Genomic DNA, 138,340 nt, shown 5'->3' on the forward strand with positions numbered 1-138,340 from the left:
GGTTTCTCTAAATAACTTTTTTTTTTCTTTTTATGTTTAAAGACTACATGAAAATGTTTAACTTTAAAAGAAACTTTTAAAAGAGCTCTACACTGAATAGAAACAATTTTCTTTATTTCTTATCACAACAACAAAAAAAAAAAAAATAATATTTGTCATTATTATTATTTTAATTTAATAAGGCCAATGAAAAAAATGTTTTTTGGTTTGGTCTCATTCAAACTAGTCCCAGTGTGCACTGGGAGATGAATAATTATGGTTTTTTTTTTTACATTATTGTTGTTTTATGATGTCAGGATAGGTTTGTTTTTCAACTTAAAATTAAAATGTAGTTGAGTGTTGCCCTTGTTGTATTGAGGCATGTATTATGACATATTGGTCTATGTTATATAAGTCTTTCGTCTTGTGAACAGGGGCAGTTTCTTCTTTAGGGCGATAGGGCAACGCACAACGGGAGGGATTTTTTTTTCTACCACATTCAACCACAGTGTTATGCTAGCTGTCACTGTTCTAGACTGTTTGTTCTGCGGCCTCTGGATATTTAGTCCAATCAGCGTCAAGTCACTTTATGTGGAGTACCGCCCCTTTTTGGGAGATTTCACTCTGAGAATCGCCCAAAGTGGACTTCCATTCAAAGATTTTACTTTCAGGCCGAATCACAGCCGTGCCGATGTACAGCCATATCGCACTGCTACTCGTGTGATATTGCTCATACAGTCAGGTTAAGGCGACTGGTAGTGGTGTGTTGGCATCTCCGTGTGGTCCTATTTAATATTGCAGCTTGACTTGTAGAACGAAAATGATCTAAACAAATGTAACGTTTATTTTTTCCTTTCCTTCCTTATATGTTTATTTAAAATGCTTCGAGTCTTGATATTTTTCCTTTTGTTATACTGGCATGTATGCTAAAATTGTTGGACCTGGTACCCTACCTAAAAAATGTTCCACCAGCCGCCACTGCTTATGAATGCTTCTATGATGATTGTCATTTTAAGACAAGAAACATGAGATAAAGCACATAATATTGAACCATTTAAAATAAATACACAAGAAATAATTAATTAATTGAGTTAATTAAGTTTATTGCTATATGTTCTATAAGAAAATACAGTATTTGTAATTCAAATTTTCAAAATTTGATTCAATGTGTTACTTACAGCATTTGTAATTGTTTGTGAAATTTACTAGCAAGTACTGTTTGAAAACTGAAAGTTATTCCTGAAAGTTGTTAGACGTTTTTAATAGTATATAAGCAACAACAAACCAATACAATCAAGAAAATATTATATTATTATATAAAAACTTTTATGTCAGCATTATTTACTTGACTCATTTTTACAGTCCAGCAAATTCACCAACATTGCAATGAACCAACAGATGTGTTCATTTCATGCTATTTGTGGTACGTTCTTGAGGCCCCGTACATGGACTTGTCAGTGAAGAAAGAGAGAAAAGAGGCCGCGATGGGATTGAAGGGACTCTTGATGCTGAAGAGGGAAAGAGGGAAGTGCAATTTGAAATATTTGGTGGTAATCAGTTCTCTTTGATATGAAGATACCAGCATATGGAGATTTTTTTTTACATGTCTACACAGCAGCCCACTGATGGGCACTTCAGAGAGCCCACGCGTTGAACTTCAGACGTGGATCTCACTCACTCATGACCTCAGTGATTTGCCCTGGCATTTAATGAAGCCCCTCGGTCCAAAGAAAGTCATTTCAATCACCTCCACGCCCGCTCATAAATATTTATCTCATCAGTGACAAAAGGACTTGCTCACTATCATTATGTCCTTTGTAAGTCAAATAGAAGGGGTGTGTCTGTGGGGGGTGGCAGTTCTCAACTTTTGGCACTAAGAGAATCGAGCAGAAAAGCAATTTCTGACCACCAAACACCATCAAAATTTATGCATGCAATTTATTATTGCCATTATAACCTAGATGCTAAGTATATTAGAACACTATAATCATAAATTAAATATACTGTACAGTGGGGTCAAAAGTTCTGAAACCACAAGTGAAAATTTTCTGATTTAATAATAGAATAATTTTTCAGTATATTTGGTACAAAAATGTAAATATACAGTATGCATGTATATATATATATATATATATATGTGTGTGTGTGTGTGTGTGTGTGTGTGTGTGTGTGTGTGTGTGTGTGTGTGTGTGTGTGTGTGTGTGTGTATTGCCCTCCCTGCACAAAAACTGTTTCTTTGTTGAAAACATTTTTAAAAACTTAAAACTTTGTTTATATACATATACATACATACATACATACATATATAAACAAAAACAAAAACTAAAAACTTTTTAAAAAAATCTTATAACAAAAAACAATCAAAATAAACAAAAAAAAAATATATATGTTTTAATAAAATCTGAGCACTTGCAACAGTGGAAATACACCAAAATATAATGCATCTGCATTTAAATCCATCAGCCAAGGTCCAAAATCCACTATAACTTAATTGCAGGTTAGATCCACTAACCACAGCTGGACATGTAATGGACCATGATCAGACATGAGAGTAAATGGCTGATTTTCACAGAAGCTCATGGCCACTGTGTCAAATTCATTATGAGGTTTCAGAACTCATCAGAGGTATTTAATAAGAGCATTCATTAAATACTTAATAGGCATATAATGCTGTGTGCAATGCTACTTAATCAAAGCCTAAAAAGGAAAGCAATTTCCATATTCAAAACTTAAGCCCCAAGGTCATGCTATAAACCTCTCTGGAGATGTCCTTTGGGAACTGTCACAGAGGCAAGAGTTCACACAATGTAATTTCATCCAGCGGTGATGAAAGAGAGGATACTTCTAAAATACGATAGATGGACTGCAACTATTAATGCACATTTTTAAGATAATTTAGCACTTTCAGAGATAAAAGGGGCAAAGTAGTCAGTTAAATCATATTTACACTTTCATTGGAGATAATAAAAATATATGACCTGTTAGAATGCATAAGCAAATTACTCACACCAAAAAGCTCACACCAATAATGGCTTGTGGCGCAACGGATACACAAGAATACAAATCAGTTTCCTGCGTTTTGTTAATCAGCATGACAGTTTGTCATTTAGCTGGCCCAACACACACAACCCCACGCCTCACTTTAGCACAAACACATTGTAATGATTAGCAAGTGGAAAACAATTATGAAATTATTTCACAGCCTAAAGACAAGAGTCAGCATCTGTATAGGTCAATCTGTCTAAGCTTATTTGACAACAGAAGCTTACAGATGTGTTTTAAATGTGCTCTTTGGCCTAAGAACATTGCAATCAGCAACTATACTATATGTCAAAGTGAAAAAACTGCACTAAAATCCTTCTTCCCATTAAGCAAATAATTATAGGCTTGGCTTGATTGGCTGCCTAATATGCACCTAATTTTCATTCCTCTTAATTGTCTGGAAGGAAACACTGAAAAATGTAAATGGAATGACAAATAGGGTAACTGCTCATCACTGAATCACTTTAAAAAAAAAAACCAAAATTTAATTCTAAACAAAAGTACTGTAGGAATCTTTTTGAAACAGTCTTCATAAAATGGATAATTCCGACTCTAAATTTAGATTGTATGAGCCATATTTGAAGCCGTAGTAAAATGCAGATAAATTCACACCTACGTTGCTCAGCAACCATAAACTCCCACAGTTGGGATAATGATTAGTTTATACTTAGTAGAATTGTTTATTTAGATTACTGTAAAGCTTAGTAGTCCTAACTTCCGGAAAGTTAATTTCTCTTAGGAGTGCATAATCCTTATTTAGCAACTTAAAATAAACACCTTTAAAATTCACACCTGAGAGAAATTAGCTTTCCGGAAGTTAGGACTACTGAGCTTTACAGTAATCTAAATAAAATGCACTCTTTTGATTAATCAAAACTTCACTTTTGTGGGAGTAGTAGTCTTTAAGTACTTGTTAGCAACTTTTTTTTTTTAAACAGCTGCAAAATTGATGGTTTGACAGTGATTGATGTTTAATGTTAAAGTAATGTCTACTTATAAACAAATCATTAATCCATCATTAACATGTTTTAACTTTAAACATCGCTTATGGCCAAAATATGAGTCCATAATCCATAATTACACTTCCTCCTGTTGTCCTCTCACATCAAAATCCACTGACATATTTGTTTAGAACTGTTTTAGCTTGTAAACAGTGCTTGATCTGTGCATATTTCTCTCCTGATTCAGACAAGACAACTTTTTCACTGGATAAAGCAATATTATGAATAGAAGACTCATATTTAGCCAGGAGCAACAGTTTGAAGTTGAAAACATCTTAATGACAAATCTGTTTATTACAAAAATACCCATTTACAATCAAAAAAATTAACACTAGTGGCTTGTGGACTATTATGATGTTTTCATCAGCTGTTTGGACTCTCATTCTGACGGCACCCATTCACTGCAGAGGATCCATTGATGAGCAAATCATGTAATGCTAAATTTCTCCAAATATGTTCTGATGAAGAAACAAACTCATCCATATCCACAAATAAATTTTCATTTTTGGGTAAACTATTCCTTTAAAGGTGGGGTAAGTGATTTCTGGTAGTCAATGTTGATATTTTAAATCACCAAAAACAAACACACCCCTACCCCAAAAGGGTCTCGCCCCTATTTTGATAGCTCTGCTCCACAAATACATACACAATCCAGGCAATGATTATGGCGGAATCTGCTGTATTATTATCTGCTGTGCTAAACATATTATTTTACTTTTCGGACAGGCTTTGGGAGCTGGCGCTTCAAACAGACAGTGGAGAAGGTTTAAATGCTCCAGGCTTATAGTGTCTTTATCATAGCTGAAGGAAATGACAATACGATTGCCGATGAACAAACAAGCGAACATGACACAAAAGCATATTCGAGCAAAAGCCAGCATTAATTAGTTCTGTGAAACAAAGCAAAACCAATGTTACTCAGCTATCGAGAAGAAACAAAGCAACCTCAGCGTCCAATCACAGGCCTTCCCGCGAATTCTTGAATTCTCTCCAACGCTGGAAAGCTGATCCAAAATTTACACGGGTACTTCTTGCCTTATCGTAAGCGTTCTTTTGTTCCGCAGACGTTTTCCTCTTTTGTTTTTTTTCCGCTATCTCTATCTTTCTGTCATCGCTCGGCTTGGCTAATGTCCGTCCTTTGAAATTAGCGTTTTCTCATCCACATCATGAGTAAACACGCCCCTTACTGCTGATTGGCTACAAGTTTGTTTTGGTACTCGGTACAACTTGGTTTTCTAAAGCGTTTTTCAAAAAACACATACCCCACCTTTAATAATAAATATAAATGTAGAACAGCTCACATCTGTAGTAAATTCCTGTAATACAGTTTCATGTGGCTTAATACTATAGAGAAGTAAAATATTTAGTATGTTTTAGACACTATCAAGGGAATTTATGTTTAGTATTTCCCTGAGGTTTGCTGTAGAAATCACATAACAGTTCTCACTTGTCCTTGAACAGCTGTCAAATAATTCAGTTTTCTTGCTCATGGTTTTTATTTGTGGAAACATTGGTATGGGTGCCTGTTAAGACTCTCATGAATCAAAGTATGTTTTTATGTGTTTATGTATCGATTCCTTCTGTTATGTTGTTGGTCTTCTCAATTGTACAAAAATATATAATAAATATAAAAAATATATATTGGCGCTTGAAAGGGTTTCTTTCAACATCACTTAAAGTCAAGCTTGAGTAGCTTGAAATGATTTGAATTACTCACGATTTGAAGAGCAATTGTGTTGGTGTTTATTCTAGCAAACTCCAACAAACTGTTAAAGCCACTGGGATGAAGATACTCACAAACCATGTAATTGTTCTTTTCCTCTGAAAATTGGATTATTTTAAGGTGTTATAGTCGGTGGGGTCATGCAGCGTTTAAGTAATCAGGGGACCATAAACTAACTTACACAACTTGAAATGCTGAGATTGACCAGCATCATCAATATCTTATCAGATCAAGTGTAAACCGAGAAAGCCCCATGAGGTTGAAAGGAAACAGGATTCAGTGGATGTCTTTTGACTCAAGTCAGAGTGTGTCCGTCAGTCGTGATGTACCAAGTTCATTGTATAGACCAGGTATTGTAAAACCCATAATTTTTTATATAGTAATGATTTTGAAAATGTTTTTTTATTTAAAACAAACATTTATAAATGTATTTATTGTTTTGCAAACTAACTCACCAAGCTATATGCTCACCAAGACTGCATTTGTTTAATAATAAAAAAGCAATATAAACAGTAATAATCTGAAATACTATTTAATAGGCAATTCAATAAACATATATCAAAAATAAAAATGCATCAACATTAACACAATCTTCAATAAAACAAAAACTCTCATAAATCACTCAAAAAACATTATTTTATTATCAATAGGAATTATTATTATTGTCAATGTTGAAAACAGTTGTGCTGCATAATATATTTATTTGTGTGTGTGTGTAAATAGTGATAATTATGATGAATAGAAAGTTCAAAATAGTAGCATTTTACTTTTGACCCATTTAATCCTTCTTTACTGAATAAAAATATGAATGTCTTTCTATTTCTTAATGATTCCAAACTTTTGAACAGTTGTGTATTTATCATAAATGTACTACAACATATTATAATATTGTAAAAAAGACTAAAGTTATAATTATTAATAATAAACATTATCAGCTTTACTTTATTAATTACCTAAATGCACAAATAAGCATTCTGAATCACCTTAAACATATAAAATGCTCCTGTTTCCACCCATTTCATCATGGTCTGCATGTAGTGTGTTATCAATCTGGTATGAACCACCGCGCCACTACTGCACTCACATGAGTGAATACTGATTTGCTCTTCTGTTCTTTCCCTCTGGTGCACGTCACATCCACTCACTGCCTCACTGAGTGATGTGGTCAACGGCATTCATCTACCTGAGATACAGATGCCCATCAACAGATCTTTAATCATTTGTCCAATAGACCACACGCATCTGAGGGGAAAACACACACACACACACACACACACACACACTGAATACAAACCACTCTCAGACAGTAAACAGCCTTCAGAATATAAAACAGTCCAATATTAGCTATAAAAATAGACATTTAATGCAAGAGATTTAATGCAAGAATTTACAAGAGAACTGAGGTTAGAAATAATCAAAGCACTTCACATGTGCTTCTGCCTGGCCTTTTCTCAATAGATCAGGCGGGACGACCTTCCCACAAGTGATAGATGTCATCACTCAATCAGGAGGACTGCTTTATAGTGTTCACATTCACTCTGAGTCCCATGACTCACCATTCTGCCGTCATTTCTGGAAGGAAGTCCACACAGATCACCAAGATAAAAGGCTTGAATCACCAGTGTAATTTGCTGTGCTGAAGGGGACACAAACCCCCACATTATTCAAAAGAACACACTTTAAAAATCGACATGCGTCACCTATATGCTACATGTTTGCAACTTCCTTTTGCCACAATAATGCTTTCAATGCTTAATTTAAATTTGCAGCACAAACTGTTTTGTGGAGAATGGACTCCAGAGTTGTGACATGACAGATAGCAGAGATCATTCTCTTAAAGACAGATGTAGTGCACACAGTATGAGATGACTGCAATCAAACTGAGAGAAGACCTGTCATTTTTGACAGCTGAGGGTGCTCTTTCCTTGCCCTTCGGCTGATTGATGTCATCATAGACGATGATAATGAATGCCAACTAAATAACTCCAGACAAAGTCTAAAAACTAGTATTATCTATTAGTATTGGTTCCAGCCATGTTTTTTTTTTTTTTTTTTTTAATATTGGAAGAAAATTATGTAATTTTCCAATTTCCTTAATCAACACTTTTTTTCTGCAATATATATATATTTTAAATTATTTTAAATTATCCAATTATTTTAAAGATGAAAACTTTCAAGTGTCAGCTCTAAAATTAAAATAAGCTTTAAAAAAATCCAGGCAGAATGAACATTTTCCCTGCAAGAAAAAAAAATTGCCAGTGTATTACAACAAAGTCATTTCTCTGCAGGTCTTTCAGACAGGTTGCTTTTTCAGCGTTTGACGTAAGCATTGCCCCACAACTTGAGGACAAGAGACTTTGTTGGGTTTAACTCTAAATTTAAGACTGTCACCGCCAATCAGAGCGAAATTTGTTGACAAGCAGAAATAGATACAGCTCTGTAGCATGATAAACCAGACTGACAGTTTATCCAAGAAAGCCTAATTCATCTCTCCTAAGCCTCTTCTACTCAAAAGAATGTTTATTTCTTTATTTATTTCCACATTCAACAGTAGAACTATTTGGAACCAAAGCTGTGGTGTGGTGGTGCAATATCAGAGATAAGCCACATGCTGATGTTTGCCTGGCCAGCTTTGGGAGGTGGCATTATCACCCACTGCTGTGGCACACGGATCACAAACACACTTCAACCTTCAGAAGGCAAACCCTGTTATCTGGCGAACATTCATGCCCCTTTTGAGTATAGAAAAATAACCTAATTTTACACGCTGGGCCTAAAGATATTTGTTTGGACATGACATAAAAGTTCTTGAAATCTTTGGTTTAAAACATCATAGGAAGGTTAGCGAGACAAGAGTTCCAATTTGTGGAGAAGTACACCTTTTAAATGAAAGGAACTTCCTTTGATCTTAAAAATAAGCCAAACACTTTCATCTATGGGATGTGGCTGAAATCCATAACTTTTGTTTACATGTGTCAACCATTTCTGTTACTCAAAACTAAATGTTATGAAAATTACCAATCTGCTTTAGATTGTGGGCTTTTGAGAGAGCTGAGAATTAGGAGAGTGACTGGATTCTAGATCAGGAGTTTTCAAACCTTTTGATGCCTAGGACCCCCAAACAAGATGAGTTCACTGCAAAGAACCCCCTTCTTAAAATATAATAAATGCAGCCTTGCTATGAGCATACTGCTCCCTGTTACCCAGTTTCTGTCTCCTGCATCTTTGATTTAATCCCAGGTTTCCTATGTGTTTCCATTAGTTCCAGGTGTTCTTCGTCTTCCCCTCATCAGTCCCGTGTATTTATAGTGAGTCCCACTTCTAGTTTCTTCATCTGCTGTTATACGTCTGTTCTCCCTGCTTCGTCTGTGTCTTGCTCCTATGTCTCTTTATTTGGATGAATAAAGATGGTTCCATGTTGAAGTACTCTGACTCCGAGTATGAATCGAGACACATACAAACATTCAAAAACGAAAAGAAAAAAAATCAGATAGATAGATGGTTTTCTGAACCTTTCCCCATTTTTACATTACTTTCTCTGAATCTTTCCACATCCAAACTGTGAAATTTTCATTTTTTTGCACCTCAGCATCAAGGAACAGCACAGAGATATTGCAGCAGTATCTACAACTTAGCATTATGTCCAAACAAAACAAAAGCAAAACACAAATACTCATTATCCTGTCCTGGAGGCAAATGCTCTATTTCTGTCAATTCCAGCTGCCCTGAAAATCTTGATGTTTACCATGGCAGATTCAGAGTGGCACATGGCTGGCTGTAGTAGAGAAAAGAACAAGCAATCGATTACTGATCTTAATAGTGCACACCAAGGAAAGTTTGAATTAATTTACTCAGCTGTCTAATAAAAGCATTGATAAAGGATTGTCTATGACCATCACCAACATTCAAGATGCATGAAAGAAGATTCCACAACTAACTGGAATCCAATTCCTCTATGTGATCTATTTAGCTATTGTAATAATGAAAACTTCAATATTCTTCCTTCTCAGTAAAAGTTAAAGATACAGCATTGATCCATTTAATAGTTTTATTATGGATTCTGAACCTAAACCAATATTGACCTCTCCATGGTCAAAATGAAATAAAGGGTCCATATTGGAGCACATTGTGGTGAGGGATTCAAGCCCCCAGCAACAATGATCTTTGTCATATACAGTATTGCCACTAATGCGTTGAGAATAAAAAGTAACAAAACACGTCTACTTTCTGAGCAATTTCATTGTCTTCGTGTTACAGTGTCCCTGCAATTTCTGACAGAAAAAAAGGCATTTCTAGCGAACAATGTCAGGACTGTGGTTTAATGAGAGATGCTGATTCATCTATGGATTCTTGGCAGTGCAACCAAATTAAAAAGAGATAGCTTTGTAAGTTCTTAAAGACTATCTGTTTATACTGAGATATCTGTAGACACATGATGTCCCACCTGCTTTGAAAGTCCCAGATAGAATTAGCAAATAATAATAATAATGGAGCCTCTCATTATCTGCACTTTGTTAATGAGATGAGGTTTATTAACCCCCCAAAATATCGTTTGGAGCAAGGCACCACCCTCTGTTTTTGTGATGTATATCTATTTATCATCACATATGAATTCATAGGTGTGCAGTCAGTCTGTTGACAGAGTGATCTCTCCAGCTGCTGTAAAAGCAGAGACAGCATCTGCTTGAATCTTAATCAAACAGCACATCTCACTGGGTTTAAGTTGGTATCAAAGGCTTATTTCAAATGCAGGTGCTTCGCTGGACAGAGGGTAATTATCCCCATTATTCAAATGACACAAAGGCGGCCCTTTCATATTTCATGGCCTTTTTGTTTTGTTGCCATCCCCAACGCAAGTGTGCACTTTTCTTCCAGCACCACACAAAGGGCTTGATTCTGTTTTCCTTCTCCATGCTCCCGCTTTTTCCTCTACCAGAGAGGGCTTAGGTCTCTGTTTTGCAAACCGATTCACAGCAATCAGGGTGCCTGGCGATTAATAAAGCTGTCTGCTCAAAGCAAGGCGTGTCTGTCACAGCAAGTCAGCGTCACCTAGTTCTGCAGCGTCCATACCATACATACACAATCATAAACAAGTTTCAAGTTCCAGTTTCAAATGTATGTCAGAAAAAGAGCAATAGATGGCTAGACAGCTATATAGATAATGGATGGGTGGAAAGATAGATTCTTGTCAAATCTGATATTTAGACTACTTATATTAATGTATCATCTTTTACCTGTATTTTTTTTTGTGTCATTTTCTTTATTTAATCTGAGCATTGGCCACATGACCGCGTCCAGCAACACAACTAAAATATTTAAATGACCACTCAAATTACATTGACATTTTAATTTTTTTTTTGTGCTCTTGTTTTACTATAGACCAGTGTGTGTACACCACACACATGGTACAAAGCTATTAAGAATACAGTAAAAATGCTGTAAAAACAACTAAATCTACAGAAACATAATATTGTAATACTGTAAGGTAGATAGATAGATAGATAGATAGATAGATAGATAGACAGACATGCATATATACACAAAAAGTATTTTAGTAGAAAACAAAGTATTTCAAGCCACAATTCAAAACAATGGGGAAAAAATTTATAAGATCTGACACTTATCATCAAATGGCTCCGTATGTGATAAGTGAGTGTGTGGGAAGAAGGCTCAGTGCCAGTTTCTGTCTTGCTTATCAGTGTTACTATGTGTGAGATTGCCACTGACATTCACAGCTGGTCTGCTTCAGTTCTGTGACGTGAAATAATGTGAATGTGTGTGTGTGTGTGTGTTTAATTTTAATGTGTGTGTGTCTGTGTATATATATATATATATATGTGTGTGTGTGTGTGTGTGTGTGTGTGTGTGTTGTTTACATCCGTCATATGAATCTCACCTGAGCACTCAGAATTAGCGCAAATCTTGTCAACACACCACACAGGCCGCGTTGGGAGAAATGAGCGATGCAAGGATGAGCAGCCGATATTTTAGTTGCCTACAAGAGAGAACTTTTTATCACTTTGATTACGATTTGGCAAGCCATACTGCGCTCGAGAAAAGTTAAAACTTTGAAGGCAGCGCCACCTGTTGGATAAGCTTCTTTAATACATGTGGAAAGAAAGAAAGAAAGAAAGAAAGAAAGAAAGCAAGAAAGAAAGAAAGAAAGAAAGAAAGAAAGAAAGAAAGAAAGAAAGAAAGAAAGAAAGAAAGAAAGAAAGAAAGAAAGAATTTCTTGAACTTCTCAGAATTTTGTTATGCACGATGCGCAATTGTCAGACGATATCTGATGTTTCTGACATTCATTTCTTCCAAGTGGCTTTACAGTGACGTCAAACACGACGAGTAGCCTATCAGCAGACTGAAATGTCTCTATAATTCTTATTACTCCCTTTAATTTCTCAATCAAGACTCTGTCTGTATAATTCCAGAATGCAAACATTATCCAAAACATGACTGGAAATACTTATTTTTGGTCTAGAGGCAATAGGCCTACATATAATAATTCATTGCTCACATGGTAGGCTATAAGGTCACGAATTGCTAATGCTGAATAATAATAATAATAATAATAATAATAATAATAATAAAAGTTTACCTGGAGTCTATTATAAAAAATAATGATACTTTTTTTTTAATCATTTTGTATTTAATTGACATACCGGTCGTTAAATACAATAGACCTATATAAATAGCACCACATCTCTCCTTGTGAAGAGACAGGTTTACCTGGAGTCTATAACAATCATCCACAACCACAAGAATATAGTCATGACATGCTGTAATTTGTAAAATCAAATAGCCTAGCCAAATGAGGCGGTAACATGTCAAAAATATTTGCTGTTACAATAACGTGGAGATTTTCAGTGACATAATTACTGTGTTCTTCTGATAGAATGAAAACACATAGAAACAATCCTCCTCTATTTTCATTCAAACTAAGAAATAATCCAGCAGTCAGGGTGTTTTTCTCCTTTTAATCAGAGTGACATTGATGAACAAATGTAGTCCACTAATATTATTGTAAGTACATTTTCAAAAGGACCTTCAATACACAGCACTCGAGGAGAAGACTTAATGTTTTCACACCTTTTGCCGCACAAAAGACTGTTGGTTTCGATACACTACGACCCAGGGACATGTATCCCTTTATGGATCACAGGGGCACTTCAAAGACCCAAAGGACCTCACAGACCATCAAAAGACTGTAAGTTTCTATAAGTGAACTTAGATGGCCAGCCAGCACTCATGAAGTTCACTTTCCAGAGGACGGTGTAGGAGAAGGATCTCGGGGACAGTCTTCCGCCTCAGTGTGTTAGATTATAACCTAGGTTTGACATGAGGTGGTTCGTCTGCGGTGTCCTGAGCGCAGTTCTCGCGCTCTGGGTCGGTCTGGTGAGCTCCACGGCGTCGTTTCCTGGATTCCACGAGGCGTTCAGGAGTAGGATGCGAGCACCTGGTAAAAACCGCGGAGCTCAGGCGGGTCACAGCCGACACACGAACAGATATCCGCTGTATATGCTGCACCTCTACCGGACCCTTCTAACCGGAGACGACAAACATATGAGCCATGAAAATCCAACTCTTTACGAGTCCGATTCGGTCTTGAGTCTCGTTGCCAAGAGTGAGTATATGCATATATATATATATTTAATTATTATTATTTTAAAATTAATTTGAAACATTTTATTTTTATATTATACATTACCATTATAAAGTTTTACAATAGCCAATAGGTATTTTGTTTACTTCTTAGACATTTTAGATGTAAAGGATGATATTCAATTGAATTAATGAATGATATATATATATATATATATATATATATATATATATATATATAATATATCGCGAATGATGACTGTAGCCTATATAAAATATATAAGCGACATTTTATTTTTATTGCACGGTCAGTCGCTGCATTCAGCGGTCATTCATCGCGAATGATGACTGTAGCCTATATAAACTATATTCTAACTCTTGTTACCTCCACGAAAAAAAAAATGAAATAAAACATTGTTTTATTTACATTTACTTATTTGTTTAGTTAATAAAGTAGCCATATGTAAAGTGGCAATATGTAAAGTCACCCACTGGTCATTATCGCAAAACAAATCTCTTCAGGTTTATACAAGACCCCCGGGGAAAATGATTTGATAGGTAGTTTAGCTGGTTCTTGGCTATTAGCCAAGTCATGTATTATGCTTATTAGTTACTGTGTGTATTAGCTTCAAGACGTCTGTTCCAAAGTGACTTGGGCAGCAATACACATCTAAACAATAAGAACATTCTACTTTATTAACTGCTTGTCCCGAATGTGGCCATGTGTGAAAACATCCTTCAAGATAATTAAGCACCACACATCACTTATCCTTTCTAGAACGCTTAACTGTCTGTCCTTTGACCAGTCACTAATTTCTTGTCCATGTGTTTTTCAGGTTGCCATCAGGTTGGTGACAAACTAGCCGTGACATTTGACATGTCCTCCATATCAACAAGCGACAAAGTCCAGCGGTCTGAGCTTCGCATTCGCCTTCCAGAATTCGCCTCTGAGATAGAGGTGGACATCTATCACGCATCAAAACGTGAGTGTGACCGAAGCCCCTGCGACGAAGTAAGGATCCTCCTCGGCACTGTGAAGGCCAAACCAATTGACTCAACCTCCCATTCCTCCTGGAGGGTCTTCAACATCACAACGCTGCTCAAGTACTGGTTGCACCAAGGTGAGAGCGTGTTCTCAGAGGAACCCACTCAGATGCCCACAAGATCTGAGGGCGAGGGGCACGAAAACGTCCAGCATCTTACAGCCAACAGGGTCATGATGGTGGTTTACTCCAAGCAGAACCGGGCAAAGACATCCACCCTCATCCAGACGGCAGAGCACTCCAAGTACGTAGCTCTGGACCGGGCCGGTGGTGCAGCTGAACCTGTGCCTCGGCGTCACAGGAGGAACCACCGGACTGAAGACAGAGTGCGTGACGCAGCAGCCAGTGTGATTCCAGTTGTTTTGCAAGAAGGGGAGAAGAAATCTCTCTGCAGGAAGGTGGATATGTGGGTGGACTTCGATCAGATTGGTTGGAGCGACTGGATTGTATATCCGAAGCGTTACAATGCCTATCGATGTGAAGGTAGCTGTCCTACACCTGTAGATGAGACCTTCACCCCAACCAACCATGCCTACATGCAGGTAAGAATCTCTAAATCTTTGAAATAGTTGCAATTAAAACGTTTCCTCTTTCCTAGACTGACTCTAATGATTGTCGTCTTCTCATTTGCAGAGTCTTTTGAAGCTGCACCACCCAGACCGTGTCCCGTGCTTGTCCTGCATACCCACCCGTCTGGCTCCACTCCCAATGCTCTACTACGAGAACGGCAAGATGGTCATGAGACACCACGAAGGGATGGTTGTAGGAGAATGTGGCTGCCACTGAGTCTCCAAACCACAAATGAAATCAACTCTAGCACTTTTTGGATATGTTCCTTAAATCCAGAAATACATATTTAAGCACAAATAAAGAAAAATTGCTTTAATTTGTACAGTATTTTCACTTGGAATCATAAGGTATCCTGCACTGAGGCACCTGGATTACTTAATGCTATTTTTAAAAGCTTTGTGTGTTTGCCTAATTTGTAAATAGTAGAGTATGTAAATTACCAAATGTAATAAAGTGTTTTCATAATGAAATAAATGTATTTTGTGTTTTTTTTTTTTTGTTGTTGTTGAAAATCAGCAGATGAATAAGGAAAACGTATAAATTCTCTGGTGTTTATTGTTTTTTTATTTATTTTTTTACACTTAAATGTCTCTTCAGAATTAACAGGGCAGTTTTAAAGAACTTGACAGCAAAAAAAAAAAAAAAAAAAAAAAAGGCGTTTTACATTCTGTTGGATGACACTTTAGGTGAACATACTCATTAGGATAAACAGAAATTAGATTTTACATTACAAAAATATCAATGCCAAATGGTAAGTGGTCAAACTCACTGATTGTGGTTTGCAAAATTTATAGGAGTTGGCATCTGGATTTCCTCCACATGATTCTTGATAAAAATATCACCAAGAATAGAACCCTTGCTCTCTCTACTGACCATTCTGTAAAACTACACAAATCTGTATCATACAAACAGTGTCGCATGATGGCCTGTGAGATGTCTTCCATGTCTTAGGCAGAAGCAGAGCTGCATCGATGTGCTTGGGATGCACTATCTGACATCTGAGATAGTGGCTCTTTCAGGCACAACAGTGTTAGCTGATGTCGAGAATCTAAAGTAATGGCTTTGTGCGCGTCTTGAATGACAGCATCAGTACAGGAAAAGAAAATATCATTTAAACAGTAGATAAATGAAAGAGAAAAAGACAGATGACATGGAAGGAGAAGTCTTCTGTGCATTTATCCTCTCAGGGAACAGTTGTCATAACAGCAATATTTGTTACAGTTGTCACCTCTGTGTCCTCTGTTGTAGTTAGATGTCCATTTCAAACTGGGCATCATCCACTTGAAAAAAAAAAAAAAAAAAAAAAAAGAATTTTAGTTTAATATTTTTAACCCTATAAAGCCTACTGCATTATATTTGATGCATACTTTTCTAAGCCCTCTATATGATCAAAACCTTGCTGAAAAACCTGTTGTACACAATCTACTACATGCACTCTGTCATCAGATTGATCATTTATACTTTTTTTTTTTTATCAAGTAAAAGGCCTTCAGGTCATGGTACACATGTTGTTTAGCTGTGAAATCTTTCATGATTTTTATCAAGTAAACCTAAGAATAAATTTTATACTGTTAGTGATATTTCAAGATGAACATTTACTGGACTGAAACCACCATTTTTAGAAAAATCATGTTTTTCAAATTTTAGCTTCAGTGCACATTTACCTGCGCTCTTGTCCGCTGGGGGGCTGATGCTGTTATTATTGACAGTCTGTTTGGAGTGGGCCTTGTCATTTTTCATGGTGACCGAAGGAGGACTGGTCACCCCTGGAATGTCAGGGAGGCAGCAGGGTGGTGTGCGGGCCAATGGGGAGCTGCGACAGTCCAGTAGGAACTTTCGGTCATAGATGATCCGGGTGCCTATATAATAATTTAGTAATCAAATCAAGATTATATTATGGGAAGGAAACACCAGTCCTACAACAGGTTGCAAGAGCAAAGTTCACTGACAAGCCTGTGTAATAAATGGAGGCCAGTCAGGTGCGTTCAGTCTGTGCTGTGTTAGTATTGCGGGTTACATTCAATCCAAACAAGTTTAAACATGCTCCTATGACTGTGCAGTTTGCAATATTCAAGAGTTGCATCATTAAAAGTTGAGCCTTGTAAAGTGTCACTGTTTGGCAACCTATTTTTCATTAAATTATTTCCTTCTAAGAACAGAAACGCAACAGGCTGAAATGGAGTAGTGAGATATACAATCAGCTCTTCTCCTATCAGTCCTGTTGAACCATCTCACACACACACACATCCTCGAACTAAGGCTAATCAGTGCATTATGGTGTAAACCACAGCCTGAAACACGTACAAACATAACATTGGTTTATACATAGTAATCAAACATTCACACAAATGACAACAGAAGTGATAAACATGATGCACTATTTAACCAACAAAAAGTCACATGACCAAAATTCCCAAGAGCAATATATCATGCACCTACTGCATCCCATGATGTACATTACGGCTCAATTGATAATCTAGACAAACAGTGAATGATACACTGTTTACAATAATAAGAAAAGCGTCCCTATGCACTAGAAAAGCAGAAGTGGGCGTTTACAATGGGAAACCAACAGTCACATGCCTTCAGAGTCCACACGTCCTCTTTTGTCGACTGTTTACAATCTCTGTCATCTGACAAAATCCACAATGTATATAATAAAACATAAAAAATAAATAATTATAACAGACATGAGATATCTATCAATTTTTCACAATTGCTCAAGTGCCTGATTTTTCCTCTTTAATGAAATAATCTTTTATGTAGAATGCATAAGTATTACATTTCATAATTTAATCAATTCCTATGTCTACATTTAGAATTGTATAATTTAAGCATATTAGAACATTATTTCTGCCATTCCAACTTCCGAGAAAACCACAAGAGCATTGTTTAGCAAAACAAGCACAAGACTTTTAAAGGCTGCCGTCGTGTCACGAAAACAATGTTCTTCTCGTCGTGACGATAACATTCCTGCATTTATTACCCAATTCACAGGTACAGTTAAAGGGCAAACAATTCAAGACAAACAGGCTGGAGCGTTATGAGCACGCGCACCGCGGTCTGTCAAGCACAAAGACAATGCGAGCGGTGCACGAGCTCTGAGATGCATCGCTATGTCGCGGTCAAAACAAAACCAGTGCATGCACTGCGACAGCTGCGAATGACCCCAAACGATTCATCTGCAAGTTCGTTGCATTTACCTCCAGGAGTCGTGCTAAAAAGGGTCCCTCCAGGTGTTGTAGAGTAATCATGAGGCATATGGGCCGCATCGTTGATTGTGACTCGTCTGGTGGTCGGAATTGCCTGACTGGTGGTCTTCTGACTGCTCAAGGACATTTTCAAAACTAGTCTCCCAATCACTAATTCAGCCAGCTGCCTTTATCAAATAGTGTCTTTGCACCTTAAAGCAAAAGAATCAAACAGTTTAGCTCGAATTTAACCGGGAAAATGTATGTGTTCGCAGCAGTTCAGTATCAAGTTAACGTTACTTTCTAGAATTATTTACCTTGTCCGTTTGTGGCAAACTTGACTACATACAAAAATAAATAATACTAAATATTGGAGCCTGTATAACACTTCATTCACACATTCACACTCGCAAACTAGCTAAAATGCTAGGCTTCTCCGTGACCACGTTTTCTCTCTCACTCCCTCATGCACACACCAAGCACTCAACAAAACACGAGCAGGAAAGGGATATTTAAAACGGAGAGATGTGATGGCGCCCCCACTGGTGTGCGGCGTTACTGCAAGAGCGCGATGGGAAATGTAGTTTTTTCCCCCGACGTTTACACGAGTTGTTTCCGTTACGCTGATTCATGGACAAACCTTTACCTGCTATTTGTGTACTTTAAAGGCGATACTTCCACCGAAATTACTTTAGAGATGATCTTACTTAGAGGGTGTTCTTTGTAATATAAAAATAAAATTCTGTTTGATTTTCTCTTAATATTAACAAAATTATTTAAAAAAAAAAGCCATTTTCGAATAACAAAAATAAAAACAAATTCCTTAAAAAAAAAATAAAATTAATAATTAATTTTCTTTACAGCACAATACACAGCAACTTCAGAAAAACTACTGTATTTAATACACGTGGATATACAAATTTAATACTCGATATGCAAAATATGATTATTATGTCAACACCATGAGATTTTCTGTGACTATGGTGACAAGTTAGAGCTGAAGATTTGTTTTAACCCATCTCTGTTCATTAATTATTTTAAGTTAATCCTACTAGATTTATAAATGCACATCAGTAATATTTGGCACATTCTCTCACACATGCACACAGTGTCACAATATGTCACATCTTTCTTTATTAATGTTTGTAAATGATCTGAGCTGGTGTGCAGGGTAAATGATCTATATACATATCTTCATATCAGAATGAATCTGAATAAAAGGCTTGTATACATATTCAATGTTCATATTTCCTCTCTGTGTTATACAATAATAATAAAAAAAAGGAAATGAAACCATGTTCAAATAGCTACAAAGCCTCTACATTCCCCATGACATGGGCATGTATGTATTACTGGATTCTAATATACTTAAAGTACATCCATAACAACTCTAATAAGGGTGCATAGCATTCTAATTAAATATAGTTTGTCATATATTTATACATAGATTCTTTATTAAAAACATATTTTTCTGTGCATGTGCGCAGTTGCATTCCTTAGTACAGAGTAATATGATATTGCGTTTATATTGTCATTAATCCATTCTAAAGGAGTATAGGTGAAGTCTATTGTTGCAACAGTTAAACATTGTACATAAACTGTTTTTAATACATAATGATTGCAATGTTAAATAGTTTTGTTCCAAAAATAAATAAAAACTAATTAATTAATAAAAACTTCACTTACCCACTTCCCAACACCCCTGATAACCCTTATACTCCTTTGAGTGGATGTAAGAATTACCACAAATCACTAAGTAGAATAATGGAAGAGAAATCATCTGTCAACATAATCCTGAGTGAACTGTAGAAAACAATATACAGTGAAGACAGAACTCATGAGTGTTTTAATGCAAAGGGATGTGTGCAGTCTCACAAAGCACACAATTTCAAGAAATAAACAAAAACACTAGGATCTGATTAAACATTTTCTTAAAATATGAAAGTACAATCATTGTCATTCGCCCAATTGTCCATGCATCCATAAATCTTTTTTTTTTTGTTGTTGGAGGATAAGTTCATTTATTTATTCACTCACTCATTCATTCAATGGCATCCCTCAACTTAAACTACACAAATGTGTGAGCCAGTATATCACGGTGTGCTCGTGACTATGTAAGCTACTGTGCTGTGATTAAATTCTGAGCACCGTACCTGATTTCATTATGCTTGCCAGCCGTTCAAAGAAACCTTGTCCATTAAAGAGAAACAGCTACCGTTCAGTGAACTCGAGTTGGCATGTAGATCACATAATTGCATACGGTGTGAGATACTCATGCATGCTGTTATATCTCTTGAATCGTATACGTCTTACAAATGCTACTAAAATGTCGGGTTAATACAGTTTATACTGAACACACAAGCACTCGTAGACAGAAAAACACACGCACACACACCAACAATGACGCAGTATTCCAACTGTTGCAGCACGTTTGATATTATTGCTTTGGTAGACTATACTTCAAGAGTTTTTGTGTATGTTTGGGCTCTTTCGTACTTAAAAATAAAGAATAACAACTAAAAAACACATGCAAATGACGTTAATAGGGAATCGGTTACATGAAGTTGCAATAGATGTAGTTTAAGCTTCTGATAGTTACCACATAACCTTGTTGGTGTGTGTTGGTACTGGTAAAAGTGAGACATTTGAAGCCAAAAAGTGAGACAGACAGTTGTGAGTTCACAGTTCAGGGGTCAATTTTAAGGTGGACTTTCACAGTGCTGTCTGTATATTTATCGGTCTATTTTTAACTGTACATCTAAATGAAAACAAACAAACAAAAAGAATAATCGAAAAGCAAAGTTTAAATCGCTTCCTTGTCACATAACTCCATCCGAAATCCCAAACATTACAAAGGCAGTTACTCAGAGATAGTCCCCAAGCCCCACACATCACAGCTACAACCGTTTTTGTGTTTTGTTTTTCACCAGCACAGCTTGATTAATAAATCTAAAATAAATAAAAACATCCAGGCCTAGTGCGGGCCCAAGAGAACAGCATGAAACGTGGTGTTAACCAGCATGCAATGCTACATTAGTCTGAAATCGGTCCGACATGGCGGTTTAAGTCGATCAGCTGAGCTACAAATGTGGATGAACAGATGGTCAGTAGGTCAGAGGTTAGAGTTGTGAACTGTCAGAAAGAGAAAGCACATGCCCTCCCTAGGTTGCCATTTTTGGTGTTACGTACAAAGCTACACTACCTGCAACAAATAAACTGATTTTTTTTTTTTTTTTTTAAACAGAGGGGGGCTTAAAATTCAAAATGAGAGATATAAAAGCAAAAGGTGGCTGACAGTTCAAAAGAACGTGGCTATGCTTCACAAAGTGAAAATAAAGGAACGCGGACGCTCATGAGCAGGAGAGCACAGTGGCTTGTTGTCATCCCGATGGCAAACACCAAATGAGCTCTGACCTATCCGGAAAAAAAGCTCAGTACCAAGCCAGAAGCGAGTACACATGCGTTAGATACCGCCACACACGCACACACACAGACGCACATTCACATAGCATTAGAGTGCATATATCACATTGAATAACAGGATAAAGGGCCTGTGGAAAATGATGTGACGGGGCTAGCATCCACTGTGCTGCTGTGTAATGACAATCAATTTGACAAAATAAAGAACTGTTGCTTTTTTTTTTTTTTTGGGCTGTTGTGTTCCCAAGACCCTTTGTTTCAATAGTCTCTCGTTTTCAAGATCAAAGGTCTAAAGGTTTTTCCCTCGCGCTGCGAGTCCTGGAACGGCCCTTTACCTTGTACCCCTTCAGATTTTTAGATAATGACAGCTCATAGGTCATGCAGCAGCAGTCAGTCATGCGTTTACAGTTGACAGGAAGCACTTTTGTTGCTTTTTTTTTTTGCATTTTTCTCCACATTTTGTATAAAAATTTCATGCCCTATGCTAGTTGTATGTTTTTTTTTTCTTCTGTTAAAAATGTTACAAAACTACAGGTAGAGAACTCCTTCTCCTTGTTTTTTTTCCAGTGGCGCTCAATGGTTGCTTGGCTGTAGGATTTGGGCGCGATGTGTTGTTCTTTCACTGGATGTTTTATTTTTGTCCCTCATCGCTCAATGTCTGCCAGTCTCCCAGTCGTGTGTAGATGAAAGATGGTTTGGCAGTGGATGTTGGACCCTGGAAGAGCAATCCTTCATAAACAAATAGCTAATTCAAAGAGACATTGTCTGAAGCAAAGTCACTCAAGTTCAGCAAATCTAGACTGCCCCATGGGTTTGAAGTTGTTCTTATGTAATACACCAATCATGTTACCTGTCCCGTACCTTCAGGACAGTTTGTGTTTATTTCAGTGCTTTACTCTCCGCAGACTGGAGTGCTTCACAGTCTGGACATCCCTTTTCCCATCCATGCCCAACTGGAGAAAAGAAGGAGGGAGGAGAGAGTCAAGTGAAAAGATGACTGAATCATTATGTAAGTGTGCTAGTTGTTAACTAGAGGTAATTTGGGCATTTCGTTAGATTGATTTACTGATCAGACATGCCCTTCATTAAATAAGTCTATGTTGAGTTCAAATGAACTTAATGAACTGAAATATCTCATTCAACTATGCTCTTTCCGGAGTCTCTTAGTAGATTTGTAGACAAGAAAATCTTAATAAATGGTAAGCAAACACAAATGATTCAGTGACCTACGGAGCACAAAAAACACATTAACTTCTTGTCACCTATTGCCGTAATTATGTAACCTAAAAAGGCAAAACTGAATCAATCAGTGAATGAATCTAAACAAATCTTGGTGAATGGTTTCAAAGAATCACTGAGATGATTCAAAATCTTAATCACTTCAGGACAGCCAATAGCAGATAATAATATATACTGTAACAAGTGTCTAGCTAAAAAACGCTAAAAATGTACATTTTGTGCTAGACATCCATCCATCCATATATATAATAAATTCACATACATTATTCAACATTACGGAATCAACCTGACTTCCATTTTTTTTTTAAATCTGTCATTTTGAGGTTTCTATTCATCAAATTATCCTGAAAAAAATGCATCATGGCTTCCACAAAAATATTAAGTATCACAAAAAAAAAAAATGTTTCTTGACCACCAAATCAGCATATTACAGTAATTTCTGAACGATCATGTGACGCTCTGAAAATAATTTTTACTGTCTTTTTGAAAAGTATAAAAATCTATTTAAAAAAAAAAGATTGTAAAACATTACTGATCCAAACTTTTGAATGGCTGTGTATATAGAATAAAGTTTAACAATCGCAAATTGTTAAGTGAAGGTGAAAAATAGTTTAACAATCACAAATAGCAAAAAATAAATGAATTAGGAACAAATTAGACAATTAGAAATGATAAAATAATATCTATGAAATGCTAGAAAACAGAAAACTACATTGCCCATCATTAATGAAATCTCAAAATGGTGAGTCAGATCAATAAATTCATTTGAAACTATTAAAAATAAAAACCTAAAAGAAAACAGATGACCTACCTTGGTCACAACATTCCCATGCTCATCAGTAAACTGCTCTTCATGTTGATGATCACTGGTGAGATCTATTGGATCATCCTTCTGCAAAGAGGGAATAATAGTTGGATTAATTATCATTACAGAATAATCTAAGTCAAGACTCTGCCCAAAAACTTGCTCTTTGCTCAGACCGGACAGGCCCAGGGGACACACCTGTGCCTTCCGTCTGTCCTGGTCCCATGCACGTAATTCCCCCTCCTGATGGGAGAAACCCAGCCCTTTATCAAAGGGCTGAGTGCCCAGCAGACGCCCCTGCAGGACCTCGGAATGGCCTGTATCACATACCGGTGTAAGCAGGGCCTCCTGTGCTACAGGTGACTGATGGTGGTCCTGGGACGATGACATCATGACCTCCATGGTCTGCCTTGCTTTGGGTTGGGACCAGCTGTGAAGGGAGTCTTTCTCCTGCGAGTAAGGCTGGAAGGCACCGCCACTGAGCCTGCCAAGGAAGAACGGCCAAAGACAGTGTAAAGTTGTCTGTCTAAAGGGCCGTTGACACCAAGAACTATAAAGATAACTTTAAAGTTTTAATGATGTTTTAATTCTATGAGAATAGTGAAGTCCACACCACAACTACAACATGGAATACTAACATAATCCGTACCTGTCCCCGTTGTGTTCAAGGGCCCGGGTCAGTCCGGTTCTCTCGCACAACTGAGCGTAGAGCTGTTGCCCTGTAAGAACAGAAAACTTTTCCTCTGAACTTGTCCCTTTTCCAACCTTTCCTCCTCCTCTAGCTACACCCGTCAAACTGCTGCCCTCCGCCACCGCTGCCACCTCTGTCCTCTTGTCCTCCGACCTCTGACCTCCAGCTTGCCCATTGTAGTTGGCCTTTGGGACGGCGCCGCTGGCCCTCGCTTTTTCTGTGCTTGCCGACACGTGCTCGTGCTGTATGTCGTCTTCCTCTATATCCTCTTCCTCCTCCTCCTCCTCCAGCTCCATGATGGAGCCGCTTGCCCCACTGGCTCCACTGCTGGGCCTCCCCAAACTGCTGCAGGGCAGGCTCAATGTGTTGGCCTCTGAGTCGTCTGCGCGGCTACTACCATCCAGGGATGAATCCTCAACGGTCACTAGGGATGGACTGACCCCCGCCGGCCACACCTGCACATCTGACATCTCCATCATAGTGTCCTCCTCAGTGGTGGCAATGGGCGCACACTCAAGACTCGACACCTCTTGCCAGTAGGGCTCGATGCCCAGCGGAGAGGGCAGGCTGTACTGCATTGAAGCAGGGGAGAGCAGCTCCTCCTGCACCAGCCCGTAACCTGAGAGATGGCCAGACAAGAAAGGCAACGCTAACACCACACAGACACAGTGGGGGTACATGGTGAGTCTTGACCCTCGCAGAAAGGTCATGCATAACACTGTGCTCTGGGTGCAGTCAAAGTCTGTCAATATATAGGTGAACAGAAGTGCTTTAACGCAAAGCATTAGCATATATAACAGGGCCACAGAAAGTTCATTCTGCAGAGAGAGATTGCGTTCATTCACAACAAGCAATCCATTTTCAGCTTTTAAAAGAATTTTAAACTTTTAAAGGAATATTCTGGGGTTTTTCAACCTGGGGGCATTTGAAACAAAATTTGCATTTACAGGGATGCTTTAATGCATAATATATATTAAGCAGAATTTGCAATCATGGGACACAGTGCATCTTGCTTGAAAACTGATTGTTAGAGCAGAGCGAAAGAGAAAAGCAAGACTATACTTTAAGCCAAATCAAGTGTCGACATTTTGAACAAAATCAGGCCAGTTTGAAGCAACTTGCCCAAGATAAACACCTTTGAACTACCACTGCTCCATGGTGATTACGTAATAAGTACTCCACATTCTTTGACATGGAAATCTTCTCCAATTCATTTCTTCTGTTTAGTACGTTGAGGACAGTGTGTTGATTTTAGAGCCTAGTGTCGTTGGTTTTACTCCAGTATGAGTAAAAACAACAAACTGGAGATCTACTTATTAGTAAAAACTGAAGTTGTAATTGCAATTGAAAGCAACACTGGTACTTTTTTGCTTTAAAGCAATCTATTGTATAAAAAGCTGTATTTAATGCTGTCTAAACACTGCTCACATTTGGAGCAGTGTTTAAATAGCATTAAATATAGCAAAAATATAGCCTGGATGTTTGCTAACAATATACCACTGCTCAAGAAGTCTTTTTAACCATATGCAAAGAACACTTGAGAACACGCGTGAGTATATCAGTATATCACAAGTGACAAAAGCTACATTTTGCAATAACTCAGTATTATACAATAGTTATCAAATCTTAATTGAGTCAAAAACTATAAAAAATATAATTTAAAGTCACAATGTAACATAAGTAGTGATGGATTTATCCAGATGAAATTATTAGAGAAGTCTGGCAGACAGTAAAATTAAATATTCAAACTAAGATAAATAAAAATAAATAAAAAAAAAAAAAAAACAAATAAATCAAATAAATAAACAAACTAATCAAACTTAGTTAAATAACATTCATTTACAAAACAAAAAGTTTATTTCATGGCGACCTCAAAAAAGTTTTATTTATTAGCTTCAAGAACAAAACACTCTTAAATGTATATTGCAGTATATTGTAGCATACTGAACGTATACTACATTTAAGTATACTACTATTTAATTGCACGTGTGAGGGGGCAATAAGGGACAAGTTATGTTATGTTGTTATGTTCAATTTGTTGAATACCCAGAATATTTCTTCAACATACCTTCCCCACCCACATACACACTAATATGCTCAGATTCAAAATTGACTCATGTCAACTCTTTCTTTCTCATATACGTATGAAAGTTGTGTACATGACCACGCAACGCAGTACATCCAACTTAATGAGTATGCAACAATGGCTTTTCTCTTGTGTGTATGATCATAATGTAGGATACACATTCCTGGCATTGTTCAAATGAATATGGAATTGCTATATAAAACTAATTTGTATTTGCATGATGTGTGCAATAGGATGCATGATTAATAAGAACACACCATAGTTTTAGCATTCTGGATTATTTAGATTTAATAAGGACTAACTCTTTCAACTTTAAACTTTTTTGATGCACTACCTCATTCTTACAGCACAACACAAGTACATATTATAATACATATTAAAAAAAAATCAGGCTAAAAAATATAAACAATAAAGTAATTAAACTATAATCATCAATCATGGTTATTTTATATATTTTTGTATTATATTGCTGGAGTCTGGGAGTCCACAGTACTGCAGGGTGTCTGGCAATTATTGTTTGATTTCAAATTAATTTTTGTGAAACAATGAAATAATCAACAAAAAATACAATACTAACTTAATATGCTTAAAGCAACTAAAGTTTTGCTAAATTAAGAAGCTAAAGTTCAGCCAAATGGATTTTTTTTTTGTTCCAAAATTAAAATGTAAAAGTATATGACTCTGTACTTTAATAAGTATTATTTTTAATTTTGCAATGTAAGCAACTAAACAAAGTATGCTAATACATAAATAAATAAAAATACATGATATAATGCAATAAATAATTGTTTGTTAAAAAAAATTAAAAACAGATAAAATGTTACTATTCGCATTTAGAAAGTTTAACTAATTATCCATATGGACAGACTCGCCCAGTAACACAAAACAAGAACTAAAAGTTGAGAAAACAAAAAGCTTGTCAAGAGTTTTGTTGTAGCATTAAGCTGTTTTACTAATTTATCAAACAACTGGCACCACATGAGCAAAAGCTGTAGCTGTATATATAGGTGGATGGATTCATGGATGGTTCAATGGTTGGATGGATAATATATTACTGTTGTAATGGAATGATAATGAAAAGAAGAAATGAAGAAATATTGAAGAAGAGAATGAGGATGATTTACAGCGATGAATTAGTGGAGACCTTCACTGTGCCCCCAATAATGAGAATACACACATGTGACTCAGAGACACACACACAGTACACGCTGTGAGACACAATAAATCTACTGTCACTCCAATACAAAAAAAGCAACACAGCATGTGGCAAATGTGTAAAAACTTTGTTGAATGTTATGTACAAAAGCCACATATGGAGCACAAATCTAAAAACACACTCACACCCAGACAAGTATGCATGCAAATAAATGTAAACACACTCAAACACTCATTCACACTCAAACACACACATACTCTCACACACACATACACACATAGATTAGGACTGCATTCACATCTTATAATTATATTTTGCACGTGATAATTTTATGGAAATGCTGTTTCAATTGTTGAATTGTTTTATACAGCCATTTTTCGTCTCTTTTAGCCAGGAGAAAGGGATTAGCCTTGAAAAATAAAGGTTATGAAAATGTGAAATGTTATATTTTAGCCACAAGGGGATGCTAATAGCTACACAATTTTCTTGTTTGTGAATACAGTCCATGACATCAGCAACAACACAGAGCTCTGCGGTTGAAAATGGTGTCACACAATCAATGTGTGACACGCAAACAAGCTTGAAACACACCAACGGCAATAAATCAGTTGACACATAATGTTCCAAAAATGCTTCTGCAACATGATACGGTCACAGATCCATTTTGCAGAGCATTATGTAAACTGTTGCCAACAGAACAGTAGGGGCTAAAACAATGCTGATATATTCACCAAAGATGAGAAGAAGTGTTACTAAAGTTACTGAAATTCAGGAGTTAAACCACCACTCAGGAAAACAGTTAGTGAAAATATACACAGGAAGAAACCCATACATTGAAAGCATGCCATGCATACACAAGTTTGTTATAGAGCAACATAAACAAAGGCCTCTTTTTACTTGAAGGCCTCACAAGTAAATTTTTTTCCAGAAAAGAGAAAAAAGAGCACGTCAAGCAGCATGCGCATGCTTACAGACAGCACAGCTCCCACACAAAATGGGAACTAGAAAACAAACAAAGAATGACAGGAAAAGAGAAGGCCCAGAGGAGGTCATTATGAGGTCGGAGGTCGAAGAGGAGAGCTGTGAGGAGGAAGAGTAAGGCGGCTGGGCTGCAGATGACATGTTTAGAGAAAGAGAGAAGGAGGAAAAGAGAGACGGAGAGGCGCAGACACAAGTATGGAGGCCGGTTGTTTTCTCTTAAAGTACTACTCATCCATATGAGCCTACATACTCCTATCTGTTCCTCACTGGCATATTTAAAAAAATAAATAAAAAAACACGTTGGTACCCCAAAACACATTTGATTTGTTTTCTGGAGTATAACTGCTACAATTTCACTCTCTGCATTTGCTTGCACCACTGCTCTGTCCTGTGTCAATTTTGCATACTTCAATCCATAAATATAAAATCTACAATAAATATATAAATAAAAAAAATTCCCAATGTCATTGTTTCCCTTTATATATTATTTTCCAATTGCACAATTATTTATAAATATTTGCAATATGTATATGATATAATACCATTCACATTTGCATTTGCTATAATACCATTTGTAATACTCCGTGAGTAACTGTTGTATTCAAGGAGACTTGAAATTTCATATATGTTAAGTAATGCCACCACATGACAATTTGTCGGTACTGAAAGGTTTGTTTAGTAATGAATGGAAACGGCGGGGATCATAGCATTGCCATGGCATGCCTGATTCATCATTGAAAAAAAAGAAAAAGAAAAACTGGAAAAAATTCTCATTAAATCCTGTCTCAGACGTTCTTTTAACCTACGTTTCATGCTCAGGATTTTGGGAGACTCGAGATAGTATGCAATTCGTGGCCAACCCATGCAGCTTCAAACATCTATGCATTGGTTTACTTGGTGTCTAATGTCATTTCACTCATAAAAGTCCAGATTAGAAGATCAGTGCAAGCTGCAGTCTGTTCTTACCGTTGACGACACTAGGGGAAAGCAGAGCGGAGTCACGATCAGCCAGTCTGCAGGCTCCTTCCTCCGCCGCCTCGGGAAGCACCTGTGGAGCCTGAGCCTCCAGAAACTTCACAATATCTGCCCGGTCAATGTTCTTCAAAGCTCCATGAAGGTTCTCCACTGAAGATATGATGATGGAAGAGTATGCAAATATAAGGAAACAGGACATGAAAGCTGTATTTTTATTAACTAACATTTACAATGATGAATAAATACTGCAAATACTGCAATTTTGACTGTTTGTTCACTTTTCTTTCTTATTTTTTGTTCATCCACTATTTTTATTTTAGTTTTGTTTTAATTTTATGTCAACCTTCCGTTGATTATTTTATTCCAGTTCAGGGTTTTTAATTCAATAGTTTTCATCTAGGTTGATGATAATAAACAGTTATGTATAAATTACATGTATAAAGCCACAAAGATGTAGAGCGTTAATTATGGATCCTCACTCTTGGCCATCTTTCCCTCTCGGCTGACCCACAGGTTGAGCAGAGCTGAACTCTGGTCCAGGAGGGAGTTGGGATTCTCCACTCTGATCCGGTTTATGTCATCCACACTGAACTGCAGCTCCCTCGCAAGCTCTACAAACGAAAACAGACGAAAGCACTTACAGAATGTGAGTTAAGGGGAAAAAAATGAGAGGTAATGAAAAGAGATACATACAAGAAGTAAAGCTCTTACCGGTCCAGCTCAGTCCCAGCTGTTCTGCTATTACTGTGATCTTAAGCTCGGTTCTCTCTGTGGCATTCACAGTGGCTGAATCAAAGACAAAATAAATCACTGTTTCCACAGACAGTCCAATAATGAACCACTTCAATAACATAACCAGCTATGCTAGAGGATAACATATATTTCACTGTTGCTTTCACTGAAAAACCCAAGAGACGTAATACAAAATAGACAATAGACCACAATAACAATATATTTGGGGTTAGTAGATAAATGGTCTTATCTGTGATATATAAATAACTGAACATATGCACTACCATTCAAAAGTTAAGGATCTGTGAGATTTTTTAATGTTTAAGTTATGCTCACCAAGGCTGCATTAATTTGATCAAAAATTCAGTAATAATCGTAATATTTTGAAACATTACTACAATTTTAAATAACGGTTTTCAGTGTCACATGATCCTTCAGAAATCATTCTAATATTCTGATTTGTTGCTCAAGAAACATTTTATATTATTATTAATGTTGAAAACTGCTTGACATTAAAATCATACATGTACTGTCATGTTTGATCAATTGAATGCATCCTTGCAGAATAAAAGTATTAATTTCTTCAAAAAAAAAAAAAAAAATCTTACCAACCCTAAAATTTTGATCAGTAGTGTATACTTATGTTTGTACATGAATAATGAACATGTTCAAGATCTTGTTAATAAAGATCTGAATAACAGGAAAGTAAAGAAAACAGCCTCTTCTAGAAAAGCATCTATAGTTTTTGTTGAGAACTGTATATGAAATTAATGTCATGGAAATATTACAGCCGCTATACGGTAAAACATCTTGTCAAATTTCCCAGATACAGTAAAATGACCTAGATTAGTTATAACTGGTGACTGAAACTATAACATTGGTCATCACTTACCAAGACCTGGTCAAAATCTGCGCTCTACATACATTAGTTGGCTTCATCTGCTTCGAGAACAATGAAGATCTGATGTGTTTTGGAGGGCAAAACCACTTCGAACCTTCTGGACCCTTTCTATAATCACTCCCCCACCTTCAACACCTCACAACAGGCAGTTTCATTCTCAAAGCTGGAGCTTGCCATGCTAAGAGTATTTATGCTGGAATCAAACCAGCATCATGCGCTACATTACTGCTCATTCGCTCAGTAAATATAACGGCCGCCCATTTCTTTGAATTGTTTGTATAAGTTGCAGCCCGTCTGAGTGCAATCCCAGCATTACCCTCATAAAAGAGAGCAGTGCTTAGCATCCAATGCCCAGTCACAGCCATGCATGAGAGAGTGGGCAGGTATAGAAGCAAGGATATGGGCACAGCATTCAGAAGCCCCCCCTCCTCCACAGCTGAGGGGACGCGTCATGGTGCCACTATGTCTTACCCAGGCCAGACTCGTTCAGGGCGCTGTACCTCTCCCTCAGGGCGAGAGGGGTCAACGTTCTCCGCCGCTCGTCACTACCCACCACCTAAGACAAAAATACTGAGTAAATACAGTGCTGTAGTTTTTCTTTCATACAGTATTTATTGGAGCATGTACATTGACATCAAGGCAAAGTGCTCATGTATAAAAATAGCTTGAAAGTGTTGTAGTACTCAGGAAGAGAAATCAAGACAATATCACATCTGAAACACCAATTGCATCCTTTTATTCCCTTTTTTCCAAAATGTGCAAATAAGCTTATTTGATGAACATTTGATATGAAAATGGGATGAAATGCAACACGCCACATACTTTTGTTTTTCTTGTGTTCTAATTTTTTTGGCAACAGGAAGTGACATGTTTTACACTGTTATGCACTACTAACAACACAGAAATGCCATTGTGTGCTAAACATGTTAGAAATATGCTCAAACTTGCTAGCAACACTTGGCAATGCTAAAGCATGCCATTAATACTATGAATCAGGAAGTTGTTGTAACTTATGCATACAATGCCTAATCTACCCCAGACTTCACACATTTTATAAGGGTCCTAGCCTGAACACATCTTAAGGCCAATATTCATTTATAGTCATAGCGCCACCTGCTGGCAACCGGAAATTACTTGTTTTACACTAACTTAAACATGCAATGTCCGATCTGCCCCAAACTTCATATGTTTGGTAAGAGTCCTGGCCTGAAGACATATACATGCCAGTATTCAGTTATAATCATAACGCCACCTGTTGGCAGCAGGCAATTTTGGTGGATTTGATGTTCCTGTGGCTCAGTGGTAGAGCATTGCGTTAGCAGGTTGTTGGTTCAATTCCCAGGGAACACACATACTGGTAAAAAAATGTATGGCCTAAATGCACTGTAAGTCGCTTTGGATAAAAGCGTCTGCTAAATGCATTAATGTAAATTTGGCACAAATATTTACCACTTTAAAAGCATATTGCTCAACGTTCGCTGTTCTTCTAGGGCCACCTGTTTGCAGTGAGCCCGGGTGTAAGGGCACTTTCATCGCTGCTTGCAGTCTTAAATTAATTTTGTTTTCATGTTGAATGTGATTTCAGGTAGTCCTTTAACCAACAACAGCTACTTATCAAGAAAGTTGACAAAAATTCTACATTTCCTAATGACTGTGCACCAGGAGGCACAATAAGATTAATTTTTGTCAAACGGGTTTGACACGTTTTGAAAAATACACATAGGATTGGATTTATCAGAGGTCTCCCAAGTTGGATTCAGCCCAAAAATCAGCAGGGAATTTGCTTTGAAATCTTTACCAAGGCTGAGTGACAAAAACACAGATGCGCAAACTAGTTTTGTCTGAACAGAGTTCATGAGTACATGTGCAAGTGTTACAGATCACATAGGAAATGAACAGCGACAGCACCTTGACGCAGGGAGGCATGGTGATGTTGAGGTTGCACAGCACGTGCTGCGTGTCCTCGTACTTGGTGGACTTGCGCAGGAAGGACAGGAACCCGGTGGCTTCTTTATTGGCATCTCTCACCTGATGAGCCAGGGGAAATGGAGAGATAGAGGGAGGAACAGATGGAGAGAGGAGAACAGGATAAAAGAGGGGTGAAAACCAGGCGAAGGGTCAAATGAGAACAAAAGAGCGGGGGTAATGAATAAAGGGAGTGAAAGAGGAGAGAGAGAGGTAGAGAAAGAGAAAGATTAAAGAGTGTTAGACAGAGCAGCTGCCCGGCTGTGACTCATACAGGTTGACGGGAGGTGGGGAAGGGGATGGAGGCAGTCCACAGGCAGGCGAGAGACAGAGAGAGATTTACCTTCACTTTTACCTGGCCGTCTGTGAGATCAGACAATAAGAGAGTGACCATGAGAGAGAGAGAGAGAGACAGTGAGACAGACATACAGACAGGCGGGCAAATAGACTGGCAAGCAGGCTAGAAGGAGAAAGAGTTAAGGGCATGCTCACAAGAATAATACAACAGTTACGAGGTGAACAACTAAACCACAGAACTAAAAATACAACACAGAGCAGCTCATCTGAGGCTGACCGATCACAGAAAGAGTGGAAGCCACAATGACAAGACATCGAAATGAAGGGAGAGAGAAGGACAGCACTGGGGGAAATTAGAGACACTGAGGACTAGGGCTGCACCATTTCGACAAAAAATATTGACAAATATTGCCAATGTGATTCCAACTGCAATATTATAAAGATTTAACATCTCGGATTTGTATTTGATTTAAAGGGAAAAAAACAACAACATCACATTAAACGCACAGCAGGAAAATATATATATATTTTTTTTTTACAAATTAAGACATGTTTTTTCCACACTCTACTGCCAGTACCATTTAAGGGTTTTCACACTTAACTCCTCTTAAAAAGAAAGTGACTGAAAAGTAAACTGAGTTAAAAAGAACCCAGTTTCTTTTGTATGTACACTGGAAGTGGCACCTGAAAGAGTCGCAAGGTTTCTTTATGGTCTCTCCTGCCCACTTTATCTCATTTTGTCCCATTTTCACTCAGACATCAATTTTTAAAACAATACCACTTGAACATTATTATTAGTAGTAGTCAAAACAATTTAATATTTGAATATAATTTATTAATAATTATTTTAATAATTATTAGTTAATATGATCTAGAACAGTAAAAATCAAAAATATATAAAATAGTAAAAATAATTTTCTTTAATATAATCTCCTGCTTTCAACTCCTCTCTTGTGACCCACCCATCATTCGATTTTTAGAATAATTGGACATAAATTTTGTCCACTTTATTTCTTTTTGTCCACTTTTCACTTATTTTTGAAAAACATACCACATGAACATGATTATAATTAATATTATTATTATAAATTAAATATTAAATATGATTACTAATATTGTTTAGAAAATAAAATAATTTATTATAACATATAAAACATTTTCTGTAATATTTCTACATTATTAGATTTTCATGCTAACTTGACATAATAAATTCTACATAACTATCGTTCTTCATCTTCTTCTTTTAATTAATAATAATAATAATAGTCCAGATAACATTAATACATATAATTATAATAATCAGTTATGATTATTATAATAATATTTATTAAAATTATCTAGACTAGTACAATAATATAATTTATTGTAAATAGTAAAAAAAATAGTAACAAATAGTAAAAAAAAATTTCAGTTATAATTTTTTTACTGTTATCTCCTCTCCTGTGACCCAGAGTCACATTATTAGATTTTCATAATAACTTGTAGTAGCAAAAATATTTGAAATTACACTAATGTAAAAATATACATTAATGTGAACCTGAAGCACTTTGAGTTCACAGTTAACAATATATGGAAGTTGCAGTGCAAAATGCAAAACCAAGCCACATTCTACACAGCTTACGATTATGACACACTCTGGGGTCGCACTAGGCCATATTACAATTTTGATTTAATGATGCTTTTACTGAATCCATGTGCAGCCCAATGAAGACATTAGGGAATACATAAAACAGACAAGATGATCAGACAAAGTGGTTAACAAAGCTAACACACACACACACACACACACACACACACACACACACACACACACACACACAAGAATGACACGCTCAATAACAAAAATATGTGTAGGTTGAAAAAAAAAAGTGAATTATTGACACAGGGAAGTTGGCATGAACTTCTCAGCCTATATTTCCTAAGACACGCTTACAGACAGACAGAAATAAATAAGGGAAAGACAAATGAATGTACCTTTACAGAGACAGGTAGCCGGTTGTCTCTGAAGGCCTGGAAACTGAAGCTACGGGGCTGCTGGGTAGCTTTTCTCACAGGCACCAGGTTTCCGGAACATTCTAAGTGTAGCGGCATCCCCTCCATCACCTGTGGGTGGAAAAGGAAGGAGATACACAAGGAGAGCAGTGAGTCAGACGGAGTCAGAGAGACTTAGCATTAATGAGTTTCATTTTTGTACACTGCTGCATCATAAACATGCATTTCATTTTTTAGATATTATAAAAATATCTTACTGATCCCGTTTCTTTAGATATTATATACATAGAACCCCACATATCTATATATATATATAATATTATTTGAGTGCAGTGTATATATACATAGATACCACATATATGTATATATATGATTTGATGTTTGCTAACCTCAATGTCCCTGCTGCGGGCCACTTCAGAGAAGTTCTCATGCAGCTCAAGGGTTTTGTCTATTTTGTCATCGGTCATGCAGTAACAGCGCAGACGGCCCTCTCTGGCATCATTCATCTTAGCAAATACCACAAATTTGGCCATGTATGGAACTGACATCAGCTCACGGTACAGCAGGTTGGCGAAGGTCACGGCCTCCGCCGTTCGTGGACAGTCCGCCAGCCAGAACCTGCAGCGAAACAGAAGACAGATGCACGTACTATAGAGATCAGAAAACAGGGTCACATGAGACTATTTGTACTTGTAAACGCATATAATACAAATGCGTGACAGTTCTATGGGTTGTAGTGGTGGCTACCATGAACCTGAGAGGTGACTTCAGCAAGTATGAATTGCAATAGTGATGACATTGTTTACTTGCACACACTGTCTGATTTGAAGCAAACGCTTCATGAATTTACATTGCAATTTTCACTAGAAAGTGGATACAAACAAAACCAATACAAAACCAAAATTACTATTTTTTTTAAAGATGGTAATAGCAGTAATAGCACAGAAAACAAAACTGAAAAAAGCTAATTAAAGCAAACAAAACAAAAGTGCTGAGATTTGTGAATAATGAGCAATTTATATACTATAATATTCGTGATGCAGTGCTGTTTCAGCACATATAGTGACTAGTTAAAAGCACATATAGTGACTAGTGTAGGTAGTTAGTTAATAAAATGCATTTTTGTACTAAAATACAATGCAATTCACAAATTGGTGCAACTGTTTAGTAATAAAATCACCCCTGGGTGCTCTATTCTTGTGTGCTTTTGTGTCTCACCTTGCGGACACATTGGTGGTGAAGTTGGCACAGTTGTGGGAATACATGAGCTTGGTAGTGCCAGTGATGTCCTCCCACTGAGCGGGAGCAGTGCCACCTGCAGAAGGTTTACAGCTTTTTATAAATCCATTTTTTTTTTTCAACCAACACCATCTGGAATGAACTTGCTGAGTCTATCTTTATCCCAGTGTCCCTCTCCAGGCAGGACACCAGTCTGTTTCAGCCTTTTCCAAGCAGCTTGGCAGGGCAGCTACATCAAATCTGGCTGAGGCTGAAAAAGACTGGCATTCAAAACAATCTGCCTTTCTCCAAAACATAAATATTAATTTCAGACAATGTTTTCTTTGAAATAGATCGGGACCGGACTGTACCAATAACACTGCAGAGGAGGCGGAGGCTAGTAGTGTCTCCTTCACCGGCATCGCGTGGACTCTCCCTCCAGGATGGAGGTAAAGGGACACGCAGCCCGATTGGTCGGTGGAATTTTCGTCGACGAGGCTCCACTGTCACAACGGGACTGAATGTGGCCTGGTTTCCTAACTGCCGAGTCAGCAACTCATCAGGGATTGGCTGGGCCTGGGTAGAGACAAGAGGAAAAGAAATAAAGTCACAAAAATGTATAAATCATTTATTGCTAAAATCATTTTCAGTTATTCTCTGCTGGATTTACAGCAAACTTGAAACAATATTTTTTATTCATTAGTATATTATTATAAATAATAATAATTGTTATTATTATCTCTCCTACAATACATAATTATCAACGTTATTAACAAAGGTAACTTTTTTTGAACTCACATTATGAGTGCTGATTATGTGCAAGTTTGGTTTGAGCGGGCTTATGGGGCTGTAATCATATATTCTGTAAATTCTGTATGAATCATAAACTCATTATCATGTGATGATATTGCTTCACTGTCATTTTCTACATCCTAAAATGTCCTGAAATTTCACCTGTAGGCCAAGTCGGACCCTCTTAGTGACCGCCGTGTCAGGGAAAATGGCCTGGACCTGGGGTACCAGCTTACTTGCCAGCTGACCTCCCTCCGGACCTATAAGATCGCTCTCCTGCTGGATACGTGACACCACAGCAAAGTAGAGAGGGAAGTCTGTGGAGATGATGCGGCGGATTCTTTTCTTCTCCAGCTCCTCCTGACTTTCCAGATCTGATGAAGGCACCCAGAGAAAACAAGGTCATAATGTCAGTCCTGCCGAAATTATTGGTGCAGTGTAAAGTGATGTATTTTGTCTGCTACATAACTGAAAGAGAAAATAAAACTATAAAAGACTTATGGGAATTCCTCTCAGTAAAACTACCTTCATCCATGCCATTAAGGATGGTTTCTAGAACATCATCGCCATAGCGGTTTCGATGCTCTTTCCATACGGAGCCATTCTCACTTCGGAGAACCACTAGTTCCCGATCACCTCGGCTCAAGGACGCGAAATGAGGGATCTCCACTATCACCGGCCTGAAAGAGATGATAGGAAAGTGCAGAAGCATTTGTTATAGTATTGTATTGTTCCTTCAGTGATTGATAGGAAACATTCCACTTGGCACAGCAGTACAATAGAAAGAAAAGAAGAAGAATATCCAAGAAGAATATACATTTCATAAATCCCTAACTATACATAAAAATGATATAAACCATATATAAAAATAATATTAGTAATATAAAAATACAGTAGAATAGTAGACATTAAAATAGGTCAATTAAATGTACATTATATAATAATAATAATAATAATAATAATTATTACATGATATGATATGATTATATGATTTATTATTATTGTTCTGTTGTCAGAAATCTGAAAATATCTTTATTTGATAACTAGATTCTGAGTGAATTCAGTAAGATGTATTCACAAAAATTATTTTCATTCTGTATTTATAGCAGTTTTTATAATCTTTTTTTGGCTTTCGGTACAAATATCGAAACATCCTTAAATCAAGACATATCAATGTACAAATTCAGCTTTGCTTAAGAAGTCTTGTTTAAAAAAAAATAATTAAATAAAAATTCAGCTTAAAACAAAACAAACAAACAAAAAAATAGGCCATCTGGATTCAGAAAAATAAACTTAATTCAGAAAAATAAACTTTAAAAAAATTACTTCTAAAGTTAATTTATCTTGAGTGTTTAGATTTGTATACTGGTAAATAACACAAAAATACTAAAAAAAAAAAAAAAAATAAATAAAAAAAAAAAGAATATATATATATATATATATATATATATATATATATATATATATATATATATATATATATATATATATATGTGTATATAAAAAAAGTGTATATATATATGTGTATGTGTATATAAATATATATATATATATATGTGTATGTGTATGTATATAAAAAGTGTATATATATATGTGTATGTGTATATAAATATATATATATATATATATATATATATATATATAGGCAAATATAAATATAAACATAAGTGTATGTGTGTGTGTGTATGTGTGTGTGTATGTGTATATAAAAAAGTGTATCTATATATATACACTTTTTTTTGCAGTGGCAATTATTAATTGAATCATTAAGGGACCAAAATAGCAGATCAAGAACCGTTAAAGCATATGCCATCCTTATTGTACACACACACAGACCCTTACCCCAGAAACTGCATGCTGGAAGGCCCTAGGGAGATAATACGAGATGCGAGTCCCTCTCCCTCCACGAGAGGAGGTGGGGTGGTGAGTTTCTGCGGTTTGACCAGACGGCAAGTGATGCGTGTGGGGGCGGCGCAGGTGCGCGGTGGGATGATCACACGCAGACCATTATGCCTGCTGCCACGCATGGACCCGCCTCTCGCATCCACCATGAAGCTGACCAGAAACCTGTCAAACAACCAGCCAGTGAGCAAACTGGGTACAATAACTTTTTAAAACAGCCGGAAGCCCAGTATAAAGCTAAAACATCTCCAAAAGAACCTACTTCCTAGACACTTGGTGACAGTGAAGACAGGTATAAAAATAAGCATTTATGACCAACAGATAAATACGGAGATAAAAGCGGTGAGAAGCCATTAGCAAGGGTTGGTAATGGCTGGTTACTGGATTTGTTAGACTTAATGTGAAATATGTGCACTGACCCAGTGTGGATGGGGCTGGCCACTGGGCTAACGTTGTCTGAGGTCTCTGTGGCTGGACTACTGGGGATTAGAGAGTCCTCGTCATACTCCTTTGGCAAAGGGACAGGTGTGTACTGCAGACACACAGGAGTAGCACAGATCACACAGACACAAAGACACACACACAAACAGAGATACAATGGCAGCTTTATGAGACTAAGAGAGAGAAAGAGACAACTCTGCTTGGAAAACCGGGTAACAACAGCTGATTAAACTGTTTTGGAAAAGGTTTAACTAACTCAAGCTCGTTCCAGCTTTGCTAAGATGGTCTACCTGTCCTAACAAGCTTGGAAAAGATGGTCTACCAGGCTGGAGTCCACTAGGGGACCTCAGCCAATGTCTAGGACTGACCATATATTGAAAAGTTTTTTTTTTTTTATAAAAACCTAGGGCTAAGGGGGCTTTTGAATTTTGTTGTGGACAGTGGGAGGCCTTTGAACTGAGAACTGAGAAAGAGCTGACCAGCTAGAAACCACCAGACCTGGATTTTTTAGTAAGGAACATTTCTTATTTCAGCACATGAAGCAGAAAAAAACAATACCTGGTCCAACATGACAGTTTCAGGTGACACACATGGAATTCTGGGAATTGCAGGTGAGTAAGGTCTGGAGAGAATGAAGGAGATATTTGTAATCTAACTTAAAAAAGTAAAAAAAAGTGTTTATTTTTGTTCTAGAATCTAAGCCAAAGGACAATTTTGTTGCATTGTACTCTTGTGACCTACGTCGTGCCCATCCCACTCTCAAAGTCTCTCAGGGTTTTCTTGGGGGACAGAAAATCATCATCCTGGTCTTTCAGGTCATCCAGCTTCAAATAGCGAGCCCCGTCCATCCCGAGAAGTTCATCACCTACATACAGCACAAAATATGTCAGAGACACTGATGTAGGAGGTTTGCAGGAAAATAAGGACTAATAAAAAGGAAGAAAAGCTTATTTTAAGTTATTTCATCATTCACAATCCACCATCATTCCCGGTCGAGCACATAGAAGAACCTTCACTTATTCACCAAGTCCAAGCAATGAAGTCATACACACACAGAGCCAATGGAAAATATGAAGAAATCAAGATACTCAATCAGATTGCATGGTACTGGTTACTGAAGTGGGCATGCCCAGTAGTGCAGAGAAGATCACACTTAATCTGCATGGGAGAGATAGTTTGGTGTTACTGAAGGGGCTTAATCACAGGTGTTCAGAGCCGCGTAAAACAACCACTGTGACAGTTCATTTTGGAGCCCTCTGCTGACTCAAATAATCATCATTAGTCAATTAGTAAAATTATCCACTCCCAGTGTGACTCCCATAGTGTTTGGATAAAGAGAACCTCATCTTTGGGTGTTTCTTCAACTATGGGCTCTATTGTGTCCCAGCGGTTGATTTTTTATTAAAACAAACACATTTCAGCGTTGTTCTATTTTGTATAATTTTTTGATGTTTTCATTATTTATTTTTGATAGTTTTTAAAATACCTTTTATTGTTAAACTTTCATTGTTTTACCCATGTAAAAAAAAAATATATATATATATATATATATATATATATATATTATATTATATTAAACTTAAGCAGAAAGCAAAAGTTTAATATAATATAATATAATATAATATAATATAATAAATAAAATAATAATAAAATAATATAATATAATATAATATAATATAATATAATATAATATAATATAATATAATATAATATAATATAATATAATGTTAGAAATTGACTTGCAGCAAAAAGTTTTAAGTGTGTATATTTAATGCACAGGGCCAAAAGTGTCCATAGTTGAAGAAACATCTTTGGAGCAAACTGAGAACACAAAGTAATTTTGGATGCAGTCCTGTCAATGATGGATCCACAAACACTTTACTGTCAGTAAAGGAAAAGAAACATCATGACTACACGATGATGAGGGGCCGACGCCGTAGTAACACGAAGCGACATGTTAGAATAGAGAGTGGTTAGAGAGACTTGAGGGCCAGAGACAAGATGAGAGTGCTTGAAATGGAGGCACATGTTTCACGAACCACTGAGAACCGGACAACCAAGCCAGAGAGAGGGAGACGCTCCTACCTAATGTTAGCTGAGCAACTCCTACAGCGGGAAGGAAGAAGGAACATTTCAGGCTGGCGTTGCTAATGTAGATTTAAAGCAGGTTTAGATTATCATGAAACACTTTGTTTTTTCAATCCATTAAAGTCCTGAATAAATGGAGATTTATCAATCATCTCTCAGAAGAAACAAACACATTTAACAATAAGAGGCGAGGAAGGGAATAGATAGATCAATGAAAAATTCAGTCATCTCTTTTATAACTCTGTCCATTCTTTGTCTTTCCAAACTTTCTTTCTTTTGTAAAACACATAAGGAAATATTATGCAGAAGTCCAAGCTGCTCTTTTCTTTACAATACAATTGTGTGGTGACCAATGGCTATCAAGCATCAAAAAATACATTAAAGTGATAAGAAAGCATCATAAAAGTGGTTCGATCAAGAGCTATATTCTTTTGAAGCCATGTGATAACTGTGTGAAAAAAAGAGCTTAAAATGCTTTGCAATAGAAACAATGCTTTAATATACATAAATAATCCTATGTGTGTAAATCACTTTGTGCAGTCAAGTAAAGTAGTCCAAGCAGCACTATGAGTGGGATAACATCTCTAATCTCTGGTTCACTTCGGACTGTCACTTTCGGGATATGACCGACCACCTCATCTGCCTACTGGCTTGTGTTTTTAATTTGAGAATCTAGCACCAACCTCACGGCACCGAAACCTTGTCACAGCAGCTGAGAATCAGTGCTTTAATGCGCCATTTACTGCAGTATGATCCTTCAGGCTAAATCCAGTCTGAGCCACCCGTACGCACCTTCATCTTCTGACAAGTCCAGTATTTCATCCACCGTCTCCGGGAAACTCATGCGATGCTTCTCGGTGGTGATCTGAGGGACAGAGAGGGAATATATAAACAAATCCAGATGGCGAATATTGCACAAATTCAGACCGGACAAAGTTTCATGAGATGCAAATGGCTCTCACCATAGACACGGATTCCTCAGTAACCAGTTTCAGCACATCAATGACAGAGATGTACCCTAGCCGCTTAGCGATACCCAGAGGTGACGTCCCATTCTATCGCAGATAACACAGTCAGGTTACTAAATCTTACATCTCTTTTCAGCAGGATAATTATTAAATAACAGCTTATGTTTACTGCAGAGGACTGGCAGCATGACAGCAGAAATTACCCAGACCAAATGCTCTTCATCAGACATTCAAGCAGTGTATACGATTTATTTGTTATTTCAGGTATGGGGGAAAGGAGTCTGCTCACAGTGGTGATCTCATTTGGCAGGGCTCCATGTTTCAGCAGCAGGGTGACGATGTCTGTATGACCCTGCTGGGCTGCTTGATGTAAAGGAGTGTATCCCAGCTGGAAAAGAAAGATAAGGGACAATGAGATCGCAGAAGTACATACTAGCACTGAAAATTATACAAAAAGAAAAGCCTGTGTTGTGTTTACAATACATCCAGAAGTGTAGCACTCACTCTTGTCTTGCTGTTAACATGTGCTTGCTGCTGGAGTAAGAACTTGACCATCTTTATGTTCCCATAGTGACATGCCACATGTAAGGGTGTGTAGCCCATCTAACAGAGAGAGAGATTTAAAAGGGTGGTAAGGAAATATCACACAAGGCACTGAGGTCTAAAGTCTAGGACATTTTACAGATGGCCCTGTTGAGTGTGTGTGTGTTTCTCTGCACATTGAAGTGTCTTACCCTTGAGGCTGCATAGACTGAAGCACCCTGCTTCACCAGCATGTCTGCAATGCCCACATGCCCTTCCTGAGCAACCAGGTGCAGAGGTGTCAGCCCATTCTGTACAAACACACACACATAAAAAGGATATCAAGAGAATATTAGATGCATCCTTTTCCATATTCTTCCAACACATCTCAACCTATTTTAGTTCTCTTTATTCTCTCTCTGATGTAGATCGAATACCAATTAACCAAAGCTTAAACAGCGTCTCACCTTGTTTCCCAGGTTAACATTGGCCTGTTTGGATATGAGCAGCACCACCATGTCAGGTTGCCCTTCCTGTGACGCCAGGTGAAGCGGGGTGATGCCCTGAAGTGACTCCGAGTTGGCATTAGCTCCATACTGCAGCAGACTGCTTGCCACCTCTAGTTGGTTCTGCTTGGCTGCGATATGCAGGGCTGTGTAGCCATTCTGTCAAATGGAAGAAAACTAAAAGTGACTGTTTTTCTTGGACGGCTTTTGAAAGTGTGAAATAAAATGCAACCCTTAACGTCACAGATCATAATAGTCGCCGTCCCAAATCTGGTATGGTGTTTACGTGTATCTTACTCTCGCTGTGATGTGCGGAGAGCCGCCCTTGCTGACCAGCAGCTTGACTACATCAAGGTTGTTGTGATGGACGGCCACGTGCAAAGGGGTCAAGCCATTCTGAGAGGAGAAAGAGGAGACACATGGCCTCAGTCAGCCACCGCTGACCGTCATCTGATTTTAGCAGACAAGTACTGAGATATCAGATGTTTGTCTTGATGAATTACCTTTCCAGCTGCATTGGGATTGGCCCCTCTTTCCAAAAGCAGCTCCGCCACATCCACTTTCCCGTATTTACATGCTACATGTAGAGGAGTAAATCCTTTCTGTAAGAAAACACAGATATACACACTGAAAATGCTGGTGAAGATGTGAATATTTAGTTGTCATTTAGTGAAAATTACAGTTTGTTAAGCTGTCCCCACCTTGGTTACTGCTGCTAACTTTTAAGGGGTTAACAGAATTTTGCATAGGAGTTTTTTTTTAACCATATTTTCGGATAATTTCTATAAAACACACTCCAATGGTCGCCAACAGTTGGACGTCAAGGCATAATTGGTCAGAAGCATTTTAAGGCAGGGCTCAGCAAAGGGTTAACTGAGAGGAGAGAACCTTGGTCATTTTGGTTTGTTGTGCATTCCCGTCGAGCAGGATGCGTGTGGTTTGGGAGTGTCCCTCGCGGGCGGCGATGTGCAAAGGAGTGTGACCTGCTGTGGTGGCCGAGTCTGGATTGGCTTTATGTTCCAAGAGCAGCTTCACCAGCTCCTTATGTCCCATTCGAGCGGCACAGTGCAAGGGGGTTTGATCATCCTGTGAAATGAAAGAGTGAGATAGAGGACACATGAGATTTTTAAAACAAAAGAAAAAATGATGATAAAACAGTTTGTATGACTGGCATACCTTGGCTTTGGCATCCACCTGTGCATTGTTCTGTAGCAGGAACTGAGCCACCTCACAGTGCCCCGCTCTAGCAGCCATGTGCAAAGGGGTCTCCACTTTCTGCAATTGCACATTGAAACACACTCACAAACGTTTAGCTCTGAAAAGAAAACTGTGATCACTGCCATAATCGTTGCTAAAGACATAAGCCCATTTGTAAAGCAGAATAGCTGTGCCTTTGGGATTTGATTGTTGGGTATCTCAGAGGTGCTGATTAGATTATACAGTTCTTACTACATTAGATGCGTTGGGTGAAGCTCCTCTCTGAAGCAGACTCTTCACTATATTGAGATGCCCCATGAACGCAGCCACATGAAGAGGGGTCAGACCCGACTAAGAGACAAGAACATGCATTTTCACAAAGACTTTAAATGTGTTAATGATTCTGTTGTGCACCAATGGATCAACAAAAATATATGGCATTTAATATTAACATAATATATTAATTTTAAAGGAATTTATTACAGTAATAAAAATATTTTATGTTAAAAAACTAATGGTATTAATGCTGTATACCTTACCTTTCAAAAGCTAACCAAGGCTACATTTATTTGATCAAAAATACAGTAAAAAAAATCAGTCTCTAGTGTCACATGATCCTTCAGAAATCATTCTAACAAGCTGATTTGGAAGTTTTTTTTTTATTACTGTCAATGTTGAAAACAGTTGTCCTGCTTCACATTTTTTTTTTTTTGGAAACTGAAACTTTTTTTATGATTCTTTGATAAATAGAAAGTTCAAAAGAACTGCATTTATTTGTAATAGAAATCTTTTGTAACATAATATTTTACTGTCAGTTTTGATCAGTTTTAATGCATCCTTGCTGAATAAAAGCATTAATTTCTTAAACAAATCTTACTGACCCCAAACTTTTGGGTAGTGTATTATGTTAACATATTCTTGTCTTGTGAAGTAATCGTAAATTTGTCACCTTTTATTCCTACATAGTCTGTTTTCTACAAGGATCAAGCTAAAGGCGTAGATGGTGCAAAGTGAATAGAGGATATCCATCAAAGTGACAATCAGAGAGAAATCTGACCTCAGTTACGGCCTCCAGAGACGCTGAGTGCTTCAGCAGAAGGTCCATAGACCGCATGTGGTTCTTCTTGCAGGCAATGTGCAATGGAGTGAATCCATTCTGAAAGACAGACCAAAAAATCAACTAATGTTATGTATGTTCAGTATGTTCGCTATTAAATGGTGGACCAGGTTTATGTACTATTAATACTGCTCTATATGTTCTGACTAATCTAATTATATCAATATCAAATTCAGCTTGTTTTATGGATATTTTATGAATATTAATGAAATGAGAAAATAAGTATGGAAAACGAAAACGACAGATGCACTAACCAGAGCACGAGCATTAGCTTTTGCCCCCTTGTCCAACAGCACCTTGACCATGCGGTGATGCCCACAGTGTGCTGCCACATGCAGTGGGGTCAGGTGGTCGAGGGTAATGTCATCGATCTCTGCGTTGTATTGCAGCAGCTGCCTCACGCAGTCCATGTGATCGCCCTGCGCTGCCATGTGGATTGGGGACAGACCGTTCTGCAAGGAGGAACCCATGATTATAATCAATTGATCAGCATGATTATGGCATCAATAAAGCTAAAATCCATAACTGTATGGCCCATCTTAGTAAAATAGTTTGGTCACCTTGGTCTTGGCCTGAATGGGAGCACCCTGGTCTAGCAGGATCTCCACCACACGTACATGACCGTTCCTGGCTGCACAATGCAGCGGCGTCAGCTCATCCTGCAGAAAGAATAAGCAATTTTGTAAATGGGTTTATAAGCCATGTTTCAGTGTATACAGTACTACATGAGCAGTTCCTGTCCTTATTTATGTATGCATACCATTAAAACAGCAAGCTGTCACAAAGAGAAAATAGCTGTTTTTCCCAAGAGGAATTAAAATGGGTCATTCTCCACTAGCTAGACTTAGATAAGTCAGATTCAGCAGTCTCAGCAGTGAGATTTTTCATCAGCCGGTAAATAATGTCACTGTGAGATGTGACTATGGTTGGATAGATACTGTGAATTCAGTACATTATGTATTGCTTTTCTCATTACTAGATTTTTAATATTTCAATTTAGCTTTCATTTATATTATTTCAGTGTTAGGACATTTTTCAGTTGCATTTTTATACAACATTTTTATAAAACCATTTTATCAAATTTTCTTATAGGTTTTTTAAATTTGAAAGTTTTGTTATCTAAGATTCATATTTCATTTTATTTTAGCTTTATTTCAATGAAAATGATTTTTAATAGTTTTAGCTAACAACAGCAACACTGCAAACTGAGGCTATTTGATTATGAAAATATTTTTGCACGTCCGTAATGCATACTGTACCTTTGTCTTGGCATCTATCTGAGCTCCTCTGTCCAACAGCAGCCGCACCATAATCACATTCCCCCTCCTGGAAGCGATATGTAATGGAGTGATCCCATTCTTTAAGAGAAAAGGAGAGAAAGTTCATATAATCGTTCACATAATAATTGGAAGCATTTAATTTGAGAGCTGCACTGACCTTCGGCGTGAAGTTCACGTTGGCTCCTCTGTTTAACAAAAGCTGTGCGACACTGAGATTCTCATAATGGGCTGCGATGTGGAGAGGAGTAAAGCCGGTCTATGGGAAAAGAGTGTAGCATGTCATTAATTCAGTGTATGTACAAAACAGAAACACCTACGCTGACGGAATTTTAAACAAAGTCAGTTCTGTTTATCTTGTCACATAGTCATCACTGCAATTACAAGCCAAGAGAGGCTGCATTGAGCTCAGTGAGTCATGATGTGTAATCTCACTCATGTTGAGATAAAACCTTTCAGATGTGCACAAACACACATACTTTGCTGAGGACGTCTGGGTTTGGGTCGTTCTGCAGCAGAACGGCAGCAGTGCGTGTGTCGTCGTTGCGTGCTGCGATGTGCAGGGCCGGCAGACGCACTTTGCCCTTGGTGCCATAGTTTATCAGGAGGGCCACCACGTTCTCGTGACCCTGCTGAAGAGCTACCGCCAAAGGAGTAAAGCCATCCTGGAGGACGAAATCAAGAGTTGTAGGGTAAGCTGGGTTTGATTTCTGCTGAGCTTGATTTTAACATGTCACTCACCTCAGTTGGAAGGCTCTGACTGGCTCCATGTTCAAGTAGATATTTTACCACTTCTAAGTGGTTCTCCTGTGCTGCCATGTACAGGGGACTGAAACCTTTCTGCAGAACACAGCATAACACCACAAAACAAATTAATTAAGCTTTTCATTAACATGTTTCTTGGTTTGTTGATTCATGTTTTGAGGCTCAGACTAACCTGAGACTGGGCATTGACGTTGGCACCATAATTGACCAGTTCAGCAATCACTTTCTCTTGACCAGCCAGAGCAGCAATGTGAAGGGCGGTATTCCCTTTCTGCAAAATCATGTCAAAAGTCATGTAAATATAATACAGAGAAAGATCAAACAATGCATGTTAAATAGCATATACAGTATTCTGAAGATGTCTTTTGATTTTATTGCTTATATTTGGTTTTATTTTTGCACATGCACATGTTGTGTGAAAGGCGGTATAAAAATAATATGCATTATGATTTTGATTTAATAAAACTGCTACTTGTTATTGCTAGTCTGTTAGTCAGATGGCATTACTGAGAGGGACATTAGCATTCTACAGATCATTTCATTGGACAAAAAAATTGTACTGAAAGACAAGTCATCAATATTTTTGATTAATTTTCCCAGATGAGATAAACCACAACATAAAAAAAAAAAAAATTTAATAATTTCAACAACTTTTATAAGTACACTAACCTATATTTCAAATCTCAGGAATGATGAGAAGCATGTTGCCTATTGCTATTGCCAACATTATAAATGGCAATGTTCAATAAATAGTTATTTATTAATATAGATATTCAGAATAAATATTTCTTCCACTGGGTAAGAGTTCAATAACAGTTAATATCTGTAGGCTGGTGATTTTTTACAGTTGCCAAGAAATGTACTGTATAACAGCTAAGCCTGAACTTATCATATTTACACATTTTTGGCCTGAAGCCTGACTGACTGAAAGAAATAGATTTACCTTTGTAGTAGTCTCCAAGTCAATTCCATTGTGCAGCAGCTCCAGCACCATCTTAACATGGCCTTCTTTGGAGGCCAAGTGCAACCCATTAAGCCCATTCTGTGAATACAAGAGAAAACATGAGGTGAAAAAAAAAAAAAAAACCCTGACACATCTCAAGTCTATCTCTTTATCTCTCTCTGTCTACCTGTCAAATGACTCACTGAGAGGAGGGCAGGCTAAAAATAACAGTGAAGCACTGAGACATCTACAGATCTGTGGAGCTCTCATTAAACAGGGCGTGGAAATAGAGCGGCGGAGGAAACAGACAAAAAGGCCGGGAGAGGTAAAGGCTGATTGGAGAACGGTCCACAGTACAGTGTGTGCTTCTGTAAGGAGGCTGGGTGTGTAGTCTGGTGCGGCCATAGGGGGGCTCTGCTATGCTAGTCTGACTGGAATCCCCTTCATACTGCAGTGTCACTCATCTCTAATGAGCTCCTACTGCAGCTGCACAGTGCATGCGCGGAGGAGAGAAAGACAGAAAAAATTATATGCTTGTAAACTGATGTTTCACGAGAACCAAATGAAGGATCATGTGACACTCAAGACTGGAGTAATGATGAATGGCCGCTGAAAATTCAGCTTTGCATCACAGGAATACATTTTAAAATATACTGAAGTAGACAACTGTTACTGTACTTTTGATCAAATAAATGCAGCCTTGGTCAGCATTTTTTCTCAAATATCTTACCTCCCCTAAACTTTTTAACAGTATATATTATATACATACATATTATATACATACATATATATATATATATATATATATATATATATATATATATATATAATATATATATATATATATACTGTATACACACACACAATACTATATATATTATCGGCATATATATTATGTGATTAAGTTAGCCAAGGACTAGATTGCTCATTCAGCAATCAGGGATAGTTCACCCAAAATGCAAATTCTGTCTCCATTTCATGGCTAAATAAAGTCGCATTTGCTTGATTGACGTTTTTCTTTCTGTGAAACACAAAAGGAGAAATTCTGAAGGCATTCTGATCTTGAAAAGCTTCTAAATGGATGAAAAAAAACATTACAATTTATGTCCATTTGTTACACAGTATTATCCAAAGCCACTTACATGGCACTCAATAATTTATTTGTATTTATTAAACACAAAAGCATGGTCCATAATGTACAAGAATGGATGGAAAGATTTTCAGTGAATAATGACTTAATTTTCACTTCTGTATAAGTAATGACTGTTAAAGGGAAATTTAATGTGCTTCAGTTCTTGCACATAGATAGATAGATATATACAGGTGCTGGTCATATAATTAGAATATCATCAAAAAGTTGATTTATTTAATTAATTCCATTCAAAAAGTGAAACTTGTATATTATATTCATTCATTAAACACAGACTGATATATGTCAATTGTTTATTTCTTTTAATTTTGATGATTATAACTGACAACTAAGGAAAATCCCAAATTCAGTATCTCAGAAAATTAGAATATAACTTAAGACCAATACAAAGAAAGGATTTTTAGAAATCTTGGCCAACTAAAAAGTATAAAAATGAAAAGTATGAGCATGTACAGCACTCAATACTTAGTTGGAGCTCCTTTTGCCTGAATTACTGCAGCACTGTGGCGTGGAATGGAGTCGATCAGTCTGTGGCACTGCTCAGGTGTTATGAGAGCCCAGGTTGCTCTGATAGTGGCCTTCAGCTCTTCTGCATTGTTGGGTCTGGCATATCGCATCTTCCTCTTCCCAATACCCCATAGATTTTCTATGGGGTTAAGGTCAGGCGAGTTTGCTGGCCAATTAAGAACAGGAGATACCATGGTCCTTAAACCATGTACTGGAAGTTTTGGCACTGTGTGCAGGTGCCAAGTCCTGTTGGAAAATGAAATCTGCATCTCCATAAAGTTGGTCATCAGCAGGAAGCATGAAGTGCTCTAAAACTTCCTGGTATACGGCTGCGTTGACCTTGGACCTCAGAAAACAGAGTGGACCAACACCAGCGGATGACATGGCACCACAAACCATCACTGACTGTGGAAACTTTATACTGGACCTCAAGAAACGTGGATTGTATGCCTCTCCTCTCTTCCTCCAGACTCTGGGACCCTGATATCCAAAGGAAATGCAAAATTTACTTTCACCAGAGCACATAACTTTGGACTATTTAGCAGCAGTCCAGTCCTTTTTTAAGCGAGATGCTTCTGACACTGTCTGTTGTTCAAGAGTGGCTTGACACAAGGAATGCGACAGCTGAAACCCATGTCTTGCATAAGTGTTTGTGTAGTGGTTCTTGAAGCACTGACTCCAGCTGCAGTCCACTCTTTGTGAATCTCCCCCACATTTTTGAATGGGTTTTGTTTCACAATCTTCTCCAGGGTGCGGTTATCCCTATTGCTTGTACACTTTTTTCTATCACATCTTTTCCTTCCCTTAGCCTCTCTATTAATGTGCTTGGACACAGAGCTCTGTGAACAGACAGCCTCTTTTGCAATGACCTTTTGAGTCTTGCCTTCCTTGTGCAAGGTGTCAATGGTCGTCTTTTGGACAACTGTCAATTCAGCAGTCTTCCCCATGATTGTGTAACCTACAGAACTAGACTGAGAGACCATTTAAAGGTTTTGCAGGTGTTTTGAGTTGATTAACTGATTGGAGTGTGGCACCAGGTGTCTTCAATATTGAACCTTTTCACAATATTCTAATTTTCTGAGATACTGAATTTGGGATTTTCCTTAGTTGTCAGTTATCAAATAAACATTTGAAATATATCAGTCTGTGTAATGAATAAATATAATATACAAGTTTCACTTTTTGAATGGAATTAGTGAAATAAATCAACTTTTTGATGATATTCTAATTATATGACCAGCACCTGTAGATAGATAGATAGATAGATAGATAGATAGATAGATAGATAGATAGATAGATAGATAGATAGATAGATAGATAGATTAAATGTTAATAGATTAAAAGGCTTAACATTAGTGATATTTACAACCGTTAGTCAAATAACCTGTAAAATAAAGACAAATTACACTCTAGGACAGGATCATTAATTGTCTAAAAATCTCATTAACTATCACCTGCTTAGAGCTGAGGTGGGAATTAAGCACATGCTCTGAGCTTTAAACTACGTTTTTGCTGATTCTCGAATGTTCTGTACTCCCAAAGCACCCATGCCGAGGGCTTAATCAGTCTCACTGTCAAAAGCGGTCTAAGCTCTTCACAAAATGTGTTGCGACAGCACAGAGACATTGACGCTGTGATATCAGCATCACACAGGGGAAGTATACCTTTAGTTTATCCAAACACATAACTATAAATACCTCCAAGACGCATGGAAATTGAGTCTAGGTTGCATATCGGAGGCAAGTTCATGATGCAGTTCTGTCTGTGAATGATGGTATAAGGTGGTGTAGTAGTCGATGTGAGTGAGTGTGTGTGTGCTGCAGGCATACAGAGTGGGCGTTCATTTTCAGAGCTTTTCAATGCTGGAAGCCAGCCAGCCACTCTGTCCATTCACTAACCCGTCTCTAAAAACCAAACATAGCTCTTCTGCAAATATCACAATATGCTATTTAAAGCAAGTAACACAGAGTTTTTTGATAAAAGTGGGTGCAAAAGCATGACCGGTGAGGGGGTTAGAGGAGGAAGACATGCTGGTGTGATTAATTATGGCAATTTACTGATTAGGGCATTGAATACAGTTCTGCACTGACACTGTAAACACAGCTGTACTGTCCAACCACAAGAACATTGGGAGGTTAATACAGACGAGAAAACACACACTGGCACAGGCAAACAAAAACACACAGATGTGAAACCTAATCTACAAGATGATGAATTTATAGCTCTAAATAGCAATTTCTGAATTTAGGCCGTACTATTAATGGGCTTCAAAGGTACATTGGGCTTTCAAGGAATGGATGTAAGATTAGTATTGCCATGCAGCTGCTAAGGTATTCTGAATGATTTTAACTTTTCTCTTTTGTTTTACAAAAACTGGGTATAACTTCTGTGTTAGGGGTCAAATAATGGACCTACATTGGCGTCCTTGCATTTTGCCAAAAATCAACACTTTAAAAAATACTAAACATTCATGTAAAACATAAAATCTGTATTGTAGCTTGCCAGTAACTATAAAATATAAAATATGTTAAGAATTTTAATAATTTCCTTCCATTTTTGATATGTAATTTTTATTGTTTTAATAATTAATTTAACATACTACATATCTTAATTTTTAAGTGCACAATTCCTGCATGAAAAAAATGGCATGGCTACTTATAACTGTGCAAATAACTACAAGTGTGTAAAAATAGTATTTAACATTAAAAGGTACATTTTTGACAGATTTTTTGATGGTGAAACGAATCTCAGAAGACGAGTTTTAATTTTGTATTTGAGTCTTAAAATTCTCATATATATCATATTTTAGTGTTTGACAAGTTCCATTAAAGGTTATTTTGCTCTTTATCAGACTCTCTAGTGATTTTCAAAGGGCTTTAAAGTGCATGGAAAAAACTGGGGGTTAATGGAGCAATTTTTGTACAGCATTTCCAAAACACATCTATGTGCTACAATTTTGCATCTCATGATCCTAAATAAAAATATTCACAAAATTTCAAGAAGAAATAAATAGTTTAGCCGGTATTTCAAGCAGTTTGAAAATTGAGTGTGGGTCAAATTGACCCCAACACAACAAAAGCGTTAAGCACATCGCTATGGAGTTGCTGGGGTGTTTTAAGTAGTTGTATTTTCCTCCAACGTAAATGTATAGGATTCTTTTGGATGTTTTATCAATAACAAAAAATGAATACTGAAAAATATCTTTAACATCTTGCATGATTTGTGGTCTAATTCATATCTGTAATTACTTTAAACATACTACTCACACAAACACATACACTCACATGCTTGATGCTAGACATTGCAGCATGGATTTTTTTTCTCACCTGATTGGCTATGTTGATGTCTATTCCATTTTTGATATGGTCCAGAGCCTTCTCCAGATTACCTGAGCGTGCAGCACGGAGGAAACTGGTTGATGTGTCTGTCTGAAATAGATAGAGAGAAGAGGAAAAAATGAAAACTAAATCCAAATCTTAATCGACAAATGGATTGTTAAATTAAAAATTTTTGCACAAGGTCTTTTGGATGTTTAGTACTTAATAAAACATCAGCGATACTGTCTGACTTACAGCTCTAACTAGGAATTCATTCTGTGTTGTGCATGTCCACAGAGAAGATGAGAAGATCTGGTTTCAGCCGGCTCAGGGGCCATATAAAAGCAACCCATCAGTTACTGAATTGGTTTTTCACTGTGTAAAATCATCTAATTTTCCAAATTTATGGAGTGTGATGTTATGTACAGGGCTGGTTATGCCCCTAAAGACATATCAGCACTTGCTTTAAAGCTAAAGTGCGTAAAATTGTAAAAAATAACCCAGCTAATTTTGTGGAGACAAAGTAAGCCATTTGTACTGAAGGCTGATTTTCTTGACAGGTGTATCTCGACCAGCCCAACATAGCAACATTGGCTCAACCAATGGTGTGAGTTTGTGGGCGGAACTATCTGGCACTTGACCAATGGCAGGCAGAGGGCGTGTTTGTGAAAACAGCCGTTATTTTTGCAACTCCATTTAATGTGGGTAGTGGCTCAGAAATCACACACTGTGGCTTTAAATATCACTAAATGATAAAAAAAAAACAATAATAATAATGTTTAATTGAAAAATATATTAATATATCATATATATTTACAATTATATATTTATTTAATAATTAATCCAATTTTAAAATGATTTAGGACATAAAAAGTGAAAATGTGAGTAAAAAATGTATAATGTATTATAATTTTGCTGTATAATTTTTTTTTACTGTAGTGTTCATGCTTATGGGTCCAGAACAGGGAGCTTTTCAGATTCCCATCTGTACTGTAATCTTTCAAAAACATGAATCTATATCACTAGCGGCGCCAGGATTTTTATTGTAGGTGGGCCTCCAGAAAACTGGATGGGCCAGTTAAAATAAGCCCCCCCAAACAAAAACGGGTTTCCCTTCATCTCCGTTCCAGCGCTTTTCTGCGGCACTGAGGACAGCAACTTGTATCGCTGTCCTCAGCTCAGTGCTGAAGCGGACAAAGAAATACACCTTAATTGTTGGCAGTAAGCTAACTTCATTTATCTCTTTTGAACGTTCAATACACAAAAAGACTGACACGGAATTATATCTTTAGAGGTTCTGTTTCTCTCTCCATTTATTTACCTAACACGGTGGGCAGGGAACTGTCCAAAATTAACTGTTTCTTATAAATTTTAAGTTTTATAAATATAAAAACGTCCGCCAACGTCATTCATTTTATTGGATCACTTGCTGGTGACGATGTCCACACGTGGAGTAGAAGCCGCTGATTGGCTGAGAAGCTTTCACTCAAAGCTTTCCTCGGGCTGCTTATTGGATGAACCGCTAGAATGAAAATCACTAACTACTCATAGGCCTGGGCCAAAATGGGTGGGCCCAGGCCCACCCGGGCCCAATGGTAGCGCCGCGGCTGCTCTATATCACCCTGCTCATTTTGCACCTTCGGTTCCCTACCCAGAATTCTTTATTCCTGCTGCTTGGTATTGAAAAGTCCGTGAGTGATATTTTGTGGTTTTCCATGTGATGACTAATGCAATTTGCTCTGATGTGGTCACAGTTATATTGAGTCCTTGAATTGATTTGTCAGATACTCTGCAGTCTAGAAATTTCAGATTGTCTCTGCTCTGTTATTCAGTGGGAATGATTGACAGGCTGGTCTCCCCCAGTGAAAAATGTGGATGGAATATTGAGTGAGGTGGAAGAAGTCATTTTGATCCCTCATTTGCTCAGTCCACAGGTGACAGCATAGCAAAATGCATCCATCAACACTGCTGTGCAGTAATAGTGTGTGTGTGTGCCATCATATTTTTCTGAAGGCAATTGCTGAATCACTGTAGGACTTTATTTTATTTTATTTTAGGACCATAATCAATTTCCTTCCCACCTGTTTTTGAAAATTCATTCTTTATCAATTAGTATGCACAATCAGCCTGCTGATTTTTTTATGATTCACATATCCATCCATACTGATAATCATCTGGAAGTTTTATTCTTTTTCAAATACAAACACACAAAAGTTATCATAATCATTCGGTTTATTTATTTGAGCTGGAAATTGTCTGTGTGGCCCTTTCTGATTCTGTAGCAATTCCCAGAATGCTTTCTCACAAATTTCAAATGGGTCCTTAATACATTCTGTGGTGTCTTATAGTACTGAGTTGACACTCAGAGGCTCTTTTTGACAGTTCTTGAACAACTTTGACAAGCGTTTTGGGTCATTATTTTTCTTAAAATTTAATGTGCACCTTAAACATAATTTTGAGGGATTGACTTGTCTCTGAGGTACTGAAAAGGACACGCTGGTTGATCTTTCATGGGTTTAGCACCAAATTGTCTTGCATGAAATTGGCACAGCACCCCCGATCATGACACAGCCTTCTTCAAGCTGGACAATGTGAATTTATTTTTAGTACCTGGTGATAAATGGTAAACAAGTTAACAAAGTAATTACTCAGACGATGGTCAGTGTTGTGACATATTATAACATATACTAGAATGTATACATTTGATATATTTATATTCAAATTCAATTCTTAACTCAAGTCTCTCAAAAACAGACACATAATGCCAAAAAAAGGGATTCTGCTCTAATAAGTTCATAAGAAAACCTATCTTTGAATGAACACACATATCCTTGAGGTCATTGTGTGTATTATTGCTGTTCTTGTATATCTGTTGAATTTGACTGTTTTATGCATGCTTATGATAGAACCACTCGTTTATGTAATCTTAGCTATATGTAATCTTACCATGTTTAGTATCTATGAATTCGTATTCTGATGATCTAAAGAGAGTGTATTTTATATGTTGGTACATAAGCAATATTAGTATTCTAAGAATCTTGAAGATTCTTCTCTTGAACCCCCACTCGAGTTCCATTTTGCAAATTACCATGCTTTCACACAAAGGGTTGTAAAACTCTTCATTAGTTCCAACCTCCCACTTGGAATTTCAGCCTTTCTCAGCCCATCCTGAGAGGTGTGAACCTTCTCAGACCATAAAGGCCTCACATCAGTGACCCACATTGAGTCTGCAGTTCTTTTAGATCCTAAGGGGATGAGGAGGATGAGCTAGAACTCTCTTGGACCCCTAAGTCTGCGCCAGGCCATGTGCCTTGACTTTCCATTCACCAAAGATCTTAGGATCTCAGCTAACATCTCTCTTAGTTCTTTTCACTTTCCACAGGGAAGAAACTCACAATCACCATTGAGTAAGGACATCTTTGGAATTCATCACACTTCAAAACCGGAAGAACGTGATCGCGACTACACCACCAAACATCCAAACCATCAAGACCTTGCATCCAGATGCTCATTCCAGGCCAAGGAAATGCAAGTATCATACATTTTACTAAACGAAACAGAGGTTTAGAGTAAGCTATAGACCCGTTATAAACGGCGCTGATGGTTTTATTCAGGTGGTTAACTGACTCTTTTCATAGCTCCATTCTCTGGTTTTCCTGATGGTATCATCCATCAAATCTCATTTGCCCATTCCCCTGTATGAGTGATTGTATGTATGTATGTTTGTTTGCTTGTTAGAATAGTTTGCGTTAGTGTTTAGTTAAAACTCTTGTGCACAAATTTCTTGAGTTTCTGATTCTGCCTTACAAATCAATGTCCCTTTACGATTCTGATTTTGCTACATGCTCTAATGCATTAATACTGTATGAAAGTATTTTATGTGGCCACGAAAATATCCTTTCTTAGAGTTGATATGAAATTATACTAAAATACAGATCGAAAAAAATAATATACAATTACAATTTAATCCTAAAACAATTGTAATTATTTATATACATTTCCCTCTTGAGCTTAAATTTACTACAACAGTTATCGAACTGTGGAAGAAGAGTGGACCAAGATCACATCAGCACAGTGTGAGAAACTAGTGATACTAGTTGAAATGCCTTGCATATTTTGTCAAACATGTTAGTGGAACAGTGGAATACCCACTATTCCTTCAAAATCTGAGCTATGAAGATCAACAATATTTCAGAAAAAAATCAAGTATTAATAGATTGTTCTCTAATTTTGATCTCCACTGTATATTAAACATATATATATATATATATATATACACTGTACACCACACACACTATATATATATATACACACACACACACACATATACATATATATATATATATATATATAATGTATACATATAGTCACTTATATATAAAATAAAGGACACCCTATTGAATTCCATGGTTTTTTGTATCAGAATAATGAAAAATCATCTGGTCCTTGGCAGGTCTTAAAATTTGTAAAATAAAACCTCAGATGAATAACAACACATGATATATCACACCATGTCATTATTTATTTAGCAGACCTAAAGTCAATATGGAAAGCTAATGTGTGTCAAACTAATGACTCCCTATAATTAGCAGCAATAACTTGAAGTAATCCTTTTAATCTTGAAGTAATCCTCAGTTTATTGAGGTATGTGGGCATTTGTTTATGCACAGCTCTCGCCACAGCATTTCCAGGTCTGGACTTTGGCTAAGCTATTGCAACACCTTGATTCTTTTCTTTTTCAGCCGTTCTGTTGTAGATTTGCTGGTGTACTTGGGATCATTGTCCTGTTGCATGACCCAATCTTGGCCAAACTTTAGCTGTAGGACAGATCGGCCTCACATTTGACTCTGGAATGCAGAGGAGTTCATGGTCGACTCAATGACTGTGAGGTGCCCAGGTCCCATGGCTACAAAACAAGCCCAAATTAATCATCACCCCTCCAACAGCTGACAACAGCTGTTCAAATGACATTGTTCTAGAAGTCTTGATCAGATGCAACTTTACAAACCTAAGGTATCCTGCCATGTTCTTTTTAGAGAGAGGAGGCTCTCTTCTGACAACCCTTCCTAACATGCCTTATTGTCTGGTCTTTTTCTAATTGCACTGTCACAAACTTTATCATTTAACATGTTTACTGAGACCTGTAGAGTCTGAGGTGTAGTTCTTGGGTTGTCTGCAATTTCTAGTGTATGATCTGACCACGGGGTGAATTTCCTGTTCATTCCTGTTATGACTGGTGTCTGTCATGAATGTCTTCCACTTGTGAATCCTCCTCTTTCCTGTGGAATGATGGACTTCAAATCACTTGGAAATAGCTGTATTACCCTTCCCAGATTGATGGCAGCAACAATTGCTTCTCTGAGATCATTGCTGATGTCTTTCCCCTTTGGCATTGTGTTAACTTCTGCTTTTATACAGGTGCTCACACTTGCTGATGATTGGTCAATCAAAGGTATTTGATTAGGAGTGCCTTACCATTACTTATCCTCTTAATTCCTATGTTTTGATTGTGTTATTAACACATAATCATGTTTTTATAGAACAACAATGTTTTTATCTATGTTATGTAAGGGTGTCCTGAGCTTGTCACACATAGTTTTTTCATTTTGGCCTAGTTTTTGTTAAAAAAAAATGACAAGGTGTGATACAGTATGTCATTTGCTGTTATTCATCTAAGACCTAATTATTATATATATATTTTTTTATCATTTTAATAACATATTTGTCCACTCATTGCACAAATGCAATGAACAGCAGGTTGCAAATTTATCACCAATATGTTTTTAAAAATTCTAAACATTAATGTTTTAATGAAGATTTGTATATCAGTTTGTACATGCATGCATGTGTTTGTGCATACTGACTTCTGCTCATTTTTACTGTTTGACTTTGTAACCTCTACAGTACATCTGCTGATACTGTAAGTGACATTCTGACAGATATGATTAATCAGAAGCCACAGCAGGAGACGATCCCTGAACATGCTTTTACCGCAAATACCATCTGATAAACACACAAAAACACGGACTTAAACACACACAGAATCTCATGTTAGGAATATGAATAAAGTCACACACATAAAACACAATAGAAGCCATTAAGAATGAGAGAATTATGAAGAATCACTACAGGAACACTAGCGAAGCTAAATGAAGACAATACCCACAAAACAACATACAAAAACAACACCAGCAACAAAAACAAAAACAACCAAAAAACCACAACACACACACAAAATAATTAGGCAAAAAAACAAATTGTCAGGAGAGAAGGAAGTAAAGTGTTGAGAGGCAGTACTAAGATATTTACTCTTCCATCAAAGTGCCATTTTCCACCTTGAGCCTCTGCCCTCAAACTACTGTCCTGATGCACAAGCCAGCGCTGAACCACATGAGCCTAGAAGACACCAATACCACAAAGACAGAGTGAGTTAATACACACACACACGAGACACATGAACACATATGGACAGGTGAAAACACTGAAACTGCATGTTCAACACAAAGAAATGGTGCTCCAATAAAAAAACAATATCAAACTAAAAGAAATATAAAAACAAAATATATAAACACAATCTACTTAAGTGCTTTCAATCTTTTTGACTGCAACACAAACGTGTGCTAACAAAAGGATTAAGAGGGAGAATTACACAACAACGTCACGATTTCGTTTCGATCTTGAGAGGGTGACTGCAGAAACCCAGTCGCATTAAAGGGATTCCAGCTCTGGGTGCACTCCAAGAATGGTTGCTAAGCAGTTGCTAGGAGAGTGATGACATCATTTTCAAGATTCACAAAAGCCTACATGCGTGGCATCTATTGATGCAGGGACAACGCTGACTCTGAGCACATGAAGATGCAGAGAGCAAAACAAATTCTGTGACCTACATTTTTCTAGTTTTCTGTTCAAATAAATTCACGTAAGATGAATGACACATTGTTATATTGCACACAGCAAATATCCATTAAAAAGGAAATATATTCAATGACAGTAGACATTTTTAATATTATAAAAGATTTCTATTTGAAATAGGGCTAAATGCTTTTCTTTAGAACTTGTAATCTACTAAACTATTAATATTTTTATAATAATAATATAATAATAATAATATCCACAAAAACACACTATCCACAAACAATATGACTGTTGTCAACAATAATAATAATATGAAATGTTTCTTCAGCAGCAAATGAGCATATTAGAATGATTTCTGAATGATCATGTGACATCAAGACTGGAGTAATGGCTGCTGAATATACAGCTTTGCAATCACATGAATTAATTACATTTGAATGTAATTTAAAATAATTTATTTAAATATGAAAGACATCGTCAGAATAGTCCATCTCCCATTAGTGGTTCAATCTGAATTTTATGAAGTGACAAGAATACTTTTTGTACGCGATGAAAACAAAAATAGCTACTTTATTCATTGTTATTTTTGATCTCTTCGTGTACAAAAGTATATTTTGACAATGTCTTTCATAGTTTTCTGGACCTTGACAGTGTAATTTACTTGGCAGTCTATGGGACAGTTACAAGCCTCACGGTTTTCATCCGAAATATCTTAAATTGTGTTCCAAAGACAAGCTTTTAGCTTTTACGGGTTTGGAACGAGATGGGGGTAAGTGATTAATGACAAAAATGTAAATTTTGCGGTGGAGTAACCCTTTAAATGTCTGTTTTGTTTTGTTAAATTAAAGCAGAGTGGGTTGTTTACTAGAGCTTCAGCACCATTAATCAATTATCTGTGAGTCAGTCTGACCATTTCATTCATAGTTCCCAACACCAGGTCAACAAAATAAGAATAAAAAGCATATGAGAGATAGAGAGAGATTAAAAAAAAAAGGATTTTAAATATATGAATGAAATCTGAGAAGAGCTTATAAAGATAGTAAATTTGTTTAATTAATTTCATAAAAGTTACTCTGAGTAACTTTAGTACCACACCCTCAAAACAAAGACACACTTGAATAGAAACACTGAATGGAATGGTGAATGGAAACACTTGTTTCATCTTACAACATCCTCGTTTCAATCTAAGTGTCCAAATATTATACATTTTTAATGACAGCTGGAGATTTCAGAGCACAATATTTGCATTAGTGCCTGTCCACTTTTGTAGTGCCCTTGGTCCTGAAAGTATTTGTTGTATTTGCAGTTGATTCTGTGACTATGTTGTTGACAGTTTTAGCAAAGGAAAGAACTACAATCCTATGAAGCATTGCAAACGATGGTAAAATATACAACTGTTAGAGTTAAGAGTTGTTTAAAGTTGTTGATTATATCTATAGAAACAATATGTGTATTACGTCATTTGTGTGCTTCATGGGAGTGGGCAGAGCTCCTTTGGCGCAATTTGATTGGTAGAATTTTCTGTACAGAATCATGGGTGATGTAATTGCAATAGACAATGGAACTTTTTCTGAACACAAAATCTTGCCAAAATTTCACTGATGTGACTATACATATTGCTATTAGTGTGAATAGGCACAACACAACAGTTGAGCTGGCTGAAATGAACTGGAGTGAAGCTTTCAAATATCAGTATACACTTATTATAAAGCTATTAAGCACTAGGCCACGTTAAAATCTCAAGAGGAAGAAATCCAGACTGTTTATGAAGGAAAGGCAAGTCAAACCCAGACATAAGTATACTGAGTGCATTGGGGGAACTGAGTTCCTCTCGGCAACTGTCAGCATAACGTCACATTTCTCATTTACGTAAAGTGTAAGAGCAGTCAATTAATTAACTTTGCATAATCCCTCATGTATCACTAGCGCAGATACGGATTAACACGCAGTTCGAAAAGTTCAGCAATGATATCATCCGCCGGAGTAATTATGAGGGATATATAACCGGTGAATAGAAAAGGGTCATGGCCACATTCAACAACCTGTCTGGCTTCTCACACACCTTTACATTCTCACACACTCGCTAAAAATAGTGACAAAGACGTCATTTGGAGCTCGACACCAGTAGGCCAAGAATGATGAATCACAGCAATGAAGCCTCCAGGGTTTGCTTTGAGACCCACTTCTACAGAAAGAGAAACCTACATAGTGGTGCTAGGATAGCCATTTATAACACGTACATGCAGCTGTGCCTCTCTCACACACTTAAATGAACACATACAAAATGTTAGAGCTTAATATCTTTGGTTTGATTGAATGGTCAGGCACTGCCAGTGCAGCAGCCACTGGGTCCATGCAATGACAGGAAGCAGAAATACAAAGCCTCGCAAAACAATCCTTAGAAGGTCACAGCGTTCTGCAGATCTATAAATAAAGATCTATAATTATGGAACACTATTATTAACGGCTAGTATGTCAACGACAGTGCTAAAAGCCCACAACAGGTCATGTAGTGCAAATTCTAAAAAAAAAAAATTGTTGGAATTACAGTATTTTACATTTTATAAACTTTTAAAGCTGTTCATCTTTGTCAGGTATTGTTCAAATGAATGTTTTCTCATCATTTACACACCTTCACATTCTGTGGAAAACCAAAGGACAAAACAAAATAAAATAAATAAAATAAAAAAACTCTTAAATAACAATAATATAAATAAAAATAAATTCAAATAAAACAATTTTAAATAACAATAACAACAAATAAATTAAAAAATGTGACAATAACAATAAAAATGTGAATTTTTAAATAATATTCTGGATGCTCTTTTCAAGATAATAGAAGTGGATTGGAGCTATTACAAAAGACAAAAATAATCCATGAAAACACCATAACAAATGGAACATATAACTCGTGCAAGTCTTCTGAGTCTGTACACATTAAAGCTCAGTTCACGGCACCATTTTCCACAAGTTGGTATGATTCTTTAATACCTTCATTAAAATTTCTCAAAACACACTTAAAACAAAACTCCTCAAAGGTCAAGTAAATCACCAATTAAAACCAAAAAACAGCTCAGTTCACGGCAAGCCGTTTTGGTGCATGTCTCTTTAAATGATAATGAGCTACTGCTCACCCCACCCTTCTCTTTCATTTTGTGTATTCGATTGCACATTACCATCAAAAACAAAACTAATCCGCTGTGTCCCCAGTGGATCTGATGTTGGGAGAAAATAAAGACTCTTATGTTCACTTTTACATACAACTACTAAACACCTGCACTGCTTACGAGACATTCGCTGCATCCAAAATCACATACTTCTCTACTATATACTAGGTGAAAAACAGTATGTGAGGCGAGTAGTATGTCCGAATTCATAGTATTCGAAAAACAGTAGCCGAAAAGTACCCAGATGACCTAGTTCTTCCCAGATTCTGAAGTGTGCATTCGATGGACACTTTACTATCCCATGAGCCCACGAAAGAGGATTTATGAATGGCAGTGAAGCGCCACAACTGACACAGGTAGGTCATGTGACTGTAACAACATGGCGGATGTAGTACGTCTGAATTTCATTCATACTACCCTCATTCATACTATATAGAACATACTTTTTAATGGTTGTGAAGTAAATTCAAATTCAAATGTAGAACCTACTCAGACAGTACGCGATTTCGGACGCACCGATTGTTGTCGCTACGGCTACTCAAGTGCGGAGAAATTGGAGGACAGCGTACAACTGGCTCAGGGCGGGGATATGCTAATACAGGACAGTCCGTCAGCAGTCATGGGCAGGGCCTATGCAGTATGACATCATACTGCTCAAAAAATCCAAACAGCTTAATAATTAAGACTGTTAAGATTTCTTGGGAATTAAAAAAATGGAGTGAATGGATTTTTATCATTGTAGGTTGGTTGTGTTCACACACTGCTAGGACACATTTATATGCAAACACCATGTAAAAGGGAATTTTGCATCCGATGTCCCCTTTAACACTGGCATGTTGCTTGTTTATCACAATACACCTCTTTGTTTAACCATAGCTGTGTTTCTTGCCTTTCATACATGGCAATTTCCCTGAAAAAAAGGCAGCCAAACAGATATGGTTGTGACCTACAGAATGCAAAATCAATAAACAGACCAAAGGCTACATTTAAGTGGGAGTTGATAGACAGTGTTCATAATAGTGTGTATTTGTGTTTCATGTGCTTGTATTATTTCTTCTTAGCTTCAGCATCTTGTATAAATTATGGCACCAAGAGCTGCTTTCAAGTGTCAAAAACAAAACAATCATTTGTGGATTTCGTCATGAATTATTTTAAGAATCACAGTGTGTGAAGCATATTAAAAATCAACTATTCAGCCATTGAAATCAAGGCTGAACGGACATACAGTATGCCTGTTTACCCTCATACTCTCACTCAGGATGTAAAGAAATGAAACCATTAAGGAAGTAATGTTAACTGGCACCAGTGTAAGCAATTTCCTGTTATTTCTTTGACCCTGGTGCTGAAATGGAACGACTGAAATATTGATGTCAAGCTGCTGCATCAGCAATGCATTCGAAACAAAACAGACTTTATCTTAGATTTATCCCCAGTCTTGTTCTCTTCTTAAATGACTAAAACAGAGATAGAAACAGAAAACACACAGAGAGAGAAACTTGGACACAGAATTGCTCACATTAAAATATGATCTGGTTGTCCATTTCTAGATTTGGAGTGAAAACAGATGTGGATCAATATATTGGCTCCATGGTTCTTAAAGTGACAGCAGCCTAAATAAACCTGTAGTCATCTGTTAGGGTTAAATGTTTTAACCAAACAATTTTTTTTTTCATTTTACCAATTGTTTACCTGTCTATATGCTTTTATTTTCCTTTAATCCATTAAGTATATAGTTATATATTCATGGTCAGATTTGTATCTGCTGTTTGAATGAGCTTCATGAATTTATATATACATACATACATATATATATATATATATATATATATATATATATATATATATAAAAATATTACAGTATTACAGACTTTTTAGTTTTATATATTCATGGTCAGATTTGTATCTGCTGTTTGAATTATCTTCAATAATAATAATTTTTTTTTATAATATTACATATTTTAATATTACATATTACAGACCCATACCTGCTGATTTAATATGCTCACTTGGGGAGATATACAGTAAATGTTCATTCCAAAGCAGTACACAGATATATGAGTTTAGTTTCTTCAATATATTACAAAGTGAAAATAATGCTATTAGATATTTTCAAAAATATATATTTTTGTTCGACAACTAATCACAGTTTTATGGTGCTAGGGTGATGCGGAGGAGACGATTTGTTGAATAAAGTTGTTGTTGTTTTTTTCTTTTGTGCACAAAAAGTATTCTCGTAGCTTTGTTATATTACGGTTGAACCCCTGATGTCACATACTGTAAATTATTTTACCCATCTCTTTGCTACTTTCTGGACGTTGGTCGTGTAAGGACCCTTCAGAGAGCTGTCAGATTCCATCAAAAATATCTTCATTTGTGTTCTGATGATGAATGAAGGTCTTACGGCTTTGGAACGACATGACGGTGAGTAATTAATGACAGAATTGTAATTTTTTGGTAAACTATCCCTTTAACAAAACTTACATGGCTAAAGTAAATAAGACTTAAAATAATTAAGGAATACTTTTAATATATTAGTAAATAAGACTTAAATTACACTTAATACAATTATGTTAAGATTACTTAATTGAATTAAGTTTGAATAATTTAAGTAAACTGAACAAATTACTTTTTACAGTGTGGTATATTACTGTATATTGCTTTTGCTACCATTTTATACACAACAAAAATAAGAAACATTATGAATGACTGCATTAAAATAGTGTAGCATTGTAGCTTGCTGACAATTGGATCTGCATTTAATAATGATAGGCTCTTTATGGCTGTAATTCCAAGCAATAACAAAATTGAGAGCTGTAAATATCTGTTTAATAATAAATAATTAAAATCAACCAGTTGTATTCAGATCCCATCCCTCCATTCAGTGTATCACTCCTCCTCCATCTGTTTTATTTGTCTTCCTCTACATTGAACACACACTCTCTTCTATCATGCAACTGCATTACATTCTCTTTTTCTCTCTATCCTCTTACATAAGCTGAAGTTCTTCTCAGTCACATCACTTTGCAGCGCCCGGCACTTCCTCTTCAATATTCATGATGACTGCAGAAGGCCTACTGCAAAGCATGCTGGGTAGAGCTCTTCAGAGTCTCCTAACTACATCACCATTATGTGCTGAAGTCCACCTCTGTTTCATCCCTCAATATTAGTCCTGATGTCTGATTTCCCAGCATTCTCATTAAAATCTTGTCATCTCTTTATGTATATGTCTGTGTTTTTTTTTTTTTTTTTCAAGATGCACAAAATGAAAGATGGAGAGAAAAAGAGGGATTAAAAGAGAATGAGAGAGAAAGGAATCAAGACTGAGTTAGAGAGAAGGACGAGGAGAGATGTATGTCCAAGAGTCAGGGAGTCAGAGAGTCATGTGTAAGACGCCTGCTGAGCTCCCGCCAGCACATGGCCACTGACTCCACCTCCTCCCCTGGGGCCAATCCCTCTCCACAGGAGCAGGAAAGCAGTGTCAGGGGTGGCAGTCTGTAAGCTACCATCAGATGGCACAACACACAAGCACATTCTGAAGCAGACAATAACAGCGCACTAGACCTTGTGCAAAATGGAGATAATAGTGGTGATGCTCAAAAACCCGATTCTGGTTTACAATATAAAATCATCATGAACTACTATGTAAATGGGTGAAAGATTTCAAATATTTATTGATTAAAGAAAGCATGTTACTGTTCAAAACCACTGTTACATTTCTGTAATTGTAGTTGTGACTCAAAACCTTATGCTCACTAAGATACAGAACTTGAGACAACTTCCCCATGTGACAACTATAAATATCTAAATAAATATCTCATGTAAATCCTGTTAAATATGTAACTAGATGAAAAATCACTCTCTCAGGGCCACTGCAGTAGTCTACAAAGCACAAAAGATACAACATACTCAAGGTCTTCCTGAAAAACACTTTCAAATATGAGAAAACTATTCTTAAAAATGCATCTAAAATCTTTTAAAACATTTTTTTTTTTTTTGGTGGGCAGACCTTTGCACCACATCCTGTTCAAAGCACCAAATAGGTTCAGTTGCAAATAGCTTCTCAATTTCAAACCATGATTAGCCTTTTTGTTACTCTATTTTTCTGCCCTGAAAGGCCATTTCACCACAGAGAGTCTCTGAGTGGCATGAATTCATGAAAATACAAACATCCAGAGGGCATATGAGCCATTCTAAGAGTCTAATGGCAGAAACATCTCGAGGCAATGTCAATTTTATATTTATTTTGTGCAAGTCTTTTCTGCAGCCCTGTTTTCATGTTTATTGTGAGACGAGGAAGGGATGAGTGTGTGAACGGAGAAAGGGCTGGTATGTGGTACACATCAGCACATAAATAATGGAGGAATGAGTGAACAATCTGTAGATTTTCTGTTCTGTTACATAAATAAAAAATACAATATTGTCTGACATTTTTTGACAGTTTTACTGGCTTCCATTTTCTATGTTCCGTTCTGTTATCTATGATCCCATACGACAGAATACTCAATAGCATAATAAATGTAGCTCCAGTATAACTAAACATCCTTGTGAATATAAATAAATAAATACATCACATACCTCACTTAATTTGGCAAAATGTATGCTAAAAAGTAAAAGAACTATAAAAAATAAAAATGAAAAATAAAATAAAATATCAAAATCTCTTAAAACAAGACTAAGTCTTACCCTATTTTGCTTTATATTATTAGAAAAAAGACATGAAACTTCAATAAGATACCAGTGTGTACATGTTGGAATACGTTTCCCGCATAATCAGCCAATCATAAAATAGATTAGTAAAATATTACATATTGTGCAAAGTCTTAAAGGTACAGTAGTAAAACTAGGCTGTTCAATTCTAAGGGTATGAGAAAGAGTGGAAATGTAATTAAGTCTTTACAAGCATTATAAGTGGCTTTAATGGAAACAAATTTGGTATAAAATTACAAAATATTATCACTTTAAAAGATGTTTAACACATATTAAATGTCTTTATCTTGTTTCCCATAGCACCAATACATAAACCTTTGACCGCAGTGCACCAGCTATACATTACATAAGGTATATGATGATATATTTGAATGCATAGGATGTATGCATCTCTTTGTAGTTTAAACAGAGAAACAATTTGCATTATGTAGAAAGAATAGTTAAACCAATCAGAACGTGCAAAAAAATGCAGGATTTATTTCTACTGCAGTGAGAGCATGAGGCAAAATAGGCACTGAGGAGAAGAGGAAAATTGTAGACACTGTCCTGCTCTGTCTTGACATTGAATGACTGACTCCCAAATGCACCCTGTCATGAATCAAGACTGTAGGATATGGCGATTAAACAGTTTCAAAAGAAGTGCACTTAAAAATGCACTGACTACTAGCATAACCTCGGTTCCCAGAGATAAGGGAACGAGCGTTGACACTTTTATGGGGAAACTCCTGTTTACTCTGACACTGAAGTCTGATTCGTTCACTTTCATGTAGCTGCACGAACCAATGGCGCTTCAACTCGCCAAAAGGGGAGTAGCCAACCTCTATATACAGTAAGTCAGCTCTATATATAAGTCCCAAGTCGGCACAGTATGACGGCAAGGTGGATTCAATCTTCGAACTCCCCTCAGGAACTTAACAACTAAGGCATTTCTGCTGACTGACTGGCCAGCCACGAGAGAATGATTCACCGTAATGGCTGCAATGTACACTTTGAGCGATGAAGGGGTGTGCAGAAAGGTTAGCACGTGGGACACTTGACAAGAGTACAGGTCCTTGTTCCATGCTGCACACCAGTCAGAGAATACTGACAATTTAAGTGCATAAAGACATCTTGTAGATGGAGCCCTAGCCTCCAAAATGGTGTTACATTTGCGGGGAGCTGCAAAGATTCCAGTTGAGGGGCCAAACATGAAGGTTCCACAGCTCTGGCCGGGGATGCCAAATCATGCCCTTCGCTTGCGAGAGAAGGTCCTCCCTCAGTGGTATCGGCCAAGGGGATGCCGATAGCATTTGAATCAACTTGGGGAACCACATCTAATTTCTCCAGAGTGGGGCCACCAGGAGAATTAAGCATCTGACTTCCCTGACCCGTCTGATGACCTGAGGAAGCAGGGCAACTGAGGAGAAGTGCTGGGCCAATTGTAGGCCAGGGCACCTTGCTGTCATCTCACTGTCATGTTGCCCAAACGGACCAGTACATGGTGCCCCCTTAAGGCCGGCAGGAAGGTTTTTAAGGCCAGAAAACATGCCATCATCTCGAGGCAGTTGATGTATAAGTGTTGCCGGATGGCAAGTGATTCTAGTTTTTCAAATGATAGTTTGCTGCGCGTGGGCGGGAACTGACCCTCTCCTTTTCCTCTCTGCGTTTGGATCAGGATGGATTCTGAGGCTCAGGGTCCAAAGTCAAACTTGAAGCAGCGCTATCATGTGAAGCACTAAGCCAACCTGGTCAGCCACTGAATAAACCCAGTTTGCTAGTGCTGAGGTAGTCCTGCAGGGCTTAGATGGATGTGCTGCATGGGGTATCAACCCTAGGGCCGATAGAGGGCACAGATGTCCAGTGACCACCACTTCCAAAGGGGGGACTTGCTATAACCTTTTTCTTCAGCGCCGTCAACAGTGGTGAAAGCGGTGGAAGTAGAGGGATTAACACGTGCTGAAGAGGGGGCATGCCACGTCCTGGTGAGTTCCTCATGAACTGCCGGCAGTAATGGAGTAGGCCATTGCAAGGAGGAATCTTGATAGCGTCCCTTCAAGTACCATTCATCAAGGAGGCCATGGGCGGGCTCTTCCGGAGCCGACCAAGCCAATCCAAGATCCTCCACACCTTTAGAACATTTGTCAGGTCGCTGTCCAAGCTGGGCCATGTTGTCTGCATCAGAGACGGGGTTTCAGACTCTTTGCCAGAACATGCCCACTCTTCATCATCTAAAGCCGTTAATGACATGGAGTCATTAACGACGGCTTCCTCCTGAGATGTGTCGAAGGAAATCAAGCCATTCACAGCCAACGAGGGGCTCCGATCCTCACGTGTGAAGCACACAGGTGAATCGAGGTGTTGAGGGAGAGTGAAGCATGCGGGAGTTGCGCCGGCATGAGTTCACTCGAGCCCAGTGTTAAAGACCTACTGCTCTGCTGTTTCTTTCTCCTAGGAGAGAGCAGAAAAGGGAGTGCAGAGTGGGGAGGGCCACCTTTATTAAAGAAGGTGATTTACGAGCGGAGAAGGGTGAGACTTGTGCTCTCGCAGTGAGAGCATGCCATCTCAGTGAGTGCAGCCTCTGCGTGGGCACTGCCCAGACAGATGACGCACTCACTGTGCCCATCTGCATCATGCAGGAGAAATTTGCTCAGAATTTACTCTTAGATACGTTGGATGGCTGCAGGGAAAGGCTTCTGGCTTCTTCTGCTGCCAGGGGCTCCTTATACAGTGGCGAGCAACAGGCTGAGCTTCTTCCTTTTTCAGTTTCTTGCTTGCAGAATTTACGTTGATGAAGGAGAAAAATTATGACACAATGGTGCTCAAAGCCAATTTATATAGAGGTTGGCTCCTCCCCTTTTGGTGGGTTGAAGGACCATTGGTTCGTGCAGCTACATGAATGTGAACAAATCAGGCTTCAGTAACAGAGTAAACAGGAGTTTCCCCATAAGCGTATCAACGCAACGGGAGAGACTGAAAGGGAACCACTCGCAAGGAGCATTTCTGCACTGCGAGCACACAGAACAGTATATGAGCACACAAAACCGCCCTCGAGATGAAGCATTTCTGCACTGCAAGTGCACAGAACAGTATACAGTAAAAATGCACTCTTACAAGAACAGTCTTGAGGAGCACTTGCTTGACCCCCTCTATACCCTCTCAACTGCTCAACCCCTGTTTGCTCGTCAGGTTGACTTTTGAGACTTTGGAGGCGGGGAACAAGTGTCAGATGTCTCCACTTATGTGATTGGTCATTGAAATACATTAAATTAGAGAGACAAGGGATCTGTCTCTAGGGTTAGTCTAGTTTACATGGTCTCTGCTGACAATGAGGGCTGTAGAAGTCGTTTCTAGGTGCTGATCCAACATCTGGACTGGATAAGAACCGGTTGACTGCAGTGACCATCTGATCTGGATATGGACTGGATGTGGGTGGCTGGCTTCGGAACAAAAATAAAAAAGACTACTATTAGCGTAGATGCCATTTTTCTTATGATGTAACAAGTTCATTGGATGTTATGAGAAGTGTTTATACCAGCGGTTCCCAATTGCAGTCCTCACACCCCCTGCTCTGCACATTTTGTATGTCTCTCTTATCGATTTAGACGTTTGTTCTATTCGAACGTACAGTAAGTGCCTTACGAAGCGGACATCACAGGATATTCCACCATGATTCCAGTTTGAAGCGAACGTATATGTTCCATTCAAAGTGCATTGAAGTGTGTGAGACGTGAATTTAAATTGTATTTATTTACAGAGGTATATGATTTCACACTTGTCCGTTTGTGAAGATGTTGCGCAGCGCAAATTTGTGAATGAATGTTCTGAAATGAAGTAAACTTCAACAGATTTCTCCTGTTCAGGGAGTAGTTTACTGCTTATGTTTTTTTTATTGTTAATTTAGCCACTGTATTGAATAAATACCTGGGGTTGTGTTTGTGTTCTTCTAAAAGAGATGAAAAGTAAGCAGATCTAGCAGTTAAGGCTTTTCTGTATGTAGATGTAATTTTCCATCATGCAATATGAAATACATCTAGATTTATTTTCTTCCAGCTTTATTTCTTCTTTCCAGACATCTGACACTTGATCCCCACCTCCAAAGTCTCAAAATTTAACTTGATGAGCGAGCAGGGCTTGAGATTGGGAGACTGTAAAAGGGCATTCAGAAATACTACCAGTTAAAAGAGTATTAGAAAACTGCTGGGAACATGAATATGTGAATCTGAATAGCTTTGGATGGAAAGTAAATAATGAGGCTCATCAAACTGGAATAAGTAAATATGTTGTTTGCCCTACTATAGTGTTGCCAGTGACACATCCATGGCTATTCCCAATGCCTGTAGTTGACTTTCAACTTCTAAAGAGTATAAATGATAAAAACAGATCATTCTAAAGATATAATAGAACATAAATATTTGGATTACAAATATATAACAATAACTCAGATATATACAGATGGATCTAAAGATCCTGAAACAGGACACACAGCTGCAGAACTAAATGTACCACAGTTTAGGTATAGAATAGCAAAAAGAACATCTAATAATATATCAGTCTATACTACAGAAATACTTGCAACATTATTGGCTCTTCAGTGAATGGAAGAGATCATAACCTGAAGTGGTCATATGCTCAGACTCTTTCATCAAACAAAAACAGTTATCTCATTTGTATGGGTACCCGCACATATATGAGGAAATTAAGTGGTGGATCAAATAGCTAAACAAACATTAAAACATTCATAGATAGAGTTTAATGTCCCAGTGAGTAAATTAGATATAAAAGGGTTAAATAAAAAAGCTGTAAAGGATATGTGGCAAAGAAAATGGGATAGTAAGACTAAAGGAAGGCACCTGTATAATATTCAGAGAATAGTTGGGAGTAAGAGCAGAAGCTTTGGGAACAGAAGGGAAGACAGCGTAATATCTCGTCTTAGAATTTGGCATATTGCACTTAATCAGTCACTATATATGATTTGAAAACATGAATCTGGACTTTGTGTTAGATGTGATTTTCCTGAAACAGTTTGACATGTTTTAATAAAGTGCAAAGGATATGATAAGAAAATATTACAATTTATAGATCTTGGGATTAATCAGTTTTCACTTCAGAAGTTGTAAAACAAGATGCAACTGTAAAAGAGTTTAATACACTCAAGTGAGCACTCCTCAGTGCCGTTCTCGCGAGAGCGCATTTTTGCACGCGGATAATGTTCTGTGTGCTCGTAGTGCAGAAATGCTCCTTTGCAAAGGCGGTTTTTAAAGGGATAGTTGACCCAAAAATTAAAATGACCCCATAATTTACTCACCCTCAAGCCATCCTAAGTGTATATGACTTTCTTGTTTCAGACTAATACAATCGGAGCTATATTTAAAAACATGTTGGCTCTTCCAAGCTTTATAATGGCAGTGAATGAATGATGTTCGATAGTCCAAAAGAAGTTCAACAAACATCAACCATCTGTCATAAAAAAAAGTATTCCTATATGGCTCTAGTGGATTAATAAAGGCCTCCTGAAGCTGTGTGGGACACTTGTTTTAAGATGGATTGGTGCACTTTATTGGACTTCTATTGGACTATCGAATATCACCCATTCACTGCCATTATGAAACTTGGAAGAACCAGGACATTTATAAATATAACTGATTATATTTGTCTGAAAGAACAAAGTCATATACACCTAGGAGGGTTTGAGGGTGAGTAAATTATTGAGTAATTTTCATTTTTGGGTCAACTATTCCTTTTGAAATGGTTTAATCGACATAGTAGGAGTAGTACAAAAACTCACACACGTAAGCAATTGCACTACCACACACACACTTACAGAAACACAATCAGAAAGCACAGAAATGTGCAGTTAATTGTTTCAGATAAACTGTCACAGCAACAATAAATGCATCCAAGAGCAGAGACGCTCACAACACAAGCACACACACAGAAACATGCTTACATCACTTCCTAGTCTCTCTGTCAGCATGTGGAAATAGTGTATAGCATATGTCTCACACGGCATGACTGTTTTCCCAACAGAAAGAAGAAATGTAGACATTACACTCACACATACCCACACACATAAAGAGAGGCTCTGCTAATACATGAGTGTACGTTCATTGGACTGGATCATTTCACTCTACAAAGACGCTATGCCACCTACACACAGAGATCAGAAGACTAGACTAGCACATTCATTCTGTTTATGTATGTACTGTATGCAGTATGTAGCTATACAGTAAAAGGCACTGTTTCAAAATTTTCTTACAAATAAAGGGTGTTCTTTTGAATTTTCTATTCATGATTTATAATGGTTTCCCCAAAAAAAAAAAAAAAAAAAAAAAAAAAAAGAATTATTACTGTTTTTAACATTGATAATAATAAGATATGTTTCTGGAGCAGAAAATCAGGACTGGAGTAATGACTGTTGAAAATTTAACATTGGCATCACAGGAATAAATTACATTTTCAAGATTCAAGATTTTTGAATCTGAATAATTAATCAAACATATTAAAAAATATTAAAATTAAAAATGTATTCAAATTAAATTGCAATGATATTTCACAATATTAGTGTTTTTACTGCATTTTTGATTACATACATGTCTTGGTGAGCATAAGAGACTTAAAAACTTTCAAAAACATTAAAATCTTACCGAGCCAAAACCTTTAAATTGTGTATGAATTTCCTTAAATTTCAATTTATTGCAATTCTACTTCCTAACATTCAAACTGCAATTCTGCACCCTGTTGGCTACAATTCAAATTCATTGTAAATTCAGGAATCAAATTGCCGTTCTCAATTAAATTTCTACAGTATGGCACACAACTGCATAACCAGCATGTCAGCTTCCATTTGCATCCCATGATGGAGGCCAGTGTGAAAAACACAAAATATCCTTGGGACCAGTAATACTGTGTGAGACACAAGACAGGCAGACAAGCAGTCTATCCATGTGTTTTTATTGCATGGCCCTCTCAGTCTCTGCTTGATAGCCTTGTTAGAGCCTTCAGAAATGAGCAGGCAGCACTAGATCGACGAGGCAGAAATACAGAGTAGCAGCATTGAGATTTAGCAGTTGATTCAGTCTGATAAACAAGCTATGATGCAGATGTTAAGTGAAGGGCACGGTACTGTGTAAGAGATAAAAGGACAGGATTAGCGAAGAAACAGGATCACCTACTGTCTATATATAAGGTAATGCTAGCGGGTCGCCAATAAATCCTCAGTGGGGTTCTGCTGCTGCTCGCAGGGGATCGTGTCAATCTAGTTAGGGGTCAGGTTCATACAGAGCAACACAGGTCACACATATACCTTATTCACACTCTGAATCATACTTGTGCATGTTTGAATGACATATTTTAAGAGTTTACTCATTTAAATAATGGATCATAGGCAGTAGTTCAGGTAGTTCAGATGGCTCAAACCCACAAAATTAAAATAAATAAATAAAAATCTGAAATTATCAACAGATCAGATTATGAATGAGGAATGAAGAGATGTAAAATGTAAAAATGTTAAGTATTGCATATAAACTGGGCTTAACAAGTATGAGATCACATTTAAAAATGTTGCATTCAAAATAATTTATTATTAATATATTGAGAATTCATTAATTTGCAGCTAATCGGTTCATTCAGATGGATCAAAAACCTTACATTTTACTAGAACACTTAGAAAATGTAAAATAATTAAATAACTAGACATGCAGAGTATTTACTGTTAATGTTTTTATATATATATATATATATATATATATATATATATATATATATATATATATATATACACACACATTATATTGACGTACAGTATAAACTGGGCTTAAAAATTCTGAAACCAGATTTAAAAGAATTTAATTGAGAATTCATTAATTCTTAGCTAATTGGTTCATTCAGATGGTTCAAAATGTAACTATTAAAACATTTAGAAATTAGCAAATAAATGTCGTAGATGAATAAGGAAATAATGTCAAATAATTTACTAGACATGCAGAGTATAAATAAACAATATATTGACACATAAACTGGGATTGAAGTCTGAAACCACATTTAAAATCATTTAAACTTGGAAATTAAAAAAAGTTTTAGGATTTTGTCTATTAAACATAACATAAAATGAATTAAAAATATTTAACACTCTGCACTATTTCTAGGTGACTAATCAATTAGCAAATTTGTGACAGTGATCATGTGAGAACTAATACAAAAGGTCTAATGTTTTGGATCACTGAAGCTTTGGTTACTGTCAAATCATGACAAAAAACACATTAACTATCTACTCAAACAAAATTAATTAAATCAACAAAAACAAATAAAATAAAAACTAAACACTCCAATATCATAATACTAAAAAAAAAAAAAAAAATTTTTTTATGGAAAAAATGTAATTCATGTAAAAAAATTAAAAATAGAAGCATTTCCCTGATGATCTCAGACTTTTGGATGCCACTATATAAGTACTTATACAATTTTTAGAGTTATTAAGCCATGTTGCATTAGTTCACATGGTCAAAATCTGAAACACTAGCACCATATAAACGTCTCAACTTCAGTCGTCATCTTCAAGCACTGGGATGAGTCACCCCTCTGGTTACTCTGTTTTCCTTCATTACACTTTCTTCATATGAGGAGACTTCCTCCCAAGCTATCGTGGTCAAGGGCTAAATTAGATAAAAGCGTAAGTTTAATATGAATTAAATTTTGAGGGAATTAGAAGCTCGCTGAAGACTGGGAGCTCACATAAAGGCCATCAGCTCAGAGCCACGGAGAATCTCTGGGTGAGTCAGAGAGGGAGAGGAATTCTGAGTGAGACCTGAGCCAGATACAAAATCATTATCCTACAACAGGACGCACAACAACTGCCAAACACCCCAGGCCTACTGTGGCAGCCACGGTCATGCATGGGAATGAAAACTCTGACTGATAAGAGTTTAGTGAGGCACTAAGCTGAAACGATCCACTAAGGGAGCCATGAAAACCACATGAATGTCATGAATGCTGGAAAGATATGTGAAGAACAATTGGCATTAATAACACGTGTACAGTGACTCCCTCAAGCTGAAAGACCACCTTTGCTGATCACAAGCATATGTTGTGTTTTGGATGGTGCTGGTTTCCCCTCCAAGCTACATATACAGCAAGACCTCCTTGGTCAACCAGCTTTACTAGAAAGACAATCAACTTCATAATCTAAGTTTAGCTCTGAATAATATGGTTGTGTGAGTCCGGCAACTAAACCACAAACCACTATAAACCATCACAGAGATTCGTAATGATTTCCACTAGTCCTTTATTTAGGAGGATCTTGTCCTGATTTACATTCAAAACACATCACGGGCATGAAAAAGAAACGTAGCCTGTTAATTATTAGGCCTGTGGAAGCATGTTTCCACCTCAATGCAAAAATAAATAAATAAATCAGTCATACTGCAACATATATAAATTTGAAATTGTGGGATATTAAGTTGCAATTTTGAAAAATAAAGACACAATTACCTTTTTTTATAAGAGCGAAAGCGGGCTTCCATACAGGTTAGATGGCCTGCTTGAAAAACACAAACAAGCCTAGTGATAAAAGGCATCATCTCGACAGTACACTGTTTAAGCAGATTCTGCATATTACCTCATTCATTTCAACACTGAGTGTGTTTTCTTCTTCAACCTATGAAAGCTTAGCACTGTAGTGAGGGGGTTAAGTGTTGGAGCACCTGAGGGCCGTGTTTGTCACTTTTACCTTCCTGTTTTCCTCAAGGGCCTACTGTACCATGCTGTACTGCCCTCACTGCCAAAAACAGCTGAGTCAGAGAGGCGAAGATGGATTGTGTAAGCATGTGTGTGCATCCATGTGTGCATACAAGGGTGTTTGGGTGTGTGTGTGTATTTGCCTTGACACCACAAGAGACACTACAATGGGCAGTCTGGTGCTGAATCTGATGCTGGTGCGGTAACCTACAGCTCTACACTGGATCCTTGAGCCTTAAGCCCTCGGCCAGATGACACCACTGCCGGGGCAAATGAGACGGCCAATAAAGTAAGAACTCAGTAAGTCATACTGCATCATACTGTCAGCAGGCAACATTAATAATCTCTAATAGATGCGCTGTCAGGAGATTGATGGGAGGGTGGAAGGCCAGTAGGAGGGAGGGAACAGGAGATCTAAAGGAACATGCAGATGTGCCAGAAGGTCATTTAGATGAAGAACTACCAATGCTGAGATAAGAAACCGGACAAGGAACGCTTAACAACACAGATAAAGCATATCAGGTTATATATTTGATATATTTATTATGTAACTAAGAATCCATTTGGTAAAAATGAATTGACCGAACACTGGATTTCTATACATTTTGCATCAAGACCGCATTACCATCACCAGTGGGCATCAAATTTGAGTCGAGACAAATCACAACAGCAACATGCAAACTTTGATTATAGAGGGGTAAAGTATTTGAAAAAGTGAGAAAGACAGAGGTACAAAACTGTTTACATCTAAGTTGCAAAGAAAAAAAAAAGGATGGTAATGACATATAGTCATTGACAATAAGTGTACAATACAATATATATGAATGTATTGCAGATTACATGCACCACATCAGTGTCACATGATCCACTACCTACAAATTAATTGACAATAATACATGCAACAAAGCCTCAATTAATTGATCAATCAAAATACAGTAAAAACACTATTATTGTGAAATATTATTATAATTTACTCCAGTCTTCAGTGTCACATGATCCTTCAGAAAACATACTGATATGGTGCTCAAGAAAGATTCCTTATTACTATAATATAAAATAATAATAATAATAATAATTGTTAACTTATTATATTAAAAAGTTTTGGTTAATATTTTTTTGTGGAAACTGTAATATTTTTTTCACAATGAATATAATTGGATATATAAATATGAAGTTCAAAAGAACAGCATTTATTTAAAATAGTTTTTTTGTATCATTAAAAAAGGTCTATATATATATATATATATATATATATAGTATATATTATACATATATATATATGAATATACAGTATATATTATACATACACATGCATACATAATATACATGCATTTATATATATGTACACACACACACACTCACACACATACATATATACAGTACATATAACTTATGAAAAGTACTGTAGTACTGTTTTGATTGCAACATCCACAATGTTTCATGTTGTGATTCTTGTTTTCATGTTAACAGTGACTTCTCTGATTGGTGGATCCAAGAATTATGATAGTTCTTCTCTTCAAATTCTGAAATTAATCCTTTAAAGGGATAGTTCACCAAAAGATGAAAATTAGCCCATGATTTACTCACCCTAGACGTATCTGGCATTCCCCTTTCAGACAAACACAATCAGTTTTATTTAAGGGTGTAATCACACTAGGCACGGTTGCCCTGAACCGAGCACGAGCACAATTAGTTCAAAACGCCTTGTGTGAGTACACCCTAAAATTGTCCAGGCTCTTCCTAGCTGTATAATGGCAGTGAATGGTGCCCCTGTTTTTGAAGCCTTAAAAACTGCAACCATCCATCATAAAACTACTCTGACCGGCTCCGGGGTGTTAATAAAGACCTTCTGAAGCGAAATGAAGCATTAGTGTAAGAAAAATATTGATTTTTAAAAATTTATAAACTGTAATCTCCAGCTTCCAGTAGCTCAAGCAGGCACGCCGCACGTATGACGTAGGTGTAGCGGAAAGCGCATTGTATATTTCACTGTATATTTAATAATAATGGTTTCACTGTATATTTAATAATAAAATACAAAAACATCCAAAAAAAGCAGTCAATATCCAACAAAGACCTCATAACATCACACCACAAGTAAACAGAGAGGACATCATTACAGGCAGAGCAGGTGAATTCATCATCAGAGCCCAAGACACACATGACTGGGCCCTTCATGTCTCCCACCAGACCTGCTTATTGTTCGTAATCAACTACTACTGTCAGGTTGTGCTCTTGTTATTGTAGTTGCAGCCCATAAACACACAGGCACATCGGGAAGACAACAGCATTCGTGCTGGCAATATTACAGATCTTTCCCCTCTCTCTCTACACTCCACTGAGGCACTGGACTGGAAAAACCACACCGTGCTGGTATAAATAATTCATTACTGATTCAATTTTAAACCGTGGATGGAAAGAAAGGAAAAAAGATTGCTCCTTGAACTTCACTTTCCCTCCATTAGTGATTGCCTTCTTCCTCTTGTTTTTTATTCTGCATCTCCTTCTCTCTCTTTCTCATATGTACACACATGCATAAATTCTGAGTTTGGTAATGGAGTTACACAAACACTTACACATACACACCAGATATCGACATATACACACACAAGACATTTCCAGACTTTGATAATGGAACAGCGAAAGGATGGAGGGAATTTAAGCCACTGTATCTCCCTGAGGTCATAAATAGTCAGCGGAAATATTATGTTTATTTTCTGTCAGAGATGAGAGACACAACTGCATACATCAATTGAACATCCACAACTTGTAATTTTGAAGAACGAGAGTGTCACAAAAAAAGGAAGGTCATTCGGTTTATGACAAGATTTGAGCTGCAAAGAAAAGGAAGGTCAAGTCCTAACTAATGTATCTAGAAAGGCCTGTATACATTAAAATAATTCAAAAATAAAATATACAATAATAATATTATAAATAAATAACACTATAACTATATCAAATTACAGGCAACTGGGGTAAATATCACATATCCAAGACTAAGATTGTCAATACTTAACACTATAACTATATCAATTAATAAATCCATGTATATGAGCATGCAGTACATATTTAGTATGCATACTATACTCATCAAGTATGACAACTTCACAAATTAAAAATGCATACTACTAATATTATCCACTTGAATTATATTATACTTGCGTCATGTTAAAATAATTTTAAATATAGATACACCAAGTTTTAATGTTTTTGAAAAAGTCTTATGATCACCAAGGCTGCATTTATTTGATCAAATATACAGTAAAAACAATAATATTGTAAACTATTATAATTTAAAAACTGTTTTCTATGTTAATATATTCAAAACCATTCTAATGTGCTGATTTGGAGATCAAGAATAAAATAATTATTAATGAATTATTAATTATTAATTAATTATTAATTAATAATTATCATTATTAAAAACGGTTGTGCTGCATTTTTTCCCCAAGATTTTTTGAATAGATAGTTCAAAAGAACAGCATTTATTTGAAAAATAATATATTTATAAAATACACACACCACACTCTTTAAAACAATAGTAAAAATAAAACAAAAAAAATTATATGTAGTTAAAACATAGTTATGCAATGTATATAATGTGTATAATTGAGTATTGAATACTACATGGAGGTAGTACTTACACTATATACTGCATGCAAGAAAAGCCTAAACAATTGGTGGCTGTGTATAAACTAAACACTATGAAAAGGCTAAAGCAGTTTCACAACTGTTATAGAAAAATATTGCAAATTTAAAAGTTACTGAAACAGTTCCTAAATTAGCTTGTCTCCTAATGTGAGCGGAGAGCAGTCAATTATGCAAATTATTCAGGTAAACTAATAAAGAAAGTCATTCATCGCTGCTTTTACTGAAACTCATTTTTATTCATTACTCCTCATAAAATTATTGCTGAGACAACTGGGAGTGCTAAGACAATGTGAATCACTCTCAACATTAACCTTTCAATATCAAGATCGGTATCATGAGCATGATCAACAATTCTTTTGAAACCTCAAGTGTCATCTGTTGCATCACAAAAAAAAAGTTTGCATAAGCGATAACATGCATGCATAAGGGGCAAGAAGGACACCACAGCTGGTGAGACTCTAAGCATGATAGACGAGAACTGCCCCACCCACATCTGTCAATAGCATTGCTACAAAGCCGATATGCTGAGTATGTATGCGTGTAAGCGAGCAGCACGTGTAGGGAACACATCTCATGCTCTCTTCCTCTCTATCGTCCCTGCAAGGACATTATCGGTAAGCTATTTCATCTGTGTCATCCATAAGGGACCATATTTGAGGAGCATTATATAGACCAGCGGCCATATCCAGAACCTGTTTCAATTTAATCAGGGTTGTGTAATCGTAGCTTATGGGCTCCTTGCCTAATGTGTAAGACAAAGCACTTTGAGACTAATGGATGCCGCTCTGTCATGTGCAAGGAACATCAATATTTTGTGCATTATGACTGGAATTGGGACCAGCAAGATCATAAAAATATCATGCAAGAAATAACAGCATGCATGCTATAGAAAAATGAAATAAAAGAAAGAGATTTTGCAGTCAAATTAATATAAAATCACTTAGTAGTCGGTTCTTGTGTTTTACAGTTCAAATGGTGGTTATGTGTTCTTATCAGCCACAATCCATTTCACTTTTATTCCACATAATATATCAACCCAGGGAGACATTTATGACATTCACCTGCCATTTGACCCTGGAGGCAGAAAAAATGTCACACTCAGATTTATAGAAAAGATCCTTCCAAGCTATTGATGGATCAACACAGGTTTGACAAAAAGACAACCTTATCTACAGATCTCTTAAAGTTAATCTGTAATGTCTGTGTCACACTGCACTTTTTTCATTTAATTCATACGTACAGTACAAGAATGCGGAAGACAGGAAACGCAAGCTTATGCGAATTTCTCTGCATTCCAAGTTTGGTGAATTCTGCCCTGCAAATTCATATTACGTGAAGAGAACAGAAAATCAGCTTGGCCTCTTAGCTGAATTAAGGATTGGAGTGTTGCACTAAAGTGAAGATCGCATATTTGTACATTTTGTATGTACAGTATTATATGTAGCATTATATTTTTTTAAAAAGATGCGGAGAGCATGACGTCACATTATGACTGTTGCAGGGTCTGTAGAAATATTGAGTCCACAAAGTCTAGTGTGATCCACAGATAGTGGTCCGTCAGCCCCTGATTATGGGATCAGAATCCCGCCAAATGTATTGCAGTCATAGATTGAAAAATAATAAGCATAAATAAAACATTTAAAAACACATGTAAAATAATAAGGCACAAAACTGAAAAACAAATGCAATTTTTTTTTTTAAATAACAAACAACGCGGTCATTTATCAAAAAATAATAAGCTGAATCAAAAATGTAAACACATTTAAAATTTTATTGCACAAAACTGAAACATGAATTTAAAATTTTCCAAATCGCAAACAAAATCAGGTTTCCTTCTCATGTTATTTTTTTTGTGTGCTTATGGTCTTTTCCCCTTTGCTCTTGTTTCCACGTTCTGCGCTTGCGTTTCTAAATGTTGCAGTTAGAGTTTCATGTAAATCAGGGCGGGCTTCAGCGTCACCATTGGGCCACAACTTCTAGATTGACAGCTGCTCCTCTAGCCAATCAGTCCAAGGGGGAGTTGACGTCACTCCTATGCGACTCATGGCTGCTGTGGCAGGTGTGTGAAGCTGGATAACCAGCGTCAGCAGGCAAATCCCGGACGATCTCAGGTAATTAGCCATAAATATTTTGTTAATGGATGACAGAAACATTCCCTTTGTGTGTTATGATATTTTCTGCAAGCTCTGTGTAGTCCCGACTAGGCCGATATGTAGCCCGCTAACACGTATCTGTTAGTTTTGGTTTAGTAAGCAATCTTCATATTTTAGGCAGTAGGGCTGCACTATAAATCGCACGCGATATTTGATGCGCAGCTTGTCAGTAAAGCCGGTTCTGTAATCAGCGGTAAATCTCCATCACCTGCGCACTTTTCATGGAGCAGCATTTACTACACAGAGCCGTTATGCTGCTCCATGTGAAAGCGCGCAGGTGATGGAGAAATACCCGCTGATTACAGAACCGGAATGCAAATACAGTATTTTATGTGTTATATTTGAGGTTGTAGCTAGAAGGGATACAGCTACAGGAAACCAACATTAAATATTTTTTTTCTACCAATTAGATTGTGTTTTTATTAAAGTTAACACCTACCCCAATGCCAAACCTACACTTACAGTAATGCAGATACATTAAAAATCATTGTTTAGCATTAGAAAAAGGACGCGATATTGATGTGCGTAAACCCTGGTAGGAAATGTCAGGACACCGCCTTTACTGACAAAGACGCGCATTAAATTATCGCGTGCAATTTTATCGTGCAGCCCTACAGTGCCAAAATATAAAGTATTGCTTACTAAACCAAACTAACAAGACACCTGTAAACGAGCTAGATATCGGCCTACTTGGACTACACAGAGCTTGCAGAAAATATCATAACACACAAAGGGAATGTTTCTGTCACCCATTAACAAAATATCTATCGTCCGGGATTTGCCTGCTGACGCTGGTTATCCAGCTTCACACACCTGCCACAGCAGCAACGAGTCACATAGGAGTGACGTCAACTCCCCCTTGGACTGACTGGCTAGAGGAGCAGCTGTCAATCTAGAAGTTGTGGCCCAATGGTGACGCTGAAGCCCGCCCTGATTGTACATGAAACTCTAACCGCAACATTTAGAAACGCAAGCCAGCAGAACGTGGAAACAAGAGCAAAGGGGAAAAGACCATAAGCACACAAAAAAATAACATATGAGCAGGAAACCTGATTTTGTTTGCGATGTGAAAAATTTTGAATTCATGTTTCCAATATAATTTTAAATGTGTTTACATTTTTGATTCACGCTTCTTATTTTTTGATCCATGACCGCGTTGTTTGTTATTTTTAAAAAAAAATTGCATTTGTTTTTCAGTTTTGTGCGTTATTATTTTACATGTGTTTTTAAATGTTTTATTTATGCTTATTATTTTTCGATCTATGACTGCAATACATTTGGCGGGATTCTGATCCCATACCTGATCTATACTGTGGATGTCAGTGTGATGTATCTGAGTTATGTTGAACTGGCAAGAATAATGGAGCAAGAATCATACCATATTCCATTCTCAGAGAAAATACTGTATACTGTAACACACACTGAGACAGCAGAAGAGGTAACGTGGAAATGAGATGTCTGTGTGTCAAGACATAAAACACTTGGATTACACGGATTATATATCCAAGGCACAGTCATTTTGCATACTAAATTCAGTTAGTATGCATACTCAATTAATGTATTAATTCTATGTATGAATGATTTAATGATTTACTATGCATACTACATTGAGTATGCTTAAAACATTGTCTCAGAATTCAAATGACATGGATTTAGTATGCATATTATTCACACTGCACTTCATTTAGGCTTTTCTTGCATTTGTAATCAACTGCAAATCTGTGCAGCCAAGTGAATGCCAAGTAAATGTTGTATGCAACTAAATGCCATGTAAATTTAGTACATTATCCAATCCCTTCAACATGCATTTAAATCAATGAGGGTGCATATTCTTAAGTTGTATGCATTATAAATATGTGTAGTTATCATGCTTGATCAATGTAGTATGTATACTAAATATGTACTGTATAGTATGTATTCCCAATCAGTGTAATACAGTCATCAATTTAGCATGTATACTACAAAGATTTAGTTTGATTGAATTCGGTGTGCAGAAATAACAAAGCTGAGCCTTGGAAATATAATAAATAAAATGAAATAAAATAAATAGAAAAAGTTCATTATAAACAGAAATACATGCATCCCTGATTCCAAAAGGCCTCATATAACTTCATGTAAAGAATGGCAAAAGGAAGTGGATGGAACAAAGAAGGTTTGAGACGAAGACTCTGACACAAAGTTCATTGTACAAAAAAGATACAAATTGATAAATACAATCTAGCAGTCCTAATTACTGAAAAATGTTACACTTTAGATGTCAAAAAGGAACATGTGAAATACAACCATTTTAAGTCAGGACAAAAAAATGACTCAGCTCTGGCTTTAATATTTAATTTTTGAGGAGATCTATTTCAAAACAATTATGCCTGCAGCAAAAATATTATAGAAGCTTCAAGGACCACAAACTGTTTGTGTGCCTTGACTAATAATCTCAGGTGTCATCTGTTGCATCTCAAAAAAAGTTTGCTTAAGCGATAACATCCATGCATAAGGGGCAAGAAGGATACCACAGCTGGTGAGACTCTAAGCATGATAGACGACAACTGCCCCACCCACATCTGTCAATAGCATTGCTACAAAGCCGATATGCTGAGTATGTATGCGTGTAAGCGAGCAGCACGTGAAGGGAACACATCTCATGCTTTCTTCCTCTCTGTCGTCCCTGCAAGGACATTATCGGTAAGCTATTTCATCTGTGTCATCCATAAGGGACCATATTTGAGGAGCATAGTATAGACCAGCGGCCATATCCAGAACCTGTTTCAATTTAATCAGGGTTGTGTAATCGTATCTTATGGGCTCCTTGCCTAATGTGACAAAGCACTTTGAGACTAATGGATGCTGCTCTGTCATGTGCAAGGAACATCGATATTTTGTGCATTATGACTGGAATTGGGACCAGCAAGATCATGGAAATATCATGCAAGAAATAACAGCATGCATGCTATAGAAAAATGAAATAAAAGAAAGAGATTTTGCAGTCAAATTAATATAAAATCACTCAGCAATCGGTTCTTGTTTTTTACAGTTCAAATGGTGGTTATGTGTTCTTATCAGCCACAATCCATTTCACTTTTATTCCACATAATATATCAACCCAGGGAGACATTTATGACATTCACCTGCCATTTGACCCTGGAGGCAGAAAAAATGTCACACTCAGATTTATAGAAAAGATCCTTCCAAGCTATTGATGGATCAACACAGGTTTGACAAAAAGACAACCTTATCTACAGATCTCTTAAAGTTAATCTGTAATGTCTGTGACATACTACACTTTTTTCATTTCATTCATACGTACAAGAATGCGGAAGACAGGAAACGCAAGCTCATGCGAATTTCTCTGCATTCCAAGTTTGGTGAATTCTGCCCTGCAAATTCATATTACGTGAAGAGAACAGAAAATCGGCTTGGCCTCTTAGCTGAATTAAGGATTGGAGTGTTGCAGTAAAGTGAAGACCACATATTTGTACGTTTTGAATGTATTATATGTAGAATTATACTTTTTAAAAAAAGTAGCCCGCCAGAAGAGCATGACATAGCCCGCCTGTAGCCCCACAAACAAACTGAATCTTCAACTACAACAAACATATATCTATACTAATATTTAATTTTTGAGGAGATCTATTTCAAAGCAATTATGCCTGCAGCAAAAATATTATAGAAGCTTCAACGACCACAAACTGTTTGTGTGCCTTGACTAATCATATGAGAATACAAATGAACATTCATATGTCTTTTAAATAAGTACAAAAAATTACAATTTTACAAAAAAGTTACAATTTGCCTGTATTCTGACTTTTAAATGTTCATAAAACACTAAAACATGTTTCCGCAATGTTAACAGTTAACAGTGCACAGCGCATATTACCAATATATCTTTATGAAAAATAATGATAAAAGTGTTATTTTACTGGATCTGAAATCAATGAACAGTGGCATATTTGTGACAGATTATTTTTCTGCAGTAACAGAAATTCCCTAGATTCATTCACCACATTCATCTGGTATTTTTGCACAAAATTGTACTAATGTTAACATTTTAATACAGCTAAACACAAGAAGATGGCTGGAAAAATTCAATTGCACACAGGAATATGGGTGTTTTTCAGGGTATTTCACGTTTTGTTGTCCAGGCAGGCATCCAGAGACATTTAAAGTCTTTATCAGCGACAGAGCTTAAAGTTAAGCAATGTGGCTTTAATGACAAATGTGGTCTTATCCTATCAGGTAATTAATTATAATGCAATTGGGCTAAACCTGATCTCTGACATTATGCTACTATATTTCACCTGTCACTCCCAATCTCAGTGGACCTCTCTCTCTCCTAGTCTGCTGCCTCTAGTGGTGTGAACATGGCATTACAAAAGCATCTCCCCATAGATCACAACTGAACCTTCCAGAATCCTGGGCAACGCATCCCTTCAAGTTGGCAGGATCACAGACAGATTGGTAGCGACTCAGGCACAGAATAAATATAGCCCGTGACTGAAGGTACTTACTGATATGTATGACTTCACCTTCTCCTATTAGGTAACAAGACAAATGCATGCTCTCTGCTGTATGGGAATCTGGGCCAGGCCTTGTGTAAGCCATATGGATGCAAAGCATAAGATCTTACACACACAGTAAGATAAGCTTAGAGACATGAAAGTACTGTGGAGTAATTAATATTGTGTTGTACACAGCAGCACTACTTCAGATACCATCTTTTATAAGTCAAAATAATACAAAGCACCAATGCACCTAGTAAATTATGTACTATATGCAATTTCTAAGAATTAAATAGGCTTTGTGTCTTTCTTAAAGGGTATGTTTAAAATAGCATACTACGTACTATACTGTTTCTGCAGTACGCATTCTCTGTAGAGATAACAAACTGTATGCATGTATGGAATACTTGGTAAAGGTTCCAAAATGGGGCTTTCGGTGAATAGAACCTTTGTGGAATGGAAATATTCCATGGATGTTAAAGGTTCTTCATAGAACCAAAGATGTCAATAAAGAACCATTATTTTTAATAGTACAGGTTTAGCCACATGATCTGCTGCATATGCTAAAATGTGTAGTATACAGACACTAGACACTGAGCGAGACACTATATCCCACAATGCACTGCACTTAAACTTCCATTTCCGGTGTGATGAATGAACAGTAAGTTTGTGCACTGCAACATACCCTATATATTTAAAGTTGCAGAATACAGATTTACAAAAAAATAAATAAAACAAAATTGTATGCAGTTTATTATGCAGTATGCAGTAAGAGCTAATAATCCATTCGGAACACAGCCAGTTTCTCTGCGACTCACACTTCGGGCACTTGATATCATTTTTTTCCTGGACGGCCACCTCAGGGATGTGTAAAAATCACAACACAAGTGTTTGTCCACCAGCAACTGGGATCTCACAAGGCCACAGACCGTCCAAAACACTCTGAGACTTTCAGGAACACAATGACACTAGGCGTCTGAAATCTTTGACATGAAGTGTCATTTTTAATTTATCATACCAATTACTGCACCACATTGACTACTGAGGGGGGAAAGCACGTCATGATGATAAATGTTAAAGTCTGCATGAAATGAAAATTCAATCTACTTTGTAAATGCATGCTTCAGATCTTATTGCGAATGACTCCCCAATGTATACCGTATGTTTCATTTTTTCTATATATATATATATATATAATATATATATATATATATATACCGTAATAAAAAATAGATGTTTACTTTTTTTTTAAAGAAAAATCAAAATGCTTAATCAACATGTCATAACTCAATTTTCCAATGAAAACAATCATCCTTCTGGTAATGCTGGAGTTCTCCAATCATTTAGTTCGCTTAAACCCTGCACCTCCACAATCTACAGCAAGCTCACATTAATTTTTAATCGCAACACAAAAATCACAAAATCCAATCAATAACTGATGGATAGAACCAAATCCCTGCCCTACTTTTTTTTTTTCTTTTTCGATAATCCATTACACACAGTTTTACATCACAATACAGAAGAGAAGTTCTATCACTACATCTGCTTCATGGCAACTGTTAGAAGACATAGCAATTTGAATCACAAATGTCACCTACATGTGCAAGGGCCAGAGTATAATTCTTGACTTAAATATTGTACTGTTTTATTTATTTACTAACTTTTTACTTCTTCTTGTTGATTTTTAATTATAGACCTTGCTTTCAACTTTTCTAAAATAAACAGCAAAAGTCTAATCATATTATATTCCTCTCTTTCTGTTTTTGTTTATGTGCCAGTATTTACACTTCTGCGTGACAATGGTTGAACTCATGTACAGGGTTACAGTTTCGTTTACACCTGAAGCTGCAAAATTTTCAATTAAGCTCATACAAACTGTATTATAAGGTCACATCGTGCTATTAGGCCTATTATAAATGGTTTGCATTTTGACTTGAGACAATTATCTCCAAATACACAATTATGAAAAAAGCTCAAGGGTGACATATGGAGAGTAAGTGGTAAGCTGCATATTAAACATAGCACCATTTTAATCAAATAAAAAAAAAGCAACAGTATCATCAAACATGTCCCGACTTCATTTTTCCAGACCCCTGAGTAATCTCAAGGGGTCACTGACAGCCTTGACAAATGCTCCATCAGTCGTCCCTCTCATGATTAAACAGCCAACCCTCAAGGCCAGTCTTCAGAGTGATCTTTAGACTCCAGAATCTTTTTTTCGCCCTCAGTGTCACTGCCTGTGTGTCACCAACCCGCTTCTGTTAATTGGCGCTACACTGACATTCTACCACCGCCGGCCACATATCTCTGCCCGATCGTGTAGTTACGCGAGAATGCTGATAAATGCTAAGCTGACAGGTTTTATGAGCCTTGGTGAGCAGACGGGAATTGAGTCATCACCCCAGCCTCTGCCAATCTTGTTGTCTTCAGCTCTATCCTGAGTCACGTGTACTTCTGGGCTCCCCCTGCTCTCGTGTGAAGGCAAAATCTGAATGCATGCGACCATACATCATCACATGCACATTGGTGGAAGGTAAGGTAGGAGAATAGGCAGCCAGAGGGCTCAGAGCAGCAGTGCTCACATAATGCACTACAGCTCCCATACCATCATACAAACTGTAATGAGAATGGGCGGCCGATGCAGGTGCAGACATTATGCTCACGTTCTGCCAAAGGTCACGTTTACAGCATCGATATGAGGCGGTGTAGCACACTGATGACAGGCGGAGGGAATGCGACAAACAATGAAGCCTGTGGCAGGTGCATCTGAATACATAAAGCTATTGGTTTGCTTTGATGCAGCATCAGTCAGAAACAGCATTTGCTTCTAAATCGATTGAGAAGGATGTTCCCCCGAGGGGCTACTTAACCAATCATTTCAGTCATGACCCCCCCTCGTCCGCCCTGCCAGACATCAGCATCTTCCTCAAACACAATCTGTGAACGACCAGCTATAGCTGACTGGTTAACACAATCACTCAGTGATATGTGTGAAGGTGTGCTTATCCTCCTCGAAACAGAAAAGAAAAGAGGAAGGTGTTTTTTTTTCTGTTACCTTGCGTCTACGGTCTCTCGATCTGTTCCTTTTCTTGATCTTCTCCTCCTCCTTCTCTCGCAGCTCTTGAGCTGCGAGCTCATGTAGGTCCTTGTTTTTGCGGATCTGCTTAGCAGCTTGCGCCATGGTGCCGCTGCAACAAGCAGTGCTGTGCCTGTAACGGAGGCTGTCACTGTCCCTGCGGTGGCCAGTGCGTGAGAGACGGTGGCGCTGTGCGCGCCTGAGAGGAGTGAGCGCCCTGCACGACTCTAGGTGGCCAGTTCCCTCAGCATCGTGCCACAAAAGAGATGATGCTGCTGCCTGCCTGCCTGCTTGCTCCTCATCCAGGCAAGATCCTTCCCATCCCCCTCCCTCTCTCTCTCCCTCTCTCTCTCTCTCTCAACACACCAGTCAGTCACGCAGTCCGAGCCTCAGAGTCAACAGTGTAGGGATACTGCAGCAGCTCGATTTTTCTCCCTCCGTCTCTCTCTTTCTCACTCACAGTCTCCCATTTTTCTCAGCAGAGATACTGCCAACTGTTTACCGCGCGTCTGTTGTTATTATCGTCATCTTCTTTGTGCAGATCTGCGGGATGTAGGTGAAACCATCAGTGCACAAATTCACAAATTTAGTGTTTCTTTCCACAAAGACTGGTTTTGCAGATAGTTGGCAATGAAAATAAAATCTTTTGTTTGATTATTTACTGTATATTTGCCTCTCGTACCACCTTCTGTGCTTGGTTTCTAGTTTACATTAGTGTGATGCATTCAGTTGGGTTCATTTTCTGGTTCTAATTGAAGGCAGGTTCCCCTCTGATTGCTAAGAATGGATAGGGTTTAGAGCCATAAAAGCTTACCTCATTAAAACTGCATGTAATATCTCGCTCTCTCTCACCAGACTGGTTTTCCATGAGAAAGGGCTTGTGCATTGTTGTCCATACATTAATTAGGTCCATTTTGACCTGCAGAGTATGGAAGAAAGACAATGTGTCTATTTGACAAAGAGATAGAGAATCAGGCTGTTACTAGTTTATTGCATCGAGATATGTACAAGTCACTTTATGTCAACGAGAACCCTATGGAACCATGCAGATGCTTCCCAGAGCTCACATACTGTTCTTCTCTTGTATTATGTTATTCATACAGTAATGGCAAATTATTGTATGTTACTAGTGAACATGTTGGATAGAGTGTACTATTTATTTTTGTTTGTTTATGTTACGATACTGTGCGAAATGTGAGATTACGGAATAACGATTATGTAAATAGGAGCCAGTGCATTATAATTCAGAGCCCATCTGAAGTAAAATGCATTCGCAAGCGTTTGCCTCTGAGAATGATGGCTGAGTCATGTGACAAATCAGTCATATTTATTTATGCTTGTCATGACACTAGGCTGTACATTATCCTTCATCTGCTTGATTTCTCTTCCTCTAATCAACATTATCTACTGATTTCCTTTGGGAAAAGGGGAAAACTATGTAATTACAGTGACATTCTATGATTTGTTTACACATACTGTATTTGGTAAAAACCGATTATATGATGCATATACAAAATACATCACACATTTGGTGGAAATCTGGTAATTAGGTTGGTTTTGGATGTTTTAAGATGTTTTGCGGTTGATCTAACATACATATTAATATAGAATTCATAAATAATAGTATAATAATAGATATTTCCCAGTTAGTAATTTTTTCGCAGTGCTTTAAAAAGCATGAATTGGAACCATCAGTGTTGATATTCCAGTGGTTTCAGAGTGATTAGTCACATGGATAAAAAAAAACCTTCCATTAGCAAAGTTGGCAGATTTCAGCTGGCATTGATGAATGGGAATACTAACAGACAGTTTTCTTTAGGTCTTATATATCTATATTGTGCTATATTGTGCATCTATGTTGTGTTGGCTGATACAGAAGTTGTATTTTTACTAATCAAGACATTTAACAGTGAGTATGTCGTTTCTCACAAAAGCAAAAGTTTTCAGTTATTAATCCCATCATACAGATATTTGCAATCAACTATAAATCGATTTGTTCCAAAAAGGTGTCAAATAACAGGTTAAGCGAGTAGTAGCTAACACGGCAAGAAAATATTATCTTAGAGCCCATTGATGTGAGAGGTCTTTATCTCATGCGAGTGTGCAATGGTAGTATTAATTTCTTTAAGTGTATAACGTATTAGTGTAAATATATATATATATATATATATATATATATATATATATATATATATATATATATATATATATATATATATATATATATAAATTATAACATACTCGAAGATAATTTATAGTGTGGTTTGTAAGTTATAAGAAAGTGGTAGAAATAGAACACATAACATTTTGACACGTTCACAAATCAATTACAGGCCATACTGGACAATGTAATTAGCCTATACTTTAGTTTTAATTGTACTCACATAACGCAGACAGTCTCCACTACATACCGTTTTCAACAACAAGCTTAATAAAATAGAAACGTTTAATAATTTGCATTTTGTCAGTGAAGCGCGATCCTGGCTTGCCAACGGCAGATATCGCCATCTAGTGTACTCTATACAGCACAACATGATTTCAATACTACTACAGTCAGTCAGTCTATCTATCGATCAGTAAGGACATAATGGGGATATTACCACATATGCTTGTAATACAGTCACGGCCAATAGTTTTGGAAGTGACATAAATTTTGTGTTTGGCAAAGTTTGCTGCTTCAGTAGAGTATTTTTAGTAATTATCATGTATTTCTTTGGAGGTAACCATTGCTTACAATAATTAACAACGATTAAGAAGCAAGTCTTCCTTCCTTTTATAGCAATCAGTCTGCTCTTACAATCTAATTAGTATGATAGTGATTTCACCTGACTAGTACTCATTCACATTTTCACATGTGCTGCTGATATGATTAGTCAATTAATGTTAGCTGCTCATTGTGTCAGGTTCAAAAAACTTGACTTGAAAACTTGAAAAGAAATGTTTTTTTGTGAAAAGTTCTTTTTTGTTTCCAAATAAGCTTTTAGTAATTATTTAAAATGCATCTGATCACTCTACACAATAATCTAGAAGCAATGTGAATGAGCACCTCAACAGCTTAAGCAGCAAACTTAGCAAAAAAAAAAAAATTGATGTCACTGCCAAACCTTGATGACTGTACATGTGTGAATAATAATGCACGCATGTGTGTGTTTTTCACGTTAACTATACCTGTCATCAGGAAGTGTGTACATGTAGCAATAGAGCCCTTCCCTGATTGCTGGAACGAGTCCCATTACAGCAAACCTAGAGTAAACTCCATTACTATTTCAACCACTTGTTTCTGGTTTGTATTAATCAAATTAACAAATTCTTTCATGTGAATTTATTATATATCTTATATCTAAAATCAAGACATGAGAACCATAATAAATTTGCTCAAAACATAACACATAAAACTTTTAATTCATCTTTGGTGACTTAAATCCATGAGGGGGAAAAGTTCTGTTCAGTGTATGACCACTGTGGCGTGGTCAGTTTCTGATTCAAACTTCACTGCAGGAGCAGAGTTTTCACCAGCACCTGAATGATTCACTGTGGTATCTAATAGCTTATCCTCTACTCTCTGTGAAAAACATGTAAAAAAAAAAAAAAAACGTTTTTCAGTTTAAATTCAACATTACAAATAAGTATTTCTCAAAATCATGTTCATAAAATCAGAAATGCAGATATTGACTGCTATGTAGTTACATGTAAACATTCAAAGTGAATGTAAAACCTGTATAACTTCCTGACGTTTTCATTTTCATTTCAGAATAAAATAAAATAGAAATAAATAAATAAAATATTTACCTTTGTTTTCTCTACCTGTACTTCAACAATAACAGAATCTACATCTTGTTTGTCTAAAAAAAAGAGGGAGAGAGAGAATTTGTTGTGAATTTGTCAAGAATTTGATATTTTCATATACATATGATGATTAAGATGAGCAAAGTGAGCAGAATCAGTGTCCCCAGGATGCCCAGAAAAACAAGAGTGTATTTACCAGTAAGAGCTAAAGATGAAAACAATAGAAAAAGCTATTTAAAATTTTGAATCTGTGTCCTATGTCTAGATAAAGAATTTTTAAAAAGTGTTTTATAGCATAACAAAGGTTAAAAAGCAATTTACATATCCTCCACACCGTAATGGTGACATTTCGGCTCATTTTGTAGTCAGATTTGGGTTTACAATGGACAATAATTGTTGTTCGGAGCTGCTGTGCAGCTTTTCCCTGTAACAGTTGTTCTCAACTGACAGTAAGTTTGCAGCAATTGTCAGAGGAATTTTGCTGGCCAATGTTTCTTGAATCAGCATAGAAAAAGCACATAGCCTGGTCCTGGTGACAGCATATCAGATCCGTCCGGTCACTGAGACTCATCAATCCACAACTAACATTAAAATCTGTATATACAGTAGAGGTTGCGAGACAAATGAGGGATTGAAAATGTTAACAAATACATAATCTCACATAATCAACAATTAACCCTCAGGATCATGATCACTGATAATAAAGAGAACTGATTAGATAGATAGATAGATAGATAGATAGATAGATAGATAGATAGATAGATAGATAGATAGATAGACACTTTAGAACATATTTCAAACGGCACTTAACCAGTATTTGAGCAAAGTCATGAGATTTTAAAATATGTTTGTATTAATTCTGTATTCATACACAGGCCTTTTTTAATGATCTGAAACGCTGCTAAAAATACAAGAATGGATTCAAACTTAATTTGAATTGATGTACTGAGCAAAAACAACAACAAACTCTGTGTCATGGTAAATTTGTGTTTTATTAACATGTAGAACTGCAGTTAAAATTTCAAGTTCAATCTGGTAGTTTCTGTGACTCGTGCAAAGGACCAATCAAAGAGAAGAATCTCTGCAAATTCTGTGTGTAATAAAAGTCAGAGAAACAATTAAATAGATAAAATATATTATAAATCAACCTACAGTCAAAAAAATAAATAAAAAAATATGCAGAAATTGTACCTTTCTGGGTATGACAGCTTGTCACTAGGACAGTACCCTTAATAGGGACAACTTTAAAATAAGGTACAAAGACATAACACATCTTAAAACTCTAAAAAATAAATGTTGATCAGTCATGATAAAACAATTAAAAGATTTTAACGAAAGCTGTACAAATCACTATTGTTCATTAGTTGGAGGTTCCTGGTGAGACCGTGTTCGTGTCTGGACTCGTATTGAGATCTAAAGCGGACAGGGAATCATCAAGTGCGCCAGAAGGCGAGTCCTCTTTGGCTAGCAAGTTATTCTTGCGGAGCTGACAGGCTTGCTGGTATGGAGGCCGAATTGGAGGTTGGGTGGGTGGTAAATACTGGTACTCTTTACTAGAATCAAGCTGTGTGAGAATAAAGCAAAACATGAATAAGGTTAGACTACTCATTCATGGACACATATGCGTGATTTGAAAGAAGCCGATTAGCACCTGAAGCGGGTAAGTTCTGTCTGAATCAAAGGCACTAAGATCTCCACAAGCAAGGAAAGGAACTATTATCCGGTTTGGCCCCTCTAGCTGGTTGAAGTCAATATCTAGATGGGAACAATTAGCATTCATATTGTGAGGAGGAGGACGTGGGCATATACAGATACAATATAAAATCAGAATATACACATACAATATAAAACCAGAATAAATGTCATATAGAGATGAGCACAAACAAACTTGAAAGCACTTTTTTGGTATTGGAGTATTGAAACAAGTTACCATAAGAGTGATCCAGTAAAGGGTTGGACATGTTGGGGACATAACCTTCAGGTGGACAGTAATTCTGACACACCACAAATGCCTCTGAAGTGCAAACACACACACAAAAACATTAGTTCATGTGTGAAAAAGTACAATATTCGCCAAAAAGTTTTACATTCCCTTTTTTTAATGAAATTCTACTGTCACCTATGCTAGAGTTGCGGCTGCTGCGTGGTTTGGCACAGGTTACAGAGCTGAAGAAGATCTTGAGCTGGGAGTACAGCAGCGTCACATCTTTCCCCCTGAAAATCTACACAGAAGAAAGACATTGGAGTTCAGGTGAGATTGAAGTAAAATATTTCTAACCTAAAACATTTTATAGATTTCATAATCTTGTACTGACAACTAGACAAAGTAATTAAGAGTATGAATGGCAATGGGATGGCTTACTTTTGCAACAAAGTTGCCACCTGGTTTGAGAACATGTGTGGTGATATTGAGAGCCTGTCAATATGAAAACAAAAAACCTTCAACAAGCAGTCTTTCACTTACATGGTAAATCAAAAACCAGCCATAAAATTATATTTACTATTAGTGTTGTCATGATACCAAAATTTCAGTAATTGGTACCAGTACCAGAACGATTTCACAATTCTCTGTACCAAATTTTTAATATAATTAAACGAGTCATTATTGCTATTTTTAATAATAGCATTATTATTAATGCTATTAATAATTATAAGTAAATTACACCAAACATTAACATATATGTTTTCTGATTGGCCATTGTGTCTAATCAACACATCTAAATCATTTATTATTTTAGTTACTGTTAATTTCAACATTTATTAATACATTATTAGGAGAAAAAAAGTTTATCAGTTTATATTATTTAATGGAACTAACATGAAATAAAAAGGAAAATTGTATTTTATTATATTTAGTATTTTTAACTAACATTAACAAAGAATGAATAAATACTGCAACAAATGTTTTTCTCAGAGTTATTTATTGTTTATTTACAAAAATGTACTTATGGGACCTTATAGTAAAGTGTTATTAAAATGATAAGATTAAAGGAAAATATAGCAATACATACCGCCAGCAGGAGCTGTGCCTGAATGTACTCATCTACATCATGAAGACCAGTAACTATACAGAGAAACAGACAAAAAAAAAAAAAAAAAAAACCTTCAGTTCAAGATTTTGCTAAATCGCAATTTTGCCACATTGCAAATCAACCAGCTAGAAAAGTTATTTCTTACCATCTGGGGCGCCATCACATACGACCAAGTCTGCAGACTGTCCTTCAAAATGTTGAATAATCTCCTGTGCTGTAGAAATCTATAACACAATCATATAGTTGGTATCTATGAATATCTATTTTGCATGACTCAAAAATACCTACTAAAAGCAATAAAAATATTCACACAAATAAAACGTATGTTTAAAGCAAGACTACAAGCAAAACATTGTTTTTTTTCATGCACTGATACATTTTGGGCTATTAATGACGTCTTATTTCAGACTAGTGGAAAGAAAACATCCAAAATAAACACGTGTTTATTTTTTGCATTACATCTATTTGCATCTGTAGATTCATATTGCAATACATATCTTTAAAAGCAGTGTCCTCAAAATGAGTTTTTCTCATGCACTGAGCAACAAATCTTCACATAAAAAGTGATATCCAAAATACCCCCAGTAAAAACCTACTCTACTGTGTTAAAATTAAACAAGAACCTGGCTTTATCAGATGTTCATATTTTTGTTCTGGATATGTATGCAAACAAGTGCATATTTAATGCATAATTAAACAACATTTCATAAAACTTGTAATACATGCAATTCTTCATGTAATCAATCAGCTGGCGAAGTCTATCTATATGATAAATTTTTTAACCCTATTCACCTGGAGTCTTGCTTTAAAAATGTGTACATTGACGCTATAACACAATACAGATTAAAATGCTATAATGACTTGCAAAAAAAAAAAAAGCATTGCACCTTGGTGATGTCTCCTTGAATTTGTGTGACACCTGGCAAAGGGGCCATTGCTTGCAGGTCAACTGCCACAATCTTGACCTCTTCACTCTTGTCTTTTCCACTGCAACAGGACAGAAAAAGGTGAAGTGCCAATTAAATCAACAAGATTTTACTTAACAGTATCTGTATGTGTACTTTGGATTTTATAGTGCACAACAGATCAAGTGCACTCCGTGCATTTTGCATTTAACCAACCGGAGCTTGCGGCTCAGGACTTGACTCCAGCTGCCAGGTGCCGCACACAGGTCCACAGCACGACTAACACCTGCATGTAGGAAGGATTTGAACAGTCATTTGAACATAAAAGCATACTTTGATGCTACCTGTGTAGGCAGTTCCCATGCTTCGAGACATATATAGGATTAACTTACTCAACACTATCCCATGCCGTCTGAAGCACAATGAAGCTCTTAACGTTACCTTTAAAAAGGTTGAACTCCTCGTCCAGCTGCAGGAGTTTGAAGGCGCTTCTCGCTCTCCAGCCCTCCTCCTTCGCAAGCCTGTAATAAATATCTGTAGGCAAATAATGACACAACCCCACCTCACCTTCACTCACTTATTCTGGATGAGTGAGACTCGTTTTCGCCGCAACGTGACACTTCTTCTTCTTCTTCTTACTTGTTGCAGTCAGAGAAACGCGAGACAACACTGACATCCACTGGAGATGAGGTGGTCTTACACATGATGCATGCATGTATGTATGATCGTATGGTTACAATTCTAGTGCTTGTAGTTTATGGAAATTAGGCATTTAACCTAATAAACACAAGCTGAATTATAAACATATAATCCATTAAAAAACTAATTTTAAACTTCCAAATCAAACAAAATTTAAAAAAGTAGACTTGTAAAAACTTGTAAAAACGGGGAAAAAGTAGGCCATAAAAAATAAAAAATAAAAGTGACAATGGGATAGTAAAAAAATATCAGAGTATGGGTACAATCGGTTTTTAAAACATCAAAGAAATACTTTCTACAGCTCAGATTTTAAGGATTTATAGCTTTCTTATTCTGATGTCTCTGGCTTAATTTAGTCAACATACATACAAACCATAAAACTGAGTTTGAATGTGAAATTATTTGGTCAAAAATATAAGTAAATTAAATAAATAAATAAATACATTTTAAGAGAGTGCAGAGGTCTTGAACTTGAATATTTTCGTTGATAAATTTCTGTATCTCACAATAAAAAAAAACTGAATATAAATGTCAAATAAATGCTATTTGGTTTATAATAATTATTACAGAAAATACAGTTTAATTATGATTTTTAGAATAAGTTTAAAGTGTATAAGTTTAAAGGAGTTTTCTTTTACCTTATAATGTCTCGTGGAGCATTCCATAGGGATATCATCAAATGCACAAAAGAAACTTCATCTACATTTTGTAGATATGACTATTTTGTATATATTTATACATGCTGTGTATACATGTGTAAATATTAAAATAGATAGATAGATAGATAGATAGATAGATAGATAGATAGATAGATAGATAGATAGATAGATAGATAGATAGATAGATAGATAGATAGATTGATTTGCTGTTTTCATTCATTCATTTTTTATTTATTGGGACAATACACATTAATCTCGGTATATACTATTATAATTTTATAGTATATTATATTGTCATATAAATGTTACACCAATGTCAGTAGAGTCCCTGAAGCGTACACCTAAACATAAAGGGCCATTTTACACAAAACCTGTTTTTACCTGTTTTTAATGTTGGAAAACATTAAAGGTATTTCCACAGCACACCTCTTTTAGCTGATTTGCATTTGTTGCCACTTTTTAATTGATTTTACACATTAGTGTTATAATTGCTTTATGCATTGTCTAAAAAAAATATTGAATAATTGATTACTTTATTTATGATCCACTCAGACATGTAGAAGTGCAGACACAACAGTCTGCTCAAGCCCGGTTCTCGCGATATTCCCCGAGGTTTCCGGTGTTGCGTATGTGTCTGGTAAAGATGGCGGTCAGCATCCGAGGCCGTCCTATCCGAAGTATACGGATGCGAGGTGAGATTAAACTTACTCTGCTCGGCCGATTGACAGATCCATCAGAATAATATGATGCAGTCTTTATCAGCTACACCTGTCCCATGCGTCCCTCAGTGTCTTATTTTATCTTACATATGCAGGTCGGAATGACAGTGGGGAGGAAAATGTACCGCTCGATCTCACAAGAGGTAAGTCAGATGAAACTAGTGAACTCCCTACCTAGACAGCATTTCTGGGCATCGTAGGCTTGTTTGGAATGTCAGCCTCGCGGGGACCAAACCCACCTATGATGCCCCAAAATGCTTGCTGCACTAGGTTTTGAGACACAGCCTTAAACTAAGGCAACATGCATCATATAGATCCGTATACAGTATATGTTCTTGTATATATACAATAATAAAATACAGAGAAAAACATATGGTGTTGGAGGTGTCGAATGCTTTTTATTATAATATAATGGATGCATGATATATGTTTAGTCTATCTTTAGTCCAGCATTGCAGGACTGTAGGGTCCAAAGGTTGTAGGGACCAAAACAAGTCTGCTGCAGCAAGAAAGCTGCAAAATTAACTTTTTTTTTTTTATTCTTAAATAACCTAAATAATATGTCAGCTGACGTCCAATTTAATGCAGTAATTCTTCTAATTATTATTATTATTATTTTTTATCGGATAAGACATGACTACCAATGAGAAAAACTGAAGCATTTATTATTCTTACATTTAAAAAAGGTATGGATTAATATTGTTGCATTTTTTATTTTTTTAATGCAGTTATATTTTAATAAAATAACAAACAAAATTAATAAACACTAACAAATGTATTGCTTATAATACATTTTAGGGGAAGTCGTGGCCTAATGGTTAGAGAGTTTGACTCCTAACCCTAAGGTTGTGGGTTTGAGTCTCAGGCCGGCAATACCACGACTGAGGTGCCCTTGAGCAAGGCACCGAACCCCCAACTGCTCTGTGTGTGTTGTGTGTGCACTTTGTGTGTGTGTTCACGGTGTGTGTTTCACGTTTTCACTTTTCAATGCTGTGTGTGTGCACTTGGATGGGTTAAATGCAGAGCATGAATTCTGAGTATGGGTCACCATACTTGGCTGTATGTCACGTCACTTTCATAACTAATTTTATTTTATTGCTAAATGTATAGTTAATGCATTAACTTGTTTAACTAAAGAAACTTCATTGTCAAGATTTATTGTAGTAATACTGGAGTTTTTTTTCTTCTTTTTTTTCAGTGTATCTGCTTTTGTAGAAATTAGACTCTTTGCTTTTCATTCAGCAGTGACATTCATCATCCTGTTGTTGTTCTTTCAAATGAGATGTCATACATCCCTGTGACTGACACTTTATCATGCTTACCTTACAGCTCAACACAATTCAAAATCTTAACTGAAAATTTCACAGTTCACTGTGTACATATATTGATTGATTGATTGATTTAGTTTTTATTTAGAAATGTATTTAGAAATAAGACTACTGTAAAAGTTGTCTGTCTTTTGGGCTGATCACAAAATCCTGGACAAACCATGTGAATTCAGGGGAATCTCGACTCTTGTGATCATAACAAACATGATTAAGGTTTTTACTTGCATATTCTTTGCTGATTTGATTTGTTTTAAATTATAATGGATATATTTATACATGTTTTATTAAGAGTAATACTAAATATAACACAATATAGGCTACTAAATATAGCTTTGGTATTGTTTGTCATTTAGTGTCTTTGCTGGGGGAAAATAGCCTCATGATTGTGGACTGTCTTTGCTGATAGGTTAACCTTGAGGCTGTTTTTCCCGTATGACCTCTGTGTGGATGGTCTTTTCCGAATGCTTCCAGAGGCTATGTCATTAGTGCTAAACTGGCTAGATTTTGTAACGTGGGTCAGAAAAGGTTGCCTTGGTTTCCTGAGCTCAGATAATATCAATCCAGTACTTGTATTCCAGTCATTAATTCCTGCTGACATACACCATCGTTTAAAAGTTTGGGGTCGATATTTTTTTAAAGTGTTTTTTTAAAGAAGTCTCTTATGCTCATTAACACTGCATTTATGTAATGAGAAAATGCAGCAAAAAAGTAATATTGTGGAATATTATAACAATTTAAAAGCCCTTTTTTTCTGTTTTAAAAGTACTTTATTCCTAAAATGGCAATGCTGAATTTTGAATTTTCAGGAGTCTTCAGTGTCACAATTAAAAAAATAAAAATAAACCCCAAACCTTTGAATTGCAGACTACCTATGTTTAGACGAGACCTGAGCTTCACTATTTTTGGTTCCAGTATGAAAAGCAACAGGGTCAGAGTCTGTGGAATATTTGTGGATTTTGTTTCGTTTTGGTTCAGATGAACAGACATTCAAAGTTTTTGAACTTTGAATGTCTGCATTTTATGTTAAGCTGGTTTTGCACAATATAAAGCACTAATGTTTGTTTTATCGTACTACCTTTCTAATATGAGAGGACATCAACTGCTAGTTGAAAAGAAATATTTGAGAATGAAATATCTGAATTCTCACAGACTTGCTCTGAGTGGTTGCCAGATCTCTTTTTAGATATTCATGTGACAATTTAATAAAAATGTTTATATTCGCTTACTGGTATATGATATATATCTGAATTGTTGCTACATAGATAGGCCTAGTTTGTCTATACTGGAATTGGTTTTCCTTAAATTTTATAGATTGTACATGGTTGTGTTGAGATGTCAGCTCTCTGCTTTTGATGACTCGCTGTTGGACATTTATAACTGCTTCTTGATGCATGCTGAGACTTCCTTACAAAACTGAGCACAGGGTGTTATTTATGAGAATTTGTTAAGTGAGATGATGTCAGGAAGTCCCACTGTGTCTAGCAAAAACACTCTGCTTTTGTATGCTTACTAATATTATTGATCTGTGTTTGATTCCATCCCATAAAGCACTTCTCTGCATCTTGTGGTTGTAGCACAGCAATAGTAGAAATGGTGCGGTTACTTATGTCATGCTGTTACAGGCAGAACATTATATCCTTGTGACCCATCCCTGTTTCTCTGATGACCTCACAGCTCTTCAATCATCTTTTCTTCCAGACCCCTCCGAGAACATGCGAGAGATTCTCCAGAACGTGGCCAAACAGCAAGGAGTCTCAAATATGCGCAAACTCGGCCACCTGAACAACTTCATCAAGGTTTGTCATCTCAAGAGTGGATCAGGAGTTGCAGTGGACCACGGAATGCTGGGATCAATGTTGTTAGCTGCCTAAATTCTGACTTATCAGAACATTTTCTTGCTCTGATACTCCAGAACAAGCACTGTACGGATATGAAAACTACATATGAGTAGTTTTTAGGTTTTCTGAACAGTTAGTGCACTTTCATTAAGGGATGAGGGATCTGTCTTTTACTCAACCTCATATTGTTCCAAATTTGTAAGAGAGTTCTGTGGAACAAAAAAGAAGAAATTGTGAAGAATCAAAGTTGGCAACTAAACCGTTTTGACTTGCATAGAAATGGATGGACAAAAGAATACACTGGAAGTCAATGGAAACTGAAACTGTTTAGTTACCAATATTCTTAAGAATATCTTCTGTTATATTCCACAGAAAAAGAAACGTATACATGTTTGGAACGACGCGAGGATGAGTAAATGAGAACAGAATTTTAATTTTTGGGTGAATCTCTTTAAGTGGAATCCCACTGAATAATAGGAGTCAGACACACAACATTTGTGTGTACAGAAACAGCTGCTAAAAATATTAAAGCTTTTATATATATATATATATAAAAATTAAATTAAATTTATGCATTTAGCAGACGCTTTTATCCAAAACAACTTACAGTGAATTCAGACTATATATATATATATATAAAAGCTTTAATATTTTTAGCAGCTGTTTCTGTATATATATATATATATATATATATATATATATATATATATATATATATATATATATATATATATATATTATATATATAATCCAAAGCAACTTAAATTAAATTTATGCATTTAGCAGACGCTTTATCCAAAGCAACTTACAGTGAAAAAAAAAATGTAATATTGTTATATACAGTACAGACCAAAAGTTTGGAAACATTACTATTTTTAATGTTTTTGAAAGAAGTTTCTTCTGCTCATCAAGCCTGCATTTATTTGATCAAAAATACAGAAAAAAAAAATGTAATATTGTGATATACTATTACAATTTAAAATAATTGTTTTTAAATTTATTATACTTTAAATTATCATTTATTTCTGTGATGCAAAGCTGAATTTTTAGGATAATTATCACATGATCCTTTAGAAATCATTCTAATATGATGATTCATTATCAAAGTTGGAAACAGTCATAATAAATCAGAATATTAGAATGATTTCTAAATGATCATGTGATAGACTGGATGTTACATGTGACACTGAAGGCTGGAGCAATGATGCTGAAAATTCAGCTTTGCATCACAGGAATAAATTATTTTTTTAAAGTATATTCAAATAGAAAACTATTCTTTTAAGTTGTAATAATATTTCACAATATTACTGTTTTTTTCTGTATTTTTGATCAAATAAATGCAGGCTTGATGAGAAGAAGAAACTTCTTTCAAAAACATTAAAAATAGTAATGTTTCCAAACTTTTGGTCTGTACTGTATATATATATATATACCTATATATATATATATATATATATATATATATATATGTGTATATATATATATATATATGTGTATATGTATATGTATGTCGATAATGTAATTAACTTCTAATCAACTAGTCGGTTGTTGAAAAAACTAGTTGAAAATCTTGCCTATCCCTAATGTGTAGAAGCCTGCTCAATCTGGTTCATCTGTTTAGCATTACAACACGAGCCCTGCGTGTGAATACTTACTGCTGTTTGGTAAAATGAAGTAAACAGTACTTTATGGTTTCCGTCAGTCGAGGCCTGAGGGTTTTTCTGCCACACACTTACAGGATCTGGCCTAAAATTAAAGCGTCTGAGCACACCTTAGGAATAACCCCAGGCTCAGATGCTCTGAAATGACTGAAGTGCTGTATCAAGATCAGTTTCGCATTTTAATACAAACAGGGTAAGGGCAGCAGTTCAGATGTGATCTCCTGATGTGCAAGTTCAGTCTTCTGATGCCTGCCAGCTGCCACAGAATCAATACAAGACTGAAGGTGTGAGGCTGAGGATATGTGAAGGTTTTGTGGTTCGCAGCCAAAGCGAGTTGCAAATGTTTCAACAATAATAATCTCAAAAAAAAATAGAAACAAAATACAGACTCCTCTGTGTTACTACTACTACTACCACAAAAAAAACAAAAAAAATTTTTGCTCAGTTTATGTGATTTTATTTTGTTCCTAGCTGACCGTAGAAAAAAGGACAAACTTTTTTTCTCTATATATTTGACAGGGCTCCAAACTGCGACTAAAACTATTAATTTGCGAGTGACGTTTTTGCTGAGGTCGCCACTGGCGACTACCCGCCGAAAGCTCCTCAGGATTTAACCGCTAAAAAAGTTTTCTCAGGCGGATGATTTGCTGCATTCTAGCAGCGCCCCGTCTGTGATAAAACGAACTCGGGCCGAAGGTTAATACACACAACTACACCGAGTGTAGACCTGCCGCGTGTACAACAGCTTTCAGCCGAGATCGGCCCACAGGGAAAAAGCCGTCTGTCAGCCAGAAGTGTTTTGTAGAGTCGGCGTGGCTCTGGCCCATTATCTTCTCACCGATGCCGAGACTGAACCGACAGAGACGCATTTCAGACAGAATCAGCCCGAGTGTTATTGCTATCTGGATATATATTTACATGTTATAACTTAAAAATTTGAATGTACTGCCTTTTTCCCCTAATTGTTTTGCGATCAAATCTTTTGTTATGTTCACGTATTAAACAGACGATGCGCATCAAAGTTTTAGTGGAAAAAGAGAGTTTCAAACAGTCCTCATCTCTGCCGCACATCAGTGCTGACCCACAGTCTGATAAACGCAGCTCCGCTGTGCAGCGAGAGAGAAATGACGGAGACGTAAGAAGGGAAAGTGCAGAAAATACAGCGTCTATTTCGTGCACAACTTGAACAAACTAGAACAGGTAAAGCTGTCAGCTGTGTGAAAATTTGCAAAATCGTTAACAATTCTCGTTTATAATAATTACTAATATGGCTTCTTCTAAACAAGATCTTGGTTTGTGTTCATTTAATGCGTGAACTTCATTATTTGAAGTGCAACTACCGTCCAGTAATCGCAAAAAGCTCTGTGCTTTGTCACTTTTTAATAAAAAGTATCAGCTTTAAAATTATTCCGAATTCATAACGAAATTCAAACAATGCAGTTTTGGCGCTCCTTAATGCGGCAGGCGCGGTCGCTTTAGCGCCTCAGTTCAAGGGCAAGTGAACACATTTAATCTGTCTCTTTACTAATATAGTACATAATGAACATGAATTAACATCAAAAGGTAGGCTATTTTATAAGAGATCCTACAGTACAACTTACTGAAATGTCTCATGTAGGAGGAGCCCAAGCTACACTCAGTGGCCAAGTGACGCTTATGCGCCATGATACTGGTACAGACTGTGTAATGAACAATTCTTTGTGACTGTAGATCTCAAGCTGGACAGTGGCGCCCCCAGAAAATTTTAATAGGGGTGGCCAGATGAGGCCACAGTAAATCTTGGGGTGGCACATCAAAAAATAAATAAATAAATAAAGGGTTTGCAATATTGACAAAAAATTATATCTCTGTGATTTCTGGGATTTTATCAATAACGAAAATTAGACAATATTTTGCTGTGTGTGTTAATGTGCTGATATCTTATTTCTAAGTGTGCTGACAGCTGAGGCTTTTTTTTTTGTTGTTTTTTAACCTTTACGCCATTTTTTTCTAAAAATGTGCACCATCTTTTAAGTCAGACATTTGCATTTGGGCTGTTACCAAGCAAATGCAATCAGTATCACCAAAATTGATCTTTGCAATGCAGAGAAAACAGAAACTGCATCTGAAGTGGCCATTTAGATGTTTTTACACACTGTTTAATGGAGCTCTGAGGGACATGGGATACTTTAACCTGGAGTTACAAATTAATAAATAATGTTTTGATATTTTAAACATAAAACATTGAAAACTGATGTTTGAAATTGTTTAAAAAATGAAATGGTACCTTAAATGTGAAATTAAAACCGCCAATAGGTGGGAGCAAATCACTGTTAATAAGTGAGTCATTGCGATTGAACAGAATCATTCAAACGGTTGATTCATTCAAGAAAGAAACACTGTCCTGTCGCTCAGAGATGCAAAACAACGCTGTGGCTGTGTTTGGAATGATTTTTGTTTTTAGAAATAGAGCGCAAAAACTGAATATGTTGTCTAAAACGTAAAACTCTTGATATTAACTTCTTGTTTATTGAACTGTTGTATGAAATCAATGTCACATCTTCTGGAGAAAAACGTCACTCTTCGTGTGATAGTAACTATATTAAATGATATATAAATTATATAGATCTAAAATTAATAGATTTAAAATAGATTTAAATTAATAGTAGCCACTGCAAATCATCCTAGGGGTGGCCACGGCCCTTGGGGGCGCCCCTGAAGCTGGAAAAGACATTTAGTTCCCACTTTAAGTGAACCTTAGTCCCAGGTCATCTACAAGATGGATTAAAATGCTGATAAAGTCAAGAAAAGATGAGACATAAACACATGACAGTATTATTGAAATGTTAAAATGTAAATAAATAAATAATAACAATCGTAAAATAAATAAAACACGTTTATTCTGTGGCACCTTAAAAAAATTATTTGGCTCCTAAGTTTTTTTCTTATAGGAGCCAATGGCTCCTTACTCGATTTTATCAGACAATCATCACCCTTTGATGAATTATCAGTTCACTGACAGCATTGTCATATTTCAGCAGACAATCATGAGCCCTTTCAGTCTGACAGGTTTTTTCAAGTCAACCATGCTGTGAGTTGTTTAAATCACCCGAGGATGAAAAAAACAAAAGTGTTTTCGCTTTGTGTGAAATACCCTGCAGTGTTCCAGCAATAATTTGAATATAAGTAAAGTCATCAATGTCTCCGCTTGTTGCCAAATAAAATAAATAAATGCTTGTTAATGTCTCCAATACAGCTGCTCTGCAATGTTGGGAATTCTGAAGAAAAATTTGGCTTTAACTATGAAGAAATTATCCTATGGTGAGTCATAGATAAAAAAAAGCATTACATTAAAGTTATAAGGTTGAATCAAAGGTGTTTTGATTATCTGAGTGTTTTTTTTTTCTGTTTTTTTTTTTGTGAAAGAAATTAATACTTTAATTCAGTAAAGATACATAAAAGTAAGGACATTTTTATTACAAAAGAATTCTAATAAATGTCATTCTTTTGTTTTTTATATTTATCAAAGAATCCTGAAAAAAAAAATAATAATCCATCCCAGTTTTGACAAAAATATTAAGCAGTTTTCAACATTGGTAATAAATGTTTGCACCAAAACAGCATATTAGAATGAATTCTGAAGGATCATGTGACACTGTAAACTGGAGTAATGAGTGTTAAAAATTCAACTTTGCCATCACAGAAATAAATAACATTTTAAAATGTATTCAATTATAAAAGGGTTATTTTAAATTGTAATAATGTTTCAGAATAGTATAATTTGTACTTTAAAGAATACAGCCTTGGTGAGTGTAAGAGTCTTCTTTAAAAAATACTACTTTTGATCAGTAGTGTATAAAATATAATCACTTTTTTCCCTAGTAAACATTACCATACACAATTAAGCATTAGATTTGTTTTCGTAATTTTTAATTTAAATGAAATGTCTTTATCCACGTCTTTTCTAAATAACTTATCTTGTCTTCTGCTTGAGCAGAAAAAAAATATATAAAACATTATTTCTGAGTGAATGTCCTGTTTTACTCCGTGACATTACTTTAGTTAAGTGATATTGAAATGCAGTCTCATGTTGTCTTTTCTGTTTCTTTCACAGCCTCAGGTTGGCGCTGCTCAATGAGGCTAAGGAGGTGCGGGCGGCTGGTTTGCGTGCTCTCCGCTACCTCATCAGAGACAGTAATATCCTTCAGAAAGTGCTGCGGCTCCAGGTGGATTACCTGATTGCCAGGTCTGTATGACATGTTTTCATAGCACTGTGCGTAGGCAAGTCATTTCAGCAGTTTAGTTCAAGTCTGAGCTAGAGTTTGAGGGATAAGGACTGACTGTTTCCATCAGAAACAAGACTTGATGTTAATTCTCTGTGAGTTGTAGATCATCAGTCCGGGCCTAATGGTTAGAGAGTCAGACTTGTAACCCAAAGGTCGTGGGTTCAAGTCTCGGTAGAGGCAGGGATTGTAGGTGGGGGGGAGTAAATGACCAGTGCTCTCTTCCACCCTCAATACCATGACTGAGATGCCCTTGAGCAAGGCTCCGAACCCCCCACTGCTCCCCGAGCGCAGCAGCATAAATGGCTGCCCACTGTGTGTTCGCTGCTCACTGCTGTGTGTGTGCACTTAGATGGGTTAAATGCAGAACACAAATTCCGAGTATGGGACACCATTCTTGGCTACACGTGATGTCACTTTCACATTTATCTCTTGTTAGTATCTGCCAGAGAGAGAGGAGGAGCGTTCATGTGAAGAGCTAGTCAAGTCCGGTTGAGGTCATTTTGAAGTGGTGGTACTGTAAGAATGTGCTACTTCCTCTGTCCTGTCTGAACGCCCAGCAAGTCAGATCTTGGATAGTGAAATAAAAAAATTAGAATGCATTTAGAGGTAATACTGATCCTCCCCAGTGCAGATGTTATTATGGTTTGAGAAGCATTTCACTGCAATGATTACTAATGTTGACTGGTCTAATAATGTTGACTAGTGTGACCTTTTGACCTTTAGGTGCATTGATATCCAGCAGAGTAATGAGGTAGAACGCACGCAAGCGCTCAGACTGGTGAGAAAGGTGAGATGTGAACACTGCCTGCTGTTTTGTTGTGTTCATTTAATACTGAAAAATATGACAGGAATCCTGTTATTTTAATCTTTACATTTCCAGAATTTTTTTTTTTGTTTTGCGTGATTTTGTCATGCAGATGTTGTCTTGCATGCATTATCTGATGACATATCAGATTAATTAAAAAAAAAAAATCAGTTCACCAACCTATGTATTGTGAACAAATAAATGATGAATGAAACTATTATAAAAGCTTGCCCCAGTAATATTATTTTTATTAATTGTTACATTTAATTTAATCTTTATACTTTTAGATTTAATTGAATTGAATTAGACATTTTATTTGACATGCTTCTGCCCTGCAGATGTCATCTAGCACACAATTTTTAATGAAAAAAATTAATTGACCAAACTGCATTTTTTGAAGAAGTAAATGAACAACGATAAAAACTGCACCCCCAGAATTATTCTTTAAATTTTTCTATTTCATTTATTTTTTATACTTCTAGATTTAATTGATTTTTATTAATACATGTTGCACTCAAACAAAATAAACTATAAAGGAAATCATAACGTTATCACATTATACACTGGGCCATTTCTTTAACAATGTTCAGTGTTCTTTTTGTCATGGACAGAAGTGTCGGTATAAGCTTTTTTACAATGATTTTCCAGATGATCACTGTGAACGCACTGCTCTTCCCGAGCTCAATCACAAACTCCCTTATTGCTGTGGGTAACGATGGACCGCAGGAGCGGGACCGTATGGTTCGTGCCTGCATCGCCATTATCTGTGAACTTGGTAGGTTTGCACACTGATCAGAGAACTATTACGTATCAAACCCGTGAATGTGAATGTTGACCTTATTTAATGTCTATGTTTGTGCGTGCAGCACTGGAGAACCCTGAGATTGTGGCAAAGAGGGGTGGTCTCAGCACCATCCTGAAGAATGTAATCGACTGCCAGCTCAGTCGCATCAATGAGGCTCTGATGACCACCATCCTGCACCTGCTCAATCACCCAAATACGCGGCAATACGTTCGCTCTGATGTGGAGCTCGAGGTATGGATCAGAAATTGTATTACTTCATTTTCCATAATTGTTTTAATTACTATTTATTTTATTATTATCAATTAAATAATGTTTTAAGTAATATTGCGACCATTTTATTTTATTATAGTCCTGTTAGTTTCTCGTTAATTCAACCTTACATTTTATATTACTATATGACATTTATGTTTTATATAAATTTGGTAAAAAAAATTGTTTTTGTTTTTTTTCAGCAAATCCTGGCACCTTACACAGACTTTCACTACAGACACAATCCAGACACAGCAGAAGGTCAACTCAAGTGAGTGTGTTGCTTTAGGTCTTTCTAAGTAGAATTTGACGTTGGTGACGCAAGCATCAAACTTTTATTGGCTGCGTGTTATGAATGTGTGGTATTTCTCTCTGCAGAGAAGACAGGGAGGCTCGGTTTCTGGCCAGTAAGATGTCAATTGTTGCTTCCCTTCGCTCTTGGTCAGGTAAGCATATCTCAATATCTTTCAAAGAATATGTTAAGCATACAGGGCTGCATTTTTCAGATTTTCTATTGAAAATTAACTAGCATTCAATGCTTAAATTCCGCTTAAATTCTGTGGAAAACTGATTTCAGGAAAAGATTATGCATCTAAAAAGAAGCTGGCTTGTGTGCGCACGAATATTGTAATGCATCATGCATCTTTTAAATGGAATTTCCTCGTGAGTGCACTTCATTGTTCTAAGTGTTTATTGCTGCTCAGACCGAACCTGTTTTTTTGTCCCACTGTACCTCCAGGCATTATTAATCTCTGCAAATCTGGCAACTCTGGAATCCAGTCTCTTATTGGTCTGCTGTGTATACCAAATATGGAAGTGAGGGTAAGACAAAGGATAAAATTTGAAATCTTGCAGTACACACAGCATGCAAATCAAACAACCAGCATATTTTCTGTTTTAAAAAATGTATTAGTTATGTAATTAATTAATGTTAACAGTAACAAAATGTAATAATAGCCAAATTAAATTTATACATGTGAAAGTTATTTTATTATTGAATAACTACAAATTTGCAGGTATGGCTTTGTATTTTCTGCACATTGATTTTTTTTTTTTTTTGAATGCATGCAAAATATTGAGATTAATTAATGAGATTAAAAAATATTATTTCATGAGATTTTTCACATATTTATAATGGGCTGTATTTTATAATAAACAATTGTATAAATAATAATAATAATAATTAATTATATTTTTAAATATTCTATTATTATCTGTATATGTGATGATGATAATAATAATACAATTAATAGTAATTAATCATGATTAATCACATCCAAAATAAAAGTTTTGTTTACATAATATATGTGTGTATACTGTGTATATTTATTATTTATATATAAATACACACACATGCATGCATATATTTAAGAAGAATATGTTATGTTTATATATTAAATATATTTATATATAATATAAAATATAAGAATATAAATATATAAATGTATATACATGTAAATATTTTCTAAATATATAATTTATGTGTGTGTATTTATATATACATAATAAATATACCCTGTACACATACATATATTATGTAAACAAAGCTTTTATTTTGGATGTGATTAATCGTGATTAATCATTTGACAGCCCTAATAGTAATACATAACAAGCCCTGAATATTATACAATGAGATGTACATATTAACCATAGTGATTACATCGTGAAGCCTCATTATGAGGTACTTCATCACACTCTCTCACTCTCTTCTCAGCGAGGTCTGCTGGAGGTTATGTATGATATATTCAGACTCCCTGTTCCCGTGGTGACACAAGATTTTATAGAAGCTCTTCTCAGTGTGGGTGAGTGCTACCACTGTCTGCTTGCACTGATTAACATATTCATTTCCAGACATCTACCACATCGGAAGTCAACTCACATTGACAAGAATAATGTGTTCTGTCCCCTTTCTAGACCCCAGTAGGTTTCAGGACAGTTGGAGACTGTCAGATGGCTTTGTAGCCTCAGAAGCAAAAATAATTCTTCCGCATAGGGCACGGTCCAGGTAAGAGCATTTGCTGGGCTTAATTAACTCTTAAACTGAGCTAAGTAATGAAGCCTCAGCAGATCAGCCTTGTATGCATTTAGCTTTAATGTCTTGACATGTGTTTGTGTTCTTTGTCTCCACCCAGACCAGATTTGATGGATAACTATCTCGCCTTACTACTTTGTGCTTTCATCCACAGTGGACTTTTAGAGGTAATATACCATTTTAAAATTGTGATTCACCATCATCTTTTTGAACATGAACAATTCTTGAAGAAAAGAAGCCATGGTTCATTCAAACAGTCATTTTTTAATTCATCATTGTTTTGTTTTAAACCCACAAAATTGTTTTGTATGTCCAACAAAAGGGGATATGTATGAATGTTCATACTGCTCTTTTCCATGCAGTGAAGCATATCAAATCTGTCAAGCTCCAGATGTTGTTTATTTTCAGGGCCTGGTTGAAGTGATCACTAGCAGTGATGATGGTGTTTCAGTGCATGCAACCATCCTCTTAGGAGAACTCCTGCATATGGTATTATACTCAAATCAATGCAACAGTGAATACAGCTTAATCTTGTACTATATCTCACCTGACCTTAAATGGTCTTCGTTTTATTTTCAGGCCAACACCATTCTCCCCCACTCCCATAGTCACCACCTGCACTGCCTGCCCACTCTTATGAACATGGCTGCTTCTTTTGACATCCCTCAGGAGAAAAGACTGTGAGTTGCTGTCTGGTCCTATGTAGTTACCAACACAAATAAGCTATGTGATTATTTCTGTGATTTGATGGAGCTTTATTCGGTTGTGTTTTGTAGACGGGCAAGTGCTGCGGTCAACTACTTGAAGCGATTTCATGAAAAGAAGAAACGAGGACCCAAACCCAATAGTCTTTACTTGGACCACATTATTCGCAAATCACTGGCTGCTCATTGCTGTCGGGACCAGTACCTAAGGCCCCAGAGGGACATTTTTGTCATTAAGGTAGGTGCTGGTGACTGGAGGAAAGCATTTCTTGGATGTTTCAGCTTGGATGTGATCTACATTTTTCTTGTGTTCTTTAGGACACTGAGGAGGCCCTGATGATGAACCTCAGAGACAGTCAGATTCTAAATCATAAGCAGAATTTGGAATGGAACTGGGTCCTGATCAGTACCATACTTAAGGTAGGAGATTTTGGATTAAATTGTTTTTATTTTAAAAGACAGATGGCTTGAGCACCACTTTCTTTGTTGTGTCAATAGAATGCAATTTAAGAAAAAATAATTCTACTTTATAATATTTTAAAATAAAAAAAAATCCTGTGATTGCAAAGCTGAATTTATTAGCAGCCAATGTTCAGTCAGTGTTGAAAACAGTTGAATTAAATTGCTTACTATTTGTTTGGAAACCATGATTTGAAATGGAAACATTTTGTCTGAAATAGAATTTCTTGTAACAATGTAAAAGTCCTTAAAATCAATTAATGCATGCTTACTGAATAAAAGTATTAATTTCTTTCAAAAACTCCAAACTTTTGAACCCTAGTGTACAGTATGTCTTAGTGTATGATTTTTAATTGTGTTTCAGTGGCCAAATACCAACCTTCGGAACAACAAAGATGAACAGATGCACAAGTAAGTAGAGTTTGGTTTTCTATTCTTAGAAATCGTCCTAATAATTTTTTGTCACCCATTCATTGCTGTAAATCCTACACTTTCTTTCTCAGGTTTGTGCGAAGGCTGCTGTTCTTCTACAAGCCTAGCAGCAAGCTGTATGCTAGCCTGGAGCTGGACCACAGCAAGGCCAGGCAATTAACGGTGGTGGGCTGTCAGTTCATTGAGTTCCTGCTGGAGTCAGATGAGGTGAGAAGAAAAGATATCAGAACCGAGCCTATTATTTACTCACTGTCATGTTGCTCCGAACCTACAGAACTTTCTTTCTTCCAACTTCTCCATTTGTGTTTCACAGAAGAAAGAATGGCGTGATAGATGACAGAATGATTAATTTTGAGCTATTTTCCTCTCTTCTCAGGATGGACAGGTGTATCTTGAGGACCTGGTGAAGGACATTGTGCAATGGCTGTCCTCGTCCTCTGGGCTGAAACCAGACCGAAGTCTGCAGAGCAACGGCCTCCTCACTACTCTCAGCCAGCACTACTTCCTGTTCCTCGGCACTCTCTCTGCCCACCCCCAGGGTGTTAAGATGCTTGAGAAGTGCAGCGTCTTCCAATGGTTCGATTAGGACTTTGCAGAAATGATATAGAGATACACAATATATTGGTATCTTCCAAAATCAGTCTTTTTTCTAATTGTTTTGACAGCCTGCTGAACCTGTGTTCCCTGAAGAACCAGGACCATCTTTTGAAGCTGACCGTTTCCACACTGGACTACAGCCGGAATGGCTTAGCACGAGTCATCCTCTCAAAGATCCTCACTGCTGCCACTGACGTAAGAAACAGACCTATCACCCTTTGAGTGTGTTTACCTTAGTGCCATACACTTGGACCTAGTCGTGCTTACAAAAGCATGCTGGTAAAAGCATTCCCCTATGCTAACAGATCTCTAATACACTTCTTGAATGTTATTTTGGCACAGAACTGCAGGCTATACGCCACCAAGCATCTGCGGGTGCTACTTCGAGCTAACGTGGAGTTCTTCAGCAACTGGGGTATTGAACTGCTGGTGACTCAGTTACACGACCGCAACAAGGCTGTCTCGGTGGAGGCTTTGGACATACTGGATGAGGCCTGTGAAGACAAGGTGAAGTCAATTAACACATAAGGGCAAAAAGGAGGATGTTATTAACACTGAGGTGTTTAACTTGGCAGAAAGTCGTGTTATTCAACTGACCTTGGTCTTGGTAAAATAATAAAACATGTTGATGTTGGAGGCACTTGTGAATTGACTATGCTGGGCCAGTGTAGCTTTGTTCCAGGAAGCTGTAAACAGATCTGTAATCAGCCAGCATCTAGGTCAAAATCCCTGTCAGAGTATTAATGATTAACAGTTATATTGTGGCTTGTGAATACATGTCTAATTACATGACTGCTGTTTTTACTATCATGCCGTCTTAGGCAAACCTACACGCTCTGATTCAGATGAAGCCAGCACTAACTCACCTGGGAGACAAGGGTGTACTTTTGCTGCTACGGTAAATCTCAAATATTCCCTATATGACTTCTCATTTAAACACAGAGGTTTGAATGTGCACTACATATTTCTTCCTCATAAAAGATGTGCAAAGCAGAATTTTCAGCAACCATTACTCCAGGCTTCAGTGTCATGTGATCCTTAAGAAATCATTCAATAATGCTGCTTGGGTGCTCGAAACACATTTCTTGTTATTCTCAAACAGATGTGCAAACAGATTTTAAAGAATTGCCTGAAAAGTTTGTTTACTATTTAAGATTTTCAGCACTGGCCAATGCATTTTTTATTGTATGGTCCCACTTTTATCTTTGAAAGCACATGTTGTGTATTTTATACACATTTCGTGAAACACACTTAGTAGTAAAGTTGAAAAGGGTCTGTTTTGCATAAAAAAACTGCTCCTTTTCATCTGATGATGTGGCATCCATTTCCAGGTTTTTGTCCATTCCAAAGGGGTTCTCCTATCTAAATGAAAGGGGATATGTCACTAAACAACTGGAAAAGTGGCAGAAGGTAATGTACCATTATTTTGCACTGTTAAAAGTGTGTATACAAACTCAAGCTTACTGTATCTATTCTGTCCAACTGCTTTTGTTTCCCTGTAGGAATACAACCTCAAGTATGTGGACCTCATAGAGGAACAGCTAAATGAAGCGCTCACTACTTACCGAAAACCAGTGGATGGGGATAACTATGTGCGACGGAGCAACCAAAGGTTTTCCTTGGAAACTCTATCCTGTACTCATCAGTTGCCTGTATTGTTATTTGGAAGGAAGTCATCAAGAACTTTTTCAGCACCTAAAATCTTTTTCTTATAGGTTACAAAGACCAAATGTTTTTCTTCCTGTGCATTTGTATGGGCAACTTGTACATGATAAGACAGGCTGTCATTTGTTGGAAGCTCAGGTATGTGTGATTTAAAATAAATTATGGCAGATCCTGATGGTGATGCATTTCTTCATATAATGCCTCTTTTCTGTCACTAACAGAATGTAGTTTCAGACCTGAGCTACACAGTGCGCTGCCCAGTGCTGGACAAATGGGATGGCATCAAACAACTCAAAGCTGCTCTTTGGGCCCTGGTAAGCTGCTTTGTGTGAAGGTTTATAATGACACAAATTTGTATAATAACATAGGTATTACAATGTGAACATGGTTTATGAGGACAATTTCTTTGTCCTCCACTTCCTGATTTTAAAATGAGCTTTTTTTCACTACTGTCTTTGTGGTAATAATTATCAGTAGCATTAGATATATTATATAAAGTATAAAATCTTTACTCTGCTTGCTTCAAGGGAAACATTGGCACATCTAACTGGGGACTGAACCTGCTGCAGGAAGAGAATGTAATTCCAGATATTGTCGCTCTTGCCCATGACTGTGAGGTTCTGTCTATTAGGGGGTATGTGTTCTTGATTAAAGGGATCAACCTGGCTGCATATGGCCAATAATGGTAAAATTTAGATATGGCATTTAAGTCAAATGCACAAATTTGGATTCAGGTGGGTAGGTGCACATGTTCTGACATAGTGGCTCAAAAATGCTCAAAAGAAATGGTGCTCATTTCATCTCCATGTTTACAAGATGTTTGAAACTTTCATTTTGTGACTGTAACAAATTGCTTGAAAAAAAAAAAAAAAAACCCGGTAAAGAAAAGATATCTGAAGTTATAATGCTAACATATAAAATAGCCAATGCTTCTTTTTTTATTTTTGTGTGTGGTTCTACAAATAAAATTGCAAAAATGAGACACTTGCATTGCAACATTTACTGGTTACTGTTGCACAGAGGTATTGCACAGCTAACCCAACTGGGTGACAAGACATACATCGTGTGTACACCATATGCGAGCAGCTCGACTATAGAACTCATTATAATCAGTGATGCTGTCTACACTGGATGCGGGCGCGACAAATCCCCAACAGAAAACTGCTGCTGCATTCTATTTATGACGTATTGAGTATTGACACAAATTTCAAATGATTTTCAATGGTCGCTTTGTCGCGTCCAGTGTAGACAGACTTTAGCGGTTGCGGCGCGTGTATACACGGTGATAGGGTGCCTGAAAGTTAACAATAAACCCCTCTAGACACTTCTGTAGTTTCAAAATTACTTTCTCAGAAACCATTTTTATCTGGGTTTGCATGACTCAGTGAATTGCGTCATACCTCCTCCCCAAAAATTTGGCAATTGGCATTCTTTCGTTTTTATACACAATGGTCTTTACTTTCTTTTTGTTGCATTTTTTTTTTTTTCTTTGCCTTACTCATAATTTTGTTCATAATTTTCCCCTCTCTTAGGACATGTCTTTATGTTCTGGGACTCATTTCTAAAACTAAGCAGGGATGTGAGCTGCTCAAACTGCATGGTTGGGATGCAGTTAGGCACAATCGCAGAGAGCTTTGGCATGTGGTGCCAGATGAGGTGGAGCAGAACCAGAACCTACAGCAGCAGCAACAACAGCAGCAACCCCTCATCCAACTGTCCTCAGCACCCAGCACCCTCAGCCTGAACTCTGAGTCCACCAGCTCTAGACACAACAGCGAGAGTGACTCCACTCAGCCTAGTGAGTGCCGCTCCCATCCACTCATTGAAGACTAATGGCCCTCATTGCAACACTGTGGTTTAGTCCTTCTTACCACCTTCATATGGGCCCCATATCTTCTTATTTGAAGCATAGTTATCTCATATTTATCATTATTAGAGCTTAGAATCTGACTGCATTTTATTGTTGTGAAAGTGTCTTCAACATGGTTTCATTTGTCAATATTGTCTTTATTTCAACAACTGTATATTAATATATCAAGATGATCTAATGTAGCAAAACAGTATAGCGTACTGCAGAAATGGTGCTTATTTAGAACCGCAAAATCTTTGCAATCTCTTGGTCTACAACATTTAGAGATGCATTTTCCTTCCTGTTTTTGTTCTTCTTGTTACTGTTCTTCCTGGTTGTGAAATTGTTTTGTAATTTCTTTTACATGCATTTGATTTTGAATAAGATGAGACTTGTAGACTCTTTTAGTCAGCTCTTGGCTGAATTTATCTGACAACCTGGCCTAGACTGGCTGCAAGTGATGTGAAATTGTATCTATTTATAAATGATCTTTTGAATTTTAGAGTGATTCACTTCAAATAGTTAGAAATATGTTTAAAGCCATTCCCAGACTTGTAAGCATCATCAGTTGCACCTCTTGATGTGCCAGATTCAGCTATAAAAAGGTATCTTTTTTTCCTAATGGAATGGTTGGGCCTACATTTATATACAGAGGTGCTCCAGACACGGCTTAGTAAGGCCTTGAAAGAGTCATAATGAATCATTATCTAACCACTGACTGGTTTTAGATGACTAAGCAGTCAGTAATCCTGACTCGTATATAAACTGTTAAAGGGGAAAAGTTTAGGCTTTTCTTGACCCACACTTTAACATTAAACCTCACTCTGTATTTCTGCACACACTATATAAATTCCATCTAGTGGTACCATTTAAAAACATCTAAAAGTAACACTGCCAAAATGCCTTCCTTTTCAGGCATGTACATCCTGGATGATGATAAGATAGAAAGCCCTGAACTTTCAGAGGATCAGCCACTGTACTTCAGGCCCAAACTCCTAAAGGACCGCAGCCCCTTCACCTTATTAGCCTCCAGTCGACTTGTCCGTAACCGCTTCCTCATCTCCCTCTCCGGAAAGAAACTCCGTAGTACCAGTGACCCCAAAGGCACTGGTACCAGCAGTAAACTCCAGGGTGAGCCCACGTTAGGAGGCCTAAGGAGGATACGCACAGTTACAGAGCCCTCTATATTCTCTACAGTTCAGGGAGATGTCTTCAGTCCTGTATTTGCTGATGGACATCTGCCAAAAAGCCCAAGTGTTAATCTGGATACCTCTTTTGTGGGCAGCAAGACTTCGGAAACTCAGGGCAGCACATCTAGTATTGGGGAGCTGGAGGTGCGTCTGAACAAAGCTGGAGAACGGAGCTCAGGGGTTGGAGACGCCCCCCGAGAGCAGACCAGTCGGGAAAGGCTGGCCGGCGATGGCTCAACCTCTGGGGGCGGGGCTCAGTTTAAAAGTCGCAGCCAGAGTTTCAACACGGACACGACCACCAGCGGCATCAGCTCCATGAGCTCCAGCCCATCCCGAGAGACGGTGGGTGGCCTGGACTCTTCTACCATCGACACGGACTGTGTTAGCCTCAATACGGTCATTAGCACTCAAACTGTCAAAACACTTAACTCTCTCACGCCTCAGTCCAACCACCTGCCCTTGTCCAAATCTAACTCAGTACTGCTGATGCCACCAGGTTCCTCTCATACTTTGCCACGCAGGGCCCAGTCCCTTAAATCACCCTCTGTCACAACCATTTCAAGCCTGACTGACTGTAGCTTCATGTACACCAGCCCTCGGGACGCATTGGGCTATGCTACCCTCAAACGACTACAGCAGCAGCGCATTCACCCTTCCCTTTCCCATAGCGAAGTGCTTGCCTCGCCTGCCAAAGACGTGCTCTTCGCCGATGCCATCACTATGAAAACTGGCAGCCTGGACTCCAGACTCACACCACGCAGGTAAAGCAGATGGACCAGCAGATGGTGTGAAACTCTTTCCCTTTTCTGTCATTACGTCACCCTTCGTTTACTGTTTCTTTCACATCAAATTTTACACTTACACAACTTTCACAGAATGCATCCAGTTACCATCCTGTTCCAAAGGTTTCAAGATGTCTTGAATGAACATTTCTCAGAAGAGTCATTAGGAGTTAAGACATTACAGAAGAAGTCATTCGTCTTTAGACTTCCTTTAATATTGTTCCTTTTTGGGATGCGGCTGTGAAAGGTATCAGCCTGATAAGACCATAATATTATAAATTCTATAAATATCAATGATAATCGGACAAGAAATGAGTGTTAGAGTTCCCCGTTAATGTTACCATCCATATAATACAAAATGACACTCCTAAAAGCCCCTTATGAAGCACTGCTCCCTCTGGAAATAATGTGGTCTGTTTCTGATGGTCCCTCTCAGGTATACTAAAAAGCGCTTCAGATGTCTGGGCCAAGGTTCGAGCAGGCCCCATCACAGATCTCTGCTGCCACGGTGCGTGGACCATCCCTAGGCCTGACGTCCCCTCTTTCAGTTTAAACGTCCACTTCAGTCCCTTTTTACAATACAAAAACCCTGAACTCCTTGGCTTCTATTTCATCGTACTTTACCCCCCGTTTTTTTTTTTCTTCTTCATTTCTCATGACCGCTCCCATAGCCCATATCTTAACCCAATTCTCTTCAACCATGACTCTTCAGCCCTAGAAATTATTTCCCCACAGTAGGACAAAGTAAACTCTCCTCATTCCTCATTGATTGAATGTAGTTCTAAAAAGACTTTCTAACCTAGGCCTTGTCCCATTGTCACAAAATTCCAAGTAGTTTTCTGATGTTAACGTTCTGAAACCGATTCCCACAATAGCCGCATTCCCGCATTTGATCCAAGAAGCATGTAGAGGTTTTTGACCTTCAGTACTTGCATGATGCAGCTACTCTTTCTGAAGTGTAGCTCTTTCTGAAGCTCTTTCAGCCTGTTCCCACATTGACAAACCTACCAATCATCTGCTAGCAAGACTACAGTAATGCAGTATCATCACAAGTAGTTTCCAAAATGTCCAAACCTCCTTTCTTACCGTTTTCTCTCTCCCAATGTTGTCATCCTTCCAAACACTTCTCTCTGATCTCTTCCCCTCTGTATGAGTACAGGTTTCTCAAGGCTTTGAGTTTTGCATCTCTGGATAAGGAGGATCTTCTGAGCCCTATCAGTCAGACCTCCCTGCAGCGCTCCTCTTCAGTGCGTTCCATGGTGTCCAGTGCCACATATGGCAACTCAGATGACTATGTTGGCCTTGCACTGCCAATGAACATCAACAGCATGTTCCAGGTAACTAACTACTCTATGATCCTGTTTATACCTGGTACTAACATCCATCTCTGGTGATCAGGGCAGATTGCTCTTTACACATGGTGTTACCATGCAATTAAATACATCTTGATCAAACTGTCTCAAGGAGTGGTCTGCAAAGTCAAAGTGTGTGGCCACCACTTCCGAAAGGTGTCCACTTTGGGTAGGATTATCCAAAAAGGATGTCAATACCAAGTGTAAACATGCATTACAAAAATACTTTCTAAATTTGTCTGGAACTTGACTTTCTTGTTTTTTGGTTGCTACCCAGATTAAAGACATACCGTACTTCCAGAAGAGGACAAGTCCACCATCAGAAGACCGATCAGCAAAGTTCTTCTCAGGAGATGCAGATGGTAAAGATAGGAATGGTTACGTTGTTTAATCAGTTACTACTCCCATAGCATTAGTGCCTCACTACTGCTTCAGTAACTGAATGCTGCTCTTTTCTCAGGTTCCAGTGAAGGATCCAGGCATTCTGTTCTGCGATCTCAGCTTAGTATCACGGAGCTGATTGCGGTGAGCCGTTCAAACCAGCACCAGCTGCTGGGTGCGGAGGAGACCGGCCTGCAGGAGCACAACGAGGAGAACTGCCTTTACTGTGCAGGGCTCTACGTGCTTGGCTGCAATCTAAGCACTCCTACACAAAGCCGCACAGGTAAGCTGCACGTTTATCCAAATGAATATTGAAAAAAAGGTGACATCACTTTGACCAGATGTCCCTAAAATCCTGTGTGGACGCATGTATTATGTTACTCAAACATGGTAATTTAGTTACCCAATATCATTGGCTGCGATTACACTTGGCATTTACATGCGACCTGTATCCGGATGTTGTCCACACATACATTGAAAAGACAAGTGTAAACGCAATGTCACGCAAAACCCCTTCCCCTCTCTCCGGAATGGTCAGAAAAAGATAGAGGACACCAGGCCGTGGAGCGCAAGTGAGACTCGAACACTTAGCACCGTGCCTACACCGGACGTGACAGTTGCTGTGCCATGCTGCGCTGCAACAGCGTGAGGCTGTCTACAATGGACACGACAAAGTGACCACTGCAAATCATTTGAACTTTGTGTCAGTACGTCATAAATAGAACGAGGCAACAGTTTACTGTCAGGTATGTGTCGTGTCATGTCGCGTCGCTCGCGTCCAGTGTAGACATGGTGAAAGACTTATTTGAATATTGTGCCGGAAAAAGAGATCCGATCGGTTGCCCAGATAGAGAGGCCACTTGATGTTGCCAAGTGTAAACACTCCGTGTCCTGATTGACTGATGATACGATCTGCTTGATCAGATCACAGTGTTCGCATGTTAATGCCAAGTGTAAACGAAGCCATTAGTTAATTTGTGTTTCCTCATGTTCTTATGCACCATCAACCCTGTTTTAGACTATCCCGATGCTCCGTTTTCGGAATGGTGCAATCAGTCCTTACACAACCTGGAAGTCATGCCTCAGTCTAAGTACTCAGGAGTGTCTGGCTGCAGCGATGCTGTCTCTCAGGGCTCTGGTGGCAGCACACGCAGCACCGAGCTTGTTCTTGGTGAGGAATTCTTCAAGCTGGCAAAAATCCAATTGGAAAATTCAGGCAATTCTCAAGCATTTTGTTTTGTACAGGTTAAAGGGACAGTTCACCCAAAAATGAAAATGACCCCATTTACTCACCCTCAAGCCATCCTAGGTGCATATGACATTCTTCTTTCAGATAAATACAATCAGAGTTATATTAAATAATGTCCAGGCTAATCCATGCTTTATAATTGGAGTGGATGGTATCCCAAAATCTGAAGTCCAAAAAATTGCACCCATCCATTATAAAAGAAGTCCACACTGCTCCAGGGGTTAATAAAGGCCTTCTGAAGCGACGCAATGTGTTTGTGTAAGAAAAATATTAATATTTACAACTTAATAAAAGCTTAATCTCTAGCTTCCGCTAACTGTGGTACGCACGTTCACAAGAAAGTGGCGCCCAGCGGATGACATAGGCAAACGCGGTAAAGAATGTGGAAGTGACGAACGTGAAGTGCAGAGGAGAGGTAAAGAAAAATGTCGGAGGATTCCAGATATAACCCAACACCAAAATCCTACGTCATCCGCTGGACGCCACTCTCTTGCTGTAAACAAAACTTGTTTCTTGCGAGACTAGAATATTCTTACCAGAGCTTATGCCACACCTACATCCTACGTCATCCGCTGGACGCCACTCTCTCGTGAACGCACGTACTACAGTTAGCGGAAGCTAGAGATTAAGGTTCAGAAAGTTGTAACTTGTGAAAATTTATATTTTCTTACACAAACGCATTGCGTCGCTTCAGAAGGCCTTTATTAACCCCTGGAGCCGTGTGGACTTCTTTTATAATGGATGGGTGCAATTTTTTGGGACTTCAAATTTTGGGCTACCATCCACTCCCATTATAAAGCATGGATTAGCCTGGACATTATTTAATATAACTCTGATTGCATTCATCTGAAAGAAGAATGTCATATACACCTAGGATGGCTTGAGGATGAGTAAATCATGGGGTAATTTTCTTTTTTGGGTGAACTGTCCCTTTAATTGTTAATTGTATGCCTGTGCATGCTGTCTTTCTGCCAGGAGTGAAAAATATTCCAGAGGATGCTCCAGCCTGCCGTGTTCTTCTGAGGAAGGAGGTGCTTCGGCTGGTCATCAACCTGAGCTCCTCAGTGGGGACAAAAGGGAATGAAACTGGACTCCTCACGTAATTAGACAATGCATCCACAACGATTTCAAATTAACAAATGCTTTCCTTATTAAATTTTAACTGAGGTTTCACTAAATACTGCGGTAACTGGGAAGACTCTTTGGCTGAACATAATTTTGATTTGATCCTTTTGATCATTTTAATGAGGCAGTATAAAGTGAAATCTTTCTCGTGAAAAATGAAGGCAAGAGTAAAGCTTTGTAGAGAGAGGATCTACAAATCTATTCAGATCTATTCTTTTTTTCTTCTTCTCTGTTTTCTTTCATTGTAACTTGTTACCTTGCAGAATCAAGGAAAAGTTTCCTTATGCGTTTGATGACATCTGCCTGTATTCCGAGGTTTCATACTTGCTGGCTCATTGCATGTTTAGACTGGCTTCACGACGCTTCATTCAGGAGCTCTTTCAAGATGTTCAGTTCATTCCGGTAATACGAAACTTTTCTCACATTAGTCCAAACAGTCCAACAGACTTGTTTTTCTGCAGCTTAACCCCATTACTTTACAATCTAGACTGCACAAGTACTGGGGAAAGTTTCCAGAGCCCATTCTTTGTTTAAAAATAATATTTTATTGGTGATATTGATGATGTCCCTCACGATTTTTTTTTCAGTCCTGGAATTAAACTGGGTTAAATGTTTCCATTTCTATGCCACTAGTATAAATTAACAGAATTGCAAAATGATTGTTTTTAACACTTTCACATTACTAAGCATTCATGTCTTAATCTTTTTATTTGTAGATGTACGAGGAGGCTGAGAGCATTCTGACAGTGCCCAAGAAGTCTACCACAGCAGATTGTCCATGAGAGCCGTGATCCTCTAGGCGTTTTCCAGATTATTCTCTTCCCCTATGCAGCAAGTTGTCAAATTTTTTCTTGGCCTGACCATGCAACTAAGATGAATACGCAATAAGAGACTAGGGCTATGGAACAGACATAAGTGGATTGAGAGAGTCAGCGGGAACGTTTCCACAGAGAGGGAAAAAGCGGTACATTAAGAGAACAAACTATTTTTACCTGAACAAATATACTTTACACAGATGCTCTGTAGACATCTACAGTGGATGTTGTAACCAAATAATCCTTGTAAATGACAATTATGAACTGTAAAGCATTGAACAGAAAGTGAAACAAGTGAGTCAATGCAAACTGTATTTTAAATGCAAGCGAGCAAAATCATTTAAGGCTCTCTAGGGAGTTTATTAACTTCTGTCATTTCTGTTCAATCAATATTGTCCTTTTTTTAAGGCCCTGGGCGTATGATTGCATGTAACAAAAGCATTATTTTTTTCAACACTACAACATTCCAGCTTTTCTTTGGATTTACTAATCCTGGTTATTTATGTATGTATGAAATGGCTTTCGCAACCAGGCTGAGCAAACACTCGTAAGACAATCATCATTAAGTAACTGCCAGTTTTTATTTTCCTTTTGTACCCGACTCATAAAAGGAATTTTTTCTGCTCATTCTAACTGATTGTTATCTTGACGTAGCACATAGCAGTCCCTGAGTAAGTGTATGCACATGTATTTGATGGTGGTGTTACACAATCATGCAATAGCGACTATATTGTATTATTGTGTAACTTTGTTAACTGACATGTGAGACATCATCCAAAAACAACAGTAAGATATTTATTTATTTATTCACTTATTTATTGGTCCAAGCAGCTCCTCTCTGTCTCTTCGACTTTATTTTAGCCCATTAGCCAAGATAAAACTGACCACGAATTATTTATATCTGACAGTCAGTGTACGTGTAGACAATGGGCTTCAAAAGAGTAAGTTAAAATGCATTTCACTTCTGCTATTTTGCAGTTTCATTCTGCTCTGTTTTAAGTAGTTTTAGTGATTTTTTTTTTTTTTATTAATAATAGAAATATTGCAATCAGAAATTTTTCTCTTTCTGTAGAGAAAATCATTAATTATTGAACCATTAATAAAACCAAGACTTACCAAACATATTTCACAATATTTGTATATGAGAAATACCTTTGTACTTTATTCTCTCTTACGGACTGCTATAATGCTTTTTAACCTAAATATGGTCAGGAGATGGGCAAATTTGGGTCAAATATTAAGATTAAACTGACATGATTAAGATGTTCTGCTCAAATTCAACTGCCTGTCATTTATAAACTACTATACTTTATCAATATTTATAACAGCAATTCTCAGTATTGCGCATAACCCATTATGGTTTAATAAGATATCAAAATGTCTTCAGGGTTAGGATGAATCTAGTTTAACATTGCATTAAAAAAAATACTACCAAAAATAGTTAGATCCCACTTTGTAAGTATAAAATTGAGGTTCATATTTGAATTATTTCTATGCAGTGTGCCTGTAAATTCTGTATGTAGAAATGACTTATTGAAGATAGGACGATCACTTCATTTTCTTGGCTGGACCATCTATGTTATTTAGGCAGCTTTAATTATTTTGCCTTATTTGTATTAGCGTTAACCTGTTAGAATTAACGAATTTGCCCTTTTTTCTTGTGTTATTTATTATAGAAACTAATAAATCTGCCTTTGCCTGCCTTGGCTTTTGAATTAAGTATCAGGTTTTAACTTCCATTACTTTTTCTACTGTAAAAACTGAGACTAATATGGCCAGAAATAATACAAGTAGTTGTTACAGTATTTCCTTTTAGGCTTTTGGGGAAATTTGTAAGTGCATGTGCATTCTAACCACTATCTGCAGTTTAATGGATAGATTTTTTTTTTTTTTTTTTAGTATCAGAGTGTGTGGTGAAAATATCCCAGAATGCCAGATGGTTATTTGTTGGTCTTTTTCCACAGTGTTGCCTCCTGTTTTCAATAGGGGTTATGTGCAGCCCATGACCAGAAGCCATTGTCAAATTGTTTTTAAAATCATTTTTGAATTGATAAAAAAAAAAAAAAAAAAAATGTACTGGTGTTTTTAAAACCTTTGAAATATTAACAAGCGCCAATTATTACAGAGTTAACTGTATTTGTGGAACAAAGGGTTGTTTTCTCCATCACCATTAAGGCTAAGAGTTTAAAGGAAATGCATATATTTTAAATGTAAAGCCTATTTGTTCATTTTACAACTAAAACTAACTGCACCTTGGCTTTAAGTGATTTTTTTTACCCCTCTTTTAAGTGCACTCATGATTCTGCAGAGCACTATGAAATGTAAGCACCATTTAATAATGAAATTGCAGACTGTTGCAAGAAGTGTTATTTATATTTTCCTGAAGGGAAAAACAGCTAAAACTGTTGTACATATAATGTTTCTTTAATTATGAGCTTTCTTGTATAATTTAATGTGTTTGTTGGGGCGGGGGTGTTAGGGGGGTATAGGCTATGGGCCTTGAAAATCTAATGAAAGGGATGCGTACGTGATAAAATAAACCTCGACTTCCTTGAATAATTTCTCAAGTGTTTCATTGTTATTTGGTGGTTTTCGCCCTATGCCCAGCCCGGGCCCCGCTGTGCTCGCAAGAATTCCAGAGAAAGGCTGCCGTCGCTTTCAACAGAACAGTCAGTCATTGTGTACAATCCCCTCCCTTGCGGTTTTTGTTGTTTTTTTTTTTTTCATATTTTGTCCGATACGATAATGCGTTTATCTGCTAATATAACTAGTATTCTCATCTCTAATAATAGTTTACCTTATGTAGATCCATGCTGATTTCTCCAGTCAGCGCTGACAGTGTAAAATGGACCTGTAATCCACATTACTTCCTACTTAACGTAGCCTACTGATTTCTTGTACTTAGTAGGCTACTGACTGTACGCGGGAAAATATCGATATTAGCCAAATATCTTCGAGATGACGTTTGGGAATCGTTTTAACGTGGTGCCATTAAAACACACAGCGGTTAATAAACTTGTTTTTCTTTCTTGATCCCCTTTCCAACGAGACTCGTAACTTCCAGCACGCAGAGTTCCACTAAGATCCTCCCACTACACGTTCTCACACGTCTGCTCGTGTACGAGTGTACTTAAGTTAGTTGTTTTCCACTACGCGGCTCAGATAAGTCTTACATGTTTAGCATTGGGCGAAAATAATTTGGGGAAACCTGCGAACACTTTATACAGGTGGGTGATTCTTCTTCTTCTTCTTCTTCTTCTTCTTCTTCTTCTTCTTCCTCTTCTTCTTCTCTTAATTCTTTAACTTCTCGTGAAAGGCTTTTGTAATGTTTAATTTCTAATGACACGAATCAGTGATCCTGTAATATGTTAACATGAACTATTACGGTTCATAAGGAGAGACGAGCAGTGCGCATATCTTTGTTAATTCTATTTTATTAGATGATGTCTATTTTTGTATAGCCTAACACACTGGTTCCGTTCTTAGTGAAATAATTTAGGCTATTAATTGTATGTAAAATACGTTTTGTAAAATATTTCCTTTTTAAATAATAAAAAAGCAGCCGCATGGTCCTGACATCATCTGTAAAGAATTATTAGCTACTTTGCAAGTCCTGTGAGTAATATGGATCTTTACTAAATATATGAACTCTCTTGGGCCATGTAGAAACTGAAGAGATGTTGAGAGTTCAGTTCTTCAGAACAGAGTACAAGAATTTAACCATCTGTAGGCTATTATGTTGCAAAACAAGATGAAAAGGCAAATTATATAAAGGATTTACAAAATCCCCAGTCGTCCATTGTGTTCAGTCATATTACGTGATCTCTAAAATGATTTCACTTGAAATGAATGTTTCTGGTGTGTTGTGATTGGAAAAAACAATGTTTTTTATTGCCAATATCAGTCATAATTTAACTCTCGGTTAAGCGATTAGTATTTGATGTATTGGATGTGCTATTGTTTAGACTGAAGTCTGTTCAGTCACCATCTGTGGTGTGTTTGTTTACTCATTTTCATAGCCACAGATCATAAATGATGATAGTCTTATCTACAACAGTCTTTAAGCCTCTAATTTTCCAGTAGTAATGCACCAATAATCGGGATTGCTGCTTCTTAATGGCCTGATGAATTATGTTTGATTTGATTTTTATTTATTATTTGTAATCCATTTCTGGTCTTATGAGCAAAACATACTTCACGTCACATTTCATACTTTACGTCAACATGAATAGAGTGTTTAGAGTTTCTCCATCAGAACAAGAAAAGTTGTACTATTTGTATTCCTGAATCATCACAAAAAAGTTGAAGGGTTACTGTCCAAATAATAAAAATCAACAAAATAATCTAGTTTTTATTTACGAAAAGAAACCATTTGGGCTGCACATACTCAAGGTAATGCAGTTTGAGTTTGTGTTGAATCATGTCCTGATGATTCCATTTTCTCTCTCTCCTTCCACTTTACTATCTCCATGTCCTGTAAATTAAACCCATTAGGGAAGAAAAATAACATTTAAATTTTTATACCTTATTTAAAGATGCTATTCAGCCATGCTTAATTGATCGGAACCATTTTGTTTCCTTATCAGATCTAATTGCTAATGGAAACACTTGTGAGCCATTTCTTGTCCAGAATCTCCTGAGATCAATCATGTCAGTGTGGCTTTTGTGTGCTCTGCTTTTTTCACTAATTGGCCGAACGAAACAGGATGGTGAGTCTTGAACGCATTTAACTAACTACTGTTGTTAAACTTTTAAAGAAATAGTTCAACAAAAAAATCTAATTAGCTAAAAATGTTTAGCCTCATGGCATCCAGGATTTAGATGAGTTTGTTTCTTTATTGGAACTGATTTGGAGAAATTTAGCATTACATCACTTGCTCACCAATGGAGCAGACTCTCTGCAGTGAATGGGTGCCATCAGAATGAGAGTTCAAACATCTGATAAAAACATCACAAGTAATACACAATAATTCACATGACTCCAGTCCATCAATTAACATCTTGTGTAGCGAGAAGCTGCATGTTTATAGTTAATAAATCCACTACGTCTTCAAATGTGTCTTATATTGCTTTCTCCAGTGAAAAAGTCATCTCGTCTGAATCAGGAGAGAAATATGCACAGATTAAGCACTGTTTAAAAGTGAAAACAATCCAAAACATTTCTAAAAACATGTGTCACTGGATTTAGATGTGAGAGGACATCAGGGGATGGAGATTTTCACCAGAGAAAGCGTTATTATGCATTATTATGGATTATTGGCCAGAGTTCTTTAAATTAAAAAACTCTCAGCTAATTTTCAATTTTGGATCATGCCTTTAAGGAAAAATGTGTAAATTCCCTGAGGATGAGCACATTTTCAGAAAATGTTCTTTTTTTTTTTTTTTTTGGTGAAATATTCCTTTAATAATACAATACCATCATATTTCAATTGTTAGTTGAGACCATCGGTAGAAGAACTGAATTATAATATGTATCAACAGGGCACCCAGTTTCTATAAAAGAGGTGCAACTGTATGCAGAGAAAACGGACACATCTAATACTGGTGTATGGGTGTTGAATGTTGAATGGAGAGATGAGTTTGCTCAAAATGATGAATTTGAGAAAATCAGCTACGACATAGAGGTCTTTCGTACTGAAGAGAAGATGAGTGTTCACAATGTAAGTGTGATTTTTTTATTTATTTTTTTTTTTTATACAAAAGCAATGGAAATATATGCATACGATCCTTTTTTTCAATGAGAAATATTTGTTTTAGGAAACTATACATGTGATGCCAAACAAAACAACCTTTTATCATTGGAAATGGACCTCACCTATACCGTTGCAGTGCACTTCCCATTCGGTCAGACTTAGGCATCGAGATCAGCTTTACATTGGTGAATGGACACCATTATATACATACAACGGTATGTAGCCAAAGGTTGTTCTTATACTTTATGCATGTGTTATGCAAAAGAGCAGGAGAACTGAACAATAACTTAACTGTTTTGCCTATAAAATAACAGGACAAGATCTAAATGCTGTGGAAACAATTGTCTATCCTTACGATCAAGTTTTCATGGTTGGGAGTAACATCACGTTCTGTTGCATCGTGGAGACAGATTCCGGTGCTCCAGTGCATACATTTCAAACTAAAATCAGCAACAGGACATACATCACAGAACCAGTTCACTTTGATAGGCCTTCTGGATCCACTTCAGATATAGAGTGTAAAGTTAATAAAAGCTTTTCCAGTGGTGGTGCTGCATTATTTATTGGCTGTAAGTCTAACTTCATCCTATTTAATATGAATTGTTTCATTTAAACCCATCAGTTTTACTGTAAGTTAAATCATAAGCAGCAGGACTTTATTTTCCATTAGGTGAGGATTAGTCAGAGCTTTTTAAATATTTTGCTCACATATTGGATTATGGCCACATGTGGGAAATTTCCACCATTTTAACGATGAAGCTATTTGGATGAGTTGGCAAAAGTGTGGTATTTTCTATGGAGGATGGAAGATAGAAAACCCTTAGTAACAATTACTGTATTCCTTGCATTCATTTATGAAAATAATTAAAACATTATACCTTGCTTACCAGTTAATAAGTTAGAATTAGTAAACATGGACTAATACTCATAAAGCCTAGTTAAAAAAAAATTAGGTCAGATTTTTAATTTTGTAAGTGTCATATACTTACCACAGCTACAATAATTGAATCAAAAATACAGCAAAACAGAAATATTATTGCAATTTAAACCTTTATTAATTGTAAAGAATCCTTGCTGAATAAAAGTATTTAAAAAAAAAAAAACTTTGAACTGTGTATACCAAATGTTAATTTGTTAATTGGCTTCACTGGATGCTACAGATCCCCCAGATGACCAGAATCTTACATGTATAACACGGGATCTCAGCTCTGTGGAATGTCGTTGGGAAAAAGGCAGAAAAACTTATCTTGTTGTTAACAGAGAGACAAAATACAAACTCAATGGAAGGTATCCACATTGCTGAATATATCCATCTTATTGTACATTGTGAATTATGCTTGGTTGCGCTCATCATACTGAATTAAATCCTCTAATTGTTTTGCTTTTGTCAGTGATTGTGAATTTGGTCAATGTGTCCTACGTGAGGTGATAAAGCAGACGACAAAGCAGGTGACAAGCTGGACCCTGATTGCCAAAAATCCCCTTGGTGTGAAGACTCTCACAGATACAGCTGACCCCACACACCGAGGTAAAACTTATTTTAACATTGTTTTATTATCTCTATAAAACTCTGCATGGCCACAACATTCAACTGTGAATTTAATCCTGTTTTCTTCTTGCACAGTATTGATGAGAGCACCCATTAAAATATCTCATGTTGCTGATGCAAGAAAAGTTGATCTTTACTGGAGTTGGAACGAGAAAAATTATGCTTCGTTTCAAATGATTTGTCAAGTGGAGCTCAATGGAAGCAATTACAATGTTGGTATCATCAGATTTGATATTGCATTGAAATTGATAAGCATTCTATTTTTGTCTTTCCACTGTTTGACTTGCAAGGCCTGTACATGCATTCTCACAAATGTCCAACACATTTTCATCTTTCACAAAGGAAAACTTCAGTGGAGAGGGACTTTCGTCACTTGTCCTTGAACGCTACAATTTATTTCAGTACTACAGATAACAGATTAATATTAGCAAACTGGAGCACTTCTATGAATGGGGAGACTGGAGTGAAATTACTGAGTTCTCCACCCTAGAGGACAGTAAGTATTCAGAGGATTAACATATTAGAAAATATAGTGTCATTAATTTATATATATATATATATACAGTATACGATATTTTTTTATATATGTATATTTTATATTTTGTGAGTGTGATATTGCTTTTATACAACACTTTCATATATCCACTTTATTGTAACATAAGTCCAGTGCTGCACTTATTCTTGTAGTTATTTACATATAGCAGCTAATGAATCAGAAGTCTCACACATTAATAGAAAATAGCTTAATTCTGTGTTTAAAAAATGTGTTGGACAAGAAGTTAATACTGAGTGACTTACAATGTTCACACAACTTACATTATACTGATGTACTGTAAATCGTAAAAAAAGGGAGGCCACAGAAATAACAAATACTTAACTTTTCAGACTAACGCACAGTTCTCTTTCTGAATTAATTAATGTTTCTGAATTAATCAGATGAGTAAAAATGATTCAGTAACTGCCAGTCAAATTCGAGGAATTTATCGTGTCACACTAATGATCTCTCTTCAGTTCCAGAAGCAGTGGATGTTTGGATTCAATATTTTGAACAAAATATATATGTCCTGTGGAAGGTAAGTGCAGTAGGATTTGGCACTGCTATTTTTAGTTATTCTCTGCACTTTGTGGCTGAAGTCAAACAAATAAAAATGACCCTTTTGAATGTTTTAAAGCCTCTAACTGAACAACAAAGCCATGGGATAATTACAGGATATAATATTACCATTGGAAACATCACAGAAAGGATTGGACCAAATACGCAGCTGTGCTACAAAATCACCTTAGGGAAAGAAAAAAGTGATCAAATCATCACAGTCTCAGCAAATAACTCTGCTGGTCAGTCTACTCCTTCTACCATCATCCCGAGTTATCCTGGTGAGCATTTAAAGTATATTCAAATGCTGTTTAAATGGGTTGAAAAGGTTGTGTTTAAATGAATGACGTTTTTATAATACTTTTCACAGACAATGAAGTCAAAATAAGCCATATCAAAAACAGTAATGGTGGCTTTGAGATGTCTTGGGAAAAATACCCTATTTCTACTTGTGGCTATGTTGTTGAATGGTTTCCAACCTACAAGAAGAAACAATGTGATGTAGAATGGGAGAAGATCTCAGAATGTGACAGTGACGCCTGTAACACCTGGAATAAGTCTGGTCAGTTGGGAGCATAAAGATGAATCATTTGACTTGCTTCTGATCTGTTTTTGTTCTGATACTGAATTTGTGCATGTGTGTAATGGTCCATCAGTGATTCAGTGAGCTGTGGTTATGTTCAGAAAGGGAGGATGATAGCTATTTTGATCAAAATATTTCAATTGTTCTATTTCTCACAGGTACTTTTGTGGATGGAGAGAGATACACTGTCTCAGTCTATGCCTGCACTAATGATGCACCAAAGCTTCTCAAGAGGATTGAGGGTTATGCTGTTGAGCAAAGTAAGCAGTCAAGATTCAATATTTAAAGGAATAGCTCACTAAAAAATGATAACCGCACCTTGTCTTTCTTATTGTCCATTCTGCTATTTCTGTTCTCAGAACCAGGGAAAGTTCAGAATCTGAGAGGTAAAAACAATGACGGAAATATTGTGCTTTCCTGGGATGAAGTGCCCTTAGATCTGCAAAAAGGCTTCATACAAGGCTACAATGTCATAACATTGCTTTCTGATTCTGAAACATTTATTAACATGACAAAGACAAAGGGTGGGTTCATTCTCTAATTTGACATCCACTGTTTTTTCTTACAAAAGAAGATTGCATTACTAATGGACATACTTTGTGTTTTAATTTTAGAGCGTGAAGTTAATTTGGAATTAGATCCAGGCTCCTATACCTTCCTCGTTAGTGCCTTTACATCTAAAGGGGGAGGTGACAACAGTACATACATAATGGACATTAAAAGCTGTATGTATTAAGATATTTAATTATATATTTTGTATATAATTATAACTATAATATTAAATATAATTAATTACAATTTTTAAAGATTAATGATTAATTAATGATAGAACAACTTTTAATAAGCAAATATAAGTAGCATTGACGAATATAGCATTGTACTCATTGATAACATTGTGTGCAATGGGACAATATTTTTTTATAGTTGACCAGATGATTGCGGCCACTATTGTGGGTTGCAGTGCAGCAGCCCTTGTCTTCATTATCATCACAGTCCTTTGCTACCGGAAACAGAAATGGTAAGGGCAATTTTCCTGTGTTCTGTCATATATGTTTTTCAAACCCCAATATTTTCTATAAATGTCCACTCTTAAAATCCTTCAGGTTAAAGAAACTGTTGTATCCAGATATCCCTGAACCAAAACTTGCAGGGAAATGGATTACAAAGGTGAGTCATCAGTGCTTTTTTAATTTGTGTAATCTGCATGTTTGTGTGTGTATGTATCATGAAGCCAAAAATGGGTTGCAGGTGTGTTTTCATCGTCTCTCAGACAAGAGGGAATCAACTATGTTAAATCCTAACTGTAAAATGTAACAAACCATATACTTGGTCATAGTAATCATAGCAAAATAGATATGGTTATCGATTTTAAAACAGAAGGGAAATATTTACCAAATCTTTCCGTAGTTGGCTTTAAAGGATGTGTGCAAATTAATCTGTCACTTGATAAAATGATCAAATTGGGCAGATTCCAATATGGATAAGTTGCATGGCATGCTCAAAAGCTATGCAAGATCAAATAAGTTATGACCCAGAGCACATTAATTATGGTTCAACTGCAACACAAACACTTTTGTGTGTGTGTGTGGTAAATTATTGGCTTCATAAATAGGCTAAATAATATTTTGCTACAGTGTTAGGTTGCCACTTGATCTCTTTTGTATAATCTGTGGCAAACCAGTTAACTGGTCAACAAATGTTTGTTGTTTGCAGGGCATTTATTGTACCCAGATGACCGAGGGGTATCTAAAGTGTGAGATCCAAGAGGTCCACAGTTTAGAGCATCCTGCGATGCCAGAAAGTCTACATGGCCTTGACCTCATCAGCTCTAACTCCAAAGTGTTTCCTGCACATTTCTACCAGAACATTTCTGAATCTCCAGTTGATATCTCATATGATCCTGTTGAGAAACTCACCTCAATTCTTGAAAACCCTTCTTATAATTTGACCATGCCAGAACCAGTTGATGTTGCTCAGATATCTGATCTTACACTGGAAATGCAGGATGCTTACCTCCCAGCCCCTAACTTTGTTCAGAATAATCTTGTTGTTAAAGACTCAGAGAGCTACAAGCCCCAAAAAGCATGAACAAATCTATAGGTCCAGTAGATAGACCTCAGTGTCATGC

At 36.9% G+C, this 138,340-nt stretch overlaps 5 protein-coding genes and 2 long non-coding RNA genes across 11 annotated transcripts; 2 read left to right on the plus strand and 5 right to left on the minus strand.

Annotated features, from left to right (window-relative positions):
• Positions 1-7,968: 7,968 nt before the first annotated feature.
• On the minus strand, positions 7,969-12,249 carry LOC122134788. 2 transcript variants are annotated; one of them, XR_006153084.1, is made up of 3 exons: positions 11,642-12,249; positions 9,419-9,520; positions 7,969-9,173 (listed from the first exon to the last, which is right to left on the minus strand). It is a non-coding gene; the product is annotated as an uncharacterized LOC122134788 (long non-coding RNA). The 2 variants fall into 2 exon arrangements; XR_006153083.1 differs by having other exon boundaries at positions 7,969-9,177.
• A 457-nt stretch (positions 12,250-12,706) lies between these two features.
• ndr1 (nodal-related 1) lies at positions 12,707-15,319 on the plus strand. Its single transcript, XM_019064131.2, has 3 exons — positions 12,707-13,366; positions 14,181-14,929; positions 15,021-15,319. Exons 1-3 carry the CDS (start codon positions 13,081-13,083, stop codon positions 15,171-15,173), a joined length of 1,188 nt encoding a protein of 395 aa, XP_018919676.1. The 5' UTR covers positions 12,707-13,080; the 3' UTR covers positions 15,174-15,319.
• Positions 15,320-15,494: 175 nt separating this feature from the next.
• On the minus strand, positions 15,495-18,649 carry LOC109046055 (eukaryotic translation initiation factor 4E-binding protein 2-like). The gene is made up of 4 exons (XM_019063849.2): positions 18,466-18,649; positions 18,161-18,360; positions 16,622-16,816; positions 15,495-16,237 (listed from the first exon to the last, which is right to left on the minus strand). Exons 2-4 carry the CDS (start codon positions 18,294-18,296, stop codon positions 16,206-16,208), a joined length of 363 nt encoding a protein of 120 aa, XP_018919394.1. The 5' UTR covers positions 18,297-18,360; positions 18,466-18,649; the 3' UTR covers positions 15,495-16,205.
• A 3,364-nt stretch (positions 18,650-22,013) lies between these two features.
• Positions 22,014-92,370, minus strand: LOC109060160 (ankyrin-1-like). 3 transcript variants are annotated; one of them, XM_042778961.1, is made up of 43 exons: positions 91,891-92,330; positions 54,108-54,209; positions 49,125-49,223; positions 48,354-48,452; positions 48,158-48,256; positions 47,896-48,081; positions 47,577-47,675; positions 47,399-47,497; positions 46,700-46,798; positions 46,394-46,591; positions 46,080-46,178; positions 45,275-45,373; positions 45,002-45,100; positions 44,714-44,911; positions 44,329-44,427; positions 44,123-44,221; positions 43,787-43,984; positions 43,532-43,630; positions 43,302-43,400; positions 43,087-43,185; positions 42,792-42,884; positions 42,622-42,694; positions 41,827-41,847; positions 40,483-40,606; positions 40,300-40,363; positions 39,720-39,832; positions 39,241-39,465; positions 37,924-38,078; positions 37,561-37,772; positions 36,978-37,182; positions 36,607-36,703; positions 35,778-36,006; positions 35,371-35,499; positions 33,043-33,162; positions 31,606-31,690; positions 30,213-30,287; positions 29,981-30,112; positions 29,493-29,651; positions 24,262-24,922; positions 23,943-24,096; positions 23,619-23,699; positions 22,430-22,521; positions 22,014-22,283 (listed from the first exon to the last, which is right to left on the minus strand). In XM_042778961.1, exons 1-42 carry the CDS (start codon positions 92,014-92,016, stop codon positions 22,453-22,455), a joined length of 5,670 nt encoding a protein of 1,889 aa, XP_042634895.1. In that variant the 5' UTR covers positions 92,017-92,330; the 3' UTR covers positions 22,014-22,283; positions 22,430-22,452. The 3 variants fall into 3 exon arrangements, with proteins under 3 accessions (XP_042634895.1, XP_042634893.1, XP_042634894.1); XM_042778959.1 differs by having other exon boundaries at positions 23,811-24,096; XM_042778960.1 differs by lacking the exon at positions 41,827-41,847 and having other exon boundaries at positions 23,811-24,096; positions 91,891-92,370.
• A 4,300-nt stretch (positions 92,371-96,670) lies between these two features.
• On the minus strand, positions 96,671-100,143 carry LOC109099735 (putative tRNA (cytidine(32)/guanosine(34)-2'-O)-methyltransferase). Its single transcript, XM_042778962.1, has 11 exons — positions 100,076-100,143; positions 99,851-99,920; positions 99,617-99,716; positions 98,875-98,953; positions 98,709-98,761; positions 98,060-98,113; positions 97,817-97,919; positions 97,628-97,711; positions 97,349-97,452; positions 96,889-97,261; positions 96,671-96,787 (listed from the first exon to the last, which is right to left on the minus strand). Exons 3-10 carry the CDS (start codon positions 99,662-99,664, stop codon positions 97,058-97,060), a joined length of 729 nt encoding a protein of 242 aa, XP_042634896.1. The 5' UTR covers positions 99,665-99,716; positions 99,851-99,920; positions 100,076-100,143; the 3' UTR covers positions 96,671-96,787; positions 96,889-97,057.
• A 1,417-nt stretch (positions 100,144-101,560) lies between these two features.
• LOC109046208 (rapamycin-insensitive companion of mTOR-like) lies at positions 101,561-128,705 on the plus strand. 2 transcript variants are annotated; one of them, XM_042778963.1, is made up of 39 exons: positions 101,561-101,684; positions 101,807-101,854; positions 104,738-104,835; positions 109,774-109,838; positions 110,632-110,763; positions 111,527-111,590; positions 112,257-112,383; positions 112,475-112,644; positions 112,866-112,933; positions 113,041-113,108; positions 113,402-113,484; positions 114,377-114,464; positions 114,577-114,667; positions 114,795-114,861; positions 115,103-115,183; positions 115,274-115,374; positions 115,471-115,636; positions 115,717-115,818; positions 116,222-116,268; positions 116,361-116,496; positions 116,666-116,865; positions 116,955-117,081; positions 117,229-117,393; positions 117,708-117,784; positions 118,218-118,296; positions 118,389-118,498; positions 118,602-118,689; positions 118,773-118,865; positions 119,079-119,185; positions 120,084-120,349; positions 121,316-122,351; positions 122,809-122,880; positions 123,532-123,709; positions 124,002-124,086; positions 124,185-124,388; positions 125,124-125,276; positions 126,330-126,453; positions 126,743-126,881; positions 127,196-128,705. In XM_042778963.1, the coding sequence occupies exons 1-39, from the start codon at positions 101,621-101,623 to the stop codon at positions 127,259-127,261; spliced, it is 5,235 nt and encodes a 1,744-aa protein (XP_042634897.1). In that variant the 5' UTR covers positions 101,561-101,620; the 3' UTR covers positions 127,262-128,705. The 2 variants fall into 2 exon arrangements, with proteins under 2 accessions (XP_042634897.1, XP_042634898.1); XM_042778964.1 differs by lacking the exon at positions 122,809-122,880.
• Positions 117,247-130,215, minus strand: LOC122149291. Its single transcript, XR_006162922.1, has 3 exons — positions 130,092-130,215; positions 117,484-117,572; positions 117,247-117,380 (listed from the first exon to the last, which is right to left on the minus strand). It is a non-coding gene; the product is annotated as an uncharacterized LOC122149291 (long non-coding RNA).
• Positions 130,216-138,340: the final 8,125 nt, after the last annotated feature.

The sequence above is a fragment of the Cyprinus carpio genome, chromosome A21 (assembly GCF_018340385.1).
Source record: "Cyprinus carpio isolate SPL01 chromosome A21, ASM1834038v1, whole genome shotgun sequence".
In the NCBI taxonomy this organism is placed as follows: Eukaryota; Metazoa; Chordata; class Actinopteri; order Cypriniformes; family Cyprinidae; genus Cyprinus; species Cyprinus carpio.

Excerpts from the sequence above, each read along its gene's own strand:
- ndr1 (XM_019064131.2), top strand. The coding sequence starts at position 13,081 with ATGAGGTGGTTCGTCTGCGGTGTCCTGAGCGCAGTTCTCGCGCTCTGG. Across the intron at positions 13,367-14,180 it reads CTTGAGTCTCGTTGCCAAGA|GTTGCCATCAGGTTGGTGAC; the intron begins GTGAGTATATGC and ends TGTGTTTTTCAG. Across the intron at positions 14,930-15,020 it reads CCAACCATGCCTACATGCAG|AGTCTTTTGAAGCTGCACCA; the intron begins GTAAGAATCTCT and ends TCTCATTTGCAG.
- LOC109046055 (XM_019063849.2), bottom strand. The coding sequence starts at position 18,296 with ATGTCCTTGAGCAGTCAGAAGACCACCAGTCAGGCAATTCCGACCACC. Across the intron at positions 16,817-18,160 it reads TTTTAGCACGACTCCTGGAG|GCACCCGGATCATCTATGAC; the intron begins GTAAATGCAACG and ends ATTATTATATAG. Across the intron at positions 16,238-16,621 it reads CCCAGCGGACAAGAGCGCAG|TGGATGATGCCCAGTTTGAA; the intron begins GTAAATGTGCAC and ends TTTTTTTTCAAG.
- LOC109060160 (XM_042778959.1), bottom strand. The coding sequence starts at position 92,016 with ATGGCGCAAGCTGCTAAGCAGATCCGCAAAAACAAGGACCTACATGAG. Across the intron at positions 46,799-47,398 it reads AGATAGATGCCAAGACAAAG|GATGAGCTGACGCCGCTGCA; the intron begins GTACAGTATGCA and ends TTCTTTCTGCAG. Across the intron at positions 39,833-40,299 it reads AAACTGTCATGTTGGACCAG|TACACACCTGTCCCTTTGCC; the intron begins GTATTGTTTTTT and ends GTGTGTCTGCAG.
- LOC109099735 (XM_042778962.1), bottom strand. The coding sequence starts at position 99,664 with ATGGCCCCTTTGCCAGGTGTCACACAAATTCAAGGAGACATCACCAAG. Across the intron at positions 98,954-99,616 it reads TTCAAGGAGACATCACCAAG|ATTTCTACAGCACAGGAGAT; the intron begins GTGCAATGCTTT and ends ATTGTGTTATAG. Across the intron at positions 97,262-97,348 it reads ACAGAACTTACCCGCTTCAG|CTTGATTCTAGTAAAGAGTA; the intron begins GTGCTAATCGGC and ends ATTCTCACACAG.
- LOC109046208 (XM_042778963.1), top strand. The coding sequence starts at position 101,621 with ATGTGTCTGGTAAAGATGGCGGTCAGCATCCGAGGCCGTCCTATCCGA. Across the intron at positions 117,785-118,217 it reads GGTGTACTTTTGCTGCTACG|GTTTTTGTCCATTCCAAAGG; the intron begins GTAAATCTCAAA and ends ATCCATTTCCAG. Across the intron at positions 126,454-126,742 it reads AATGAAACTGGACTCCTCAC|AATCAAGGAAAAGTTTCCTT; the intron begins GTAATTAGACAA and ends GTTACCTTGCAG.